Source organism: Rana temporaria, chromosome 3 (assembly GCF_905171775.1).
Source record: "Rana temporaria chromosome 3, aRanTem1.1, whole genome shotgun sequence".
Classification (NCBI taxonomy): Eukaryota; Metazoa; Chordata; class Amphibia; order Anura; family Ranidae; genus Rana; species Rana temporaria.
In genome coordinates this window covers 78,437,918-78,582,096 of record NC_053491.1, presented here as the reverse complement: position 1 = coordinate 78,582,096, position 144,179 = coordinate 78,437,918, and the positions used below count along the sequence as shown (strand labels likewise).

At 44.3% G+C, this 144,179-nt stretch overlaps 2 protein-coding genes across 4 annotated transcripts in view; both read left to right on the top strand.

Moving 5' to 3' along the window:
• Nucleotides 1-54,836: 54,836 nt before the first annotated feature.
• On the top strand, nt 54,837-122,317 carry LOC120931399 (threonine--tRNA ligase 2, cytoplasmic-like). 3 transcript variants are annotated; one of them, XM_040342795.1, is made up of 22 exons: nt 54,837-55,193; nt 75,494-75,568; nt 78,659-78,814; nt 78,923-79,105; nt 81,274-81,375; nt 85,355-85,545; nt 86,867-86,990; nt 90,469-90,590; nt 92,668-92,785; nt 93,644-93,708; nt 95,911-95,989; nt 98,005-98,151; nt 98,792-98,890; nt 102,885-103,051; nt 103,308-103,470; nt 109,872-110,009; nt 110,113-110,190; nt 110,299-110,399; nt 113,107-113,211; nt 116,577-116,649; nt 120,313-120,427; nt 122,066-122,317. In XM_040342795.1, exons 1-22 carry the CDS (start codon nt 54,900-54,902, stop codon nt 122,212-122,214), a joined length of 2,844 nt encoding a protein of 947 aa, XP_040198729.1. In that variant the 5' UTR covers nt 54,837-54,899; the 3' UTR covers nt 122,215-122,317. The 3 variants fall into 3 exon arrangements, with proteins under 3 accessions (XP_040198729.1, XP_040198730.1, XP_040198731.1); XM_040342796.1 differs by lacking the exons at nt 78,659-78,814; nt 78,923-79,105; nt 81,274-81,375; XM_040342797.1 differs by lacking the exons at nt 75,494-75,568; nt 78,659-78,814; nt 78,923-79,105; nt 81,274-81,375 and having other exon boundaries at nt 54,838-55,193.
• A 13,438-nt stretch (nt 122,318-135,755) lies between these two features.
• Nucleotides 135,756-144,179, top strand: part of TM2D3 (TM2 domain containing 3) — an 18,777-nt gene continuing 10,353 nt past the window's right edge. Inside the window, exons 1-3 of the mRNA XM_040342794.1 lie at nt 135,756-135,970; nt 140,709-140,801; nt 143,272-143,429. Coding sequence (XP_040198728.1) covers nt 135,889-135,970; nt 140,709-140,801; nt 143,272-143,429 — 333 coding nt within the window. The 5' untranslated portion in view covers nt 135,756-135,888. The remainder of the gene's footprint in view (nt 135,971-140,708; nt 140,802-143,271; nt 143,430-144,179) is intronic.

The following is a 144,179-nucleotide window of genomic DNA, read 5'->3' as shown; positions in this document are numbered from 1 at the left end:
TTTTTACCATCTACCAAAGGTACATAAGGATTCATTACACCCACCCGGCAGGCCTATTGTTGCCTCTATGAATAGTGTAACTAGTGGCTTCTCATTATACATTGATTCCTTTTTGCAACCTCTAGCTCAGAAACTCCCATCTTACATACGTGACTCTATACATCTGATGGAACTCTTGTCCCCCTATGCTTGGCAGGAGAACTATTCCTGGTTGTCTTTGGACGTCAATTCCCTATACACTTCCATTCCCCATGACATTGGCCTTCGTGCCATACAGGAATTCTTATTTTCCGATCCCATGCTTAATTCAAAACAGATGGCCTTTATCCTAGAGGCCACCTCTTTTTGTCTTAACCATAATTATTTTCATTTTGAAGGTGACTTCTACCTACAGACCCATGGTACAGCTATGGGGGCTAATTTTGCCCCGTCCTACGCCAACATCACCATGGGTCTGTGGGAGAACTCAGCTATATGGAAAGACAATCCCTTCTCTAGACACATCATATTTTACGGCCGATACATCGATGACATTGTCATCATCTGGGATGGCCCCTCCAGTCTGGTGAATAGCTTTGTTGATCACTGTAATGCCAATCAGTTAGGACTCTCCTTCTCTTTTGTGTGGAATCAGGAGTCCCTGGCCTTTCTTGACCTAGAACTCTGTCATGAACAGAACAACATATTTGTCCGCAACTACACTAAACCAACTGCAGGAAATTCTTACCTGCACTACGATAGTTGTCACCACCCACTCTGGGTGAAGAACATACCCAAAGGCCAATTTTGCCGATTACGTCAAAACTGCACCAAAGATAGCGACTATATTTTCCAAAGTGCACATTTAAAACAAAAATTCCTGGAAAAAGGGTACCCTGAACCCTTGATAGATCATGCTTATAACACTTTTCTCCCAGGAAAAAAACCCAAAACTGCTAAATCACCTGAAAAACCTGCTGTGCGTTTTATCACCGGCTTTCATGGACAATACAAAAAAATGGAACAAATTCTTGTTAAACACTGGAATATACTTAAACAAGACCCCCATTTGGCCACTACCTTGTGTGATAAACCCAAAGTCACGTATAGAAGGGCCCCTACCCTTAAAAACAAGATAGCACCCAGTAGGTTAAAAAGTCTTAAACCGTTAGGTTCTACCTGTCTGATCCCACTCAAAGGGATGTACAGGTGCAACAAACCCAGGTGTAAAACTTGTTCATTCGTTACCCATGGCCAAAAAGACTTCTTTCACAGAGGTAAATCATACTCACTGGACAATTTTTATAATTGTTCCAGTGATTATGTGGTTTACTGCATCACATGCCCCTGCAAACTACTCTACGTCGGCCGCACCATTAATCCATTAAGACAGCGTTTTGGTGCGCACCGTCGTTTTGTTGAGGCTGGATGTGATGAACACAGTGTGCCACGCCATTTTCTGGAACATCACGATCAGTCCACGGAGGGCCTACGGGTATGGGTCATTGAATCCATACCTAAAGGCCTCTCTGAGGCTGAGCGTTTTTCCAGATTATGTGAACGCGAGACTTTCTGGATATTCACTCTAGATTGTCTCGCTCCTCTTGGCCTCAACGAAGAATTGGATGTCAATGCCATTCTTTAATACCCCAACACTCATATTCCCCTTACATTTTAACCTTCTACTTTTTTGTGTGTGTACATATCTATACGTGCGTGCATGTAGACACATACATATGTGTGTTTATGTGTGTGTTCCTACATATACGCTTTTTACCTAGAGTCAGTGTCCTTCCCTTGCTTCTATTTACATTTTTCTACACTCTCTTATATATTAGTTTCCATTTACATTCGGGCCAAATATGCTTAATGATTATTCCTATTGGTTCTTGTGTAGTTTTGTATTTTTGATATGATTATGATTTTTATTTATATTCACATTTATATTTATATCTACCCCATTATATCTTTGTTGGTATTATACTAATATTAATATTGCTCCTTTCCCTATTAATGCTTTTTATAGGCATTCTCATCATAATAGATTTAAATTGAGGTGCCTTCCAGATATTTTTGCTCTGGGGGCCCCCTAGTGTCCAATGTCTGCAACACGTTGCCTTTATTAGTCAACTGTGCTTTCTTTATATACACATAGATACAGACCTTTTTATACATATCTTTTTTATATATCTTATTATAGTTAAATTCACCCCTTTTATATTTTATATATTTTTTACACATTTTTTCTTTGTGTAAATTAGCCCAAGTATCTCTGCCCCGTTTTTTGTTTAAACAAAGCAACTCCACTCATCCTCATTCGCTCGTTGTCCCTGCACTCCCATTGGTCGGCATTGATCACATGATTGGTTATAATATGAGTCCCGTCTTCTATCCCATTACACTTGAAAAAGGAGCGCGCTGGTCGTTTCCTTGCGCATGCTCTGAAACGCGTTGTGGTCCTCCTCAGCCTCCGTCCGAGCTGACGTCACGCATCAGCTGATGAACTCACTGTCTAGCAGCGGCATAACAACAAGGATTTAGCCGTCCCTCCCCGGCTCCCTCCGGCCGCCCAGTTCTCATGCCTTGCTGGCTGTCAGCCACAGACGCACACCAGCTCCCACGACTGCACCATAATACTATGATGTAAGTGCTGGATATTTTTATGTTTTATAATTAAAAGCAGTATACTCAGAGGCGCTCTTTTCTCTTGTTTTTCTCCTGCATATATTGAGCTGGCTTCGCTCCTGGATAGCAGCCCTGATCTACTGCCTTCATCTACATTGGTTCATCACTGTCATCAACTATAGCCTTTTCGGCACCCTGCTGGGACTGATCCTTTCATGGACTCTTGAACATTTATACCATATATCTCTAATGTGGTTTGTGATTTTAATCTTAATCTAATTTATTATTCATTTAATCCTATTATTATTTTTATCTTTAATCTTTAACCCTCCGTTGATTGTTTTGTGCAAACACCCTGAGCGCTGTACTCCATCCATTTTTACAAAAATAAAGCATGTTCTCTATTTCCTTGACGTGAATGGAGAAAATTGGCTTGTCGAGTTTTGACGGCTTTACAAGGAACTCGACGAGCAAAACGATGTGTTTCGCCCGTCGAGTTTCTCGGTTGTGTGTACAAGGCCTGACCACTCGTTACCAACCTTTAGCTTGTTCTTTGACAATGCTTCTGCTTGACCCCAACCTGCAACCACTCGTTACCAACCCTTGGCGTGTTCTTTGACAATGCTTTTGCTTGACCCCAATCTGCGACCACTCGTTACTGACCTTAGGCTTGTTACTTGATGACTTTACTTGACCTGATACATTTGTTACCAGACCCCAGCTTGCTTACCTTCTGTTGGGGTGATTCTGAGGACTGCAACGTGGCAGTAGCATGCTGCAAAACCCATCTCCACCATCAGGTAAAGATTGGTTAGTGCTAAGACTTTCTGCTTTAGGTAAGTCAGCATCACCTGCCAGGGAGATTTGCTTGTGTAGGTCTTCTGCTGGTTACTGTGTGAATCTTTCTACTGCTGTAGTAGCCACTGACCTCTGGGCCTGACCCCTGATCGTGACACAATGTTTCAAGTGAAGTTGAAGGGGCACAGATGATTCAGTGGATTGGATTGCCATCTCTGATCATCTGGGAAATTAGTGTTGCATGTTATGTATAGTATGTATAGTATTTACTAAAATACCCACAACACAATCAAATAAAAATTAATTATGAAAAGTTTTAATCTTTTTCAGTATGTTCCAACAACAACTGTAGGTTATTAGAATATATTAATATACATGTAACGTTTTTAGATATTATAAACTATAAAAGATTATAATTTACAAAGACAAATTGCTCATGTACTTCCACTTTAATGAGAATCACAAATGTTAATTCTAAAACAAATGTTTTGTAAATGCCTGCATAGGTCATCATTTAATTAAAATGCAGTTAGGAATAATCAAGACAAGAATAATAAAGACATCTTTTTCTTCTTCAGTGAACATCTTTTAGGCTCCGTTCACATCTCAGCATTCCGAATCGTGGGCAGAATCGCCGCAATTCTGCCTGAGATTCGCAATAGCGGCAAATCTCAGGACGCTTTCCGCCTGCGTTGCCCATCAATTTCAATAGCTCCTCAAATGCGACACGATTTTTCCACGATTCGTCAGGCGACAATCTCGCAAACAGAATCATAGGATGCCTGTCGCCCAAAAGAAGTACATGAGCTTCTTTTGGGCGACGGGCATTCCGCGATTCTGTTTGCGTGATTTTACTGCGATTGTCGCCTTCATACACCAAGATGTGAACTGAGCCTTAATATTAATCGAAATTCTGTTTTGCAAAGGTGGGAAGGCCCAATCACATAATTTTATCCTTTAACTAATTATGTCTTGGTCTGGCCTCAGCACGAATGAACTGAAAACCTTCAGGCCGCGAACACACGGTCATTCCAAACCGATGAGAATGGTCCGACGGGCCATTTCCATCGGTTCACCGCTGAAGTGGCCTGATGGTCTGATGTGCGTACACACCATCTTTCCAAAAAACGATCGGGTCAGAACGCGGTGACGTCAAACACACGGTGTGCTGAATAAAACGAAGTTCAATGCTTCCAAGCATGCGTCGACTTGATTCTGAGCATGCGTGGGTTTTGAACCGATGCTTTCTGTACTAACCATCGGTTTGGACCGATCGGGCAGCGGTCCATCGGTTCGATTTTAAAGCATGTTTTAAAATTTTGGACCGAAGGACAACGGACCGATGGGTGAAACTGGACTTAAGGCTGTTTTCATCGGTTTGGACCGACCGTGTGTACGCGGCCTCAGTCACTTTTATGTGGTGGTGCCAAATTGTAATTTTCAGATGGGAATAGCTGATTGCCTTGCAAAATTTCTTGCAATGTGCAGGTTACACCAACAACTGTCCCTAATACCTATGCATAAACAAGGTGGGCTGGGATTAATTTTAATGAGATTAAAGGGGTGAAAAGGTCACATAGAAAAAGATTGCTGTTTACATGTCTAAATGTGATAAGATGTTTATCTAAAATGTGGAAATGTTGGACAGTAAACTTGTTTTCTGGATTTTTAGGGTAGGGTGCATTCATTAATAGGGCCATTCACCAGAAGTGAAGATGTGGACAGTGCAAAAATCAGTAGCAATCAATCAGCTTCTAATTTAGTGTGGTCAAACAAATGAAAGATTCGTTTTAATTAGTTATTCATTTTCTGCACTAATTTTTGTCCAGAAGGGAAAACTGGTCGTGTGTACGAGGCATTAGAGGTGCTTCTCTTCTCTTTTATACCCTGTAAAAAAATGCTTTTATATACAAGTGCTTTGGATCACAAGCATGTTTATGGAACGAATTATGCTCGCAAACCAAGGTTTTACTGTATATGTTTTGTAGTCACTAATAGATAATAAGCCTCTGTAGCCTGACACCTGACATTTCATCAGGTTAGGAATACAATTGGGTAGAGTAGAGGGGGCCAGGCTCAACTGTTAGGCCTCATGCACACTGGACGTCAAATAACGTTAGTGACTTTTTCAACTTTTTTCAACGATTTTACAATAGCGTTTTTTTGCGTTTTTTCGCGTTAGCGTTTCTTTATGTTAATTTATTTTGAAAGAAAACAACATTTTTTATTTTTTTAATGGATCAAAAACATTAAGGCCTCATGCACACTGGACTTTTTAGGACTTTTTTACAGCAGCTGTTTTTGGCAGTAGACGTTTTTTTTCTACAGTCAATAAACTCTCCATCATGTTATCCTATGTGTCCATGCACACATCCTCGTACAGCGGCGCATTTATGCGCCGGGCGTAGCGTATCTAAGATACACTACGCCGCCGTAACTTACTTTTTTTTTTTAATCCACAAAGAACCCGCGCCGTAAGTTACAGCGACGTAGTGTATCTTTGGCGGCGTAATGGCGCGGAATTCAAATGGCTGTGATGGGGGCATGTTTTATGTAAATACGTTGTGACCCGACGTAAACAATGTTTTTTTTAACTGCGCATGCGCCGTTCGTGGGGGTATCCCAGTGCGCATGCTCGAAATTAACCCGGAACAAGCCAATGCTTCCGACGGTGACGTCATTCTACACAAATCCCTATTCGCGAACCACTTACGCAAACGACGTAAAAATTTCAAATTTCTACGCGGGAAGGACGGCCATACTTAACATTAAGTACGCCTCATAACAGCAGCTTTAACTATATGCCGGAAAAAGCCGAACGCAAACGACGTAAAAAAATGCGCCGGCCGGTCGTACGTTCGTGGATCGCCGTAACTAGCTAATTTGCATACTCGACGCGGAATTCGACGGAAACGCCACCTAGCGGCCGCCGAAAAATTGCAGCTTAGATCCGACGGCGTACTAAGATGTACGCCTGTCGGATCTAGCCGAGATGCCGGCGTATCTTGTTTTGAGGATACAAAACAAAGATACTAAATTACGCGGCGTATCAAGAGATACGGCGGCGTAATACCTTTGTGGATCTGCCCCATAGGCTGTTTTCAGCAGTTTTGGGCAGTGGCGTTTTTGAGCAGTAAAAAAACTCCAATACTAGTGGGTTCTGAGAGAAGTTTTTCAGCTGTAAAAACGCTCTAACGCTGATAAACGTCGATAAACGCGCAAAAACATCACCAGCGCTTTTTAGCACTTTTGATCCATTAAAAAAGAAAAATAAAAAAAATATTTTCTTCAACAACAACAAAAACGCTAAAAAACAATAACGCGGAAAAACGGTAAAAAACGGTAAAAACCGCTATTGAAAATATGTTGAAAAAAGTTGAAAACTCACCGCAAAGCTACTGGCGTTTTTATAACGTGATTTTAATGTCCAGTGTGCATGAGGCCTAAAAACCGCTGGTGAGCGAAATGTTTGAGCGTTTATCTGCGTTTATTGACATTTATCAGCATTTATCAGCGTTAGATCGTTTTTAGAGCTGAAAAAACGTCTCTCGGAACCCACTAGTTTTTTTTTTTTTACTGCTCAATAACGCCACTGCCCAAAATTGCTGAAATAGCCTATGTCTTCATGGACAGATAGGATAACACGATGGAGAGTTTAATGACTGGGAAAAAAAATGTCTACTGCCAAAAACAGCTGCTGTAAAAACGTAAAAAAAAACGTCCAGTGTGCATGAGGCCTTAGTGGCAATGGTAAACCATGTATGAGACAGGAACAACCAGGAATCATCCAAGCAGGGCTTTGTCCTGCAGTTTTGCAGGAGGATTTTGTACAGCAAAGGCACAGCATGAAACAAAAAAAAATATCTGGTCATCCGAGCAACTACGGTAACTGTGTTGCATTTGATAATAATGTTTTTTTTTTTTTAATTAATCAAAATAACAGTAACAAGTACACAGGCTGTCCTCAAACAATGGGATACCATTGTTGCATTCCAGTTGGCAGATGTAAACAGGTCTGTAACTGGAATATAGCCTATAACCTATAGCTTGGCTTTTATATAACAACATATGGCATGTATGATACTAGAGTGCCATCTTGAGGGAGAATTTAAGAATACCTCTCTAAATGAAAACTACAGTTGACCAGTCGGTTGTTAAAAAGGAACTGCAGTCTGCTCACATAATTTGTAATAAAAACCTCTTTGCCATTCAGAAGCTTCCCTCCAACCACTTTGCATATTATTTTATATATACTGTGATTCTGTACTTGTCAAATATGCTGCAGAAATCTCCCTCCTCTGAGTCTGGCTGCAACCATTTTAACTGTGGGCAGATGAAGCTGCTGCCTGTTCACTTCCTGGATTTACACAGACACACAGAGGCACACCTCCAGCTCTGCAACTCTCATTTGCCGTCTTATGACTCATTACCCCTCCCTTCCTGGCAAACTTTTAGGAGAGTGAGAGAGAGCTATGCATGATGTCATAAGCATAGGCTTTTTTTTCCAGGCAAGAAACAGGAAGTGTGCTGTATAAGTTATTTACTGGCAGAAAAAAATGTCTTACTATCCAAAGTTAAAACAACAAGGACAGATTAAGATTTAATAGATGGAAAGATGAAAAATGACTGAAGTTCCGCTTTAAGGTAAACAAGTTTGTAACCGTTGTCAACAAAAAGCCCAAATAAAAACCAGCAGCAGAGACTTATGGACGAGGACTTCATGATGCATTAACACCATAGAATCTAGGTCTGTGCCAGATCAGAAAAAAATATGCTTTTGCCTGATTCTCCAGCAACTGCTTAAGAAGCCCTAGTCCTCGTTGTCAACAGAGATCATGAACACACAGTTATCGGAGTTAAGTAACTTTTAAGCGTATTTCTACTGTTACGGACCATAGTTTCTGCTTATTTGCTAAGCATCTTCCTTGATATATCTGTCACTCTTGTACTGTATTCCTAATATTGTAATTTTTTTGTATGTACAGAATTTTTGTATAGTAAAAGCACATTTATACAATGCAGAGGTCTGAGCTTCCTTGCTTATACTGCAAAGAAACCTTGCTAGATAGATGCAAGCAAAACAGTAACTAACCTCAAGTCCGTTCCTAAGTCCCCTAAGGGGTTCTCCAACACAAAAATGGCAGCACTTGTAACTTTATAAGAAAGTCTGGCTACCAGGTAAGATGCAAACCTAAGTATGGAGGCTTTATCCCACTCAAAACTTTACACAGCCTCCAGTCCCAGAAAAGGCCTTATTAAGATTGGAGCCCCTCACCATGTGTAGGTGAGAAACCTAGATGATTAATTTACCATCCACAATCCTGCCAGCAAATGCCTTGTAATATATAAATATAGGTATGTATCATGTACTCTGCTTCATAAAGAGTAACCTATTTCATTGAAGAGTATATAAATATATGATATCAAATATTTTCTATTCATTTTATCTCATAAGTATTAAGACTTTCTTGGGATCAGGTTCAATTTATAAAAATCTACCGTATATACTCGAGTATAAGCCAGGTTTTTCAGCACATCTTTTTGTGCTGAAAATGCCCCCCACGGCTTATACTCGAGTCAACTTTTTGCGCCTGATCTCCCGGACTTTGGGGACCCGGTACCGGCCGGCCGTAGGTCCCCGGAACTTGGCACACACGTAGCCCCATTTCTCCTCTACAAGTGTGCAAAATTTGTTGTCTGGGGGACCTAGGGCTGGGGAGCACCAACTTTTCAAACCCGGACACCCCTTCCATAGACTCCAATGTTAAACATTAGCCTAGTCATGGACACAGTGAGGCATGGGCATAGTGAGGCATGGGCACAGTGAGGCATGGGCACAGTGAGGCATGGACACAGTGAGGCATGGACACAGTGAGGCATGCACATGGACACAGTGAGGCATGCAGAAGGGCAACCTAGTCAATGCGTTTTCCCAGTTTTTTGTGGTAAAATTAGGTGCCTCGGCTTATACTTGAGTATTAATGGTAATTAAATTTTTGAATTCTTCATTTAATTTTATAATCCTCCTGTCACTATTGGATAACTATATAATGCATAGACTTGGGTTACCGCTATATGAAATAGCTAAAAACAACGTTGCTTATACAGCCTAGAAAAGTAAGCAATTACAAGGGCGAGAATCAGAAAAAATTAGACTGAAGAGAATGCGACAGAATGCAAAAACAGCTAAATAGATGTCAAAATACATTGACCTTTTGGATATAGAGCATTTGTTATCCCATAACGTAGATTTTCCAGCATATTAGAATGACAAATGGTTCCAGGATCCAAGTTGATGATAGCAAAGGCAGTTGTGACATCACCTGTCAAATTTGGTGACACATCTGCTTGTCTGCAACCAATGGAATACAGTCTCCATTTACAGCAATGTCACTGAGCCAAAACTAGAAACAAGTATCTCATCAGCTGCTGCAATAACATCTCCCGATTTATCAGTTTTGTAGAAATGCCCCATTTTGTATTATTTATCACACTTTTCTGCTCACCTTTACAGTCTGGAATTAATCCTGATAGCAAATGAGGCGAAATCTCTTCCAAAATAGAACAAAACGCGCAGAAAGCACTAGGACCTTTGACAGCAAGTTTATCAAGGAAAATCTCTGCTCTTGTCCTGCAGCTATCATAAGACAGAACCTCTCTGTACTCATCCAAGGAGAAAACCTTTTCATAAACCAGGTATGACAGCACTTTATTCACATCAAGCTCAGCAAGGATCTTCTCTCTGTGGTTGTTTAGAATGACGGAAGGCCATTTCTTCCCATCTTCATTCCCTCTCTTTATCGGCTGTGCTAAATTGTGAAACCAACACTTGGCCGACCTGCCCAGCATCTTGAGTTTGTAGTAAAGGATGCGAAATTCCAGCACTGCATGTTCCAGGCAGGGCTCCTCATGATTTAATATGCACATAATGTGAACACCGGGAACGTAGCTTCATTCTGCTCTGGCAATTAATGTAATTCTTCTGACACAATGAAGGCCTTCTCCAGACTATGAAGCATACTGGTTTACAGCGAGCAGTTACTTAAGAGGATTACTTGACACTAATAAGCCCCTGACAATTCCTAATGTCTCCTGAACAACAAGGCAGAGACGGCATGATATATGTGGTAATAAAAATTCTTCTGAACACAATTTACCCAGAATTTTACTATTAAATAAAATAGGAAACGTATGCTAAACTGTAAAAAGGAGCATCATTAGCAAACCAAAATCTAGTGATATTTAAAGTGACCTTCCAAAGTACTAGATTGTAAACATATTCAGTAAAAAAAAGTCTGGGGTATGACAGTCATTTAATCAATGTAAAATTAGCCAGGAAAAATACAGTTGGGTCACTCTACAACAAATGGACTATACAGAAATTCCCCAGCATACTTGTTCTTTGAAAGGGACTTTTGTATAAATATATATATTTTTTATATACTCAAATATATACATATAAAAAAATTTAAAAATAGAAAAATATATAAAATAGTGTGTGTAGGCAGTGGGGGTATGATTAAAGCTCAGGAAAAAAAACAACAAACAAAAATTCCCAGCTCACTTACCAGCCAGTCTGCAACAAACTGAATTGACCGCAACAGTACAAATTAAAAACAAGGGGTTTAGTTTGCACACATTTGTAAATATATGCATAAGCTGCGGCAGCCACGTCACGGCACCCCAGTGTACAGCAATCCTAACTCTATAACTATGCGAGTCTCGTGAGTTGGACCACATTTATAATAATGGATAGATTAAGAGCAGGTATGCCTGGAGGGATCCTTAAAGGTATAGGGATGCACTGGATACCCAGCAGTAGCACAATGGCAGTGAAGGTATCCAGTGCATCCCTTCACTAATTCACAGACAGTACAAAAAAATGTTAACTACCCCAACCTTCAACTGGCCTTTACAGCAAGGAGCACATGGAAGGGCGACGCATGTCAAAAAACAACAAAGAAAAATTTCCAGCTCACTTACCAGCCAGCCTGCAATAAACCGAATTGACCCTGTCTGAGGCCGCGTACACATGGTCGGTCCAAACCACTGAAAACTGACTGAAGTCCAGTTTCATCGGTCCAAACCAACCGTTTGTACGGCCCATCGGTCCGTTGTCCTTGGTTAAAAAATTTTAGAACTTGCTTAAAAATCGAACCGATGGACCGCTGCCGATAGGTCCAAACCGATGGTTAGTACACAAAAGCATCGGTTCAAAACCCGCGCATGCTCAGAATCAAGTCGACGCATGCTTGGAAGCATTGAACTTCGTTTTTTTCAGCACGTCGTGTGTTTTACGTCACCACGTTCTGACCCGATCGGTTTTTTTTTTTTTGTTTACAAACGATTTTATTATATCAAAAGGTCAGAGATTAATACAGAGTCATTACAGAAGCAAAAGGTACAATCAAACTGAACATGCTTGTACTAGACATGTGATATATAAAACATGAAACATGTAAAGATGAAAATGGTAAAACATTACAGACCAGCTACATTATGGACAACTGATAAGTAGAACATTTTCATGGAACTGCTATATCCCAAGGGGACCATTTCTTTTTGAAAACATGCATTGTGTCGAAGAGAGTATGGTGGATTAGCTCTGAGAGTTTGATTTGTTCCATTCTATTTAAAACTTGGGACCATGGGACATTTGAAGAGTGCCAATTAAAAGCAATCATCCAGTGAATTGAATTAAAAAGTGTGTGAATCAGTCTAACATGTTTAATAGGTATATTAGGTATAGATGCGAATAATAAACACACCATGGGATTAAGGGTTACTTTTCTACCAGTGATATGTTCAATCTTGGCTGTTGCAAGTGACCATATGGGGTCTAGAAATTTGCAGTTCCAGAAGGTATGTAAAATAGTGCCCTGTTCAGGGCAACCCCTAAAGCAAGTTGGGGCTACCGTGGGATAAAATGAGTTTATTTTGGAAGGGGTCAGATACCATCTGGTATGAATTTTTAGAGCAGATTCTCTTGCTGAGGTAGAACGAGTACATTTTAGTAGGTTATGTAACATAGTAGTCCACTCCTGTGGAGAGAATGTGCAGCCCAGGTCGACCTCCCAATGTAGCATTGGATTAGACTTCTCTGGACGAGAAAACTCACTCAGAGAACGGTAAATGCGGGAGATCAAGCCCCTATCTCTAGGTGTTGATATACAGATACGTTCAAAATTAGAGTAGGGAGTATGTAATGTAAGTGAGAAAAAATCCTTGTAGAATCTCTCAATTTGAGTGAATTCTGAGATTGGGAGTTGAAATTCTTCACATAGTTCTGAAAATGGGCGAAACTTGCCATTCCTGGAAAGGGATTTCAACGTAGTGAGATTACATGCCTTCCATTTACTGAATAGACTATCATTTTAAAGGCTGGTGGGAATCGGGGGTCGCCCAAGAAGGAAGCCAGTGGGGGGGTGGCCGAAATTAAGTCAAATTTATCTTTATAGCGATGCCATAACTGAAATGAGTAGGCTACCACCTTATTTAAGCGAAAAATCACTCTAGGGGAGATCGATCTGGACCACAACAACCCCTGAAGATGGAAAGGTTTAATTGAATGTTCCTCAAATTGTATCCAAGCAACTTGACCCGAAGGAGCAAACCATTGAGCAAGTTGCGTAAACCTTGCCGCGAGGTAATAATACCATAGATTGGGAAGGCCCAGACCTCCATTTAAATGGGATCTATGCATAAGGGAGTATCCGAACCTCGGTTTTTTGTTGGCCCATATAAATTTATTGATATCCCTCTGTAGGGAGTCTAGTGTGTATTTAGGGACCTGTACAGGAAGGGATCTAAAATAAAAGAGTAATTTAGGCAAAATTGCCATTTTGACAGCCGTTAATCTACCCAAGAAGGATATATGATATGCTGACCATACCTTCAGAAGTACTTTGATGTTTGAGAACAATGATGGGTAATTAGTTTGATACAGAGTGTTATACAATGGTGTAAGGAGGATGCCCAGATACTTAAACGAATGTGAAGTCCAGGTGAAGGAGAAACTATGCTGTAAAGAGGACAACAGTAAAGACGGGATATTAATTGGCATAGCAGTACATTTAGATAAATTTACCCCAAGTCCGGAGAGGTTATGAAATGTGTTTAGTGTTTTGATGAGGTTAGGGAGGGAAATCAAGGGGTCCGAAAGGAAAAGCATCGCGTCATCAGCATATAGACTCAACTTGACGTCACCTGGGCCCCCCGGGTATCCCCTAATATTAACATTACTACGTATGGCACATGCAAGGGGTTCTATCGCAAGGGCAAAAAGGAGAGGGGAAAGGGGGCATCCTTGTCTAGTCCCTCTACCCAAAGCGAAAAAATCGGAATTTTCTCCTGGGATTCTAATTCTGGTTTGGGGGTTATGATATAACGCTCTAAAGCCGTGCATGAATTCATCACAAAGACCATATCTGGGGAGTAAATGTTCGAGGTATGACCAACTGACACTATCGAAGGCCTTGTGGATGTCAAGGCTAAGTATAACTAATGGGTTAGTATGTAGGTTTGCATCTTGTATTAAATTAGTGACCAGTCTTACATTATCAGTGATCTGCCTGCCCGGAATAAACCCAGTTTGGTCAGGATGAATTAACGACGTAATGACTGTCGCAATTCTACCAGCAAGCAGACGGCCGAAAATCTTGAGGTCATTGTTCATGACTGAAATTGGGCGGTAGTTTTGAGGGGAGGTATGATCTTTGTGGGGCTTGGGTATTAAACACATATTGGCTAGAAGCATTTCATCTGGAAATGTATTACCTTGTAGAATATGATTGAATAGTTTGGATAAGTGTGGGGCCAGGATATGGGAGAATTTTTTGTAATAGAGGGTAGAATACCCGTCCGGACCTGGGGCCGTTGAAGTCTTTAGGGATTTAATGATATCAGAGATTTCCACTGCGGTGCAAGGAGCGTTCAGCTTATCTACCTGTTGGGTAGATAGGGTGGGGAGCATTAGACCATCTAGCCAATCCCGGGAAGACTGTTTCGGTGGCGAAATCGGGGCGGATAAAAGGTTTTTATAGAAGTCAGAGAAAATCTCTATAACCTCTTTAGGGTGAGAGACCAGGTTACCATTAGCATTACGTAGTTTATATATATGTGGAGGGTTAGTAGACTGTTTAAGCTTTCTAGCAAACATTGTGGATGCAGTGTTACTATATAATAGGAATTTTGCTTTGGACCATCTCAAGGTCTTCTCAGTGTCTGATGCCAAAAGCGTATCAAGAGAACGCCTTTTACTTTGGATTAGATTATATATATCCGTTGATGGGGATTGGAAATGTTTATAATATAATCCGTCCAATTCCCTAGTTAGATTATTGATATCTATTAATTTCGATTTATGTTTAGCTGATGCAGTATTAATAAGGTGACCTCTCATGACTGCCTTATGTGCTGTCCACAGAGTGGAAAGAGAAGTGTCGGGAGATTCATTATGAGTGAAATAATCTTCTAATTGTGAAGACAGTTTTAGGGTTATACTGGGGTCTGTTAACAGGGAATCATTTATTCTCCATTTATATGGGGTAGGAGACAGACCTATGTGAGACGTAGTGAACGCGACAATGTGGTGATCAGACCAGGGGCATATGTGGATGTCTGCATTATGTGAATTAGCTAAAAGAATCGGGGTAACAAAAATATAATCTAATCTTGCATAGCTGTCATGTGGGTGTGAATAAAAAGTATAGGCCTTTATACCCACGTTATGGGCCCTCCATGTATCAATTAATTGATGATTGTGTAAAGAGCGGGTGAGAGATTTTGGAAAAGCCTTTGATGTGGGGACCACTCTGCTCCTATCCAGGACCGAGTTTGCAGCTGCATTAAAGTCACCTCCCACAATGAGGTGGGGGGAGTGATATCTGTCTAGGATATCAAAAAATGTTGTAAAAAAAGCAGATTGTGTCTCGCTAGGGGCATAAACTGAAGCAATAGTTATTTGACGACCATTGATGATGCCTTTCAGGATCAGGAATCTGCTATCAGGGTCTTTGTATATGTTTAGAATTTCCATGACCAGTGAACGCCTTATAAAGATGGCAGTACCACGAGCCTTGGAACTAAAGTCTGTACAATAATGTTGATTATAAGACCTATCAAAATATTGTGGGAGTTTATTAGTGGCAAAGTGGGTTTCTTGCAATAAAATAATATCGGCTCCCAACCGTTTATAGTGACGGAATGCCTTTTTGCGTTTATTAGGCGAATTAAAGCCTTGGACATTATGAGAAATTACCTTGATCCCCATTATCTTTATATAAAAAGAACATTGGACTCATAAGATAGAATGCGATGAATACTAGCATAAGGGATGTCATAAACTCAAGCATATACTCTATGTGAATATCGTTTCCAAACTCGTGAACTAAGAATATAATTATATCTGAACAAGAGAACATTAGAAATGCTAACCTTTTAAAACCTAACAATGTTTTCCTCAGTAGGGCTGCAATAACAGCACATATCAAGTGATAAAGAGGATCTTTGTTTGACCTTTTCCAAATATTGTAGAAATCTAAAGTTTTAATATGACTATGAGAAAACTTAAAGATATTTTGGGGGTCAGGATGAGAAGCATAACCTGACCAAAGATAACATCGATATGGACATATCTGTCCATTACTCACAGATGGAGCATCCTCCATTAAGACAATAGATAGCAGGAATAGCAGCAGAAAATTATCCACAGACTGTACCATGCGTTTGGAGTCCATTGTGAGTAGGGGGAGCAAACTAGCAGAGGCGGAGCAGAGCAGCCTCAGCGAGGGTTCTATAGACAAGAAATTGAGTGCATGCCGTAACACATTGAGAAAAAAAATTTAGCATAGATACCAAAAATGATAATGTTAAATTTAAAGACAAAAAAACAGTAAATAATAATAATAAAAAAAAAAAAAGAAAAAAATTAAAAAAAATTACTACATTTTTAGTTAACCTGACAACTTTTCTGGGCGTATAATGTAGGTAGAGTAGCAGAGAGAAAAAGAGAAAAAAAAAAAAAAAAAAAAAAAAAAAAAGGAGGGGTAGTCTTAAACTTCAAGCGTCCAAATTTCTGAATGGTTGACGCCACCTTCTTTGATCCCTACGAGTAGCAGGGGTGGCCCAGATAGGTGAAGGGTGAGGTGTGGAAGGAGGCCTTGCGACTACACTTGGATCCAATAGGCCCAGTTTTACAAGGAGATCTTTACCTTCAGAAACATTGAAGACTGTATATGTGGTGCCATTGTGCGGTACTGTTAATTTAAACGGGAAGCCCCACCGGTATCGAATATGAGCTGATTGTAATACAGAAGTAATCTCCTTCAATTTTCGCCTCCTTTCCAGGGTAGCTTGAGAGATGTCCGGGAAAATTTGAATTTTTGTGCCTTCCAGTTCAATACTATGCAAATTTCTAGAGGCTCTCAGAATGCTTTCTTTTGTGGTGAAATCTTTCATGCATAGGATGATGTCGCGTGAGGGTTTGTCTGGAGGTGGTTTTGGACGCAAGGCCCTATGAATTCTGTTGCATGCGAATGCGGATGGAGGCAATTCAGGAAGGAGGTTATGAAACAGTTTAGAGACCGCCGGCATCAGATCGGAAACCGTCTCAGGAATACCGCGAATCCTTAGGTTGTTCCTGCGATTCCGGTTGTCCAAATCTTCTACTTGTGATTGTAGATACGAGTAGTTTTCAGCTAAAAGTTCAAAGTCTTTTCTGAGATCGTTATGAGCAAGAGATAGCTCATCGTGTTTGGTTTCTAGAACATCTGTACGTCCCCCTAGGGATGCTATTTCATGTGTGAGTGTGGTTGTTGTTTTTTGGAGTTCACACTGTATTTTGTTAACCAGTTTCTCATACATCTTGGTTAAGCTGAGGTCCAGGTCCTCTTTTGTAATCTGGGGAGGGGTCTCTCCATTTTGTACGGAGGGCGGCACGTGCAGAGGGCCAGTGGGGATTGTAGGGGATTTTGTGGGGGATGGACTAGAGCCCTTTTGAGCCAACATCTTCAACTCTTTGTTGCGCAATGGATATGTGACCAAAGAGTGCTGTTGAGCACGGCGCAAATACGCCTTCTTTCCGGACGGCATGCACTAGTGTAAACTGTAAGGAGATATATGCAAATTAAAACTGTATAGAGTGAATAGACCTCACAGTATAGGTTAAACCCTCGCTAGGTCAAGCACTTGATTAAAAGATGGTGATCCACATCGCACCTCGCATGCGTCCCCCCTTGGTAGAGAATATGACTTTCAGTACATCTTGTTTTGAGTGAAACAGTTCAAAAACTCATTACAGTACCATTGTGGGGCTACATGCTGCAAGATGGGGCAGCTAGATTATATGAGTGTGTGGGACATGAGGGAGTATAGAAGAGGTGCGGCTCCAGGCAATAATGTGGTGAGTTGCACCCCCACCTAGGCAGCAAAGGGAACCCCAGGGGACAGTCTAGTATCACAGGCAGCACCAGCCGCCACGCAACAAGTAAGATGGTGTGCAGAGAACTGTGTATCTCCAGCTGCTGTGTCTTGGGTGAAGCAAGATGGCTGCCGTATATGGGAGTGAGGACAAGGCCTCTCCGCAACCAGAGTGTCCACGACAGAGAAATTGTCTATAGCCCCCCCCTGGGCAGCCCACACTTAAGCGGGGCACTACCGTGGTGCGGTGGTGTTTGGGATCGGTGCAGGGAGAGGACAAGAAGGCTGGTATGGGGCACAGGGAGTAGTAAGATGGTGGCTCTCACCTGCGTCCCCGCAATGCTGACACTCGTCCGGTCACTCCAGAAGGCTACGGGTGGTGTGTGCAGCGTTGCTCCGGTCTGATCGGGCCGCCCCTGGTATGTCCGAGAAGTGCCGTGGCTCAACCCGCAAATCGCGGGGAGCGCGGCACTCGAGCGTGGAGAATGCTAGGCCTAGCAGGCCGCAAGATGGCGGCGGCCCACACGAGGAAGGAGGCGATTCCCGGTCAAAAAAATGGCTCAAACGGATCCCAGCCTCCACGATATATACCGGGATCTGCTGCAGAGGTACCCAGGGACTAGGGTGAATCTCTTGGTGGCCGCAGATCCGATCGATGGTCCGGGATTACAGTGGATACAGGGCTGGTAAACGGAGCTCCATCAACACACGTCCTACTCCATTCACGGTCGGACACGCCCCCGACCCGATCGGTTTTTGAACTGCTAGTGTGTACGCACATCAGACCATCAGGCCACTTCAGCGGTGAACCGATTAAAAAGGTCCGTCGGACCATTCTCATCGGTTTGGATCGACCGTGTGTACGCGGCCTAACAGTTAACGTTAAAAACAATTGGTTTAGTTTGCACACATTTGCAAATATATGCGTAAGCTGCAGCGGCCACGTCATGGCACGCCAGTGTACTGGTTGGGGTGGTTGCTGTTTGTTTTTACTGTCAGTGAATTGGTGAGAGGGGACGCACTGGATACATTTGCTGCCCATGTGCTATTGCTGGGTGTCCAGTGTGTCCCTATACCTTTAAGGAGGGGTGGGCTCCCTCTAAGCATACCTGCCCTTAATCTATCCATTATTATATATGTGCTCAGGAGACTCAAAATTATAGAGTTAGAACTGCAGTACACTGGGGTGCTGTGACCGCTGCAGTTTATGCATATATTTGCAAATGTGTGCAAACGAAACCCCTTGTTTTTACTGTGAACTGTTAGAAAGAGTAAATTTAGTTTTTTGCAGGCTGGCTGGTAAGTGAGCTAGGAATCTTTGCTTGTTGTTTTTTGACATGCGTCACCCTTCCATGTGCTAGTTGCTGAAAAAGCCAGTTGTAGGTTAAAGCTCAGGAGCCCACTCTTTCCCTTAATCCTGGCAGTGATGGTAATGCATTGGCCAGTAAATTCACACAGACTGCCAAAAACCATAACCATGATTGGCAAACTAAATATAAGGAACGCACCCTAAAATAAATATTACTTTGTAAAGTAAAGATCATATACAAATAACTTAAAATAAATGTAATAATAGTTTATGATCTTAAAACATATATACATTATATATCACCAAAACCACTATAAAATGAAGCAACCTCTATTTTTAAAAAGTAACTAAAGATCAAAATAGTAGCAAGTAGGTAATTTGTGTAGAAGAGACAACAACCCAGTGCCAGCTAGGGATGTAATTAAACAATATAGGATAATGGTGTCTGTATGGCAATTGCTGTTTCGGGAGCTAGGAGATATTTTGGGGTGCTTGCCTGCATACCCAAGCACCACTTGCCAGTACAGACATTCAGTAATGAAGATGTACCACTAGAGTAGGACCACACTACACCATTCATACTTGCGTTGAAAATAGTTGGTTGGGTCACGCTTTGAACGCTTTCTGAATTCTTGTCATTGCCACTCAAAATTGTTACAACAGGGAGCAGATGGAGGTGTTCACACTGCAGCGTTGCTTCACGTTGCTGCGAGGCAAAAATAACTCTGCATGCAGAGTTTGGCAGGGGCGTTGACACTTTGCAACTGCCTCTATTCACTTGTATTGAAAGGCACCACAACTGCACCTTAAACACACTGTTAATGCGCCTATGGCGCATACAATGTGTTTATGGTGTGATTGCAAAGTGCCAAAAGTGATTATTTCCCATTTTAGTCTTGTAAAAACAACAAAAACAACACACAGGGCATTTTGAGAAGTGTTAGGCCTTGTACACACGACCGAACATGTCTGCTGAAACTGGTCCGTGGACCAGTTTCAGCAGACATGTTCGGTCGTGTGTACGGCCGACCGGACAGGTTTCCAGCGGACATTTGTCCAGCCGACTGTTTTCCAGCGGACAAATGTTTCTTAGCATGCTAAGAAACATGTCCGCTGGAAGCCTGTCCGTCGGACATGTTCGGTCGTCTGTACAGACTCACCGGACATGTCCGCTCGGCCCCAAGCCCTCGCATGCGTTGAAGTGATTCGACGCATGCGTGGAAGCATTTACCTTCCAAGGCCGCGCACGTCGCCGCGTCATCGTCGCGGCGACGGCGCGGCACGTCACTGCGTATCGTGTCCGGCCGGATTTCTGTATGATGGTGTGTACAACCATCATACAGAAATCTCCGAGCGGACTGTCCGGTCGTCTGTACGCCGCCTTAAATAATATAAAAAATGCAATACTCATCAAACATATTTGAACATTATTCAAAGGAAATGAACATGATAAATAATGATAAAACATCATGGAGTATAAAGTTCATGAAAAAGCAAAAAACAAAACGACTTGATTCTAAACATGCGTGGATTGTGGGACCGATGGAGTTCCATACAGATGATCTGATTTTTCTATCGGTTTTTATCCGTAGGAAAAATTTAAAACATGTTCTATATTTTCACACCGATGGAAATAAAATCGATGGGGCCCACATACGATCGGTTTGTCCGATGAAAACAGTCCATCGGTCAGTTTTCAGCGGACAAACCGATCGTGTGTACAGGGCTTAAGTGTAATGTTATTGCTATTACTAGACTTGTGGCCACCGTAGGCTAATATTGCCTAATAAGGTGACTACAACAGCATATGAGTGGTTTAGTTAATACATGACTCGTGAAACCAATTTTTTTTTCCTGGTGCTATAAATCCTTGAAATGGTTCTTCTTAATGAAACAGGATTAACAATAGAGATTATTACAATCCCAGTTGAATTATTCTGCCATTAGTAATCTGTCAGCAGGGATATTACATATGTTATTTCACCTCTTACGTGACAGATGTCAGGTCTAAGAAACATCTGTCTTTTTTCTTAAACTGCAAGTGCCATCTGGTCATGTTGTAGCCTGTCATTCATGATGCCATTTACTAGAAGCGTTATGGAAGCTTTATCCTAATTCTTGTATATTGTGTATACTCGCTAGGCATGTGCAATTTTTTAAGTTACGAATACGTTTTCCGTAAATTTTCGTTATTTTAGTTGATTCGTTAACATACGAATGAACGAATGGTTTAGCGCAATTAATAACGAATAATGATATTTTCAAAATAACGAATATGAAAAACAACGAAGATACGAAAGATGAAAGAAACGAAAACATAGAAACAACGAAAATACTGAACCCAAAAAAAATAATAACTACGAAAAACAAAATGAACGAAAATGCAAACTTACTAATATTCGAAGACCGAAAAGAAAACAACCGAAATGCCGAACAAAGACTAAAAAACTAAAATCAAAACTAACGAAAAATAAATTACGAATCTTCGGAAAACTGAAATGAAAACAACGAAAATACAAAATAATGTAAATTAGCTTTCGTTAGTACTGAAATATTTCTGGACATTGACCAATAGCCACTGAGCGCTGTCCCTTTCCTCTGAAGAGGTTTGTTCCTTCCCCCAATGAGCTTCTTTCTCATTACCTCCTGGCTCCTTGTGTCTTTTTCTGTGTTAGACTGCAGTGCATCTAATTTCTAGATTTGTATTTGTAATAAATGACATATTTTAGTTTTCTTCTACGTCAGACTTCATTCTAGACAGGGTGTGTGTGCTAACTAAGACAGTCAAGTCAATCACAGTAAAGTACAAATTACAAAATTACGACGAGTAGTGTGTCGAATAAACGTAAAATGTATTCTAACAGAATTACGAATGCAATAAAATCTACAAAAGTACGTTTTTACAATCAAAGGAAATTAGACACGAAAATACGAATGATCACAAAGCAACGAAAATATATTTCTTACGAAAATACGAACGCGGCATGATGGAAAATATAATGTAAATACGAATAGCAAAACAACGAAAATTAAACTAACGTAAAAACGAAGGAACGAATAAAATCATTTTAAAAATACGAACGCGGCAGAATACAAAATATAACGAAAATACGAATCTCGATTCAATGAAAAATAAACTAACAGAAAAAAACGGAAACGGAAAAAAGAGTGTTACGAAAATACTAAAGAGTACGAATACGATAACTAACGTCTTACGAAATTACGACTTGTTACAAATCACGATAAACGAACAGAAACGAAACAGAAATAAACGAAAATTTTTGCTGTGCACATGTCTAATACTCGCTGTTTATAACAGCTGTAATGACCACAGCACAATGCAAAAAAAAAAAAACATACTTTCCAGCTGGTCAGCGCATAACGCCATTGTAAACTGTTTCAACATTTGGGTTAAAAAACTGAATTTTTTGTTGCATACATTTACAAATACATATAAAACCAGACACCACTGTCCTCCTCTAAATTGGGGGCAGGCATGCCTTGGATGTAGACGCATCCTCCTTAATCCTTTTTTTGCCAGGCCTTTTTCTCAACTTATAATCTCATGTGGCCAGATCATTTTTTTTTTTTTATCTTGTTACACATTTTTTTACTCAAAGCTTTTACAGTTATAAAATACATTCCCTCTTCCTTCAAAACCAGACATTTTCTGAATGCACAGAAATCATAGAATAGAAATGAGGGTTCCGCTGATTTTGTACATCCCTTGATAGTTGCACAAATGTTTTTAAAAATAATACATTCTAAAGAAATACACTAAAACCATTATTAGCACACACAACATCCCTTGCTAAGGGGACATGCTCCCGCGTGATCTGTCACCTGCTGTGTCCACCGGACCTAGCGGATGACAGATCAGTGTACTGCTCCGCGGCCGGTACCATGTGATCACTGTGACCAATCACAGCAGATCACATGAAAATTGTAAATAATAAATGGCTTTGATTCATGCCATCCATTGTATACAATAGTGTTTCTTGCTGTGATTGGTCACAGTGATCGCCTGTACAGACAGGGCCAATAACAGCCTATCTGTTCCATGTGATTAGCTGTGGCCAATCACATCTAATCACAACAATACACACTGAATTAAGCTATTTCATTCAGTAAAAATGAAATCAGTGTGTAAAAAAATAAATCCTGATCACCTCCCCAGAGTAGTATAGTGTTACTATGGTAACACTGTATTGCTCCAGTCACAGTATGTAAAAAAAAAAATGTAAAAACAAAATAATAATTTAACCACTTCCCTACCGGCCCATAGTAAAATGACGTCCACAAAGAACCTCTGCCGTTCAGAGTGGACGTCATATGACGTCCTGGGCTTTGTGGGGGGGATATCTGAATGATGCCTGCAGCTAGAGGCATCATTCAGATATCCTTCTAAACTGCCGGCGATTCTGCACAACGTAAGAACGATCATAGCGGCGGTTCCGCCGCTAGATCGTTCTTACAGGCGGCGGGAGGGGACATCCCCCCCCTCCCGCCGCCATCCGGTGCTTCTCCGGGCTCTCCCGTGCCATCGGGGGCCCGGAGAACGAATCGTCCGGCGCGCTGAGGAAGCATAGAGATGACTGGTGACCAGATGGTCACCAGTCATCTCTATGACCGTCGGAGGACCCGGGCGCGATGTGATGACGTCACGCCCGGGTCCCCGTAAGTAAACAAAGCCGCGATTGCGGCTGCTAAGCAACAGCAAGCATGAGATCGGTGAATTTTTTTCACCGATTACATGCTTTCCAGCCTGGAGGAGAGATGTGGGGTCTTATTGACCCCGCATCTCTCCATAAAGAGTACCTGTCACACACATTCCTATTACAAGGGATGTTTACATTCCTTGTAATAGGAATAAAAGTGATCAAAAAAAAAAATTTTTTAAAAAAAAGTGTAAAAAAAGAAATAAATATATAAAAAAAAAAAAAAGAAATAAAATTTATTTTTTTAACGCCCCTGTCCCCGGTAGCTTGCGCGCAGAAGCGAACGCACACGCAAGTCCCGCCGACATATGTAAACGCCGTTTAAACCACACATGTGAGGTATCGCCGCGTGCGTTAGAGTGCCAGCAACAATTCTAGCACTAGATCTCCTCTGTAAATCTAAACTGGTAACCTGTAAAAATTTTCAAATCGTTGCCTATGGAGATTTTTAAGTACCGAAGTTTGGCGCCATTCCATGAGTGTGCGCAATTTTAAAGCGTGACATGTTAGGTATCTATTTACTCGGTGTAACATCATCTTTCCTATTTTACAAAAAAATTGGGCTAACTTTACTGTTTTTTAATTTTTTTAATTCATGAAACAATTTTTTTCCAAAAAAAAGGCGTTTGAAAAATTATTGCGCAAATACCGTGCAAGATAAAAGGTTTCAATGACCGTCGTTTTATTCCCTAGGGTGTCTGCTAAAAAAACATATATAATGTTTGGGGGTTCTGCGTAATTTTCTAGCAAAAAAATTATGATTTGTACATGTAGGAGAGAAGTGCCAGAATAGGCCCGGTATGGATGGGTGTATAACTGCCCTGTATGGAAGAGGTTAAGGAAAAAAATATTTGTAAAAAAAAAAAAAAAAAATATTAAAATGTTTGTTTGTGATTGGGAAGTGAATGACGGGCTGGGCAGGGTAACGGGTGGACCACAACTTTCGGAAACTCCCTTAGGGGGGAACCACTACAGTGAAAATGTCCAAATTGGGACCAAAATGTCAATATTTTGTGTGGTCACCATTATTTTCCAGCACTGCCTTAACCCTCTTGGGCATGGAGTTCACCAGAGCTTCACAAGTTGCCACTGGAGCCTCTTCCACTCCTCCATGATAAAAATTACGGAGCTGGTGGATATTAGAGATCTTGCACTTCACGATCTTCCATTTGAGGATGCCCCACAGATCCTCATTAGGGTTTCGGTCTGGAGACATGCTTGGCCAGTCAATCACCTTTACCCTCAGCTTCTTTAGAAAAGCAGTAGTCTTCTTGGAGGTGAGTTTGGGGTCGTTATGTTGAAATACTGCCCTGGGCATAGTCTCCGAAGAGAGGGGATCATGCTCTGCTTCAGTATGTCACAGTACATGTTGGCATTCATGGCTCCCTCAATGAACTGTAGCTCCCCAGTGCAAGTGTTCTGTCGAGAAGTGCACCCATCTAACAGTGCCCGTGCATGGCTGTCATCCCAGAAGGGAGCCTCTTCTAAAGATGATGCACAAAAAAGCCCGCAAACAGTTTGCTGAAGACAAGCAGACTAAGGACATGGATTACTGGAACCATGTCCTTAGTCTGCTTGTCTTCAGCAAACTGTTTGTGGGCTTTCTTGTGCATCATCTTTAGAAGAGGCTTCCTTCTGGGATGACAGCCATGCAGACCAATTTGATGCAGTGTGCAGCGTATGGTCTGAGCACTGACAGGCTGACCCCCCACCCATTAAACCTTTGCAGCAATGCTGGCAGCACTCATACATCTATTTCCCAAAGACAACCTCTGGATATGACGCTGAGCACGTGCACTAAACTTCTTTGGTCGACCATGGTTAGGCCTGTTCTGAGTGAAACCTGTCCTGTTAAACGGCTGTATGGTGTTGGCCACCGTGCTGCAGCTCAGTTTCAGGGTCTTGGCAATCTTCTTAGAGCCTAGGCCATCTTTATGCAGAGCAACAATTCTTTTTTTCAGATCCTCAGAGAGTTCTTTGCCAGAAGGTGCCACGGTGAACTTCCAGTGACCAGTATGAGAGAGTAAGAGTGATAACACAAAAGTTAACACACCTGCTCCTCATTCACACCTGAAACCTTGTAACACTAACGAATCACATGACATGGGGCAGGGAAAATGGCTAATTGGGCCTAATTTGGACATTTTCACTTAGGGGTGTACCTACCTTTGTTGTCAGTTGTTTAGACATTAATGGCTGTGTGTTGAGTTATTTTGAGGGGACAGAAAATTTACACTGTTATACAAGCTGTACAGTCACTACTTTACATTGTAGCAAAGTAAAGTAAATTCACTAAACTATATGGCCCGGATTCACATACATCAGCGCATATTTATGCGGGCGTAGCGTATCTAATATACGCTACGCCGACGCAGTGCACAGAGGCAAGCACTGGATTCTCAAAGCACTTGCTCACACTCGCTCTTAAAGATACGCTGGGTTTCCTCGGCGTAAGCCAGCGTAGGTGGAAGTGGACGTGAGCCATGCTAATGAGGCGTGACCCCATGCAAATGATGGGGCAAGCGCCATAGAAGTACGTAAAATAAACGGCGCATGCACCGTCCCGTGGCCGCTTTCCTGTGCGCATGCTCAGAATCATGTCGGAACTACTCCCTAAGATACGACGGATCACTGCCTACGACGTGAACATAACCTACACCCAGCCCTATTCACGTACTACGTAAACAACGTAAAATACGACGGCTGTGTTCCCTGGTCCATACCTTAGCATTAGTTGCGCCTCATATATGGGGAATAACTTTACGCCGGACGTACGACTTACACAAATCGTGTATATTATGCGCCGGGCGCAAGTACGTTCGTGAATCGGCGTATCTCCCCCATTTGCATATGTGCATAGAAAACCAATGGGAGCGGCAAATGCACCCAGCGTAAATATGCGCCCACGATACGACGGCGTAGGCAAGTTACTTCGGTCGTTGGAAGCCTATTTTTAGGCATATCTCAGATTGTGGGCACGGCGCACAGATACGGCGGCGCATAGTTACACTTACGCAGGGTATCTCGCGATACGTCGGCGTAAGTGCTTTGTGAATCCAGGCCTATGTTTTTAGCTTTATCATTATTTTCTGCCCTACTGTATGTGTAGGGACCCTGTCATAAGCAGTAGTGTCCCTATTCTAAGTTTGGCACTGCAAAAATGACTGGCATCCATCTATTTATGTCCTTACTGCGAAGAATCCAACCCTGAGGTTAATTGTCAGCCCACCTGACCTCTGGGACCCCCGAATAGTCTCTAAGGTGTAGCTACATATGATTGTTATTTTCAGTTCCAATTTACTAAAAATATTGCCTTTTATAGACCTTGCAAAACAGGGACATAACAAATTGGCCTCAGAATATAACATAGCCTAGATCCTAAGCCTTTTCAGATGTTTTTTTTGTGAGTTTGGATGGCATAAAGAAGCCATAACCTCTTGCATATATTTGTGTGGTTTGTCAATGAACTATTCCACCATTTCCTGTACTTTCGTTAATTTTGCACTTTTTTATTTTGCTTAGCAAGGTGCACTGATTAAAGTATAGTACATACCTTATCCAAAATCCATACAATATTAGATTACAGGAGTCTAACGTTGATGAGATAGGACAGCTATCCAGTAAAGAGAGCAGAAAGAAAATCGATTCTTTACCTAGGAATGCTTGTTCTGTTAAATATTTTCAAAATACAGCATTGCTTTCTAAAAATAGAATGCATCACACGCATATGTACATCATAAAACCAAAGACGGGTGGGTTTTTCATCATTTTAGGTTGGCGCATAGAGCCATGCAAATCATTTTTTTTATGTTAGCCGTGTATACAGACCTGCTGGTATATAGTACAGCTTAAAGTGGAATTCAAGCTATAGGCCTCGTACACACGACCGGTTTTCTCGGCAAAAAACAGGAAGAAAACTGCTAACAGAGCTTTCTTGCCGAGAAAACCGTGCGTGTGTACGAGGCTTTCAGGTTTCTCGTTGGGAAATCTGGCCAGAATCTCAACGAGAAAAATAGAGAACCTGCGCTCTATTTTCTCGTTGAGATTCTTGCCGGCCTGTTTCCCGATGAGAAACCTGAGAGTGTGCATATTTACCTGTCGCCGCGGAAACCTGCGCATGCCCGAAATGACTTTGACGCATGCGCGGTAGCTTCCACGGCATAGGTACGGTGAAGCAAGATGGTGGCGACGCAATGACGTTACTGCGTTCTTGCCTTTCAAGAGAATCGCGGTTCTTTTGAAAACACTAATTATTCTTAAAAATATTGGGCCATATTCTGAGTATAGTTACGACGGAGTGTCTTAGGATACTCCGTCGTATCTCTCTTTTTTGGCCTGCGTATCTATGCGAGTGATTCTTAGAATCATTTTCGCATAGATACGCTTAAGATCCGACATGTGTAAGTCACTTACACTGTCGGATCTTAAATGTAATTACCCAGCCGGCCGCTAGGTGGCGTTTACGTTCAGGTCTCATTTGTTTATGCAAATGAGCCTGATACGCCGATTCCCGAACAAATTTGCGTCGCGTAACCGTCGCTTACGTCGTTTGCGTAGGCATAAGGTTACCCCTGCTATATGAGGGGTAACCTTACGCCAGTCCCACGTACGCCATGTTAAGTATGGCGTCAGGTCCGCGTCGTGTTTTCCCGTCGGGTACGTCGTTTTACTAAGTCGTTCTTGAATACGACTTTACGTCAATGACGCACACGTCGGCGTCATTGACGCCGAGAACTGGAGCATGCGCACTGGGCTATTTTAAGCCCGGCGCATGCGCAGTTCGTTAGAATCGGGGGCGCGCTTAATTTAAATACAAGCCGCCCCCTTGGATTTACGCGGGGATACGCCGGGCCAATTACACTACGCCGCCCCAAACTACGGAGCAAGTGTTTGGGGAATACAGCACTTGCTCCTGTAGGTTGGGGCGGCGTAGTGTAAATGGTTTACAATGTAGGAGAATATGGCCCATTATTTTCACACTCCTCCTACCTATCCTGCCTACCCTGTGTGTGTACTTACCCTTTTTAAGTCCCAAATGTCAGGGGGGAAAAGGGAGCGCCATAAATGGCTGGGCCTATGGGTGAGGTCATGGAATTAATAAAGTCATCAAACCTTCATTGTGCTTCCCTGTTATTTCATTCTTCTGCAGGAGTGCTGAGAAATCCCCAGGGTTTCCAGGTATGGGGAAGCATGTCACCTTCTACTTTTCCTCCTAAGATGTATGGCTTGGGACTGAGTGGCCGGAGTGGCCAATAGCCAAGCCCAAAGACCAACATGAGAACTCTTCCCAACTTCCAAGCCCTGACTGGTATCTGTCTGGAAAGGAAAACACCATTCAAATCCAGCAAGGCAGAAATTAGTGAAGCAGGAATGAGTGTACACTTATATCCATTGCCATTAACATTATGTATGCTCTGATTGACACAGAGCTTACACAGGTTTTAGACTCATGTGGATGAATAAAATGGTGGAAAAGTGTGGTGAAGGTAGCAGTGGATGGGGGCAGGAGTGCCCTATCAAGAAAACCTGTCACATTGTCATTGAAAGGAAGGATTGTTCATGCCAGTCTCTACAATGCTCGGGTCTGTTACCCGTGACCTGATTGGCTGAAACATCAGGCGCTGTGATTGGACTCCTATCATAGGAGAGGATGGGAGAAGACATCGAGGACATGGAGGAACATGGAGGACACCACTCGCCGCCCGCCGCCGTCACCCGATGCCCCACCGAGACAGGGTAAATGGGGAGCACAGTGGCAGCATTCGATTGGCACAGTGGGAGCATTTGATGGGGCACAGTGGGAGCATTTGATGGCACAGTGGGAGAATTTGATGGCACAGAGGCAGCATTTGATGGGCACAGTGGCGGCATTTAGTGGGTACAGTGAGGCTGCAATTGATGGGGTTATTTTCAGAATTTTTCAGTTTGTTTGTACTCCCCCAAAAATTTTGAGCACCAGCCGCCACTAAGTAATGTGATCTGGAACCAGAGTACCACAAGACCCGCTTTTCGCTGCTCAAATGTAAAGCTATGAGATTTTACTGGGCACAACCAGTCATTTCTGGGTAATCTATTAAAGCAAAGCAAACTTACATTTCAGGTCTGCTTTAAACTAATCAAAGTAGACAGGAATAAAAATCAATACATGGTGCTAGAGAAGCCTCCTACGCATTCCATGGACAGCAAAGATAACAAACAAGCAAATACTGGAGCACATAATACGAGAAATTTCACTGGATGGTAATATTACAAAACGAATGCTCACTTATTTCGGACATGTCATGCGATCAAATTCAGTGGAGAAGGAAGACAGACCAGCAAAAAACCTGATGGTGGTTAGACAATAAAACTCAACACCGGTAAGAACATGAAACGGCTAAAAGAAGCAACATAGGAGTGAAAATGTGGAGAATGCTGGTCCGTAAATTGTCCAAGAGTTGGATAAGCTTGTGTGGATAACATCATCATCCATTGGGGGTGCAAGGGTGCTGCCCCCCTATCCATACATTCAGTCCCTTATATACATGCAGGGCGCCGGACACATGGATTCCAATGGGGGGTGTTTCTTTTTTAAGCATGTGCAGCTCTAATAGGCCTCAAAAAAGGGTGGGCTTGGGGAGCACAGCACTGCGCTATACTCACACTGATTCTCCTCCCAGCCAATCAGGAAGTGGGTCGTGAGACCGTTTCCCAATTGGTCGAAAGGAGAAGCGATCTTATTGGCCAAGGGGGAGGAGGGAGGGGCAGGGGAAGACCAACCCACCACTTGCCACAGTCAAACTCCAGGGATGGTTCACCATCCAGCATCCAGCACTCCCGGCTTGGACAGGGGAGGGAGAAGGAGGGGAGACCTTCCTAAGCTAAGATGGCCATCCGTCTCCTGTGGCGGGGGGTGTTGCCAGGGCTCACCGCATTCCCCCCATTCATGACTGGGAACAGGATCAAAATACACATGCTCATACCACTATTTGTAAAAAAATGTCACTTATTCGAGCATTAGCAGTATACCTGTAGTAATATAATCAGCATGCATAAATGCTGTGCAAGTTTTTTTTAATGACCGAGATAGATCAGGCAGATCGATGATTAATCTGTCCCTGCTAACATTCTTGTTGCGGTTTGTGCCTGCTTTTCCTAGGAACCACCCATGTCGAGATGGACAAATAGTACTTAACTACAATATTATCAGCTAGGACAACAACACACCCAGTTGTTACACAGGCTATTCTCCAACAAGTAACATTCTATCTATACTCCTTTACATGAGAACTATGGTACATTTCAGATGCAGGTGTAATCATTTTTAGGTGCAATGTGTTTTTAGTGTACTTTAGGTCTGTGCTTTTGCATGTATAAATATGTTACCATGTGTTTCTTATAGAAGGTGACTTACCAGTTTAACGACTAATGGAACTTACAATCAGCTCTCCCCACCCAAACAATGCGCTCTACATCATTATATTGTACAGTATAGTACAGAATTTCCGTTCGTGTTCTGTACTTATGCAAATTAAAACAACTTTATTGAGCCGGAGTTTTGTGTTTAGACCTTTTTTTCACAATGCAGTACAGTAGTTAACAATGCTTAAAATATTGATTACTTGTGGCTCCTCTTTTAACAACCAATTAGTATAACGACCTGATCGTTGGAATGGAAATCTGGTCGTTAAAGCGGAGGTCCGACTAAAAAAATAAATATTAAAAGCCAGCAGCTACATATACTGTAGCTGCTGACTTTTAATAAATGGACACTTACCTGTCCAGGGTGCCTGATATGTCGGCAGCCGAAGCCGATCAGTCGCCCGGCTCTCGGCTGCCCCGCCACCATCCTCGGTGAGGGAATCAGGAAGTGAAGCATTGCGGCTTCACTTCTGGTTCCCTACTGCACATGCGTGCTGCACGTCCTAACTGGTCCTTGCTGTCTTCTGGGACCTGTGTGTTTCCCAGAAGACAGCGGGGGGGGAATGGGTGTGATCCCATGGGAGTCTATGCCCGGAAGTGGGTGGAAATACCTATATTATACAGGTATCTGCACCCCCCTAAATGTGCCAAATTTGACACCAGATGGGACGAGGGTTTCCGAAAAGCGGAGGTTCAATATTTCTGTGGACCTCCGCTTTAAGTGAGGGCTACCGGTACAATTTATAAAGATACTCATTTTTACACATATTTTTTCAAGGAACCGCACCCAGCATGAACCAAAAAGCGAACACCCTTCAGTTATTTTTGGGAGAGAAAGGGGTCTGACACAAGAGGATTAATATGTCTGTCTAAAGCCCATGTGCCCAATCTGCAGTCCCTTTGACACGTTTTGTGCAGTCTTCAGGACCCCTGTAGTATCTGTGTTTTCCTATAGATAAGAAAAAAAGGGGGATTTGAGCATGTACCCGCCCACTACCTATGATGATATCACATATGTACTCAATTAGTCACTTCCCCCATTGGAGGAGTCACTGCCGTAGCCAATACAATGCATACAAAACAAGAGGGTGTTGTCCAACAGAGGGATGAAGGAGATACCACTGAGGACAACAAAAGAGGGCTACTATGGCATGAACGGACGCAGATATTATATAAAAAAATATAATTTTATTGAATAATTACTGATCGTACAAAATAGACTGGGATATCAAAGGGAAATAAATACCAACAAAGCTGATACGCTTAGTAAAGCAACCTACCAATAAGGCCGGTCAATGCCACACTTGGAAACAAAGTTCGTAGAGGTGTGACACAGGTACCACATGTAAACACAAACAATAGACAAACATAAAAACAATAAAGGCGATCCGGACGCCAAGTGGAGCGTTTCTGCTGAGGATTCTGGCCAAAAGCAGCCAAGTGAATTACCAAGAGATTAGGTTGTAATGAATGATCAGCAGAAATGGCCCTGCAAGGGGGAACTAGATGAACCTGATAATAGCTGCACCATATGTGAGTCCTGTCATTCAAATGAGGACCTACTGGGGTCAAATTAAGGGGAACCGTCCAGTGAGGATGACAGTTCCTGTGGGTTTGACAGCCTGTGAGGAAAAAATGGAAAAAACAAAAAAGGGAAAACCAGTATAGTCCCTTTGTACTTCCCTATGATTTCCTGTATGAGGGAATAGGAGGAGAGAGCTTTAGATAGGGCACTATGGATCGTTCCTAAGATTGTGCTTTTATCATCAAATTATTTTCCTTGCTCGAGTACAGGGCATGAGTGTATCCCCTAGTTCCTATTGGATATGCAAGTATAGTTAGAAAAGGAACGATCTTACCAGCTGCTTGATGAATGTATGTTCAGGGCTACCCTGTGTTGGAAGATCCTCCCGTTACTGCATAGTATGGTTGTAGCTGCTGCTGGCGGTATCTGCGATCCTCCAGATACGTCTGCAGCCTTAAATGCAGGAAAGATCAGCTGTTTGAGAAGCCGCCTGTTGTTTTGTGGTAGGTTACGGTTAACTTCTTCCGCAAGGGGTAGCGGGTCTGAATACTTTGCGGGGAGTACAGGTGCCTCGTAGCGTTGTAGCAGCAATGGTTAGACCGGTGGACACAGCCCTGTGTGTTGGTCCGTGCGTGCCAGTTCCTCCTCCTATGATTCCTCAAGATTCGAAGGCGCATCGGTTCCCGCGATGCTAGGGGCGTTGCTATGGTGGCGTCCGTCGCCCAATGACGTCAATGCGTTTCGCAACGTGGGTGCGTAGCTTCGTCTGGACAGGAAGGGGAAGGCGTGCGCCGCTCCTTTTATGCTATCAGCGCGCGCCTGTCCCCTATCGGTGATAAAAAAGAAAACAAATCGGAGTGTTTGGGAGATAGACTCATGGTGCTTACTAATATAATACCTAAAGACATTTCCTCCTATACACAAAAAAAAAAAAAAAGGGGAAAATAAACCCTGACATAACATTACACAAGAGACAGACGTATATATGGCTTCTTATACTAAAGACAGCATCACAGTCAATACAGTATTGCATATATGCGTGGAGTTAGGACAACAGAGTATATGCAAAAATGCACATCACAAGGCGCTTATGGCAGCAAGTGAGCCCAGATCTCTCCACCTGGTAAGATGGGGAGACGAAAATATACGTGCATCCTGTCCCCACCTAAGGCAGGGTTTGAACGTGAGCAATATCCTAAAACAGGCAAGGGAGCACTATAAGAGCATCTGCGGTTTAATTATAGTTCAAAGCTTATACTACTATTTGGGTTATGTATAACAGATGCTGAGGCTCATATTGATCTACACTACCAACAAAATATGGATAGTATACCATGTGAAGGTACATGCCACAAAGATAAAGGAATAGGGGAAGACAGAGAAGGGAAGGAAAGAAAGGGGAGAAAAAGGGGAAGGACATATACAAGTAAATGAGGAAGGGAGGGAGGAGAGAGAATAGTATGCATATATAGATAAAAAGATAATAAGTGAATATGTATGAATGGTGGTAGGACCACCTGGAAATAGAACAGGGAGCCCACAACGAAAATGGAGCCCATAACAATGGTATATAGCATAATGGCAGTGATGCACCGACAAATAAAAATGTAAAATAAAAAAGTTTTTTTCTCAAAAAATTATATTTATAAATTAATTTCTTGTGTAAAATGCAATGATGATGTGCCAGCTATTTCTCCAAAAAAGGTTGCATAGTGAGCTCCGTGTTCATTCCAAGCGGCGCCAAGGACTTGAGAGTATAGATCCACCATTTCTCCTTCTGGAGGAGTATTTTGTCAAAATCGCCTCTTCTGGCAGACAAATGAAGAGCATATATGCCCTTGACTTTCATACCATCAGGTTTCCCTTGGTGATATTGCGAGAAATGTAGTGCCACTGGGCTTTCCTGTTTTGCCTCTTTATCTCTGTCTCTCTCCTTCCTGATCTCTCTCAAGTGTTCCCCTATCCTGACCCTTAACTGCCTTTTGGTTTTACCTATGTATATTAGACGGCAGGGACAGGTGATCATGTAGATGACCCGTTCGGACGAGCAGTTGATAAGATCTTTAATCACGTATTCTTTAGTATCTGTGGCGTCCATAAAGGTGCATGTTCTGTCTACAAATGGACATATTTGGCACCTGGTGCAGGGAAACATGCCCTTGCTGCGGGGGTACTCAGACAACCATGATGTGTTTGGTTGTCTGATGTATTCAGACTGGACCAAGAGATCGCCCAAATTCTTGGATCTGCGGGCCACCATTTTGGGCCCGTCGCCTACAATTGAAGCCAGTTTTCTATTGCTAGTAAGTATGCCCCAATGGTTTTCCAAGATTTTTCTAACCTGGTCCCATTGGGAACCGTAGGTGGTGATGACTCTTACTGCATTTGAATCGCCATCCTTTCTCCTATTCTCTCCAGATGGTCGTCCGAGAAGTAGGCTTGCCCTACTACGTTTAGCTACTTTCTTTTTTGCGGTTCTAATCTGAGTGTGGGAATAGCCTCTTTCTCGGAATCTGGCATAGAGGTCCTCGCTCTCTTTATGGTACATGGAGGGATCGGAGCAGTTACGCTTAATCCTGACAAATTCTCCCGTTGGAATACCATTTTTTTGCCATTGGGGGTGATGGCTGTCTGCCTGAAGAAGAGTGTTGGCGGCCGTTTCCTTCCTGAAGGTGCATGTAGAGATCCTGCCATCTTCTATACCAATTTTGAGATCCAAGAAGGAGATATGAGACCTGTCAAAAGTATACGTGAATTTGATGTTACGTTCGTTAATGTTAAGCTGCTCAATGAACAGATGAAGGTTCTCCAGATCTCCCCTCCATATAACAAACACGTCATCTATGTATCGTAGCCACGTCTGGACGTGGCCACGATACATAGAGGACTCAAATACGTCCTCTTCTTCCCACAGGCCCAAGTGTAAACATGCATATGCAGGAGCCCATGCTGCCCCCATGGAAGTGCCTTTAATCTGTTGGTAAAATGAAGATGCAAATTGAAAGAAATTATGCGAGAGAGCAAACTCCAAAAGATCAAGAAGAAATTCGTTCTGGGGTCCCATGAGTGGGAAATGTTTTTCCAAGAAGAATCTCACTGCATTAATGCTTACTTCATGAGGAATTGAAGTGTAGAGGGACTCTACGTCGATTCCAATGAGCCAAACATCCTCATCCACCTTGATGTCATTAATTTTAGACAGCACATCACGGGTATCCTGGACATATGAGTCAAGACTGACCACCATGTCCTTTAATAAGGAGTCCAGGTATCCCCCAATTCTGTCTAGGGGTCCTCTAATCGCTGACACTATTGGCCTTCCCGGAGGCTTCTGGAGTGACTTGTGCAATTTCGGAATGCAATAGAAAGTCGGAATATTATAGTCGACCACTGAGAGGTAGTCAAATTCTCGTTTCTGCAAAAGTCCTGCATCTACTGCATTATCAAGTTTATTGTTAAGTTCTCCAGAGGCCCGAGGGAAGGGATCGTGTTCCAATTTACGATACGTGTTGGAGTCACTCAAAAGGCGCTTGACTTCAGACTCGTAGTCCTCATTATTCATTAGGACTACGTTGCCCCCTTTATCGCTTTTTTTGATTGTTATATTTTTAGCTTCTTTTAATTCCTGGAGGGCTTTACGTTCTATTTTAGAGAGGTTGTCTCGCTCATGATTTTGCCAGGACAGCTCACCAAGATCTCTCTGTACTACTTCAAGGAAGATGTTAAGCCAACGGTTCTTGTTCAATGGGGGCATTTTAATTGATCGAATGTTAAGATTTGCCTGTCGTATGGACGTCTGGCCTATAGGATTGATGTCCTCTGATTCCCCCAATAGGGAAGTGAGGATCTCCAGGACCTGCTGGTCCTCTGATCCTAAAGGTAAGTCTGTTTCGGAAATCTGGTCATCCTGTTGATACAGGGATCGGAAAAAGACCTTCCTCAGGAAGAGCACCACATCCTTATACACAGTAAATTCCTCCATATCGGAGGTGGGAGAGAAAGACAAACCCCGTTGCAGGAGTTGTGCATGCCTCCGTTCGAGGGGGAAAGATGAAAGGTTAACAACCTTCTTGTCATCCTCAAGCGTCATGTTGATTGTTTTAGGAGTTATTGGTTCTGACTCCTCGTACGGTAAGCAGTCTTCCCTCGTTTTTGGGGTTTCCCCCTTTGATTTAGCTCTGTATAAGTTTTCTGTGGTTGTTGATCTCCCTGTGAGGGGGCCTGAGGCGTGCTGCCCCCTGCCCCCTCCTTTTCTAAAAAAGTCACAGTACGCTGTGAACTTTCTACTCCCTGCTCTGATGGGGAACCACCTCTTCTATTACGTGAGTTTGCACCTCGCCCTCTTCTTGAGGAACCACTTCTTCCCCTTCGAATAGTCAGGTCAAATACCTGACCGTTTTCAAAATCAAGGAGATCACGTCTATATTTAGACTGTTTAGTTATTTTGAGATTCTTCTGAGCTTTTTCTATCTCTTTTTTTAGGTTTTCATTTTGTCGAGCAAACTCGTCTTCTTCCTTTGAAAGGTCAAGGGTTTTTGCACTTTCCTCTATTAGAGTGCGCAATTCAATTAGTTGGATTTGTTCTTCCTCAACTATTAAGGCCATGACCGCTAGGCCATGGTTAATACATAGATCTTTCCACTTATTTAGGAATCTTTCGTTGTGGAGATGTTCTGCTGGAACAATCCTATCCCTAAGGCCTCTAGGGACAATTTTATGTTCGATGTATGTTTCTAAGAAAGAAACGTCCCACTTTCTATTCAGATGCTTAGTTACTAGTTTCTTATGCTCCTTGAAACCATTTATGATTTCTTCATCCTTGTTAATCAATTGTGATGCATTTTTATCAAAAGCTTCTCTAATCTCAATATCTATGTCCTCCCCCAGAGTGAAGGCCATTTGATGATTTTTAAATGTGTATCTGTGTAATGTAGTAATTAAAGTTATGTTGACATGATTATAAATCGGGGTATGTGTTTAAAAGAGGAAAAGAATAAAGGGGGGAAAGGGCAGTACCTGTGTAAGAACAAGCCGGAGGTTGGTAGGTGACGGTAGGGTCAAATTTGAGGGGCAGGGACGCTCAGAGGGATCATAAGAAAATCCAGAAAACTGCACATAAGAAAAAAAGGGGGATTTGAGCATGTACCCGCCCACTACCTATGATGATATCACATATGTACTCAATTAGTCACTTCCCCCATTGGAGGAGTCACTGCCGTAGCCAATACAATGCATACAAAACAAGAGGGTGTTGTCCAACAGAGGGATGAAGGAGATACCACTGAGGACAACAAAAGAGGGCTACTATGGCATGAACGGACGCACATATTATATAAAAAAATATAATTTTATTGAATAATTACTGATCGTACAAAATAGACTGGGATATCAAAGGGAAATAAATACCAACAAAGCTGATACGCTTAGTAAAGCAACCTACCAATAAGGCCGGTCAATGCCACACTTGGAAACAAAGTTCGTAGAGGTGTGACACAGGTACCACATGTAAACACAAACAATAGACAAACATAAAAACAACAATAAAGGCGATGTTTTCCTATAGCCCTGTTATACAGTACATCTGAAAAGTATTCACAGCGCTTCATTTTTTCCACATTATGGTATGGCCTTATTCCAAAATGGATTACATTCATTATTTTCCTTAAAATTCTACAAACAATACCCCATAATGACAAAGTGAAAGAAGTTTCTTTGAAATCTTTGCACATTTATTAAAAATAAAAAACTAGCCTTTGCTCAATACTTTGTTGAAGCCCCTTTGGCACCAATTACAGCATCAAGTCTTTTTGAGTATGATGCTACAAGCTTGGGGCACCTATTTTTGGGCATTTTCTCCCATTCTTCTTTGCAGGACCTCTAAAGCTCCATCATATTGGATGGGGAGCATCGGGCACAGCCATTTTCAGATCTCTGCAGAGATGTTCAATCGGATTTGATTCTGGGCTCTGGCTGGGCCACTCAAGGATATTCTCAGAGTTGTCCCGTAGCCACTCCTTTGTTATCTTGGCTGTGTGCTTAGGGTCATTGTCCTGTTGGAAGATGATCCCAGTTTGAAGTCCAAGCTCTAAGGCCCCGTACACACGACCGAACATGTCCGCTGAAACTGGTCCGCCGGACCAGTTTCAGCGGACATGTTCGGTCGTCTGTACGGCCGACCGGACAATTTTCCGGCGGATCGGACAGGTTTCCAGCGGACAAATGTTTCTTAGCATGCTAAGAAACATGTCCGCTTGAAGCCTGTCCGTCGGACATGTTCGGTCGTCTGTACGACTCACCGGACATGTCCGCTCAGCCGAAAGCCCTCGCATGCGTCGAAGTGATTCGACGCATGCGTGGAAGCATTGACCTTCCAGGGTCACGCACGTCGCCGCGCCATCGTCGCGGCGACGGCGCGGCCACATCACTGCAGTCGCTGTCCGCGGGAAATTTGGTCTGATGGTGTGTACAGCCATCAGACCAAAATCCGCCATCGGACATGTCCCGTCGTGTGTACGAGGCCTAAAAGGAGTACAGGCCACCATCAGCATAGAGATCCCGTGGGACATTTAGGGCCAGATCCACAAAGAAGTTACGCTGGCGTATCTATTAATACGCCGCGTAACTTCTAGTTTGCTCTGGTGTATCTTTGTTTTGTATCCACTGTACAGGACACCGGGGGTGGGTCCTGGACGGGTGCTATACGGCACCACTGTTTGGACTATGGTCCATTTAAATAGAGGTAGAAGGTTCAGGGGGTCACCCAAAAGTGGGTGAAAAGTTCCAGGCAGGCGCTAATTTAGAGAGGACTGGCTTGCAGTCTTCTCTATCTTAATAAAGTAGTTTGGGGCCTGGAATTTTGGAGGCTCCAAAGTGTTATTTGGGTGGGATGGAGCCTCCACTCCTAAACCCTGGAAGCCAGCGCACAAGGGGTTAAAATCTCTCAGACAACCACCCATTAAAGCAGGAAGTGATGCTGGAGGGAGTGAGTGAGTTGGGAGAGTGCACCTGTGAGGACAAGATGGAAGTCTGCTAGCTGCTCAGAGAGGACTTTTGAGTAGTTTGGAAGTGAAGCTGTGTCTGCAGGGAAGGTCTGGAGGACTTCTTACTAAAAACGTATGTGCCTTTCTTTTGGTTGTTTTTTCTGAAGAAAGACTTTTTCCTAATTTATGCTGGAAACAAGCAGGACTTTTGTTGTGACGTTTTGGATGCTGAAGAAAAGCTTTATTTTGTTTTGTTTGGTCACCAATAAAGACCCTTTGCTTTACTGACACGGTTTTACGCACTTGTCTCGCGGAGCTTAAAGACCCCCAAAGTTCACAACTGGTGGAGAATGCGGGCAAAGTGCATTTGCAGGCGCAAAAACCGTTTAAAACTGACATTTAAAGAGACAGTATACTTATGGCATGTCTTGGGTGAAGTCTGCCCAGGCGTTACAAACAGCAGACAAAGGCATGGAGGAGGTCGTTAAGGCTTTGGCACAAGCCACTGTGACCCAACAGCAAGCGTCAGCAGAGTCAAACCGTCGCCATGAGGAAGCGATGGCTCAGCAGCAGCAGGCCCTGGCACAGGCTATAGCTGCGCAGCAGGAAAATACACGGCTGCTATCCGCCCAGTTTACGGCCCAGCAGGAGTCCACTCAAGCACAGGTGGCTGCCTTGCAGGAGGCCGTACAGCAGCTGGCTCAGGGACAAGTGCAAGCGGTCGTTGCCACTAGCAACCCAGTGTCTGTGAGGGCCAGCCATTTTTTGCAAAAACTAACGCCCAGCGATGACGTGGAAGCCTTTCTCACCACCTTTGAAAGGATAGCAGAGAGAGAGGGGTGGCCCCGGGACCAATGGGCTGGCATTATCTCCCCTTTCCTCACTGGTGACCCGCAAAAAGCCTATTTTGACCTCCCAGCTGAGCACATCAGGGACTATGAGCGTCTAAAAACCGAGATCCTGGCCCGCCTGGGAGTGACCACAGCCGTCCGGGCTCAAAGGGTGCATCGCTGGTGGTACAAACCTGACCAACCCCCCAGGTCCCAAATGCATGAACTAATTCAGTTGGTTAAAAAATGGCTGCAGCCAGAAAAGTTGTCAGGTCCACAAATAGTGGAACGAGTGGTGATGGACCGGTACCTACGGTCCCTACAAGATGACCTACAGCGCTGGGTAAGCCATGGAAACCCTACTAATGCTGACCAGCTGGTCGAGCTGGTTGAACGGTATACCGTGGTGGAGGACCTGCTTGGGCCTACCAAGCGTCGAGAACCCACGCCAAGGACACCCAGACCAGTCACCAACCTGAGGAGAGAAGCCTTGCCAGATGTTGGCGTCCGCAGGTTTACACCATCTGCCCTAGAACCACGGAGGTCGGTTCCTGTACCAAAGATGGGAGACATACAATGTTGGCGATGTCGGTCCTGGGGGCATACCCGGGCACAATGCCCACTGCAGGAGGAGCCTATGGAGTGCGGAACTGGTCGGAGAAGCTCCTTCTATGTGCAAAGTGTGTGTACCACTCATCTTGACCTGGCTGCAGGACGGTTTGAGTGCGAAGTGTGGGTGAACCACCTTCCTGCCAGGGCTCTACTGGACTCCGGCAGCATGGTCACACTCGTACATGCCAGGGTGCTTGGGAGGATAGGCCCAGTAACTAAGACTCTACGGGTAGTATGTATCCATGGGGACACCAAGGAGTACCCCTTGGTCCCGGTAACTGTGTCCTATGGCCATACCTCGGTTACCCAGGAGGTTGGGGTGGTAAAAAGCTTGATACATGACATCATAGTGGGGCGGGACTGTCCACTATTTTTGGAACTATGGGACCAGGTACAGACAGGTCTGCCAGGAGAACTGGGGACACTGAGCTTGGAAGGGACAGAGTCTGGGGGATCCGGGCCTGAAACCTCCACAACACACCCCTCTAATGTGGAAATACCTGTTGGTGATAATGACGTTGCAGAGAATCTTAGTTCTAATAATAGTGGTCCTGTGTCAGGTCTCAAAACCGAGTTGAACTCTGAGGGGGGGGAAGTCTCCCCATTACAAGTCATGCTGGGGGAGGATGACGAGGAGCTCTCCCCGATTGAGGAGGGTGAGGGGGAAACATCCCCAAGGCCAGTGCATCCAGACCTGGATGTACCCAGGGGTGCGTTTGGCACCGCCCAGTTGCAGGATCCTACCTTAGTGAACGCTCGAGAGCAGGTTTCTGTCATTGATGGGGTTTCACAAATACCAGGTGCAGATCAGAGGTTTCCTCATTTTGCGTTGAAGGGGGACCTAGTCTATCGTGTGGCTGAGAGCCGAGGGGAACCCATAGAGCAGTTGCTGGTCCCTCAACCGTATAGGCGGATGCTCCTTGATCTAGCCCACAACGACGCACTGGGAGGACACCTGGGGGCGGAGAAAACGGAGGCCAGGATAACCGATCGGTTTTACTGGCCAGGGGTGAAGGCTGAGGTTAAAAGATATTGTGAGTCTTGTCCTGTTTGCCAGATAACTGCCCCAGTGCCCCGCTATAGAAACCCCCTAGTACCCTTGCCAATTATTGAGGTCCCATTTGAGCGGATCGCTATGGATCTTGTGGGACCCCTGGTAAAGTCGGCAAGGGGGTACCAATACATATTGGTCATCCTAGACTACGCCACTAGATACCCAGAAGCAGTCCCATTGAGAAAAACGTCCTCTAAGGCCATTGCCCGGGAGTTATTTCAAATGTTCTCACGTACTGGGTTCCCCAAGGAAATACTAACGGATCAGGGCACCCCTTTTATGTCAAAGGTGATGGCGGACTTGTGCAGGCTGTTTCAGATTAAGCAGTTGCGGACGTCCGTCTATCACCCGCAGACCGATGGCCTAGTTGAGAGGTTTAACAAAACTCTAAAGTCCATGTTAAAAAGAGTGGTCCAGAAAGACGGGAAAGATTGGGACATGTTACTCCCTGCCCTGTTGTTCGCTATCCGGGAGGTACCACAGGCATCCACGGGTTTCTCGCCATTTGAGCTAGTGTACGGACGAAGGCCCCGGGGGTTGCTTGATCTGGTAAAGGAAACGTGGGAAAGTGAGTCCTCCCCGCACAAAACCGTGGTAGAGCATATTTCTCAAATGCGAGAAAGGGTGGCTAAAGTGATGCCGATGGTGAGAGAGCACATGCAGAAGGCTCAGGATGCCCAAAGAAGGGTATATAATCGGTCGGCTAAAGTGAGACAGTTACAAGTAGGAGACAGGGTAGCTGTCCTAATACCCACAGTGGAGAGCAAGTTCTTGGCCAAGTGGCAAGGTCCATTTGAAGTAGTAGAGAAAGTGGGTGAGGTAAACTATAAGGTACACCAACCAGGAAAAAGAAAACCCTACCAGATTTATCACATAAATTTGTTGAAGCTCTGGAGAGACAGAGAACCGGTGTCCGCGGTGGTGGCGGTACAGTCAGGGGACCATGTAGGGATCGACCTGGTGCAGGTTGCGGCTACCCTAACTAGGCCCCAAACCCAGCAAGTAAAAGAATTTCTGCAAAGGAATAGGGACATGTTTTCAGGGTTGCCAGGGCTCACCAACGTCATTGAGCATGACATTGTGACCGAGCCCAAGGTGAAAATCCGGCTTAAACCCTACCGTATCCCAGAAGCTCATAGAGTGTCAGTGTCTGGAGAGGTTAAAAGGATGCTCGAACTTGGGGTCATCGAAGAGTCGCAGAGCGAGTGGTCCAGTCCGATCGTGTTGGTGCCCAAACCCAATGGTACTCTCCGCTTCTGCAACGATTTTAGAAAACTCAACGAGGTCTCCAAGTTCGATGCATACCCCATGCCACGGGTAGATGAGCTGATTGAGAGATTGGGTCCTGCCAGGTACATCACCACGCTGGACCTCACAAAAGGTTACTGGCAGATTCCCCTGACCATGGAGGCCAGAGAGAAAACGGCTTTCTCTACCCCGGAAGGTCACTTCCAGTATAAAAGAATGCCGTTTGGTCTTCACTCCGCCCCCGCCACATTCCAAAGGGCCATGGACAAAACTTTACGCCCACACCTACGGTATGCCTCCGTTTACCTGGATGACATAGTCATTTTCAGCACGGACTGGGATTCCCATCTTCCCCGGGTACAGGCAGTGGTAGACTCCTTGAGAAGAGCGGGGTTCACCATCAATCCGGAGAAGTGTGCGGTTGGGGTGGAGGAAGCCAAGTACCTAGGATACATTGTAGGTAGAGGGTTAGTGAAGCCCCAAATGAGCAAGGTAGAGGCCATACAGGGCTGGCCCCGCCCCCTAACAAAGAAACAGGTCAGAGCGTTTTTAGGCCTAGTTGGGTACTATAGGAGGTTTGTCCCCAACTTCGCCACCATTGCGGCACCGCTAACTGACCTCACCAAAGGCCGAAAGTCGGTCATGATTAAATGGAATGCCGAGGCTGAAAAATCTTTTCAAATGCTTAAGACCGCACTCTGCCAGGATCCGGTGCTTGTGGCGCCAGATTTTTCTAAGGATTTTATAGTGCAGACAGATGCCTCAAGTGAAGGGCTAGGAGCAGTTCTGTCTCAAGAAATCAACGGAGAGGAGCATCCAATAGTTTTTCTTAGTAGGAAACTGACGCCAGCTGAGAAAAACTATGCGGTGGTGGAGCGCGAATGTCTTGCCATCAAGTGGGCTTTGGACTCCCTACGTTATTTTCTCCTAGGTAGGAAGTTTCGCCTTATATCAGACCATGCTCCTCTTACGTGGATGAGACAGAACAAACACACCAATGCCAGGGTAACAAGGTGGTTTCTGTCTCTGCAGGAGTTCAATTTCATGGTAGAGCACAGACCCGGGAGACAGCATCAGAATGCCGATGCCCTCTCCCGAGTCCATTGTATGGTGTCTACTGTTGCCTCCAACACCTCCGCGTTGAGGCAGAGGGGGGGGATATGTACAGGACACCGGGGGTGGGTCCTGGACGGGTGCTATACGGCACCACTGTTTGGACTATGGTCCATTTAAATAGAGGTAGAAGGTTCAGGGGGTCACCCAAAAGTGGGTGAAAAGTTCCAGGCAGGCGCTAATTTAGAGAGGACTGGCTTGCAGTCTTCTCTATCTTAATAAAGTAGTTTGGGGCCTGGAATTTTGGAGGCTCCAAAGTGTTATTTGGGTGGGATGGAGCCTCCACTCCTAAACCCTGGAAGCCAGCGCACAAGGGGTTAAAATCTCTCAGACAACCACCCATTAAAGCAGGAAGTGATGCTGGAGGGAGTGAGTGAGTTGGGAGAGTGCACCTGTGAGGACAAGATGGAAGTCTGCTAGCTGCTCAGAGAGGACTTTTGAGTAGTTTGGAAGTGAAGCTGTGTCTGCAGGGAAGGTCTGGAGGACTTCTTACTAAAAACGTATGTGCCTTTCTTTTGGTTGTTTTTTCTGAAGAAAGACTTTTTCCTAATTTATGCTGGAAACAAGCAGGACTTTTGTTGTGACGTTTTGGATGCTGAAGAAAAGCTTTATTTTGTTTTGTTTGGTCACCAATAAAGACCCTTTGCTTTACTGACACGGTTTTACGCACTTGTCTCGCGGAGCTTAAAGACCCCCAAAGTTCACACCACAAAACAAGATACGACTGAAGCTGTGCTAGATCCGACTGGCGTACGTCTTAGTACGCCGTCGGATCTAAGGTGCATATTTACGCTGGCCGCTAGGTGGCGTTACCGTCGATTTCCGCGTCAAGTATGCAAATTAGCTAGATATGGCGATCCATGAACGTAAGTCCGGCCGGCGCATTTTTTTACGTAGTTTCCGTGAGGCTTTTTTCGGCGTATAGTTACCCCTGCTATATGAGGCGCAGGGCTTTTTTTCAGGGGGAACTTGGGGGAACTCAGTTCCACCACCTCTGGCTCAGACCCTTTGGTGCCTTCTCACCACAATCACTTGCAAACACAGAAGTCTAGGTTCTGTGTTTACAAGTGACAGCTCTGCACTCTGTGTGTAACCCCCTGAACTCTGCACTCTGTATGTAATACACTCCTGGTATTTAATGCCCCTTTAAGACCCTTCTACTGTTTTTGAAATCTGAACAGGGTCGTGGTTGAGTTCCTGCACCTATTTTCTGAGAAACAAAGCTCTGATGAGGTGTATCCTATGTTAAGTATGGACGTCGTTCCCGCGTTGAATTTTGAAAATTTTACGTCATTTGCGAATAGGGCTTTGCGTAGAATGACGTTCACGTCGTAAGCATTGGCTTGTTGCGGGTTAATTTCGAGCATGCGCACTGGGATACCCCCACGGACGGCGCATGCGCCGTTCAGAAAAAACGACATTTACGTCGGGTCAAGACGTATTACCATAAAACACGCCCCTATCTCATCCATTTGAATTGCGCGCCCTTACGCTGACACAGTTACACTACGCCGCCGTCACTTACGGCGCAAATTCTTTGAGAATACGGGAAATACGCTGTAAGTTACGGCGGCATAGTGTATCTGAGATACACTACGCCGGCCTTAAAGAAGCGCCGCGCTTCGTGGATCTGGCCCTAAGTGTGTGCAATGTAGCCAGCAGTAAAGTGCAGTCAGAAATGAGGAATCATCAAGTTATCCAGTTCTACAGTTTTGGGGGAATCCCATGCACCCTCTTCCTATCTCTATTCATCATTTTCAATAAAAACAAAAAGAAAAAAAACAAGACTGGTCTTTGGAGCAAATGAGAAACACCAGGAAATGCTGTGTGCCTGGCTGTGTGTACTCAGAGGGGAAATAGGACCGAAATGTCCAGCGGCTCTTTAGGGGGTGCGCTACATATGTAATCAGCAGCGACGGCATATGCTCATTACACACTATTGTTTACATGACGGTCATTCATGTGGTGGCGGCACATGTACAGAATGACCTCTGTTTTCAAATATTCTGAATGGCTGAAGACAGAGGTGATTCTGCGCATGTGCCGCCGCATGAGTGACTCATTCAGAGCCAACATATAAACGTTAATAGTGTGTAATCAGTGATGGTGGTGCCCACTTATTACACACTAGTATTTACACATTGGCCCTGAGCCATGTTATGGCAGTAGATCTGCTAATAGTTGGGGGTAAGCTGTGATCCTCCTGGGACAGAAACCGGGACACGCCCATCGCGGGAAAAAGTAAAGTGTGGGACTGTCAGAGCAAACTCTGGATAGTCAAGAAGTATGGCCCAGATTCTCAAAGGAGATACGACGGCGTATCTCCAGATACGCCGTCGTATCTCTGAGTCTGAGCCGTCGTATCTATGCGCCTGATTCTTAGAATCAGCTAGGGGTGTGTACTCTGATTTACGCCTGGAAATATGTAAATCAGCTAGATACGCGAATTCACGAACGTACGCCCGGCCGACGCAGTACACATACGCCGTTTACGTTAGGCTTTTTTCCGGCGTAAAGTTACCCCTGCTATATGAGGCGTAGATGCGGCGTACCAATGTTAAGTATGGACGTCGTTCCCGCGTCGAATTTTGCAAATTTTACATTGTTTGCGTAAGTCGTTCGCGGATAGGGCTGGGCGTCATTTACGTTCACGTCAAAAGCATTGGCTTCTTGCGGGTTAATTTGGAGCATGCGCACTGGGATACTTTCACGGACGGCGCATGCGCCGTTCGTAAAAAGCGTCATTTACGTGGGGTCACATCAAATTTACATAACACACGCCCACATCTTATGCCGGCCTATTTACGCTACGCCGCCGCAACTTTCGTTTGAGAATACGACACTTGCCTGTAAAAGTTGTGGAGGCATAACGTAAATAGGATACGTTACGCCCGCATAAAGATACGCCGATGTACGTGAATCTGGGCCTATGTTTTTAAGATGTACATAGAAGCAATAAGACATAATACTGTCACCTCAATGAGTCCTTTGGAACTGTCCACCTTTTTGGTCAAAGGCTTGAGGAAAAGCAACTTTTTTGTGTCAGAGGTCAAATGATTGATTAAAATCATAGTGGTACATAACAATTGTGTCCCTATTTAGACCATTAAACATGTCAGCATAGAAATATTAGTCATTAGAGATTGGCATAACAAAATTTTTTTGTTTCAGATTCATTTGTTAAAGCGGAGTTCCACCCAAAAATGGAACGTCTGCTTTTTGGAACCCTTCCCCCCCTCTGGTGTCACATTTGGCACCTTTCAGAAGGGAGCAGATACCTGTGTAATACAGGTATTTTGCTCCCACTTCCAAGCATAGATACCCGAGCCACCCGCGGGTATCTACGCCACTTCCTGTGCCTCCCCCCCCTCCTCCGCTGTCTTCTGGGAGACACACAGGTCCCAGAAGACAGCAGGGACCAGTGGGTACACGTAGCGTGAGTCGCGCATGCGCAGTAGGGAACCAGGAAGTGAAGCTGCAAGGCTTCACCTCCTGATTCCCCTTCCGAAGATTGCGGCAGCAGCACCCGAGAGCCGAGGGATAGATCGGCTTCAAGTGACGACATTGCGGGCGCCCTGGACAGGTAAGTGTCCTTATTTTAAAAGTCAGCAGCTGCAGCATTTGTAGCTGCTGACTTTAAAAAAAAAAAAAGTTAGCGGAGCTCCACTTTAAGTCAATCAATTGGTTTCGCTATTGGCGTTATTGTTGGAATGATTTGTTTAAGTAGTTTGTTTTGTGTATTAGAATTAATTTAATATATTCCGAGTCGATTCATATTTTTAGAAGTTATTTCTGAAGATTGGTTATCTTGAATTTAACATGTTAATTCCTTATTTCTGGTACAATATTTTTATTAAAATATATATAAAAAAAGAGGAAAAACAAGCAACAAATTCCCGCGCAGGGAATATAGACATAAAACATAAGTATACATAAAAGCACATGTTAATTCCTTATTTCGAGAGATTACTTATGCACTCTGAGTCATCCCTGCTAGTCCAACTGACAAAGAGAAATGGAATGAGCTGATTGGAGGATATCAACTGGAATCGCTTCCATCCGAAAGAATGAATAGAACAAAATACATTTCGGATTCATTCGTTACGTTATGATTCGAAGAATCCATCCAACCCAGAAACAATAATTAGGAATCATCATCTTATTTCACTTTTATACTTTTTTTTACCATATTTATTACATTTTTCCATTTCATACTGTTTGGAGTGCATTTTCTATAATAAGGAAAAATGTTAAAGCGATATTAAAGGCAATTTTTTTTTTAACCACTTCAGCCCCGGAAGATTTGGCCATTTTTTGCAATACGCCACTGCGCCTCTTTAACTGACAATTGCGTAAAATTGACGTCCCTTTTCCCCCCACAAATAGAGCTTTATTTTGGTGGTATTTGATCACCTCTGCAGTTTTTATTTTTTGCGCTATTAACAAAAAAAGAGTGACTATTTAAAAAAAAAAAACACAATATTTTGTACTTTTTGCTAAAATAAATATCCCCAAATTTTTTCCTCAGGTTAGGCCGATACGTATTCTTATACATATTTTTGGTAATAAAAACATGCAATTTGTATTTATTCAGACAATAAATATCTCATCCTGGTGTTTTATGTATAGCATGCATATAAAGTACATTCAATTGTTTGCTTTTATTCTCACCTACTCATTACCATTTTCATATCTATTTAAATTCTGCTCTATTTAAAGCCACTGACTATAGTGCTGCGCCCTGTAACTTAATAAGTGTTCTGACTAATGTCTCTGTTGGTGGCAGTGATAGTGGAAAGCTGCAACCTTAGTATAGCACCAGTCAGCATTGAATGGAAGAAGGCATCTCTGACTTCCCTTTAGATGTGCATAGCCGTTGTCAGCCACTAGGTGGTGCTGCATAAGTGGACATTCATTTATGTTTACATATGTATTGCTAACATGTCACAATATATAGCAACAGTATCATTTTTTTTTATTGTTTAAGCTGTACCTTTTGTAAATAAAAAGCAAGTCAAGTAACACGAGTCGCTTCCCATGCAGTGCAATGGGAGCGTTCTAATCGGAGCGACGCAAGTCGCTCCGACTTAGAAATTTACTCCCTGTACGACTTCGGGGGCAGTCAAAAAGCCCCAAGGAGTTTTCATCATTCTTGCAACTGTTTTACCTGATCTTCTTTGGCCATCTTGATTGGCTGACCCAGAATAACATAATTCCTGCGCATGCGCACAGAAGTTAACACATCCTGGCATTGAGGTAGGCACAGAACACTTTGGGCCAGATCCACAAAGAACTTACGCCGGCGTGTCTATTGATACTCCGCGTACGTTCTACGATGCCCCGTTGTATCTTTGTTTTGTATCCACAAAACAAGATACGACTGAATGTGGGCTCGATCCGCTTGACGTACGTCTTTGTACGCCGTCGGATCTTAGGTGCATATTTACGCTGGCCGCTAGGTGGCGCTTCCGTTGATTTCCGCGTAGCGTATGCAAAGTAGCTAGATACGCCGATCCTCAAACGTACGTCCACCCGGCGCATTTTTTTACGCCGTTTACGTAAGGCTTTTTCCAGCATAACGTTACCCCTGAGTCTATGAGGCGTACGCAATGTTAAGTATGGACGTCGGGACAGCGTAAAATTTTCCGTCGTTTACGTAAAACGTTCGCGAATAGGGCTTTGCGTAAATGACGTTCACGTCGAAAGCATTGACTATTTGCGACGTGATTTCGAGCATGCGCACTGGGATACCCCCACAGACGGCGCATGCGCCGTTAAAAAAAACGTAATTTATGTGGGGTCAAGATGAATTAACATAAAACACGCCCACATCTTAGTCATTTGAATTGCGCGCCCTTACGCTGACACATTTACACTACGCCGCCGTAACTTACGGCACAAATTCTTTCTGGATACGGAAACTACGCTCTAAGTTACAGCGGCGTAGTGTATATGAGATACGCTACGCCTGCCTAAAGATAGGCAGATCTTTGTGAATCTGGCCCAGAATGTTTGTTTTCTTTTTTTCTTTTAAGTGGTTGTTAATTGGCCTGATTCCCACCTATGCGTTTTTTGGTGCTTTTTGCAGAATCGCACTACAGCCCATTTAACATGGTTTCCTATGGGACACGTTCACATCTATGCTTTTTTTAGCTGCTGCATTTTTGGAAATTATCAAGCTGCATTCACACATGATTGCGTGAGGAATTGCAATTCTGCCCAGGAATTTCTAATGGCTGCAAAACACGGGATTTTGCAGCGATTGTCGCAAGGTAAATCCTGCTGCAATTATGGCAAATCGCAATGCATGACATCATCGCCTATTTGAGCCACAAGCGCCGTGCATTGCAATTTCCCCCGATTGCAGCACGATTCACCAGGTGACAATCACAGCAAAATTGCGGTGCAATTGGAGCGCCATTAGAAGAAATGGCATCGCAAACGCGTCCCTCGTTTTGCAGCCAAATTGCTGGGCGGTATCGTGGGGTGGAATCGCTGCGATTCCGCCCGCAATCATGTGTAAATGCAGCTTCTGGGACTTTTTTGCAAAACGGTGCTTTTTTGTTTTTTGGTTCCATAGATTTCAATTGAGAAGCTGCAGAAAAGCATGCACTGCGTTTTTCTTCTGTTATTTTGCCGCAATTTTAAGGTGATTTTGCTGCGATTTGGGTTTTGTGTTTTTTTTGTGCTTTTCTTGCCCGATTTGTTGTTGTGCAGATAAAAAAATGCAAAAAAAATTAAACAATTCCGGTAAAATTGCAAACACACACTACAGGCCAGATCCACGTAGCGGATCATATTTTTCTTCTGGCGTAGCGTATCCTAGTAACGCTACGCCACCGCAACTTTGAGAGGCAAATGCTGTATTCACAAAGCATTTGCCTCTAAAGTTACGGCGGCGTAGCGTAATTCTCCCGGCGTAAGGGCGCGCAATTCAAATCTATGTGATGGGGCGTGTTTTATGTAAATACGTCGTGACCCGACGTAAATGACGTTTTTTTCGAACGGCGCATGCGCCGGCCGTGGGGGTATCCCAGTGCGCATGCTCGAAAATAAACCGGAACAAGCCAATGTTTACGACGATGACGTCATTCTACGCAAATCCCTATTCGCGAACGACTTACGCAAACGACGTAAAAAATTCAAAATTCGACGCAGGAACGACGGCCATACTTAACATTGAGTACGCCTCATATAGCAGGGGTAATTATACGCCGAAAAAAGCAGAACAGAAACAACGTAAAAAAATTTACGGATCGCTGTAACTACCTAATTTGCATACTCAACGCGGAATTCGACGGAAACGCCACCTAGCGACCGGACGAAAAATGCACCTACGATCCGACGGCGTACTAAGACGAACGCCAGTCGGATCGAGCCTGCATTCCGTCGTATCTTGTTTTGTAGATACAAAACAAACATACGACGCGGGAACTTTAAAATTACGCGGCGTATCAATAGATACGCCGGCGTAATTCTTCTGTGGATCTGGCCCTACATGCATTTCTGCAGTTTCTCTATTAAAGTCTATGGAACGTTAGTGTTTGAACCTCCAGAACCCATCCCTAGCCACCGTGGTACCCCCATTGGGTTCCCACCAAGTGTCTCGTAAATGTGCATCTTTGAGTGTGTTTTTGTGCGTATTTTTGCGCTACATGCATAGAGCAACCCAATAATTTCAATTGGCTGCACTACGTGCAACGAACGCACAAAATAAGCTTATGTATCTTTTTGGGTGTTGAGCTTGACGTCTTTGAATGGCACTGCAAGCTCAACACTAGACATGTGCGGTTCGTTTTGTTCTGAATTAAAATTCGGACGAGTTTTCATTCTTCGGAAAAATTTTAATAGTACCGAATTTAAACAAATCCAAAATAACAAAATTTGAATTCAAATAGTTTTCCAATTTATAAAGAGAATAAAATAGAATAGAAAATAAAGGAATAGAATAGATTATTTTTTCTATTCTATTCCTTTATTTTCTATTCTATTTTATTATTTTTGGAAATTGGAAAACTATTTGAATTCGAAAACTATTAAAAATTGATTCGAAAACGTTTCAAATCGCATCCCGAAAATGAATTAAACGAATGAAACAAATTTAACTAAACAAATTTATGTAAATAACGAATCGAACGGAAACAAAATACATTTTTTCGTTCTGCACATGTCTACACAACACGTGTTTTGAATGCAGCCTAAGGCCCTTTTCACATGGGGTGGACTGTGCTAGGAGTCCGCTAACTCAGCGGAGAATCTGGGCCAGATTCTCGTAGATCGGCCTAAAAATGGGCGTATCGTATCTCATTTACGTTACGCCGCCACAAGTTTTTCAGGCAAGTGCTTTATTCACAAAGCACTTGCCTGTAAAGTTGCAGCAACATAGCATAAATCACCCGGCGGAATTCAAATTCGGCGGGTAGGGGGCGTGTTTCATTTAAATGAAGCGCGTCCCCTGCGCCAAACGAACTGCGCATGCGTCGTCCCTAAAATTTCCCAGCGTGCATTGCTCTAAATGACGTCGCAAGGGCGTCATTGGTTTTGACGTGGACGTAAATTACGTCCAGCACCATTCACGGACGACTTACGCAAACGACTTAACTTTTTACATTTTCGACGCGGGAATGACGGCCATACTTAACATTGACTGTGCCTCATAGACCCAGGGGCAACTTTACGCAGGGAAAAGCCTAACGTAAATGTTGTAACTTTACTGCGTCGGCCGCGCGTACGTTCGGGAATTCGCATATCTAGCTAATTTGCATACTCGACGCGGAAATCTACGGAAGCGCCACCTAGCGGGAAAAAAAATTGCAGTTACGATCCGACGGTGTAAGAGACTTACGCCTGTCGGATCGAAAGGATATCTATGCGTAACTGATTCTAAGAATCAGTCGCATAGATACGACGGCGCTAGGCAGAGATACGACGGCATATCTGGAGATGCGCCGTCGTATCTCTTTTGAGAATCTGGGCCTCTGTCTGGTAATCCCCGCTGAGCAGACGGATGGCTGGTCTGTGTCCACTCCGCTTATGCAGGACAGACAAAGCCCACTCTCCTCTATGAGCGGTCAGATGTAAATGGGCCGCCGGTCTGTTTACACTTGATTGCCATCCGATCCGCCAAATGGATGGGGAACGATCCCCATCTGTCTGTTTTTAGCAGATAGGATGGCATCCTTTGACATCTGCCGCTCCAAAGAAGGCAATGGATGGTGGTCCAATCAGGTCCACCTAAAAAACTAATGGATGGCCCGTGTGAAAGGGGCCTAACTACTAAGCCATAGTTACAGAAAAAAAAATGTTTACTTTTTTTTTCTTATCAAAAGAATGAGACCTGCTTTAATTGCAGAAAGTCTGTGTAACTGGGTGATTGCACTTTGCCTAAATATTCTGGGCCAGATTCACGTAGAATTCCGGCGGCGTAACGTATCCCATTTACGTTACACCGCCGCAAGTTTATAGCGTAAGTGCCTGATTCACAAAGCTCTTACCTGTAAACTTGCTGCGGTGTAACGTAAATCCGCTCGGCGCAAGCCCGCCTAATTCAAATGAGGCGGGCACCATTTAAATTAGGTGTGTTCACGCGCCGAACGTACTGCGCATGCTCCGTCGTGAAAATTACCCGACGTGCATTGCGCTAAATGACGTCGCACGGACGTCATTGGTTTGAAGTCCAGCGCCATTCACGGACGACTTACGCAAACGACGTGATTTTTTAAATTTCGACGCGGGAACGACAGCCATACTTAACATTGCTTAGAACACCTAGGAGGCAGCCCTAACTTTACGACGCGTATCGCTACAGAAACAACGTAAATTTAGATCGACGGGCATCGCGGACGTTCGTGAATCGCTGTAACTAGTCATTTGCATATTCTACGCCGACCGCAATGGCCTAGCCACCTAGCGGCCGGCCTAGAATTGCATCCTAAGATCCGACGGTGTAAGTCAATTACACCTGTCGGATCTTAGGGCTATCTATGCGTAACTGATTTTATGAATCAGCCGCATAGTTAGGACGGGCGGATCACAGAGATACGACGGCGTATCAGGAGATACACCGTCGTATCTCTTTTGTGAATCTGGCCCTCTGTTCTTTCCCATCTCAGAAGGTTGGGAGGTATGCTGATTGTCAGCTCATAGGCACAGCCAAAATCTGCACCACCCAATGGCCAGTAAGGATAAAGTAAGCAGCGTGCACATCTAAAGGGATGCCGGGGATGCCATGTTTCAGGTAACAAAGGGCCTGCAGCTGTCACTGTCTCTCTGTGTGTGCACATTGGAACATGGCTGTCCAGATTGCAGACCGGTTGACCAACCAGGAGCAAGAAATCCGCTGGCTGAGCGATGAGATCGGCCGCCTCGTGGATCTGGGCACGCAGGGCACCGTGGAGATTGACCCCAGCCCAGAATTATTGGAGCTCCGGGCTGAGAATGAGAAGCTGAAGTATAGAGTGGCCCATCTACAGAGGAGCCTGAAAGAGGAGCAGGAGAGAGGAGGGCCAGGGGACAGTCCAGGGGGAGAGGAGACCAGGCCTCAGGAGGAGGAGAAGGGAGAGCAGAGTGTATGTCAGGGACAGGTGAGAACCAATGACCCCCCCAAAACCCCATTGTATTGTCTGTATGACACGTGAGCAGAGGAGATCTTCACAATGACCTATAACCCCAGACCTCAGGGGGTACCGGAGAAGCCGTTATCCTTTTCACACCAGCACAATGCCTACAGAACGTGTCCCTTTGTCTTCCCTAAGTGGCACAAAGGAGAGGGAGCCGAGCTGTATTACTGAGATGTGATTGTACTACGACTGACATATTTATAAGGGTTACCGGCGATTCACGTTATAAGTAGGGTTGCACCGATACAGTTTTTTAACGCTGCGTACTGATACTTGTACACCAGTACTCTCCGATACCAAGTACTGATTCCTTTTGCGGTGCGACTTGAGCCCATACAAAATAAATGGGCTCAAGTCGCACTGTAAAAGAATTGCATGTGATTTGAACAGGAATGCGGTGCGATTTCTGTCCGAATCACATGTGGTTACTGTATCGCTCCTGTGCGAACCCAGGCTGAAGTCGCCATGAAAAGCCTGAGTTCACATCGGAGCGGTGCGGGGAACTGCCTGTGATTGGGACAGGAATCGCACTGCATTCCTGTTCAAATCACGTGATTCAAGCTCCTTGGTTTGGTATGGGCTCAAATCGCACCACAAAGGTATTGGTTTCAGGTAGAGATGGGCTCTGGCGTGCTGACACTACTAGTCACAGGCACTGAGTCGTTTCCCGAGCCGCAGCTGCACAGATCGGGAATGTGGGATCTCGCACACGTCTGAGCCCATTTCTAGTTTCAGGTAATGGAACATTTGCACTAGGGTTGTCCCGATACCACTTTTTTAGGACTGAGTACAAGTACCAATACTTTTTTTTTATGTACTCGCCGATACCGATACTTTTTTTAAATGTGTCCCCAAATGCAGCCATGTCCCCCCACATATGCAGCCATGTCCCCCCACATATGCAGCCATGTCCCCCCACATATGCAGCCATGTCCCCCCCATATGCAGCCATGTCCCCCCCATATGCAGCCATGTCCCCCCCATATGCAGCCATGTCCCCCACATAATGCAGCCATGTCCCCCACATAATGCAGCCATGTCCCCCACATAATGCAGCCATGTCCCCCACATAATGCAGCCATGTCCCCCACATAATGCAGCCATGTCCCCCCACATAATGCAGCCATGTCCCCCACATAATGCAGCCATGTCCTACATACCTTGATCGTGCCGCCGCTAATCAGCGTGCGGGGAACATTACAGCTTTCGTTTGAATAGCTGTATCCCCGCCGCGTATACACTCCCCCTTGCTCGGGATTGGACAGATCATCCGTCCAATCCCGCGCAAGGGGGAGTGTCTATATGCGGCGGGGATACAGCTATTCAAACGAAAGCTGTAATGTTCCCCGCATGCTGATTAACGGCGGCGGCTTTGCGGCACCGATGGTGGTATTGGTGCAACCCTCGTTATAAGGCCTTGTCCATGCAGCCAAAAATGGGCAGTAAACATGTATTCCTGCAATGTGACCGCCATACCCTAAAGATGCAGGCTTTGTACCAACTGCTCAGTACAATTGCCATGTAAAAGCCGGGTTTTCCTAGAACATGTTTCTCAACTCCAGTCCTCAAGGCACCCCATCAGGTCATGCTTTCAGGCTTCCCGTTATTTTACATCAGTGATTTGATCGGTTTCACTGCCTTCGTCATTACCACAGCTGTTTCTACTGAGGGAAATCCGAAATAAAAGCTGCTGAACACCAGGGTCAAATCTCAAATCCCTCAGATAAATAAATATAAAAAAGGTGGTGCAGTGCTATACAAAAAGTCCAAGGGCCAGATTCACAGAAGAAGTACGCCGGAGTATCTGCTGATACTCCGGCGTACTTTCAAATTTTCCGCGTCGTATCTTTAGTTTGAATTCTCAAACCAAGATACGACGGCTTCTGCCTTCGATCCGACAGGTGTACGGCTTCGTACGCCTTCGGATCGTAGGTGCAATACTTCGGCGCTCGCTGGGTGGAGTTTGCGTAGTTTTCCGCGTCGGGTATGCTAATTAGCTGTTTACGGCGATCCACGAAGGTACGCATGTTCATCGCATTCTCTTACGTCGTCGCTAGTCGGCTTTTCCCGGCGTATAGTTACAGCTGCTATTTCTTGGCTTATATTTAGACTTGCCATGTTAAAGTATGGGCGCCGTTCCCGCGTCAAATTTTAATTTTTTTTTTTTTTGCGTAAGTCGTCAGTGAATAGGAAAGGACGTAACGCACGTCGCCGTTCAAAAAATTACGTTGGTGCGACGTCATTTCAGGCAAAGCACGGCGGGAAATTTCAAAACGGAGCATGCGCAGTACGTTCGGCGCGGGAACGTGCCTAATTTAAATGATACACGCCCCATTTGAATTAGGCGGGCTTGCGCCGGACGGATTTACGCTATGCCACCGCAAGTTTACAGGCAAGTGCTTTGTGAATTAAGCACTTGCCCGTAAAACTTGCGGCGGTGTAACGTAAATGCAATACGTTACGCCGCCGGAATTCTACCCGAATTTGGCCCCAAGTGTGAACAATAAAAACGCCATCCATGGGATCTTCAATGTGCACAGCAGAACATGCAGAAATCCTCGTGCAATGTGAAATCAACCTCCACCAAAAGATCAATTGGCCGCTCACCTCACAGAATGGACCCTGCTAGGAAAGGGTCAATACAGCAATCCCCTCAGGGTATAATGGGTGATACTGGATCCAGATCCTTATGGCATTGATGGCGGTGTCACAAACGATGATAATCTCTCAGTGAAGTATATGGCATGTAACGATAAATGATATACCATAGTGCTTTCCGTAATTAAAAAGCATTTATTTTAAAAGAAGCAAAGCTGCACTTACAAAACAAAGCACTCAGCGAGTACTAGTATGATGAACAGTATTCGATGGTCGCGGGTTACGTCCCTGTGGGCGGGGACTTCATCATACCGCTCCTGCCCATTGAAATTAATGGGCACTGCGGCTATACAGTTGGCTAAGCGCCGCTTTGTGGTGGTTTTAACCCTTTCTCGGTCGCTAGCGGGGGGTAAAAGCGGCTCTTTACCGCCGATGCACCCACCGCCCCAGTGTGAAAGGGGCCTAATACATAAAACCTGGCCTGTTAGTGGGCCCTGAGGACGGGGTTGATGACCGCTGTCCTAGAGGGTTTGTTTTGTGGGTGCACAATACTTTAGGGCACACTGACCCCTGCGAATTCCTGCAGCAGAAATCACAAAGGTGTGTAAACAGCTACGGCCGATTGGCTGGCACAAAGCAATGACAGGCTGATAGGAGCAGCAGTTGTCTGCATGTAGCCGTACGTCTCCATCTATAGTGGTGACAGATGACTGGCCCTGGACACAGATTGCATTCACGACCAATTATGCGTTCCTGATCTCAGGTAATCGTTGGATGTCAGCATACATGCAAGCAGAGGGCAGGCAGCCATGGCTCCTGGTTAAAGGATAAGTTTAAAATGAAAATAAATAAATATTTATTTTTTGCAGATAAAAACATTTTTTATTCTTATAAGCCGGCAGAGCATTGCAACCTCGATCAGCAGATCCCGGGTACAATGTCAGGTTCCTGCAGACTCTCAGTACAGCTGTCTGCTCATATCTTCCACAGGGGCAAACGGTTACTGAAGTCCAGGAAAAATCAATGAATTACTGTATAAGCCGGCCCGAGTATAAGCTGAGGCCCTAATTTTACCACCAAAAAACTGGGAAAACTTATTGACTCGAGTATAAGCCTAGGGTGAGAATGCAGCAGCTACTGTAAGCAGAAAAGAGGGTCAACAATGCCCCTTTGCACGTCTCACTGTGCCCCTTTGCACGCCTCACCGTGCCCATTGCAGCTTCACTGTGCCCATTCTCACTGTGCCCATTGTAGCCTTACTGTGCCCATTGCAGCCTCAGTGTACCTATATTCTTGACAGGCTGTGGGCATTCATTTTTCAAAAGTCGCAGCTTTTTTCTGGTCCCATTCAGCCTGTGATATGCATTTGACACTGTGTTCAGCTACCGCCTATCACGGAGGTCCTCTTATCCTCGGACTCGGTTTCCCAGCAGACACTGTGTTCCGCAAATCACGGACTGTAATGGTCAGGGGTTAACGCTGTTACGATATTCCATTCCACCAACCCAAGACAGCTTATCGACACTCCACAATCCAGCAGACAGGACCCATAAGAAATCCCCAGAAAAACGAGACACAGCTCTGTTCTCTGGTTCCAAACAGATAGCTTTTAATGGTAAAACTCAGGCTTTTATACAGTTAACAACCAAAAAGCATGCTGCAGTAATCAAAGGGACAATGACACACTCCACCCACAACATCATACAATGCGTACTAACGAGTCCCCCTCAATCCACATCTTAGACAGACATTCTGACTCTATAAGCTATTCTCACCTGCTACGCAATACACATTCCTTTAGTAAACATAAGTCAGATGTCTGACCTTTAGAGTGTGCTAACTCACAACACATATTAGCATCAATAGAAATTCACACAAAGCAGTGTTAATTAGCATCACATAATGAAATATCTTAGGAGCCAGACTTAATTAACACCTTAACAGTATGTGTCCCCACATTGAATGAATCACACTATTATTGACCTGTTGGGTTCAGAATTAACCACCTGTAATATTTCAAGATATCCTGCAATACATTGTGAATTATCATTACTGTCCCATCTCATGTAATTCAAGATATCAATTCTCAGTCATCCTATGCCCCTAGTGGACATAGGATTACCCTAGACCCAAGAGTCATTGGTGAAGCTGAAACAGGAGTACCCCACATCCTTCAAGAGCCTCTGGTCACACGGGCCATACCGTTACACGGACCTTCTTTCATCCTCGGGCAAGAGGACGTCCATGATAGGCGGAACACTGTACACAGTGTCTACTGGGAAAGTCGGACATCCGTGATAGGCGGTAGCGGAACACAGTGTCAAACGCCTATCATGGACCGGGGGAAGCTGCGACTTTTGAAATATGGATGCCCATGACCCGACAGGTACACCGTCTCGAGTATAAGCCAAGGGGGTCTATTTTCAGCCCTAAAAAAAAGGGCTGAAAATCTCGGCTTATACTCGAGTATATACGGTACTCTGCCTGGTGGCAGACAGGACTTGTAGTTCATTCATTCAAAGAACTCTGTAAATGAATGACGTGCCTCTGTAGGTGAAGCCATGCATAGCCACACTGGTTTTTAAATCGTGACAGCAGGTGCAGGGAGAGGATCCCCACCCAATGGAGCAACGGGCAGGGGTGCGAGCAAGCTTTTTAGTAACATGTTAAATATTACACTTTGAATATGGGTGTAACATACAACATGGTACTAAAGGTGAACTTATACTTTAGGCTGGTCATACATACCAGCAGCAGTTGCACAAAACAAAAACGCACATTCGAGGTAGATGGGGGAATTGCTCCCGCTGGGGATCCTTCTCCACTGTCAGAATGCACTGATCAGTGCTGCTAACTATAGTCAGCAGCACTGATCGTTCAGGAAAAAAGCAGTCAGGCTGGATGTCCAGAAGTCAATTGGTAGATTGATTTCTGTACAACTGACCTGCCTATACATAGGTCTCTGGTGAACCGACTGTATTTTGATTCATGTATGGGCGCATTTGGCCTGTCATTGCTTTGTACTGGGACACAGCTGTGATTCCTTCCGCAGGAATTAACCATGTAATCACCGGATGAATGAGGGCTTAAGACAGCCCATCCATTTTAAATGAACTGTCACAATAAAACTGTATTTGCTGCATTGTTAAGCAACCCTAAGCGCAGCCTTCGACACAGTAGACCATAAACTGTTACTGAGACGACTAGCAGAAGTCGCCGGAGTCACAGAAGATGCTTTACCATGGTTCTCCTCTTTTCTCGGAAACCGATCACAAACGGTGAAATTGGGATCTTTCACGTCAGAAAAACGCACGGTGCCATGTGGGGTCCCCCAAGGATCCCCCCTATCACCGGTGCTGTTTAATATCTATCTTCGTCCTCTCTTTGATATTATCAGTAGCCAAGAACTACTCTATCACTCGTATGCAGACGACACGCAACTGTATTTTCGCATCTGCCACAAAAAGGATCATCATCTCAGACTAGAGAAATGTCTCTCTTCAATAGAAAACTGGATGTCTAAGAGTTATCTTAAACTCAATAGCGCTAAAACAGAACTCTTTATGTTTGATGCCAGTCGAAAGAGTCTACTAGCAACAAACTGGACTCCATCGCCCATTCTGGGACAAATCATCTCCCCTAGCTCCAAAGTCAAAAGTCTAGGAGTCACGTTTGACACCTTCATGACAATGGACGCACAAATAGGGTCAGTAGTCAGCGGGTCGCACCATTTGATGCGCCTACTACGCAGACTTATTCCATTTATCCCCAAAGAAGACGTAGCAGTCGTGGTGGGAACAATCGTGAATTCCAGACTGGACTATGCAAATGCCCTTTACCTCGGGCTCCCAAAGTACCAAATCGCTCGTCTACAAGTCGTACAGAATACGGCCGCCAGACTGGTGACTGGGAAAAAATCATGGGAATCAATCTCACCTTCGCTGAGATCACTTCACTGGTTGCCAGTGAAAGACAGAATTGCATTCAAAGCACTCTGCCTGACACATAAGTGCATCCATGGGAAGGCTCCTAGATATCTATGCGACAAGATCAAACCTCACAATTGCAACCGCATTCTGCGATCCACCGACCAAAATCTGGTCAAGGTTCCAAAAACCAAATACAAGTCCAAAGGAGAAAGAAGGTTTGCTTTCCAGGGCCCCAGGCTTTGGAATGCTTTACCAACCAGCATTCGGTTGGAGCAAAACCACCTGTCTTTCAGAAGGCAGATCAAAACCCTGCTTTTCTGATGGCAAGAGACACAAACAACCAGCGCCCAGAGGCGATTCAGTTCGCATGTGCCGCGCTATATAAGTTTTTCATTCATTCATTCATTCATTCAACCCAGCACACTTCAAAGCACCATAGCACATGTGCATTGCCAGCAATTGCGTGTGTGTATTGGAGTGTTGTTTTAAATGAATAGCAATGCACATAATCCTGTGCATTCAGGTATATTGCAGTAAAGCATACTAAAATGCATGTTTTAATATGCATTACCACACTTGTGTGAAGCCAGCTTTCGAATAAATCGTACGATAATCTGATTAGTTAGTACAGAGCTTTCGATAGCTGATGACGACAGTTCATCTGATGTTATCCAATCTGACAAGCGTGAACATTTTCCTCGTATCATACCAGAACTTACGATTTTCATTTAGTCAGTATAGTTGTCATCCGAAAATACAATGCAATACAAATACACCACAACACGTGACATCACTTCAGAATTGAAAAAAGTCAGACGATGCATGGGACCTAATTTTGGACAGGTGGCTTCTCTCTCGTTTACAACGGTATGGGATGCAAAAAAATGATTACATTGGTTGTAAACCCTTCCATATACCCAGTGAAGTGGCTGGACTCTGGAGATACAGCACAGAGATAAAACAAATCCTCCTACATAAGTTGTATCAGTTTATGAGCAGTCTTCTTTACATCTGTTCAAAGTGCAGAATTTATCTAGCTTGTCTGAGCTCAAAGGAACTCCCCCCCCCCCCCCCCTTTTACACAGAACTAAAGCTGAGATTGTCAATCACATGCTGTGTGCTGGAAGTCCCCACCCTGTCACCTTTTTACCTCTTAATGTCAGGAAAACTTGTCAGAAGAGAGAAATGGCACTTGTGCTCTTAATTGAGACAAGCGCACACTGCGGAGGGACATGATTTGTTCATATTTCATGTCAGAGGTTTTTAACCACTTTTAAAGTCTGAAGGCCATCAAATACACCAGTAAGTAAATTCTGAAAGATCACAAGTGCGTTGCAAACTGATGCCGAAAGCAGTTGCTACAGGCCCTAAATGAGCTCCTAAATAAAAAAAAACAAAAAACAAAGACGATCATACCAGTTTTCCAGCATGTCCCCCTGCCCAATTGCCTTAAAGATTGCTACACATTGCCTTTAACCTAGGTTCACGTAGGAGCGATTTGTCATGCGATTTGAGATCAAATCACTTAACAAGACGCAGCCTACTGGAGGCAATGACACTGTTCCAGTCGGTGTGACACCGGTTTTGCGGCGCCGCACCGATTTGGAAAAATAGTTCCTGCACTACTTTTTTAGATTTCAGGTGCAACTTCAATAGACATCTGTGTATGAAGCCACGCGCATGTCTATCAAGTTGCACCTGTAATTGCCCTGACCTTGCTACTTTGAAATCGCGCTACTTCAAGTGAAGTAGCACGATTTCAAAGTAGCATCAATGTGAACCAGGGCTTAAAGTTGTGTAGTGAAGGGGCCACATAATTAATTTTACAAATGTTTGTGGGCGGAGAAGCAGAGACTGTGCACATCAGCTGCTGGCCTGGTAAAATCCTGAAGTGGACTGCTTGTTTGCTGCTTTGGAGACCCCTGATGTAATGCAATGGATCTGATCGGATAGATTAGGTAGATCCCCCATTTACATAAATTGAATGTAGATTGTAGAATCAGATTGTAATGTGTATGATGATCCTAACAGTGCTCAGTGGAGGGGAGCGATGATCAGTGGAGCGTGTCGAATCACAGGCTGTCCATTTACATCCAGCCGCCCATATAGGGGAGCGGACACGAACCTGTCATCGGCATGCTCGCGGAGAGATTCCCCGCTGAGCAGGCAGATCCGCTGGCAGGCTCCGCTAGTATGAAAGGGGCCTAACCACTCCATTCACCTGTACCTGTTTAGGTGGTAATAAACACACTGGGGGTACCTAGTGTGTGTGTGTGTGTGTGTATATATGTGTATGTGTATATATATATATATATATATATATATATAATATATATATATAATTTTATAATATATTAATATAATAGTTTAATCATTTCTCTTTAATCTGAATCTTGGTAAATATAGGGTGTCCGATGGCACCTAGTGTTAGTCTGGATTCGCACTTCTCCATTCCTGTGCAAGGCAGTCCAATTTTTTTAAATAAGCTGTCAATGCACAGCAACAGACCAAAAACACATGCAGCATTTTTCCTAAAGTAACGCACCACAATGCACAGCACTGTTACCATACATTGTGATGCACTGCAGCGCGTGTGCGTTGGAGCTGCGTTTGGGGTGCCATTGAAAATGTCACTGCAACGTGTTAATGCATATGACATACGCGTCAACACAACACACCCCTGCCAGAGCTCATTACTTTGTACACAATACTGTACTGTTTATCATTAACTTTCAGTATTGGTATGCATGGAAGTGATGTAATGTTGATGCTTGTCACCCTATCACCTGCCATACGGTATATATCTTATATAAACAAACCACGTGTTCATTGCGGACAAACTTCTGTTTCCGGATCAATCTTTACAGAGCAAATGCACATTACAAGAAGTATAATTTTTCCCAAATGGAAACCACAATTATAATTTTGTTTGAAAGAAAGGGGGGTGAATGGTAAATATATGCTTGTGCCACATCCAGTATATATGAGAAAAGAAAAAAGGGGGTTCCTCTGGGTGGACTTTTAAGGCACTGATAGTATTCCAAATATACGGGATATTGAGGTAAAAAAAATTTTTTTATTCACAATTATACATATTTATAAAAAAAATGAAATATTGAATTAAAATATACAGTTCCAATGATTGTCACCATATAGGTAAATACATACAAACCTTCTTTACACGTTTCGGGTAACCTTCTTCAGGGGTGTGTAGAGAAGGACAATTAGTTAATCTAAGCATAAAAATACATAAAGTTAATTACATGCATTTAGAACATTATTATTAAATATATACAAAAGTTTTTTTTTATATATGATGTATATACATGTAATCATTCACTTACTTTTTTTAAATGTAGTAGAAGGATGATAAATATTTCATTGGGTGCATTGAAAATACAAACATGACACTGGGTTCTGTCAATGAGGTTGCCAGTCAAGCAAGAAGTGGGTATCAGAATTAGGGTTTTCTTCCGTCTGAAAAAGCGGAACTTTGCGGACGCGGATCTTTGCGGACGTTAGCGGATGCATCATTCGCTAACGTCTGCAATCCCATAGGGATATATTACAAGTCCGTAAACGGACTTGTAATAAACAGTCCGTTCGTCCGCCCATGTGAAAGGGCCCTTAATGCAGGTTTGAGAAGGACGTTTAAGGAACAGGTGTTTATCTCGTTAGGGAGAAATTATTCCAAATGCTTTTAAAAAATCAGTGTGTGAGAGCTGATTGGAGGACACCCCCTCCCCCCCCCCCCTTCCACACACAGTCCAGGAAGGAAGGCACAACACAGAACTGTGTTGTGAATACATAAGCTGTGTGCTGAGCTCTCCTCCTCTGTCACCATTTTATTGGTGTCAGAAGTCATGCTGATAACAAAGGGACCAAGCACCAGAGAGAAACCACACTTGGAGCTTCAGAGAGAGAAAGACGAGTAAACACTACAGATATACTCCCCGTATGTGCTTTGTTCAGATTTCATGACTGAGATTTACAACCACTTCTAGCTTTGGCAAAAAAAAACTGGAAGCTGATTGGTTTCTATGCAGTGCAGCACCATCTGATTTAGTAAATCAACCCCACGTTTGCTCTCCTGGCCGGGTACATCCCCCCCCCGGCCGGGAATACACAATGGCTCCACCATCAACACTAACTCAAGTGATTTTATATTTATTTATTTCCTTCCTGCGTTAGTGTTCAGTGACAATAGCTGTCAATGTGCCAATGTTTTCTGACCAAAGATATGCATCTTTGTACAATCCCATTAAATGTATTTTGTTTCATAATAATTTGGGAATCCAAACGGTTTATTCTAGTAGTCAGCTTGGAGTGCCTACCTACTAGTAAGCAAGAGCTGGTTGATGTAAAAAAAATAATAATAATAATTCTGGCAAGTATTTTGACATATTCTCCTTAATCAGCCAGGGACAATTCAGGACAAAGGTCCTATACCACTCCCATTGACCTGAGTTTTTTTTTTTTTTTATCTTATTGTAGGAGTTGTGATAAAAGAGATGTATGTGCCTGTTCTGTTGTATATGTGTTAAAACCACAAAATGCAGTATATTTTCACACAATGGAATAGTGTGCTGTAAACAGTGCCATTTGAAGGTGGTGTAGAAGTTTTAGATCTAGTTCCCATTGAGCTAAAGCCCATGGGAACAGCAGGTAAGAACATAGTATTGTATTTTTCTTCCAGTCTCCATGCTGCCTTCATAATGCGGTACATGATTCAGTTATATATTCTATCTTCAATGTCACACAACCTTCCTCACATCTTCTCCCTACTCCTCAGGTGTCCCACCCAATGGAACCTTCACCTTGCAAATGACCTTCTCCTATCCTCTTATCTGATCATCTCCTCTCTCATACCATTGTGATCTCTCTTGTGCTTTACACATTTTTTGGAACTTTCTTCTTCATAACATGAAATGTTCACAGAACCTGGAGGCCTTTAAAAGATTCACCAAAACTCCTTTCTACAGACAAGCACATCATAGTCATTCTTCTCATTCATCAGATCTGATGCTGACTTTTACACCTCCTGTCTTGCATAATCATCCACTTTCTTTTTCTTTTCTTTTTTTGAGCCATGATCTAATTTCTATTACATTCTCATATTTAACTGAATATGTATTTGTTTTCTGATAGGACAACTGCTGTATTGAAGATATATGAGCATATTAAACATGACAAAACTGTTACGCCGTGTACAGTACTCCATAGCAACCAGTCAAAGATCACTATTCATTATTGCCTGCTCTACCATGAAAGGTGGAACCTGACTGGCTGGGATCTTGTACTGCAATGCATTATTACGAATGTCATGAAGTGAAATATTGAGTATTTCTGTATATGGTTTAAATAATAGTACATTTCAGAGTTTCAGTATGTATTTATTTTACCCCAAAAATTATCCCCCAGAACTTTCCCACCATACTAAATGTGTTCCAGAGAGTGTATTGAATTTCTTAGTTCCCGTAAAAAAATATATATTGGCTTTTTTACCCTGAAAATAGAGGGTTAACTGTGCCTGCGTGTTATACGCCGATAAATACGATTTTATTTTTATATATATATATATATATATATATATATATATATATATATATATATATATATATATATATATATATATATATATATATATATATATATATATAATTATATTATTCTCACACTTGGAGCAAATAGCTGAGGGCATCTAGAAGCAAATAGCTATGTGTTTTTGCAGCTTTGCATATCCTTATTCCTTAAACCCCCCCCCCCTTCCCCCAATAATTGGTGAAATGGGTTTATTATGTGAAAGAATATGTAAACTCGTCTGCCCTTTCCCTCCCATAGAGTAATGTGAAGAAATAATTCCGGACGGCTGCACTTCCAAAAATCCTTTTATTGAAGCTTCATATGACAGGTGGTTGACAGATGGAGCAGGGGACAATGAGGTAGACACGTTTCGCGCAAATATCAGCGCTTGGTCAATACCTCCCATAGAGTAGTGGTCCATACCACTGATGAGCCACAAGTAAATCTCTGTGGTCCCCAGGGGTTCTGCCACAAATCAACATTGTGGTGGATGTAAACCACACAATTTTGTTTCCAGTGGTGTTCTCAATGCGCGCTGAAGGTCAAAACTGTTAGCATGCATTGATACCCATTGTTTTGGCTCCTGTAAACTTGGAGAGGGGCGAAGGAGGAACCTTCCATTGGCAGGGCTGATCACAAACTGTAGGAGGTAGCGCAGAGCTCGAGCACATGATCCAAAGAATGTTTTTAAAGTTTGGTGACCACTCTAGCACATTCATAAGTCCATACATGGCTACAACCATGCTCCTAAGAGATGTTCAGAGTGAAGGCTCTGTTTTCTTCAATGTTAATCCTGACCACATTTTGATAGTCTTTCCATTGACGTGAGTGGAGGCTTTGGTCCATGTACAGAATATTTCTATAGATGATGGGCTGAGGCTGTGTAGTGAAGAACTCAGAGGAGGCATAGCTAAATATGATCTACACTGGAAGTGATGGGAGGAAGTGTAGAAATGTGCATTCTCAAATTATGATAAAGGGGGATTGCCCCATAATCAAAAAGAAAAAGACTTTTATCAAATCTGAGACGCCATGCATTTTGATGAAACTGATAATAAATTGGTATTCTTAACAATGGTGACTTTACATATCCCCTTTTTATTTTATTTTATTTTTTCCAAAATACTTCTATTTTTTTTTATATATACACATATATATGTGTGTGTGTGTGTGTGTGTGTGTGTGTAAACATTGATACAGATATTGATACGGTGTGTGTGTGTGTGTGTGTGTGTGTGTGTATATATATATATATATATATATATATATATATATATATATATATATATATATATAGTGGGGATCGAAAGTTTGGGCACCCCAGGTAAAAATTTGTATTAATGTGCATAACGAAGCCAAGGAAAGATGGAAAAATCTCCAAAAGGCATCAAATTACAGTTTAAACATTTTTATAATATGTCAAGAAAAGTTAGATTTTATTTCCATCATTTACACTTTCAAAATGACAGAAAACAAAAAAATGGCGTCTGCAAAAGTTTGGGCACCCTGCAGAGTTAATATCTTGTACTGCCCCCTTTGGCAAGTATCACAGCTTGTAAACACTTTTTGTAGCCAGCCAAGAGTCTTTCAATTCTTGTTTGAGGTATCTTTGCCCATTCTTCCTTACAAAAGTCTTCCAGTTCTTTGAGATTTCTGGGCTGTCTGTCACGCACTGCTCTTTTAAGGTCTATCCATAGATTTTCAATTATGTTGAGGTCAGGAGATTGTGAAGGCCATGGCAAAACCTTCAGTTTACGCCTCTTGATGTAATCCCCCGTGGATTTTGAGGTGTGTTTAGGATAATTATCCATTTGTAGAAGCCATCCTCTCTTTAACTTCAGCTTTTTCACAGATGGCATCAAGTTACCATCCAAAATTTGCTGAAATGTTATTGAATCCATTTTTCCTTCTACTCATGAAATGTTCTCTGTGCCACTGGCTGCAATACAACCCCAAAGCATGATTGATCCACCCCCATGCTTAACAGTTGGACAGAGGTTCTTTTCATTAAATTATGTGCCCTTTCTTCTCCAAACGTACCTTTGCTCATTCCGGCCAAAAAGTTCTATTTTAACCTCATCGGTCCATAGAACTTGCTTCCAAAATGCATCAGGCTTGTATATATGTTCATTTGCAAAGTTCAAACGCAGATTTTTGTGGTGAGGACGTAGAAGAGGTTTTCTTCTGATGACTCTTCCATGAAGACCATATTTGTACAAGTATCTCTTTATAGTGGAATAGTGTACCACAACTCTAGTGTCTGACAGATCTTTCTGGAGGGATCGTGCAGTCAAACGTGGGTTTTGAATTGCTTTTCTCACAATCCTGCAAGCTGTTCTGTCTGATATTTTTCTTGGTCTTCCAGATCTTGCTTTAACTTCCACTGTTCCTGATGACTGCCATTTCTTAATTACATTCCGAACAGAGGATATTGACATCTGAAAACGCTTTGCTATCTTCTTATAGCCTTCTCCAGCTTTGTGATCGTCAACTATTTTCAGTTTCAGTTTTCTAGACAACTGCTTAGAGGAACCCATGGTGCTGATTGTTGGGGCAAGGTCAGATGAGTCTGGGCATTTAAAACCTTTGAGATTGACATCACCTGGTCTTCCCAGATGAAGATTGAGAACAATCCATGACACTGGCAGGTCTCAGCTTTGCAAAGGGGGGGGCAGTGCATGCTATCAATTCTGCAGGGTGCCCAAACTTTTGCAGACGCCGTTTTTTTGTTTTCTGTCATTTTGAAAGTGTAAATGATGGAAATAAAATCTAACTTTTTTGACATATTATAAGAATGTCTAATCTGTAATTTGATGCCTTTTTGGAGATTTTTCCATCTTTCCTTGGCTTCGTTATGCACATTAATACAAATTTTTACCTGGGGTGCTATATATATATATATATATATATATATATATATATATATATATATATATATATATATATATATATATATATATATATACATATCGGCCTTAACCGAGGGGGGGGGGATCAATAAATTGGTATATTTATTTATTATCCACTTCTTCATGAGCCACCAGTCTAGTGTTTTTTAAAATTTATCTGAGGAAATAAAGGTATAAATATGTGTCATGACTATAAAGTACCAACTTGTCCTGAGGGCCCAGTACATGTATGTATATGAATAAGTGCTTGCATGTGTTTGTATGTGTGTGTGTGATAGATATATCTCTTTATCTCTCTATTATACACAAAAATATTTAGTTTATGATTTTTTTTTTTTAGCACTGACACTTCTATTAAAGAGACATCTTTTATCAATTTCTTTCTATAATCATACTTTAAAAACCCACTTTAACACCTAAAACTGATAAGACAACCACAAAATGAACTTTTAACGTGCGCAGAAAAAAAAAAAAAAATAGTTTGCTATTATCAGAGCAATTTCAGTGGGGGGAAAAAAATCATGCGACAACCCTCCAAACTGAAGATGTGGACACTCATTTTCACCCTTGGTGAATTGGGCAAAATATATTCTGGCAAGTCTAGAGGCAACATTGTCATGGGATGAAGCAATTATTCCCTCTTTCTTGGTGGCAGCCATTGTGGTAAGTAGGTGCTTTATGGACACTTGTTTCCTTTTTGTATTTAACTTGGTTGGTTTCTGCTGCTTGATCAGAGCTTAAATTACTGATCCTAATTGATTGCAGACCTAGACAAACTGAAGGTCCATTAAATGTTTGGCAAGACAGTCATACAGTCAGCACAATTCTGTACTGATCATTATTTCAGCTCTGTTCAACATGAGGTTTGCTTTGTGGATCTAGTGTAGTGTAACATGAGCTAATGTGCATGTGTGTGCTCCTTGCATGGCAATCACATTACTTAAATAAAGTTAAAGATGACATCTATATAAAGGAAAAAAAAATGTAATATATGAAAGTTGGGAAACTATGGAAAGTTAGGGAAGAGGGTGAACGTCCATCTAAATACAAATTCCATATAAAATGTATGTTTTGGTATTGAATAGACTTATGTGGACTGAATCACTCTGTTTTGTTGTATAGGCCCCCTGAGGAATACGAGTTATCTACCTGAGTTCTGTTGGGCTTCTCATTTATTCATATTCATGATAATACTGGCATGCCAACACATGACCATTGATGAAATACACGGGTTTCACCAGGTGTAGACCTGTTGTCATGGCTCTGTGAATATAATGGCAGGGCTCAAAATTTTAAGTCCTGAGCTACTAGCCAGGCCTCAAGAGTTACTCGCCACCAGTTGCCCCACCTAATTCATACACTGCCCTGTGCCTAATTGCACCCGTAAACACGCCCTCGTAGATTATCTCATGGAATGACAATGTTTTATGCAGAATCAAGTTACAAAATTGAATATTGCCAACAACAACTTTAACAAAATGGGACAGGGCACTGGGGGCAGACCAGAGGGACAGGGCACAGGGGGCAGACCAGAGGGACAGGGCACTAGAACTGGGTCTCTTCCCCATTCTCTTGCTGTCTCCTCTGCAACTCCCATCCATCCTCTCTCTCTCTCTCCCATTCATCTCATCATCAGGAGCCTGTGTGTGCGGCTCCACGCTTGCATGTCCCCACTTCCCCCTTTTATTCAGGCTGGCAGAGAGGAGAGGAGCTGCAGCACAGCGGGAGGGAGTACAATCCAGCGCTGAGATCCACACAACTGCACAGCCATTGACACCATAGCACAGCGCACACTTACACCGCACATTGAGACCAGTCTGTTCACAGTGCTTAGGCTAAACTGTTGGACACTTAAATAGAGCACACGGAGAAGAAAACTGCACAAACTAGAAGGCTGTCGCTCTTATGTCAGGGCAACTTTCAGTGAGCGCTGCACTGGAGTGGTAATTTTTGCAATCCTCCACCTCACTCATTACTTTCTGCTCTCCAGCTACATTGGTCGGGGGAGGGGGGCAGTCTCAGAGAGGGCATACTGTTAGGTCCCATGGCTTAATGAGAATTGTAAGGAGAGCACCTGTGTACTGTTCTGCCTGTGCGCGGCTCACCAGACTACTTTTCCCGAGCATGCACCTTTCCTCTTCAGCCGCCAATCTCATCTGGACTCTAAGTGTAGGCACAGATTGGAGGGAGATTGGTCATGCAGCCCTGTCATCACTCGCCCCCAGCTTAAATCCACTCGCCAAATGCTAATAGGCGAGTGGAAATTTTGAGGGCTGATAATGGTCATTAGAAGGCTAAGAGCTGGGACTGCCAATAGGGTGTTGTTACCACTGGAGTTCTTAAACAAGTGAATGGCCGATTCAACTTATTGGTGGGTTAAAGGGGGGAAACTGAGATACAGAGATGATACTAATTAGTAAAGGTGACAGGGAATAGGTTTCCTTTTTTTGTTGGCAGCATGTACTGGCATATGTATTTTTTTTATAGACTAGGGTGTGAAGCTGCTCAGGAAAGTCCATGCTGTTTCACAGACTGCTAAGGTTGGTTTCCTTTTTCCAAGATGATGATCTCTGCACTAGATGATGGCCACATTCTGCTTTGTTTTGCTGCTCATGTATAGGGCACACCAAAATCAGAAAATCACTAAAGAGATTGCAAAGGGTCTAAATTACTAAAGACTGTTCAATTTGGAAGGGAAGTTGCACTTTGCAAGTGAATTATATCCAGAGCTTGGTAAACGAGGTGAAGCTCTGCTGACTTCCATCATCCAATCGCGTGCAAGCAAAAATACAAAAAAAAATATTTTTATTTTCCTTGCACGCAATTGGGTGCGCTTCACAAAGTGAAAGTGCACCACATTCACCAAGTTTCAGAGAAGATTCCCTTGCAAAGTCAATAGCCTATTTGCATTTAGTAAGTCAACTCCTGTTTTTGCCAGTTTCACAATGATCCCTTCTTCTAGTAGTGGATAGCAATGTAAACGTTCCTTCTGATTAATACAATGCTCAGCTCACCCAGAACTGCATCATGAGATGGAGGGTGGATAGTCGCAGACTTTTCTATACCCAGAGGTAAATTGGGTGGCCATGGAGGCCATGGTGTGTTTTTAATAATTCTACTTTTTTTTTTTTTCACTCTATACGTCAATTAGCCACTTCCTGCTGGCTGTACGCATTTATGCAGTCTCAGCGGGTGAGCTTTAATGCCAAGTGGCTGCATATATGTGGCCCTGTGTAAACAAAATTACTGTGCTGAGAGCGCACTTTTGGGTAACTTACGGATATATGACCGATGTGACAGTCAAAGCGGTCGCATGATCACAATGCCCACCTCCCGGCATTTAGAACCTCCTAAAGGGCTGGGGGGCGGCAGCGGGAAGGGGTTAAGAAGCGTTGTACAAACCAGTGAAAAGCATTTGCTTCCACATTTAAAATTAATAAATTAGCTCCCTTAAAACTTTTTAAACAAAGGGCAATTTTATTGTCTTTCGGACTTTAAGGGGGTTGGACTGTGGCCAGCAGGAGTGAAACATTTCCTGGGTGTGAATATCACCACATTTGGTATCATTGGGAGGAATAGTGCATCCTCGTTGGTATCATTGGGAGGAATAATGCATCCTCGTTGGTATCATTGGGAGGAATAATGCATCCTCGTTGGTATCATTGGGAGGAATAATGCATCCTCGTTGGTATCATTGGGAGGAATAGTGCATCCTCGTTGGTATCATTGGGAGGAATGATGCATCATCATTGGTATCATTGGGAGGAATAATGCATCCTCATTGGTATCATTGGGAGAAATAGTGCATCCTCGTTGATGCACTATTCCTCCCAATGATACCAACGAGGATGCACTATTCCTCCCAATGATACCAATGATGATGCACTATTCCTCCCAATGATACCAACGAGGATGCACTATTCCTCCCAATGATACCAACGAGGATGCACTATTCCTCCCAATGATACCAATGATGATGCACTATTCCTCCCAATGATACCAACGAGGATGCACTATTTCTCCCAACGATGATGCATCATTCCTCCCAATGATTCCAACGATGATGCACTATTTCTCCCAACGATGATGCACTATTCCTCCCAATGATACCAACGAGGATGCACTATTCCTCCCAATGATACCAACGAGGATGCACTATTCCTCCCAATGATACCAATGATGATGCACTATTCCTCCCAATGATACCAACGAGGATGCACTATTTCTCCCAACGATGATGCATCATTCCTCCCAATGATTCCAACGATGATGCACTATTTCTCCCAAAAATACCAACGATGATGCACTATTCCTCCCAATGATTCCAACGAGGATGCACTATTCCTCCCAATGATACCAACGAGGATGCACTATTCCTCCCAATGATACCAATGATGATGCACTATTCCTCCCAATGATACCAACGAGGATGCACTATTCCTCCCAATGATACCAACGAGGATGCACTATTCCTCCCAATGATACCAATGATGATGCACTATTCCTCCCAATGATACCATCATTGGTATCATTGGGAGGAATAGTGCATCCTCGTTGGTATCATTGGGAGGAATAGTGCCCCATTGTTGGTGTCAGTTGGCAGAATAATGTCTTGTGTATTAGTGAGAGAAATAATGTTCAAAGGTCTAGATAAAGACAAGCAAAGGGCCACTCTCATAGATAAGTTATCCTATAAATGTGACCAACAAATGGTCATTCCCATATTGGAATAACATGCAAGTTGTAGACAAGGTATGGAATGGCTCAGTTTTTGTAAAACTTAGGAGATGTATGGATGGGGTAATTGTCCCTCTTGACCCCTGTCATGAGTGGGTGGAATGGGGTGAAGGAAGTTGGGGTGCTACCAGAGTTTTTATGAAATTATGAACACCCTAGGCATTCTTTATTTGAAAATGGGAAAAAAACATTTGGCGTTTATGGTGCACACTGCAAAACTGGTTCCAAAAGTCATAGGCACTGTAGGTTGCTATTGCATTTTCACGAGCGGTGGAATACAATCATAGCGGTCTCCTTGAATGTTGGTGTGCAATGGAAGTGCTGGGATTCTGCGGTTGTATAACTAAAAAAAGTTTAACAAATCTGCATGAGGAGTTTGCTTTTATCGTGGATGTTTCTTCTCTAAATTTCTTGCGCTTGTCTAACCTTCATCTTACACTGTTTCAGTAATTTTTTTTTTTTAAGAAGCCCACAGCCTGTTCACTGACATACTGACTATTTCTTACAGAAACCCACGGTAGAAGGACATCTGGCATCTCGGAACAAGAATGTCAACAAAGGAACCAAATGTCAACAGCAGGAGGTATGTACTTTCAATGTTGTTTTAACGTCTTGACTTTCTGGCGGTATTTGTGTTCCAGTTATGGGAAATGCTAACATTGTTCATTTTGTGTATAACAAAAGAGGGGTAGAGAAAGGAAGCGCCACCTAAGTGCAGTATTAAAGAGGTTCTTTTAATGACACATTGTACAAAACACACTTACAAGAAGGTAAGGAAAGGCTCATCTGTAACATAAATATTGGATTCATCCAACAAAATGGCTGCCTTCTATGCATTAGCACAGCCAATTGGCCAATAGAAGGAGCAGTGGCTCCGAGCGCGTAGCCCAATCAGCCTTTGTTCTCCCTGTCTGACCTGCCTCCCGGAAGTGTTCCTTGGAAGTAATCACGTGACCTGTCACGTGACCTGTGAGGCTGGAACAGGCTTCACCCTGATGGCCACAGGACAGGCCTGAAGACTCCACACATTCTGCTTTCTTCACTTCTAAAGCAGCCCATGGATCCGGGACGAGGACTACAGGATGTTACAGATGAGCCTTCTTTCCTTACCTTCTTGTAAGTGTGTTTTGTACAATGTGTCGTTAAAAGAACCTCTTTAATACTGCACTTAGGTGGCGCTTCCTTTCTCTAACCCTCTTTTGTTTACCACAGAGTCAGCTCTCTGAGGACAGCAGCCGCCATTGAACAGCCACATCATCTGCATTTTTAACCATTGAACTGCCTGTTACTACTATTTCCAATGGACTAATCACCATACTCCTACCCATATATGTACTTTGTATCTGCGCTGACAGTTACCTCTCCTATTTTGTGTATAACAAACCATTGTATTTTTAGTTGGCTGTGCTAATGCAGAGGAGGCAGCCATTTTGTTGGATGAATCCAATATTTTTGGCCGCACCCGGGAGATCACAAATCCCTAAAGCTTTGCTGGTGAACTGTCCAACACAATACAAGGATTCCGCCTGTTTGCCTGCTAATTAGTATAAAGGCAATCATCTTGTAAAGTAAAAGTGCCTTGTCAGTCCTGCATGTTCTCCTTAATCAATGTTCACTCCACTGTGATGCTGCACTTTCTCTTTACGAGTCTTTGGTCTCAATGTTTAATGGATTTTAAGTTATTTTGTTAAAGGTACACTGTCATCAGAATTGGACAGGGAGCCTTAACGCATAAAGGGAACCTAGCCTTAGTACTTAAGTTTTTCCTCCAAAATTTGCTAGATCTGTCCACCAATGCATTCCCTTTGCCACTAATCCAGTGATCTTGCTTCTGATGCCGGAACGTCTGGACCTTGTTACAGTGCCGCCTTACATACACAGACCCAGCTCCATGGAGGAGCCTGAGGACAGAGGGTAGGAGGGAAGCATTGCAGCCGCCACTCAAATCGGCCCCAGGGCAGGCGGCCTACCGAGAAATTTCCCGGTATCCCAGTAGGCCAGTCCGGCCCAGCGTCTTGCTGACCCTCGCATACAGCAAACCTAAAAAAATGCTTCAACTAAAAAGTTTTTCAGAGCCACCAACCCAATTTAAACTTAGAGAGGTTTTCACCACTCCAGGTGAGCCTTGTAGATAATCAGGGACGGTCGGATTACCAAGGTGCTGGCGATGCACGTAGCAATAAGAAGAGGAAGATGGACAGCCGCACTCCGGGAAAACTTTAAAATAAAGTTGTCTTTATTTTCAAACTGGAACATGTACAGTCACCACAACCACAAAACAGGACAGCCGACGCGTTTCGCACTTAACTAGTGCTTAGCAGGGGCGGACTGACCATTGAGTCACTCGGGCACTGCCCGAGGGCCCCATGCCACTAGGGGGCCCCATCCGGGTTGCCAGGCTCAGTAAAACCAGGGACAGTATGTAAAAATCTGTGTTTTTTTTAGATCTGTCCCCGATATGTCCGAAAATGACATGCTTTTAATGTGAATATCCCAAGATTTTAGCTGCCCGCCTCTGCACTACCTCCTGGCGTGGTGGCCATCTGTAAGCCAGAGGGGCTCCATCCTCTTCTATTGCCCGGGGGCCCCATGAGTTGTCAGTCCGCCCCTGGTGCTTAGCCATGACTAAGCACTAGTTAAGTGCGAAACCAAGCAAATATGAATGTGATTTGTTTATGAAGGATGCAGAATTGGAGGAAGATAAATAACGTAGACTTCAGGAAAGATACTCACTAAGGCTAGGATCACAAGGACGATCCTAAATTGATTGGGTTGTTTCACAAGGTGATCGTTTCAAATAGAGATGAAAGGCAAAACATTTGTGTATAGAATAAAAAAATCATAAATACCTGATGTCTTTTATTTTTATAAGTGATCTTATTCTCTTTGTTCTCAGCTGCATAAGAGCTTGGGGAGGAGAAGCAACAGCACACTGAGCTTCTCAGGAAAAGGCTGTGTGTGTGTGTGTGGGGGGGGGGGGGGTCAGCACACCATAGCTGGAGAATGGACCACAATGTGCTCTCCTGCTTAGTGTGGTCAGTTTTTTTAAATAGGAAAGCAGAGGTACTGGTAGGAACAGCAGGGATTTCACACAAAGAACATTAGTTGCTGTGAACTTTGAGGCTCAGTTGCTCTAGAGTACCTGTAGCTACTGAGGTCAGTGAGGACTTGTTTTTAAAGTTTTTTTTTATTATTATTATTTAGGTACTTGTATAGCGCCGTCAATTTATGCAGCGCTTTGCATATACAATGTACATTCACATCAGTCCCTACCCTCAAAGAGCTTACAATCTAAGATCCCTAACTCGCATTCATATACTAGGGCCAATTTAGGCAGAAGCCAATTAACCTACCAGCATGTCTTTGGAGTGTGGAAGGAAACCGGAGTACACAGAGGAAACCCACGCAGGCACAGGGAGAACATGCAAACTCCAGGCAGGTAGTGTTGTGGTCGCGATTTGAACCAGCAACTCTTTTTACTGCTAGGCGAGAGTGCTACTCACTACAGTTTATTTAACTGCTCGTTGGGAATGGGTATATACCTAACTGTCCATAGTCTGGCCACAGGTTCACTTTAAACAAATTACTCTCATAATCGCCAGTAGTAATTTCTTAATGGGTAGAAAGTAAATCGGATTACTTTTTGTTTTTTTGCACAATGACTGTGGAGCAGAAAAGAAAGCAGGAAGAGGGAACACAGAGATGTCACCACACAGCACAGGCAACATCAAGAACTCAAAGTGGACAGCCAAGTTTCCTTCAGCTTGTTCATCCACGGGAATATTGTGATTCAACACACAGGTCGTGGAAGGTCATTTTCCCACTAAAGGTAAGATTTAATTATTTATTTTTCTATACTTTTATGCTTTTTGTTTTAGCATTATTATACATATTGCCTTTTGTGTTCCTTTATTGTTCATATAAATGTATTTTTAAGGATGATGTAAAGAAACCTGCGTCAACAATCATCATACATCGGTTGGAGGAGACAAGGGAGCAAGCAACTCACAGCCAATTCGAAAATGACAATAACCACAATTTACCCACACAGCTGGAACACTTTGAAGATTCACATTATAAGTCATCAGACAACATATGGACCGTCCTGTTTCAAAACACAGTGAGTAAAAAAATAAATAAAAATATGTCATTTTGGTGCAGTACGCTAGCACAATAATCTCCAAGCTGTGGCCAAGGGGCCAGATGCGGCCCTTTGCTTGCTTTTATCTGGCGCTTGTGGCACTATTCCACCAACTGACACCATTGATGGGTCCCCATTCCCTCCACTGACACCACGGATGGGTCCCCATTCCCTCCACTGGCACCACGGATGGGTCCCCATTCCCTCCACTGACACCACGGATGGGTCCCCGTTCCCTCCACTGACACCACGGATGGGTCCCCGTTCCGTCCACTGACCCCACGGATGGGTCCCCGTTCCGTCCACTGACCCCACGGATGGGTCCCCGTTCCGTCCACTGACCCCACGGATGGGTCCCCGTTCCGTCCACTGACCCCACGGATGGGTCCCCGTTCCGTCCACTGACCCCACGGATGGGTCCCCGTTCCGTCCACTGACCCCACGGATGGGTCCCCGTTCCGTCCACTGACCCCACGGATGGGTCCCCGTTCCGTCCACTGACCCCACGGATGGGTCCCCGTTCCGTCCACTGACCCCACGGATGGGTCCCCGTTCCGTCCACTGACCCCACGGATGGGTCCCCGTTCCGTCCACTGACCCCACGGATGGGTCCCCGTTCCGTCCACTGACCCCACGGATGGGTCCCCGTTCCGTCCACTGACCCCACGGATGGGTCCCCGTTCCGTCCACTGACCCCACGGATGGGTCCCCGTTCCGTCCACTGACCCCACGGATGGGTCCCCGTTCCGTCCACTGACCCCACGGATGGGTCCCCGTTCCGTCCACTGACCCCACGGATGGGTCCCCGTTCCGTCCACTGACCCCACGGATGGGTCCCCGTTCCGTCCACTGACCCCACGGATGGGTCCCCGTTCCGTCCACTGACCCCACGGATGGGTCCCCGTTCCGTCCACTGACCCCACGGATGGGTCCCCGTTCCGTCCACTGACCCCACGGATGGGTCCCCGTTCCGTCCACTGACCCCACGGATGGGTCCCCGTTCCGTCCACTGACCCCACGGATGGGTCCCCGTTCCGTCCACTGACCCCACGGATGGGTCCCCGTTCCGTCCACTGACCCCACGGATGGGTCCCCGTTCCGTCCACTGACCCCACGGATGGGTCCCCGTTCCGTCCACTGACCCCACGGATGGGTCCCCGTTCCGTCCACTGACCCCACGGATGGGTCCCCGTTCCGTCCACTGACCCCACGGATGGGTCCCCGTTTCTTCCACTGACCCCACGGATGGGTCCCCGTTCCCTCCACTGACACCACTGATGGGTCCCGGTTCCCACCACTGAAGGATCCCGATTCCCTCCACTGACACCACTGATGGGTCCCGATTCCCTCCACTGATGGGTCCCGATTCCCTCCACTGATGGGTCCCGATTCCCTCCACTGATGGGTCCCGATTTCCCTCCACTGACACCACTGATGGGTCCCGATTCCCTCCACTGATGGGTCCCGATTCCCTCCACTGATGGGTCCCGATTCCCTCCACTGACACCACTGATGGGTCCAGATTCCCTCCACTGACACCACTGAAGGGTCCCCATTCCCTCCACTGGCACCATTCCTCCTATTAAAACCAATGAGGGGGCACTGATGCCAGGGAATTTTCTACTATCACTGGCCACTCTAGCCCCCCTAAACCTGAAGAACAGTAAACTGGCCCTTTGCTTAGAAAATTTGGAGACCCCTGCTCTAGAAGTATACTCATTCAGTTAAATTTATGTGGAAGGTGCTTTTATTTCCGGTTGGTATTAAAGTGGAGTGCTGAAGGATTTGAACCTCTCTCAGGTTTTAACTGCTGTCGTTCTCTGTTGGGAAGAATCCCCTTCACTTCTGATTATGTCACTGAGACAGTTAGGCTTCCCATACATGGATCAAAATTTGGCCAGTTCAGCAGGGACCAGCCATATTTTGATCTGTGTGACCACTGTGGTTGAACAGAAGTCCATATACTGATTTGACTTCTATTCAACCACCTTGTTGGTCTATTTGCACTATGTTGCTTATTTAGCGAAGGGTCAAATTCTTAGATCGATGTATGTGTGCCATGGGTTGTTGCACGTTTTTCTTTTTTTGCCGTTTTATTTGTTTTGCAGTTCAGCACATACTGGTAATTTTCTGTTTTTGATTTATAGTCCCCAGACAAGTTCTTACTTTTACTGAGGAGAAGTCAGATCCCAGTAGATGATAACAAAGGGCGACCCAAAGGAAAAGCAACCCATTCTGCCAATCAGGAGGTAAGAGTGTGTTTGTCAGTTTATAAGACCAACCCAGCATATAAAAATGAAGATGAGTTGGATGTTTTAGTAACATTGCATTGTTTAAAAGATTTCACGCTTGCTAGAAGATCTATTGAATTTTTTTTTTAATAATAGATGATGAACATTGGTTACAATGAGACTAGTTTGTTTATAATTGTATTTATTATTGGTTCTTGTATAGCGCCGTCAATTTACGCAATGCTTTACACATATATTGTACATTCACATCAGTCCCTGCCCTCAAGGAGCTTAGAATCTAAGGGCCAGATTCACATAGAACTGTGGCGGCGTAACGTATCGTAGATTCACAGAGCACTTGCGATGAAAACTACGACGGGCGGGCCAATTCAAATAGGCGTGTGCCATTTAAATTAGGCGCGCTCCCGCGCCGGACCTACTGCGCATGCTCCGTTTTGCAAATCCCGTCGTGCTTTGCGTGCCGTGACGTCATTTTTTCGAACGGCGACGCGCTTAGCGTACTTCGGTATTCCTAAGACGTGTTACGCAAACGACGTTCATTTTAAAATTTCGATGCGGGAACGACGGCCATACTTTAGACAGCAATACGTTTGCTGACTAAAGTTAGGGCACCTAAAACGATGACTAACTTTGTGACGGGAAACTAGACTAGCGGCGGCGTAGCGAACGCGAAAATCCGTCGTGGATCCGCCGTAAGTTCTAATTTGCATACCCAACGCTGGTTTACGACGCAAACTCCCCCCAGCGGCGGCCGCGGTACTGCATCCTAAGATCCGACAGTGTAAAACAATTACACCTGCCGGATCTTAGGGATATCTATGCGTAACTGATTCTGTGAATCAGTCGCATAGATAGAAACAGAGATACGACGGCGTATCAGGAGATACGCCGTCGTATCCCCTTTGTGAATCTGGCCCTAAGGTCCCTTACTTGCACACACTAGGGCCAATTTTAGACAGGAGCCAATTAACCTACCAGCATGTCTTTGGAGTGTGGGAGGAAGGAAATTGTCTTTGCTGACCATATACCTGGCCGTTTTGATGCCTTTCCATCCACTAACATTTTTTTAGACCGCATTTGGAAACTGGAAAGCGATTTGTGGTTGAATAAAGGCCACCAAATTGCCTAGCGCATGTTCAGTCTGAAACCTGTTACTGAGCAGCAATTACTTTGTGTTCTTTTATTTTTTCACCTATTCTTATTTCCTTTGCCCATTGTATCACTGTTGTAATCATGTATCAAACGCTCTCATCAATGCTATCTGTCTGAATACAAAACTCTGTGAGGAAGTCTAATGTAGATTAAAACTTCATTTGTAATACTTTCCATTGTGGTTTATCAGTAGGTGTGTTGCCAATGCCAACACATGTATTTTCACTTGGCTGATCTGGGTCAGGACACGTCTGTCATTTTTATAATAATAATTTAAGTTTACATAAAAGTAAAGTGTACATAAAAATACAATAAAAATAAAGATCTATTAAAAAAATTGCCTGTGCCCTTTTTGATTCCTTTATTGGTCCGCCGGTACTAGTTGTGTGCTGTAGTACAGTGTAAGGACATTCTGAAGAAAAACAATGGCAATAAGGAACTGTTGTGCATGTTTACATGACGGAATACTGAAATGAATTGCTGTACATGGCCCTCTGACCTGTGTTTCTACTGATGATAATCACCCAAGATAAGCATATACAGAATGTCGCTCCATACCATACGGAAAGACCATTTCAATCTAATATTCATTGACATGCAAGTTTTCTCGCCTATAAAATATTTTTGCTCTTCCTTTTAATAGAACCTGCAGCCAGGTTCAACAAAATCTAACTATAAGATTATATGTGTATTCAACATATTTTGTGCATGTTATTTAGTTGTAAAAAGCTCCCCTTGTGTGAATGTCTAAGAGCCCTGCTGGTGTGTGTGTGTGTGTGTGTGTGTGTGTGTGTGATATTGGCAGTCCCAACAGATTCAGAGCTGGCAATGCCTGCCAATCAGTGATGTCCATTGTGGGCACTGATTGGCATCCATTGTGGGCACTGATTGGCATCCATTATTTGTGATTGTCATCCCTGGTGGTCTAGGGTGGCATACCTGTGGTGGGCATCCCTGGTGGTCTAGTGGCATCCCTGGTGGTCCAGTGTGGGCATCCTCAGGGGGCTGTGCTGATAATCGATCAGCACAAACCCCCCCCCCCCCCGATTACCGGCTTTTCCTGTTTACATCGTGATCAGCCGTGATTGGACACGGCTGATCACATGGTAAAGAGTCTCCGTCTGAGACTCTTTACCTAGATCGGTGTTGCGGGGTGTCAAACGGACACCCTGCAACAACGATCGACGCGATGCGCGCCCCCGGTGGCGCGCAGCGGCTCAATATCCTGAGGACGTCATATTGAAACCACTATGCCGACGTCTTTTTGCATAAGGCGGGCGGCAAGTGGTTAAAGAATACGTAAACCCATCCATCATTTCATATTTCTGATATGTGCCTGCATGTACTTGTATAAAAAAGTATCCTGTTCTCTTTTTTTTATTACTGTGTGTGAAATCCTTGGAGTTCCTGCTAGTCCCTCTGCTTTCCTATTAAAAACAGACCACACTAGGTATGAGAGCACAGCGTAGTCAGTTCTCTATCTGTACTGGAAACTCAATGATCAAACTTGTCCTGAGACACCGCCCACCCCGCCATTCACTAGAAAGATCAGTGTGCTGCTGTTTCTCCTTGCCCAGCTCTCATGCAACTGAGAACAGAGGGAATGTGATCACTTATAAAAAGAAGGGAAGTTGTATTTATTAGAGCTGCACAATTCTGGATAAAATGAGAATCATGTTTTTTTTTTGGCTTGAATAAAGATCACGACTCTCTCACGATTCTCAGGGTAATGTCTTTCAAATGGGAAAAAAAATTGGGATAACCGTTTAGGGTTGTGTGGTTTGTGTTTTTTTTTTTTCTTTCATTGAAGTGTATTTATTTATTTTTTTACCAAAAATTGTGTTTGAACGACCACTGCGCAAATACAGTGCGACATAAAATATTGCAATGACCACTATTTTATTCAATAGGCTCTCTGCAAAAAATATATATAATGTTTAGGGGTTGTAAGTAAATTGTCAAGCAAATAATGGTTAAACTGACCTCATTTACAGACCGAAGTTCATCCCTTTTGATCTAAAAGAACCAAAAGGATACAATGTTTCTTTTTATCTCAACCGCTGTGATTAAACTTTGGTTGCTTTTTTTTTTTTTACAGCTGTGGGCAGTTTGGGGACCCCAAAGCACCCTCCCTATGTTGAGGGCATGTGGCCTGGTATGGTTCAGGAGGGGGATGTTCTCTCGTCCCCCCCCCCCCCATTTTCCTGTGGCCTGCCAGTTGGGAGCTCGGATAAGGGTCTGGAATGGATTCTTGGGGGGACCCCCACACGTTTTTATCTTTTTTTGACATGGGGTTCCCCCTAATAATCATACCAGACAGAAGGGCCTGTTATGGACTGGGGGGGGGGAAGGGGCACGCCGTTTTCTTTTTTGTTTTTGTTTTAAGCCATGTTGCCGGGATCTGACAATACATTAAAACCACTGCTACTAAAAAAACTGCAGTTTTTTGTTTTTGTTTTTCTACTTTTTTTGCATGGAAACATGTCCCCTGGGGCAGTACCCGGGACCCCAAACACTTCTTTTTTTTTTTTTTTTTTTTTTTTTATGGCAATAACTTGCATACAAGCTTTTAAAATTGGCACTTTTGTTTTTTCATGTTCGTGTCCCATAGACGTTAATGGTGTCTGCACAAATTTTTTGCCTGTTCTCATTTTCTGAACTGGGCGGTGTTTGGCTCATCACTACTTATGACAATAGAGATGAGTGTTAGGGGCACAAGGAAGTAGGGGACTTCTAATGACATCATCAAATTGATACTTGGACCTGATATCATGTAATTTGTGGACTATAACTATGAGCATTGATTGGTAATCTCTCATCGTAGGCTCGCCCAGCACCAGCATTTATAAAGGACAGACTACAACTCTATGATGCCTTGAGAAAGGAACATGATGCCTTACTTGCAGAGCGGATTGCAAACCAGAGCAAAGCCATAAAGATAACACTGCCTGATGGAAGAGTGCTTGATGGGGAATCCTGGAAGACAACACCATATAAAGTAGCTGCTGGAATCAGGTAAGATGATAGAAAAATATTAATGAAATATGCACACTATTTATCTTTTTTTTTTTTTTTTTTTTTTGATGCTTTCACTTGGAAGATATGCATTTTTTAGTACCAGTGCCTCTTTCACACATATGGCTGGTGGGGAATGGGGTTGTAAGGTGGTAAATGCAAGTGACTGAGCAGCGGTTTTACTGCCGCTTGGCTGCCCACCTATTGTGTCTATCATGCAGCCAGCAGAGACTGTTCACATACCTGCAGCAAAAAGTTGTGTGCAGGGGAGCCGGTGACACTCGGAGCCATTCGGAAATACTCCGTTTGTAGCAGTGATTAATCTATTGTCTGTGTGTCATTACAACATCCTGGCCCGAATTCACAACGGAGTTACGACGGCGTATCTCCGGATACGCCGTCGTAACTCTGAGTTGCGGGGTCGTATCTATGCGACTGATACATAGAATCAGTTACGCATAGATTTCCCTAAGATCCGACCGTCGTATCTTAGGATGCATATTTACGCTGGCCATTAGGTGGCGCTTCCGTATATTTCCGTGAGGAATATGCAAATTAGGTAGTTACGCCGATTCAGAAACGTACGTCCGCACGGCGCATTTTTTTAAGTCGTTTACGTTAGGCTTTTTTCCAGCGTAAAGTTACCCCTGCTATATGAGGCGTATCCTATGTTAAGTATGGACGTCGTTCCCGCGTCGAATTTTGAAAATTTTACGTTGTTTGCGTAAGTCAATCGCGAATAGGGCTGTACGTAAGCTACGTTCACGTCTAAAGCATTGCCGATTTGCGACGTAATTTCGAGCATGCGCACTGGGATTCTTTCACGAACGGCGCATGTGCCGTTCGTAAAAAACGTCAAATACGTGGGGTCACACTACATTTAATTAAAACACGCCCACATTATCCACATTTGAATTAGGCGGGCTTACGCCGGACCACATACGCTACGCCGACGTAACATAGGGCGCAAGTTTTTTCTGAATAAGGAACTTGAGCCCTAATTTACGGCGGCGTAACGTATCTGAGATACGTTACGCCCCGCGGATAGATACACCAATGTATCTGAATCTGGGCCCCTGTATCAAAATTGAGTGCCTCACAGCAAAATGCCACAGTGAAACTATGGAAGGCTATGATGCTGTTACTAGAGGATCTTGGTAGGGAGTTACATTGTGGACCAAGGAGAAGGGGGGGTTTTAAGTGTTTAATTGTGAATTAATTGATGTTTTTTACACAAAAATAAAACTGGTTGACAACATATCTATGGCCTCTTAGGTTTCCAAAGTGAAAATGTGTTTGTAATTTTTTTCCTCTTTTATAGTCGCAGCTTGGCAGAGAACACTATAATAGCCAAAGTGAATAATGAACTGTGGGACCTTGATCGGCCACTAGAGGGAGACTGCACTTTAGAGCTGCTGACATTTGACAATGAAGAAGCTCAAGCTGTAAGTGAAATGGCTTTGGGAAATAAGAACATCTACTGCAAAAGTTTCTATTTATTTTTTAACATCAATCATGATGTGCATGCAGCACTCTATATAGAACTGTTTTGTGCTTCTCCAGTTGAGCTTTCAGATTTCTATTTCATGCCTGGAGATGAGCACAACCAAGGAGGCACTGGACTCTTCAATGTCAGAGTTACTTAAAGGATTACTCCATTTTCCTAAAAGAAAAATATATAAGAAGTTACGTTGGCGTATCTGTTGATACGCCAACGTAACTTCTAGGATGCGCCGGCGTATCTTTTTTCTGTATTCAGAAAGCAAGATACGCCGGAATTTTGCTAAGATACGACCGACGTAAGTCTCTTACGCCGTCGTATCTTAGGGTGCATATTTACGCTGGCCGCTAGGTGGCGCTTCCGTTGATTTTGGCGTAGAATATGCAAATGAGCAAGATACGCCGATTCAGAAACGTACGTGCGCCTGGCAGATTTTTTTACGTTGTTTACGTAAGACTTTTTCCGGCGTAAGGTTACTCCTGCTATATGAGGCGTATCCAATGTTAAGTATGGACGTCGGGACAGCGTAAAATTTTGCGTCGTTTGCGTAAGTCGTTCGCGAATAGGGCTTTGTGTAAATTACGTTCACATGGAAAGCATTGACTATTTGCAACGTGATTAGGAGCATGCGCACTGGGATACGTTCACGGGCGGCGCATGTGCCGTTCGTTAGAGACGTCATTTACGTGGGGTCATGTTTTATTTGCATAAAACAAGCCCACCTCATCAAAATTTGAATTTGGCGCGCTTACGCCGGCAAATTTACGCTACGCTGCCGTAACTTCGGGCGCAGGTTCTTTGTGAATCCAGCCCCTGCCTCACTAAGTTACGGCAGCGTAGCGTAAATTTGCCGGCGTAAGCGCGCCAAATTAAAATTTTACATTTCACATTCTAGCGCACAGGTTTCCAGCAGACAAATGTTTCTTAGCATGCTAAGAAACATGTCCGCTGGAAGCCTGTCCGTCGGACATGTTCGGTCGTCTGTACGACTCACCGGACATGTCCGCTCGGCCGAAAGCCCTTGCATGCGTCAAAGTGATTTGGTCTGATGGTGTGTATAGCCATCAGACCAAATGATCCCAGCGGACATGTCCGATGAAAACGGTCCGCGGACCATTTTCATCGGACATTTCCGCTAGTGTGTACGAGGCCTAATACTAATGTACTCGCCTGCGCTAAGCAAAATGTTACCACCTTCTCAAGTGGGAATCATTACAGACCATGCAAAGGTGTTCACAAAATCTCTAAAGTACTAAACCTGTGAAAAGGCTTGCCGGTATTCCCATATTACCTTGGAGAGTTGTGGGAGGGATCCAGCATGCCCACCCACTACAGGCTGCCTGCAAATCCATTCGATGGGGGTGGATACAAGACTAGTCACCCTGAACGAGTAGTGAGTGCAGCAGTGACTGGTCTAAATAGAGGAAGATTCTGCACAGATGCAAGTTTCACACAAAACACACCAAGATTCTAGTAGGAACACTACTTGCGGTACTCTTAACTTTAGACAATATGGCCCGGATTCTTAAAGCACTTACGCCAACGTATCTTTCTATACGCCACGTAAGTGCACAGATGCGCCGTCATATCTATGCGCCTGATTCTTAATGCTAGATACGCCTGAAATGTGGCTTCATCCGACCGACGTAAGTTTCCTACGCCGTCGGCTGGGCACATATTTACGCTGGCCGCAAGGGGCGCTTCCATTGGTTTACGCGTCGAATATGCAAATGACGAGATACGCCGATTCACGAATGTACTTGCCCCCGTCGCAGGAGTATACGTCGTTTACGTAAGGCGTACGTCCGGCGTAAAGTTATTCCACCTATAGGAGGCGCATCCCATGCAAAGGTATGGACGACGGAACAGCCGTCGTATTTTACGTCGTTTACGTAAGTCGTACGTGAATGGGGCTGGGCGTAGGTTATGTTAACGTCGTAGGCATTGAGCCGTCGTATCTTAGGGAATAAAATTTGACGTGATTCTGAGCATGCGTGCGCATGCGCCGTTCGTTCGGCCCATCATTTGCATGGGGTCAAGCTTCATTTTAATGGATCACGCCCACTTCCTTCCTACTTTGAATTAGGCGGGCTTAAGCCGGACAATTTACGTTACGCCGGCGCAACGTTGGGAGCAAGTGCTTTGTGAATACTGTTATTGCCTCTCAATGTCACGTCGGCGTAGCGCATATGAGATGTGCTACCCCCCCACAAATATACGCCGCTCTACGTGAATCCGGGCCTATATGCTTATCCTGCAGTTCAGCTTTAACTTTCCCTTCCTCCATACAGTGCCATCTGGAGTTTTCTTTAGATAAAGTGAGCCTATAAGCAGTCAGTAATGCCTTCGAAATATTTTTTTTAATTCCTAATGCATTTATTTTTTGCAAAAAATTATACATTTAGGTAGTAAATCGTCAGTTTAAAAAATAAAATATTGACCTGAAACAATTATAGGCCCAGATTCTCTAAAAAACACCTATCTTTAGGCGGGTGTATCATATCTCGGATACACTACGCCGCCGTAACTTAGAGCGGCAGGTCCCGTATTCAGAAACATCTTCTGCTCTAAGTTATGGCGGCGTAGTGTATCTGATACGGCGTAAGCCCGCCTAATTCAAACTAGGCTGGTAGGGGGCGTGTTGTATGTAAATGTTATGTGACCCCACGTAAATGACGCTTTTATCAAACGGCGCATGCTCAGTATCACGTCGAATTTTCAAATTAAATTGCGCCCGCTCAATGCCTAGTCGACGTGAACGTAACTTACGTCCAGCCCCATTCACGGACGACTTACGCAAACGACGTAAAACGTGAAAAATACGACGCTGTTCCGACGTCCATACCTAACATTAGTACGCCTCATCGAGCAGGGGTAACTTTACGCCCAAAAAAGCCTTACGTAAACGGCGTAAAAAAATGCGCGGGGCGCACGTACGTTTGAGAAACGGCGTATCTAGCTCATTACCATATTCGACGCGTAAATCGACGGAAGCGCCGCCTAGCGGCCAGCGTAAATATGCAACATAGATACGACTGCGTAAGAGACTTACCCTGGTCGGATCTAAGACAAATCTATGCGAAACTGATTCTAAGACTCAGGCGCATAGATACGACGCCTCACACTCAGAGTTACGACGGCGTATCTGGAGATACGCCGGCGTAACTCCTACGAGAATCTGGGCTATAGCTTCTTTCAATGTCTGACCTTTACCTATCTGTCACTGCATACAGAAGGAAACAAAGTAATTGCCGCTTTCTTTTTCTTCGCCAACTATTTTTGTAGTTTTGATTTTGTTATTATAAGTTCTATAGCTTGTAGGTTTATGAAAGACCAAAGTTTTATAGCCATACCACTGACTCGTTTTGTCTGTTTAGCTCTTTCATAATGAGAAGGCCTTTCACTTGTCTTTCTCTCTGTAGGTCTACTGGCACTCTAGTGCCCACATTCTTGGGGAGACTATGGAGGATTACTATGGAGGCTGTCTGTGCTATGGGCCACCCATTGAAAATGGCTTTTATTATGATATGTTCCTAGAAGACAGGTACTTTAGATCTGAATGTGGGACCTTTTGGTTCTTGAAGAGTCACAATGGTTTGTGTGAAATTATTGTGTATTTTTTAAAGGTTTCTGAATGTAAAAATAGTGACTATAAATTACAACGTGGCATTATACTAACCATAGGCATTGTATCCTACAATGTTTTGTTTGTGCAGATCCTAGTTTCATATTAGAAAAAAGTCCACTGGTCTTAAGTTTTAATATAAACGCACATAGTCATATCCATATACTGTAGATATGGATAGATTTTTTTTTCTAGGTATGTAAATGTTAAGATGGCACATATGTAAGATGCAGGAGCTTAGTCCCCTGAGCCATCATCAAATCAAAACGTTACATGATGACTGTTCTCTAGCAGATGTAATCCTAGCACAGTTGTAATTTCAAAGATCAAATACCAGAATAGATATTGGCTGCGTGTTCTATTCAGGGTCATGGCTAAGGGGGTACCACCGGCCCTCCTGTATGGGGCCTGGGACAGCAAGGAGGCCCAGGCAAGCAGGGGGAATTGGATGTGGGCAAGGAGGGTTATCAACAAGGTGGGGGGCAATTACTGGAACAAATTTTCCTCTATGGCTCTCTCTGAAGCAGCTGAAAGAAAAAGCCATACAGGGGATAGGATCCAGTCACCCCCCCCCCCCCTTGCCGCTTCATCAATCACCCTCCCTGTGCACCATACATTTCCCCCTGCTGCCCAGCCCCTCCCTTTCCTGAATGAACAAAATTATTGATCCGTACCAATCACTTACTGTGTTTATAACCGAAGCATTGGTTGTATGTGGCCCTGTGTTGGGTTGTCTGTATGGGGCCCCCCCCCCCCTTTTTTTTTTTTTTTCGAACAGCAGCCCTGGTCATAGTTATTCTCACTATACACAGTAGTCGGTTGTGGACACTACTATTCTATTTAATACCATACTCAAGCTTGACAGAAATCACCACATGAAATATATTTACCCCCAGTGATTTGGTTTTGGAGAGATTAGAGAATAATTAAAATGTCTGTGTGTGTCCCTAGCACTTCCTGGCCTGACAAAAGGTGAGGGGAAAATCTCCCCAATATGGACACACATGGCAATTAAAAACAGATAATGGTTCTATCCCTGCCTTTGTTAACAAGGGTTCCCCCTGATGTTGCTAGAGGTGAGAAATGGCAAATTGATCTACCTACAGTGACCACCAATGCAAGTGGGCATTTCTACCCTGCTTTTGGGGGACGCCAAAATTTGTACTGTCTCCATTTACTTTTGTTTTATTATTCCTTTAATTTCAAGATTATTACTGAAAATGTTGTGAGCAGTAGGGTGTAATAATAATCAGGGCTTTTTTCCCAGCGGGAACGCGGGGGAACGCAGTTCCGGCACCTTCTGAACTGACTGTATGTAATAGCAAGGGATGCTGGGGTGTGCTGCAGGGTATTAATGCTCACTGCTGTGGATCTATTTTTGCAGGGGGGTCTATTGTTGCTGGTGGGGGACCTATTGTTTCTAGGGGGGTCTTATGTTGCTGGGGGGGTCAGTTATTGCTGAAAGAGATCTACTGTTTGGGGAGGAATCTATTGTTAATGGCAGCCAGAGAGTCTATTAATGCTGGCTGTACGGAAATCTGTTGATGCTGCCGTGAGTCTATTGTTGCTGGCGGGGACATTTTGCTGTGGGTGGTCCATTGTTGTTAGGGGGATCTATTATTGCTGACTGCAGGGGATCTATTTTACTGCTTTTCTTGATATCATTACCAAATTCCATATAAACTACTTGGCACCACAAAATGATACTTGGCTCTATATTGTCTAAAAGGGGCGAAATTGGGAGGTGGGTAGGGGGCAGAGAAAAGGGGTGACTCAGAAAGGGGGTGTTCCTGCACCTATTGTCTGAGGAAAAAAAGCCCTAATAATAATAATAATAATAAAAAAAAAAATATATATATAAATATATATTATGCTAGGTATGCCCTATTGTATATTATTCTTATATTTAACAATGTTCCACAGGTTAGGGACTATGATGACGCACCACGAACTGGTGGTTTGCACACTGTAAAATGATGTGTTGTCATCTTTCTAGAGGGGTATCCAGCAACGAGTTTCCTGTCCTAGAGAACATGTGTAAAGCCATCATCAAGGAGAAACAACCCTTTGAAAGGTTGGAAGTCAGCAAAGAGATACTATTAGAAATGTTTAAGGTAATGGAGACAGAATGTTAATGTACAAATTGATGAGTGTTCACATTCTCCTTTTGTAATCCCTCATTACTGTTTATAACCACTGTCTTTGCTTAGAATGATTATTTCTGTATCACAGGTGTCTGACATTATATCAGTTAAGGTCTCATTCACACATATGGGGCCCAACTACGATTCAAAGCAGGAGACGCAATGGGGGTTCCTACGAACCGCTGCTGATGCTGACAGCAGCCGCAGCCATTCGCATGTAATCAAACAAGTAGCGGTTACCTGCAGTTGATCAGCCCTAGCCAGTTTGTTTGTGAAAGCCCCACTAATGCCCCGTACATACGATCGGTTTTCCTGTTGGAAAAAGTCTGAGAGCTTTTGGTCAGGGATCCCGACCGTGTGTATGCTCCATTAGACTTTTTCCAACAGGAAAACTGCTGCAAATAGATAGAGAGCAGGATCTCTTTTTTTTTTTTTTTGCCGTCAGGAAAAAAAATTATCGGAAAAAAACTGAACTGCAGCATAAAATTCCTACGCATGTTCGGAAGCATTGAACTTAATTTTCTTGGCTCGTCGTAGTCTTTTACATCACTGCATTCTTGGCAGTCAAATGTTCACCAAACTTTTGTGTGACCGTGTGTATGCAAAGCAGGCTTGAGAGGAATTCCGTCGGAAAAAACATCCAACTTTTTTCCGACGGGAAAACCGGTCGTGTGTACGGGGCATAAGTCTCCTGCAGGAAACTGTACTTGGCCCCATATGCAAGTGTGAATAAGACCTTAAAGGACATTGTATTTGAAATCAATAACCACTTGCGTTTATATTCCTTTTTTATACACTCTTAATTTTTTTTCTTTTTTTTTTTTCTAGTATAACAAATTCAAGTGCCGAATTTTGAATGAAAAGGTTGATACGCCAACAACGACTGTTTACAGGTGATCAGATTTTGTCTGCTGCACTTTGTGTCATATAAAATAAAAATCTAGTAGGGAAAAAGAGACCCTCTCGGTAACAAAGACATATGCATAGAGCTGGGAACTCCGTTGAAATAGACTTTACCACTAAGAGATAAAATAAGCTGATCTAGGATTTACCCTGCCAACATTCTGCCATAAACTGACACTTCTTTTTTGTGTCAACTGACCCTTTAATTGAATTTTGCATGCTTTGTTGAGTGAACCATTAGATTTAATAACCAAAGTCTTTGGGGTTGAATTACTAAAGGCAAATATGCTGTTGACTTTCCAAGGAAGTTGCCCTTTACAAGTGACTTTTCCCCAGAGCTTAGTGAATAGGGGTAACATTTCACTTTGCAAATGTAGCGCCTGTGTGCTTTCAGTACAGGTGCTATGTTAAATTTAGAGGGGGATGAGAGAGTTACTTTGCTCTCATCCATGTTGATTTGTGTAAATTGGGTTTCTGCCAGGCTGGGCTGTTCTGTGGTACCATTTTGTGTTCCAAAGATACCGTTCCATCTTTGGATAGCAGGTGGTGCCAGAGGGGTCCAGGCGGAGGCGCCTTTCTCCAGCAGGCAATCGGAGGAATGTTTCCCTCGCGGGGCATGCTGGGGGAGGGTATTTCCTCGGCAGACGCCATTTTGTGAGGGTCTTCGCCCGTTCCTGGTTCCAGGTGCGGCACCCACCTTTAGGGTGTGCGCACATCACAGGCCCCGGCGAGATGGCCTACCAGGCCAGGGCGCACGCGCTACGTGGAGTTCCTGACTCTGGGCTCTCATGGCCCGGAGCAACCAAAGCTGCAAAGGGGCCCCAGTGACTTACTGGGTTCCCACATTCCATGAAAAGGATCCCAAGCGAGTTGTGCTGTTCGGTGGGGCATCGGTCTGAGGTGAGCCTGGAGGCAGGTGATCCAACAGGGCTTAGACAATCAATCGGGGATCTGGGTGGCCGGACACTGAGAAGTTTTATGCTGCAACTTGTCAGTCGGTGACCCCCAAAACCAAGAAGTCTACCTGATGGAGATTCAGGCAAATTATATTCGCTGAGAGGATTCTCTCTATTATCTACGTTCCTGAGTAAAGAGCCTGTGGCAGAGGTTCCACTCCTAATTCTAATTCTAATTCTATTAGAGCCAAGTCGGTGGCAGAGACTTGTTCCTTCTCAGAAGTTCTAAGTGATACTCTGGCTGCCAGGTCGGTGTGAGAGGCCTGTCCAGGTACACTTCACCCACTCCGGCTGGAGTGGCGACGTGAGTTAAAGTCCCATTGGAGGCAGGACTGCTTCCGTTATCCATAGGCCTGAATCTGCAAATTCTCCTTTCACCAACCTATTTCTATCCACCTATCCAAGTTAACTGTTTGCCATGTTGGGCAAGAAATAAAAGCACAGAAAAAGACACCCTGCTGTTTGGACATTCCGTTATTGCATCTCATCATCATCATCATCCCTAGACACATCACAGAGGTACCATAACATGCCATCCCAAATCTAACCAGCGGCTCCAGAGGGGGTAGCGCTACACAAAGAATACCCAATCACATGCAAGGGAAATTTAAAAAAGAACAGTATTTTTGCTTGCACGTGATTGGGTGATAGAAGTTAGCAGAGCTTCAATTATTTCACCAGCTGTGTAAAAAATGTCAATGAAAACTGCAACTTCCCCTGCAACATGAATAATCTATTTTGCCTTCAGTAAATTGACCCCTTTGTGTTGGGCATTTTATCACTTGGTTACTGGCATGTAATGCAATATATTTACACTATATGGCCAAATGTATGTGGACACCCAATAAAACTACTGAATACAGATACACAAAGTTAGATCCAATTAATTGGAATGTCAAATGTGAGCCAGGTCTTCCCATCCAAGATCAGGAACAGATCCTACAAATACTTTTTTTTTTTAGCTGAATAATAACAAATTCCCACAAACGCATTCCAGAATCTTGTGGAAAGTCTTCCCAGGATTGTGGCAGCTATTCAAACTTCAGAGGGAGAGCTAATTCCGCCCTTGGTTTTGGATGACCAACAAATAGAGGTGTGGTGGTCAGGTTTCCACAAATGTTTGGCCATATAGAATACCGAGCTGGTATCTATATATAATACATTGAAACGTATATAAACAATAAATTGGTTAAATTGCTGGGAAATGTAACCAAATATTTTTATCATCCCATCCAGGTGCGGTCCACTAATTGATCTGTGTAGAGGGCCACATGTGAGGCACACAGGGAAGATTAAAGCCCTAAAAGTATACAAGGTAATTGACTGAAGGACCTAGGCATGTGGCAGCGTCCAAACAAATTCAATGTTTACGCCAGTGCTGCAGATGGAAAAAACCCTCTATGCAGGGGCATTGCTAGGTCTACAAAAGATCTGGGGCTAGAGCCCATAGCAGAGAAGTAAAGAAAGTCATATGCTTGGGCGGACATACACAAGGTTATCAGTGGTGTACCCCAAGGTTCAGTGTTGGAACCCTTACTTTTAATATCTTTATAAATTATATTGGGTCTGGGATTAATAGTAACATTTCAGTCTTTGCAGATGACACCAAGCTATGCAGTGGAATAACGTCCTTACAAGATGTCTCCAACTTGTGAGCCATCCTCAATGCTCTGTCTAATTGGGTGACTATGTGGCAGATGAGGTTTAATGTTGATGTAAAGTTGGGGGCTAAGAATATGCATGCATCATACATACTAGGGGGAGTACAACTGGGGGGATCCGTAGTGGAGAAGGATCTGGGAGTTTTGGTAGATCATAAGCTCAATAATAACATGCAATGCCAAGCTGCGGTTTCCAAAGCAAGCAAAGTCCTTTCTTGTATTAAGAGAGGTATGGACTCCAATGAGAGAGATATAATTTTGCCCCTGTACAAATCATTAGTAAGACCTCATCTGGAATATGCAGTTCAGTTTTGGGCTCCAGTTCTCAAAAAGAAGATCAGGGGGACTGGAGAAAGTACAGAGAAGGGCAGCCAAACTGATAAAAGGCATAGGGGAACTTGGCTATGAGGAAAGATTAGAGGAACTGAATTCTTTCTCTTGAGAAGTGGAGATTAAGGGGAGATATGATGTCTAAATTCATAAGTGGTAAACATAGTGAGGTTGGTGGGGAGTTATTCACTTTAAGGTCATCACAAAGGGCTCAAGCTCAATTTCATCGTGGGCCGCATCAGCATTATGATTGCCCTCAAAAGGGCCAGTTGTATCTGTAAGATAAGATGTCCAGTGCATCCCCTCCCCATATTTTAGATGTCAAGAGCCACTCCACCGTCAGAAGTTGAGTCCTCCACTCTCCCTTACATCACAGTGCACCCCCCTTCCTTATGCTGCTGCTAAGAAAAAGCTGGATGCATTGCTTGAAAGCAGAAAGTAAGGGTCTGGAGGAGGACCAGAGGAGGGCTGGAGCTCTTCTGCAGCTCCAGGAGAGGTGCAAGGTCCACATGAAATGGCCTGGAGGACCGGATTTGGCCCGCAGTCCTTGTGTTTGACACCTGTGGTATAGAGGAAAGGAGATTTCATCTTCAAATATGGAAAGATTTCTTCACAGTTGGAGATGTGGAACCACCCTCCAGAGGTGGTTCTGATCAGCGCAGTAGATTGCTTTAAAAAAGGCCTGGATTCTTTCCTAAATGTACAGAATATACAGTTGATACTCGAAAAAGTAGAATATCGTGCAAAAGTTAATTTATTTCACTAATGCAACTTAAAGGTGAAACTAAGGCCTTGTACACCGGACTGTTTTCAGCGGACAGTCCGCTGCCGGATTTCTGTCTGATGGTTGTACACACCATCAAACAGAAATCCGCGCGGACACGATACGCGGTGACGCGGCGACGTGCGCTGCCCTGGAAGGTCAATGCTTCCACGCATGCGTCGAATCACTTTGACGCATGCGAGGGCTTTCGGCCGAGCGGACATGTCCGGTGAGTCTGTACAGACGACCGAACATGTCCGACGGACAGGCTTCCAGCGGACATGTTTCTTAGCATGCTAATTTGCTATTATTATTATTATTATTTGCTATACCAGATCGTACGATTTTCGTTTTTAGTCTCCTGCGTGTAATTCGCAAGTGTGAACGGGGCCTTTAAAAAATGACGATATCATATTCTCATCTGTCCATGTTACATATGGAAGTATGATTGCCCAGAGATGACCTATATCTTCCGCACCTCATTGACACTAGAAAATGGCACATTACTGGTCCACTCCACATAGCAATGCCAGTAATGTTGGTGTTGCCACTTTAAAAGAGTAATTCATGTTTCAGAATTCTTCAACATACTGGGAAGGAAAAGCTGACATGGAGACTCTGCAAAGAATATATGGAATATCATTCCCTGATAACAAGCTGATGAAACAATGGGAGCAGTTCCAGGAAGAGGCCAAAAACAGAGATCATAGAAAGATTGGGAAGGTTGGTAATGTATATTCTCTAAAAAAAAAAAAATGACACATCCGTAGTAAATGTATCAATTTTCATTAGTCAGTATGCAGCAGAATAGAGGGCAAAAATAAGTAATAATCATTCAGCTTAATGTAAGTGAAGGTACTTTATTAGAACATAATGTGCAAAGTTCTAATAATGCAAAGCAACCAGATTTTTACTTGTTTATATCAGCCAGGAATATATCTGTTTGTTGTGGGTCTCATTACTTAACATTTAATAGTCAAAAATTGTGAAATTAAGCTTACAAAATTGTATTGCCCAACTTTTGTTTGTGCCAAAAAAACTGTATTTAGAGAAATGTAGGCACAGCAATTGCTAACCATCAATAATAAAATACTATTTGCTTTCCTTTTACTTGGATACTTTCTAAGTCACTGAACCAGAATCAGTATGCACATTGGAGCCATAAAAATAGGAACGCCGGTCTGCAAACCTGTGCCAGCTCTGTACCTTTTATTGTAATCCATTGCATTACCATGATAGCCAGACAACCAGTATTTTCAGAAGAGCTTAGCAATCGCATTCTCCATGTTTTCTTCACTATAGATGTATTTTTGTTCTCTTTAAATATTCTGATGGTGTGTGCTGTGCTTTGTTTTTATTCTAGGACCAGGAACTCTTCTTCTTCCATGATTTAAGTCCAGGTAGCTGCTTTTTCCTGCCTCGTGGAGCTCACATATATAACACTTTAATTGAATTCATCAGGGTGAGTACAGCAATTATTTCTTTCTAGGCAGATAATAGGCAGAGTACTTTAAAGGATATAAGGTTGTCACTGAGGTGAGCACAATATTAATTTGATTAAAGTATTGTATTTATTATACAAACATGAATAACATCACATTGAAAAATATAAAAACATCACAATGTGTAATCAAGAAAACAGAGCTAGGGTTGATAAATGGCACTAGTTTCCGGCAAGGTAGTATTCAAGTTTATTGATACAGAGTCATCCAGCGTGTTTCGCAGAGCTGTCTCCGCTTCTTCAGGGAAACTACGTATATATCTAATTCTTGTTAGATTAAAAGAATACAGATTATTAAAACATAACAATCTACTGTATTTATCGGGGTATTGCATGCTCCGGCGTATAGCGCACACCCCTAAAGTGGACCCGCATTCCTGTGGAAAAAAGATTTTTGTACTTACAGTTTTGGTGTCTTGCGCGGCGTCCATCGGCGGCCTCTTCGGGTCCGGCGTCCGTCTGCGGCTTCGGGTGTCCTCTTCGTCGGGTCCGGCATTTTTCTGCGGTGTCCTCCCCGCTCGTTTCCCGCTTTCCCACGCCGAGTTTGAATACTGCGCCGGCATATACCGAGCGCAGTACACTTGTGTATAGGCGGGCAGGCTCGGCTACTCTCGCGCTCACGTCCTGTACGTCCAGGACGTGAGCGCGAGAGGAGCCGAGCCTTCCCGACTATACACGAATGTACTGCACTCGGTATATGCCGGCGCAGTACACTCGTGTATAGTCGGGCAGGTTTGGCTCCTCTCGCGCTCACGTCCTGTACGTCCAGGACGTGAGCGCGAGAGGAGCCGAGACTGCCCGACTATACACGAGTGTACTGCGCTCGGTATATGCTGGCGCAATATTCAAACTCGGCGCGGGAAAGCGGGTATCGGCGTATATCGCGCACCCACGATTTTGCCGCAAAAAAGTGTGCATATACACAAGATATAGAATATAGATATAGATATCTATATTCATCTTATTCAAAAATATCAATACTATATACAAAAAGGTGTCAAGAATTAAAAAGGCAAAGGACTTGTATTATATGTACGCTCTAGGAAACAGTATTGCATGTAGACTCTCTACAGCTGATCTTTTCCCCATTACTGACTTGCTAGGTCTTGCTCTGCACCTTGTCTTTGTGGGGCTGTCTTGGTAGAGGAAGGGCTTTGCTTCCTCACGATAGAACTTCCAGCAAGGAGAACAGTGAGCAGCACAGTACTAACATTCCCAAACCTTACACCCAATCTTCTGTGACCAGCAAGCAGAGGTAGCCTTAGTTCTTGCACTTCAGCTATGCCATGAAGTGTTCTGAAATGTATCAGGAGGAAGTCCAAACCAGAGGTACATCTTTCACGGTGGGACTATGGCACAATTAACATTTCTAAATGTTCCATATAACATAACAAATCTTCACTTTTTGCAAAAATTAAGGGGGTATATTTTAAGCTACATAGCCCTGGACATTCAACTTTTTTTTTTTTAGCGCCATAATACTACTGTCTCATAATTTAGAACTTGATGAATATGTCAAATGCTATTTATGAAATTGTCACAAATGTTGCATGAATTTGGCACATCACATTCAACTAAAGCCTTACCGCCAGATAAGTGTTGTGCCCAGGGGAGGGCTGGCAGGGGGGGCAGGGTGGAAATCTCCCCCCGGGCTGGTGACACTATGCACAGCCACCGGCCGCCACTACCAAATGCTGTTTTTGCAGAGCAGGAATATGCCTGCTGGAGCTCTGTTAACACAGGTCACGGCCGCTGCTCACCTCCCACTGTGCAGCCGTGCCTGTGTCAGAGACCCTCTTTACACAATAGTCCACAGCATGCACCCATCAAGTTTCCCAGGACACCCATTACATCAGATCTGATGTATATGGGGTCTGTGCGGACTCTGATGTAAGGGGGGTCTCTGTGTGGACTCTGATGTAAGGGGGGCCTCTGTGCGGACTCTGATGTATATGGGGTCTGTGCGGACTCTGATGTAAGAGGGGCCTCTGTGCGGACTCTGATGTAAGGGGGGCCTCTGTGCGGACTCTGATGTAAGGGGGGCCTCTGTGCGGACTCTGATGTAAGGGGGGTCTCTGTGCAGACTCTGATGTAAGGGGGGCCTCTGTGTGGACTCTGATGTAAGGGGGGCCTCTGTGCGGACTCTGATATAAGGGGGGCCTCTGTGTGGACTCTGATGTAAGGGGGGCCTCTGTGCGGACTCTGATGTATATGGGGTCTGTGTGGACTCTGATGTAAGGGGGGCCTCTGTGCGGACTCTGATGTAAGGGGGGGCCTCTGTGTGGACTCTGATGTAAGGGGGGGCCTCTGTGCGGACTCTGATGTAAGGGGGGCCTCTGTGCGGACTCTGATGTAAGGGGGGCCTCTGTGCAGACTCTGATGTAAGGGGGGCCTCTGTGTGGACTCTGATGTAAGGGGGGCCTCTGTGCAGACTCTGATGTAAGGGGGGCCTCTGTGCAGACTCTGATGTAAGGGGGGCCTCTGTGCAGACTCTGATGTAAGGGGGGCCTCTGTGTGGACTCTGATGTAAGGGGGGCCTCTGTGCGGACTCTGGTGTAAGGGGGGCCTCTGTGCGGACTCTTGTGATCATGAAAAATCTTAGACAGTTTTCCTCGATCCATCACTTTTCCACGCTCTATGGGCCCCTTGACTGGAATTGCCCCCCAGGCCTAAGGCTGCCAGCCCTCCCCTGGTTGTGCCTACTTTTATTGAATTGCAGCCAATATGTTAACATAATTCAATATCTGAGGAACAGCTTACACAAACGGCTGTATATATCAGAAGGGAAAATCTCTAACCCTTCCCCATCATCTACCACTCTGTAAGGTTTCTAGAAATTTTGCAATTGGAGAGATACAGTCTGAAAAGTAGGAACAAATTGCTTTGCAAAGCTATTGACATGGGTGCACGCTTGCATCTAAAATATAATTTAAGGCATGCAAGTCTAAAAAAGTTAAATTAAATAAGTCCATGACCAATTAAAATAAGCCATACCATAGTTAAAAATAACACTTCTGTGTATGTAGTTCTTTCCTGTCTTTTCAGGTCTTTAGAATTTCCAACCAGGGAGAGCCCTTGATTGCCATTTACAAAGATGATCCCAAAAGTGTAGTTGTGTACTATATACACTATGACACCTTTGGTTTAAACTTCTTTTGATGCTTTCCCAAAACTTGATATATTTATCCAGGGATATTCCTACTATGAGCCGGTGTAGTGTCACAGTCTGCTGCCTATCGTAGAATGCTGCGGAAGTCACGTGGTGGCCAACTGCGCATGCGCGATGCGTTCCAAACGCAACTGCGATGCGTTCCAATGGATTTACGACAGTACACACCAGCGAACCCGGCATTCAGGGCGACGTGGATTTAGAGGAAAGTGGCCAGTCGGCCTCACGTCCTCGCTTCGCTCGGACTGCTCGCTCGGCCTCCTGGCTCTTTTTTTAACTTCCTCCAATCCACAGGGATGTTAAGGAAAGAGCCTGGATGCCGACTGAGGTTTCGCTGGTGTGTACTGTAGTGAATTCATTGGAACGCATCGCACTTGCGTTTGGAACGCATGCGCAGTTGGCCGCCACGTGACTTCGGCAGCATTCTACGATAGGCAGCAGACTGTGACAATACACCGGCTACCTCCAGACGGAACATGTGCAGGGGCAGCACTAAGAGCAGAAAGTCCCCAGATAAAGCATCCGCCATAGGCAGCCCACCAACCCCTGACACGCTCCTGTATTTATCCAATGGATGTTATTAAAACTTTTGCAAAACTGCCCATATCCCATCCTATCCCCCCCCTCCTCCACAAAAATTATTGAGGAATCCCCTATCCTCCAGGTCCATGCTGAACCGGACAAATTTCAATCAGTGTATGGCAAGCGTAAGAGGTACATTTCTGTCAAAGAAAGAATTATTGTAAAACAAGTGTTACTAAGACAAGTAATACACATTTGTCACAGGAAGAATACCAAAATCGGAACTTTACAGAAGTGTCAACACCAAACCTCTACAACAGCAAGCTGTGGGAAGCCTCTGGTCACTGGCAGCATTACAGCGAGAACATGTTCTCCTTCGAGGTTGAGAAGGAAACCTTTGCCCTTAAGCCAATGAATTGTCCGGGACACTGGTAAACCGATACTATAATTTATCTTGAAAGACTTGCTATTTTCACAAGATTCTTCCTTTTTATCTTTTTATGGCGCTTCAAACTTTTTTGTCACATTATGTGTATATATACATGTTTTAACTCCAGAAAAGTACTAGTAGACTTCTGATAATAACCTGGCACTGTAGACGCACTTTATTACCAGTAAATTTTGCTTTATAAAGGATATTTTGCGTGATTTTGTAAAGGTCCAAATGATTTGTTAACTTTATTGCAGTCTTATGTTTGGCCATCGTCCTCGCTCATGGAGAGAGTTGCCTTTGCGGTTTGCAGATTTTGGTGTACTGCATCGTAATGAGTTATCTGGAGCATTAACTGGGCTGACCAGAGTCCGTAGATTCCAGCAAGATGATGCACATATATTTTGCACAATGGAGCAGGTAAAAAAAAAACTGTCTTTTTGTCTTCTATTTAAAGCGGAGTTCCGGCCACAATTTCACTTTTTTAAATATAAATACCCCTGTAATACACAAGCTTAATGTATTCTAGTAAAGTTAGTCTGTAAACTAAGGTCCGTTTTGTTAGGTTGTTACAGCATTTAGACACTTTATAAAATAGAAATTGACTGGGGCCATCTTAAGTGTGGGCATCATGAAGCCAGACTGTATGACTTCCTGGATTTCAGCCTTGCAGATCTCGCACATGCTCAGTGCTGCACAAGCAGTGTCAGATCAGGTTTCAGCACCTGTGCTGTCCAAGTCACATGATTCTTTGAGACTGGGGAGTGCACAGACTCCTGGAAAGTTACACCCACTACATTCCCAGGAGTCTGTGCGGTGTAGGTTAGGAAGCATTAAGGGCCAGATTCACAAAAAGCGGGCGCAACTTAACTTTTTCGATTTAAGTTATGTGACGGTATCGGTATGATATCCCCGTCAAGCATTCCCTCCTCTCCATACAAGAACATCACAGGATTCCCCACACATGAGTCAAGACTGGATGCTGGAACCAAGACACTTTATTGACACAAAAACTCAGCTTATATGTGGTTACAGCCTGTTAGGAACGCCCCCCTCACACAGTGGGGTTTCCCATACAGATTATAGGAGACAAGTCGGAGCCGACCATGCAGACACGTTTCTTTAGATAAAGACATCAGGGGAGTTAATTAATACACTGAAGCAATCAGAATAATTAACATACTACTTCTCTAATCATTTAGCCTGATGATACAATACACATCTTTTAAGGGTAAACACAGATCTTCTTTACACAACACAATAGATCAATTAACCTTTAGAATAGTGAGCGGACATTAGCACGTCAATAACCGGTCAGAGGAATGAATCACACATGAAATTCCTTTCTACCTCTACCCATGGCTAGCAGGGAGCAGTATACTGAGACATATAGGCAAATGTATCACAATGGCCCCCCTTTTGCTCCCTGCTCCGGCAAATCCGGTTGGACCTTCCCTGGTCCAGTAGGGTTGACGGGTTCAGAGCTTTTAGTCCGAGGTTAACTCCGTTTGGCATGACTGACCTCCCTTGGCAACTGCTTCAGACTCAGAGCCCCATAAGGTCAGCCACCCCCTGCTCCCTCCGCAGCCGCCGGTTCTCCTCTTTGAGCTTCTCCAGCTCCATCTCCAGTTCATGGAGCCTGGGGGGGTCAGCCCGCTGTGACCTCAGGTGGTTGTTCTCCTCCTCCATGCGGCTTATGCACTCCTCCAGCTCTATGTACTCACGGATCAGATCCTGCTTGCTCATGTCCTGCAGGCTTTCCACGTGGTCCTTCATCATCAGGAACTGGGTGGTGGTGTAAGGGGCCACCGGTGGGCCCTTGGCGAACATCTCGGCCCGCATCTGGGGCGCCCGCTGCGATTCCATCTCCTCCCGTCGCTTCTTCTCCTCCCAGGTCCGCTGGTTATATGACTTCCAGGACCTCTTCTTCTTGGGGGGTAGCTGGCGGTGCCTCTTTCTGCCCAGCTCCCTCCAAGGCCCCTCCGGCTCATGGCTGTCGCCCATGACCAGCTGACAATGGTGTTCCCTGTTGTCCGTAATAACAGATTGTACCATGAGGGCTTCGTAAGGGGTGCCCAATGGTTCTTCCTGACCCAGCTCCTGGGGATCCCAAGCCGAGTCTACACAATGGGCTGCTGCTGGTGGGCGGTACCCAGGTTGAGACCAATTTGACCTGGTGTTGTCATTCATGGGGCAATTCTGCTTGAAGTGACCCAACTGTTTGCACCGGAAGCAGCGTTGTTCGTTGTCCTCCTGGCGTGGGTAGCGAGGGCTAGATGTCATCGGTCTGTTAGGCGGTTGGTATCTAGCGGCTGGTGGGTGTGAGGGTGCCGTTGGTCGTGGAGGTTGTACCCGTGGTGTGACCTGGTTTGTCTTGCGAGTATCCGCATATTCATCCGCCAACTTCGCGGCCTCTGGTAGAGTCATGGGCCTGCGATCTCTCACCCAATCCTTGACGTCCGTCTGGATGTGATTGTAAAATTGCTCCAGGAGCATTAGTTGCAAAATGTCCTCTGCGGTGGTGGCCTGGCTGCTGTTAACCCAGTTAGAGGCCGACAGGGACAACTGGCATGCCCATTCCGCGTAAGAGTCTTTCGTGGTTTTGCGTGAGTCCCTGAACTTCTGTCGGTGGGAATCTGGGGTTACTGCATAACGAGCCAGGAGCACTTCTTTAACCCTGGCGTAGCTATGGATATCCTGATCTGGCACGGTCCGGAAAGCATCAGAAGCTTTGCCTGACAGTTTGCCTGACAATATTGCAACCCACTCTCTTCTAGCTATTCGGTGCAGGTTACATTGTCGCTCAAAATCCGCCAGGTAGTTATCAATCTCACAGTCCTTTTCATCAAAAGCTTTAAAAGCGCTAAACGGAATCTTCCTTGTGTCTGCTGTGCTGTACTCACTGTTCGGAGAAGGTGCGGCTGCTTGTTGGACTGCTGCCAGTTTTAACTGTAGTTCTGCGTCCCTTATTTCTTTAGCCTCCTGTAGCTCTGCGTCTCTTATTTGTTTGTCTCTTATTTGTTTAGCCTCCTCCGCTAACAGGTCCATCACTTTCAGCACCACATCCCGCGTTGGGTTCGGGCCGAACCACGCTAGCTTCTCTCTCATTAGCTTGTTGGCTGGCGATTCCTCCTCCTGAATCACTGGTGTCTCCATCTCTTGTACTGCTGGCGTTGCTGCAATCCCGTCCTCCTGGTCTATCTCCATTGATTCTGCTATGATGACCCGCTTGGTTTTGTTGCTAGCAATCCTTCCACGAACTTCCAGTAGTTCTTCCAGTGTCTGCTTGGAATCCGGGTGTAAAGGAGAGTAGAAGGGAAGATCCCGCTGCTACCAACCAATTGTGACGGTATCGGTATGATATCCCCGTCAAGCATTCCCTCCTCTCCATACAAGAACATCACAGGATTCCCCACACATGAGTCAAGACTGGATGCTGGAACCAAGACACTTTATTGACACAAAAACTCAGCTTATATGTGGTTACAGCCTGTTAGGAACGCCCCCCTCACACAGTGGGGTTTCCCATACAGATTATAGGAGACAAGTCGGAGCCGACCATGCAGACACGTTTCTTTAGATAAAGACATCAGGGGAGTTAATTAATACACTGAAGCAATCAGAATAATTAACATACTACTTCTCTAATCATTTAGCCTGATACAATACACATCTTTTAAGGGTAAACACAGATCTTCTTTACACAACACAATAGATCAATTAACCTTTAGAATAGTGAGGGGACATTAGCACGTCAATAACCGGTCAGAGGAATGAATCACACATGAAATTCCTTTCTACCTCTACCCATGGCTAGCAGGGAGCAGTATACTGAGACATATAGGCAAATGTATCACAAGTTACACCGCCGCAAATTTTCTGCCTAAGTGCCCGATCCACAAAGCACTTACCTGGAAACTTGCAGCGGTGTAACTTAAATCCGTCCGGCGCAAGGCGGGCCCAATCGAATGGGGCGAGTCCCATTTAAATTATGCGCGCTCCCGTGCCGGACGTACTGCGCATGCTCAGTCAGGTAAATTACCCGACGTGCATTGCGCTAACTGACGTCACACCGACGTCATTTGCTTAGACGTAAATGGCGTCCAACGCCATTCACGGACGTCTTACGCAAACGACGTTGATGTTTAAATTTAGACGCGGGAACGACGGCCATACTTACCATGGCTTAAGACAACTAGGGCTAAGCCCTAGTTTTACGCGGCGTAACTCGACGGAAACGACGTAGATTTAGATCGACGGGCCGTTCGGGACGTTCGGGGATCGCCGTAAGTCTTTATTTGCATATTCTACGCCGGCCGCAATGGCTTTGCCACCTAGTGGCCGGCCTAGAATTGCATCCTTAAGATCCGACAGTGGAATTCAATTACACCTGTCGGATCTTAGGGCTATCTATGCGTAACTGATTCTATGAATCAGTCGCATAGTTAGAAACAGAGATACGACGGCGTATCAGTAGATACGCCGTCGTATCTCGTTTGTGAATCTGTCAATAAGCACCTAGGTGCAGGAAGAGGGAAGATTAACTATTCTGCCTAGCAACAACACTTTGAAGGCATCTAAAAAAAAAAAAAAAAAAATTCGTAAAGGACTAATGAATTTTTTTTAAAACTACTGATGTAATGTTATATTTATGGGTGGAACTCCACTTTAATAGCATGATTCCAGGAAATGGTTTTGTATGCTGGGAATAGGAGAACATTAAAGGAGAACTCTCACTTAAACTGTTGTCAGTGTCTGTCAGTGTTCTGCCCCAAAGGGAACTAAGTACATGTAGTACTTTGTCCCATCTTCCTACGTGCTTTTACCAACAATAAGGTTGGACAGAGCACTTCCTGCAGGCGTTCGAGAGCATAGTGCAACAACCGCAGCAGTGGGAGTGGTTGGCCTTTCTGACCTCTAAGCTAGGCTTACAAAGCTTGTAATCCACAGAAGCTTAAATCCACAATATGACAATTGATCATTTAGAAATGCCCAGTAAGTCACTTTTCTGTGTGTTTAAAGAAATATTTTTGCTTCAACATATGCAAGGCAGGAAAAAGTGACCTGATTGAAAGTGTATGTAAACATTTTTTTTAACAGGTTGTAATTTTCAATTGTGTTTAATTCCATAGTATTAATTTAAATAATCCCTGGTAATCCTGCCATGAAGGTCCATTTCAAGTATTTTCTTTTACTCCTGCAGCCTCTTTGAAGTCACGTCCTGCCACAAATCATAATGTGTGTTATTTGGATATATCGTATTTATCGGCAGATAACACACATTGCCATGAATGCAGCCTTACCATTGCCATGAATGCAGCCTTACCATTGCCATGAATGCAGTCTTACCATTGCCATTAATGCAGCCTTACCATTGCCACCTTACCATTGCAACCAATGCAGCCTCACATGTGCCATGAATGCAGCCTGATCGATGCCCATCTGCAGCCTCGGAGGGCAGAGGGAGGGGAGAGGACAAGTGCCGACAGATTACAAATGGGAGAATCTCTTGTTTACACCGTGGCCTCTTTAATACAAAGTCCCGCCTCTTATGATGGACAGAACAGTCGACCAATGGCATCCCAGGAGACAGGACTTCCAATACAGACGCTGCTGAGTAAACAGGAGATTCTCTTAATGTAATCTGAAGGCACTCGTCCTGCCCCCTCCCTGTCCCCTCCAAGGCTGCACCGATAAATACGGTATATATCTTTTGTGGCCCTGGGGGCCACAAACAATATATATATCCAAATCCCCAGGGGGGCCATATTAAATCAACAGGGGGGGCGCATTTGGCCCGCGGGCCGGACTTTGGACATGCCTGCTCTAGGGGTTGTCTTTTTAGTATTTATTCCTAAACGGCTTTAACAGGAGAGGGGTTTAGGGCTACAGGATACTCCAAAACGATTAGTAACAACGATTGAAGGACACACTTCTCTCTAATCCAGTGTTTCTCAACTCCAGTCCTCAAGGCACCCCAACAGGTCATGTTTTCTGGATTTCCCTTAGATGAAACGGCTGTGGTAAGTACTAAGGCAGTGAAACTGATCAAATCACCTGTGCAAAATCATGGAAAGCCTGAAAACATGACCTGTTGGGGGGCGTTGAGGACTCAAGTTGAGAAACGCTGCTCTATTCTTCCAAAAGCCGCTTTTTTGGAGGTAGCAGGGAATGGCCAGTATAACTAATACCCTACAACAGCAGTCCACAAAGCCACTTCTGGCACAAAGTTCCCTTTTAGCACTCGCACAGCTATCAGTCCCCAACAAGGTCTTTGATTGAATGAGGCATGATGAATATTCAACTGATTATTTGAAGCTCCTGGCCCTTTGCTCTAGAGTCTAAACCAGGGATATGCAATTAGTGGACCTCCAGCTGTTTCAAAACTACAAGTCCCATCATGCCTCTGCCTCTGGGTGTCATGCTTGCGGCTGTCAGTCTTGCTATGCCTCCTGGGACAGCTAATTGCATATCCCTGGTCTAGACACTTCTTTCAGAGGCAGGTGAGAGTAATCGAACTCTCCGCTCAGGAAATCCTGAGCAGACCTACATAATCTCTGCTCTATTCACTGCAACTAAATGTATCTGGCAACCTCACCAGAAGAGGGCACTACATCAACCATGCAATTCTGTCTGTATTTGTAAATTGAATGCATAAATCCCTATAAAATAATATAATGAGTTATCCATGGACGCCTATACCATAAATTCAGCATGTGCTTTGTACACAATTGCTCCTAAAGGATTAGTCTGATGTAGACCGCTTTTTATATACTCATTTGGTGTTGACACAGTGATAATTCTGTATGCTTCCTTTGTAGATAGAAGAGGAAATAAAGGGGTGTTTGCAGTTCTTACAGTCTGTATATGCCGTATTTGGCTTTACCTTCCAACTTCACCTTTCGACCAGGCCTGAAAATTACCTTGGAGAAATAGAAATGTGGAATCATGCTGAAAAGGTCTTTATTTTTGCTGTTTATCTTCACTAATAATGCTGCCTTTTCAGCTGTTTTTTGTTTTTGTTTGTTCATTAAAGTCAACTTTTTGCTTTTGAATTTCAAGCAACTGGAGAACAGTCTGAATGAATTTGGACAGCCTTGGAAACTGAACCCGGGGGATGGGGCTTTCTATGGTCCCAAGGTAATTGTATAATTTGTTTTTTTGCTCTCATTGTTCTGGATGCCATCAGGCTTTAGTTAAAAGAACATTTCAAATCTTACCTTCAATACTTGTGTTTTCTGTTTACAGATTGACATTACAATAAGAGATGCTATAGGTCGGTACCATCAGTGTGCAACCATACAGTTAGATTTTCAGCTCCCAATCAGGTTTAATCTTACATATGTAAGGTAAGTGATTTATTTTTATTTTTTTCCTTGGTCCATTTAAACTACCAGCAAACAGAATTTAAAGGGGTGCTATACAACAACTTAAAGCTGAAGTCTCAATATGATTTTTAGTGAAAAGTTACATTGGTCCACCTTGGACCAATGCAAGTATGCATATCTCCTATACCTATGTGATCACTTTGGAAGCTGCAGATAACTGTAGTAGTCAGTACAACTACATTCTTCCCTTGAACAGTCAGTCAGGCCAGGCATTTATTTCTGCTGATAGTTATGGTTTCCCTCGACACAAGATATGCATTGCAGGTGTCAGCTGTCCTCTATAACAAAGTTCCGAATGCAGGTTGTTTTCACTGATTGCCTACCAAATCAGCATTGTCTGCACCTTTGCTCTGAGATAAGTGTCTTCTTCAGAGCATTTCCCAGAAGCGTTGCATCTGACACTGCAATATATACTATTGGTCTCTCCAGAGTGAACAGTAATGATTTTTCCTGCCAGGCTCGGATTCCAGCTTATGTCTCTCTTCAAGAACTAAACCGAAGAACAAAAAATTTAACATTTTGCAGCCTACTAGTTCTTCGATGTGATGGCTGCTGGCTGCATTTGTTTTTATTTTTCAGGCTAGAAACATTTTCGGCAAGTACAGAAAATGTCTATTTGTATTGCCAATAATGCAGTGTTCTTGTCATTCGCCATGAAATGAACTGGAAGCATAAACTATGTAATCTTTCCTGTGTACGCTACTAATCGCCCCATCTCTCATGCAATAGATTTATTTATTTATTTATTTATTAAAATGCTTGACCTACGCAGTCTTGCCCAAAGTCCTTGATGCGCAAAATAAAAGACATTGGCCCGGATTCACAAAGCACTTGCGCCAACGTATCTCGAGATACGCCGCGTAAGTGCAAATATGCGCCGTCGTATCTGTGCGCCGGGCCCACAAAACTAAGATACGCCTAAAAACAGGCTTCATTCCACCGACGTAACTTGCCAGCGTAGAGTGGGCGCATATTTACGCTGGACGCATGTGGCGCTCCCATTGATTTTCTATTCAAATATGTAAATGAGGGAGATACGCCGATTCACGATCGTACTTGCGCCCGACGCAGGCTACGACTGGTGCGCGTAAGTTGTACGTACGGCGTAAAGTTATGCCCCATAAAGGAGGTGTAACTCAGCAGCATCCATGCAAAGGGCTGCACCAGGGAACCCAAGCCGGCCTATTTTACGTAGTTTACGTTGGACGTGAATATGGCTGGGCGTAGGTTATGTTCACGCCGTAGGCAGTGATCTGGCGTATCTTAGGCAGTTGTTCCGACGTGATTCTGAGCATGCGCAGAACGATGCGCCCACGTCCCGGCGCATGCGCAGTTGTTGATACGTATCTGTCTGGCACTCGGCCCATCATTTGCATGGGGTCACGCATCATTAGCATGGCTCACGCCCACTTCCACTTACGCCTAGGAAACCCAGCGCAGTTTGGAAGTGCTTTGTAAATTCAGTGCTTGCCTCTCTGCGCTGCGTCGGCGTAGTGTAAAGGAGATGCGCTACGGCAGCATAAATGTGTGCCGCTGTCTGTGAATCCGGGCCATTGACATTAAAAGACCTACATACCGGAATGACAACACAGAGTATTAACCTGGGTGTCTGTCCGTCATACCCCATTACAATTACGTGACTCCAAAAGCTTGTACAAAAAGTATGGTTGTCAATTCCTTTCGGAATTTCAAAAAGTCATTCTCAAGTCTCAGTTTCAGAGGCAAGGAGTTCCAAAATTCAGCTCTTTGTACTTCACTCATTCTCCCTTTGCATTTTTTCTTTTTTGGATTTTGGAATCTTCAATTTTGGCTAGATTCGCTGATCTCAAGGATCGGGTAGGCGCATACTTGATGAATTTTTCCTTCAGGTACTATGGGCCACCTCCATGCAATGGATCTAAACAAAGGCATTCCAAATTTGTCCAATCCACCCATGCCCCATATTCTTTCACCCCCTTAGGGGGTGCATGGCCAACATTGATACATAGCCCATTCACATGGAAAGCCAGAACACTGAAATCTATTTATTGAGGCTACATTTTAAAGTGCAATTAAAAAAATGTAGAGGTGCCAGAAAGTGCAAAAAGATAACTACCGTAACAATGTTTTGGGACCTCAGAGGGCCAGTGACAGGCTGTCTGTCACCTTGGGAAGGGGATCTTGGGAACCTGAAGTGTCAGTGGATATCTGTTTTGCACTTTCTGTACCTTTTTTGTTTGCACTTTACAAATATGCACTTTAATATTACATTTACAATTTATTAAATTAAAAATGGATGGAATTTTTGGGGGTTTACCCATGTGGTGTGCTGGCTTTCCATGCAAATGTTTGAAATCCAGCCTGGATGACAGCCATGGGTAACTCCATGTTCCATGTGCCACTTCAAACATGTCTGCCTTTGTTCATCCCGATTCCGAGTCTCACAGGAACTGATCAGGACACACATTTCTGGCAAGATCAACAGATCTTTTCTGGACTTGTTGAACGTGAACAGGATATGTGTTCTCTTTAAGGACTGGTAAGCTGCAATACATTACGTTTTTGTTCTTGGATTTAGATACTGTACTTTAGACTAAACCATAGAAAATATATCTTGATCTGCCTTTTCTATTGCTAGTTCTGTTACTTGTCTCTATAATTACACATTCTGTATCCCTTTCTCGTGCAGCAAGGAAGGAGATGATAAGAAAAGGCCAGTTATCATTCATCGTGCTATCCTGGGATCTGTGGAGAGGATGATTGCAATTCTTTGTGAAAACTATGGTGGAAAATGGTATATATATTTTTCTTTTAAATAAATGTTTCTGTAATGTTGTTAGAATTTAGAAGTGCTTATATAGAAAATGTTTCTACATGAGTGCATTAGTGTGCACAGATCTACTTGTTATACATGTTATGCTCCATGGACACAGTAACAACTTACCATATAGTGTACGATACGGCTGTATTTTCTCAATATCAGTGGTGGCTGTACTCATGTATACACAAATCTAAGCTGCTTAAATGCTGCTAAATGTGATAAAATGCACAAATCCATTAAGAATGGTGAAATACATTTTACCTGTAAACTATTCATCAGTTGTCTGTGACTATTCCTATAAACACCTCTACATAGGTCTGTTTCTAGATAACAAAGGCCCTCTGTTAAAGCCAGTTAGTTGCGAGCCTGATGACTTTATAAGGCCGCGTACACACGATCAGTCCATCAGATGACAACGGTCCGAAGGATCGTTGTCATTGGTTAACCAATGAAGCTGACTGATGGTCTGATGTGCCTACACACCATAGGTTAAATAACCGATCATGTCAGAACGCGGTGACGTAAAACACAACGACGTGCTGAAAAAAACGAAGTTCAGTGCTTCCAAGCATGCGTCGACTTGATTCTGAGCAGGCGTGGGTTTTTAACCGATGCTTTTGCATACTACCAATCGGTTTTGACCTATCGGTTAGGCGGCCATCGGTTAAATTTTAAAGCAAGTTCTAATTTTTTTGAGCGACGGTTAACTGACCGATGGGGCCCACACACGATCGGTTTGGACAGATGAAACGGTCCTTCAGTCCGCTTTCATCGGTTTTGACCGATCGTGTGTACACGGCCTTAGTGCGAGCCTGATGACTTTATAAGGTGATATGTCTTCAGGTCCAGTTGCTGACAAAGGCCTTCCCATGGAATTCTTAAAGCCCAACTTCAACAAAAACTTTTTGGACTGACTTGAAAAAATGTAAGACTTTGTCAATTATTTTTTTTTTTTTAATTGCAGCCAATGACCCATTAGGTAGATTCATGTCCCTCTGACAGCCTATTACTGCAGGCCAATAAATGAGGAGGGTTATAGACGGCAGTAGTAACCTTCCCAAATCATTTTGACCTTTTCTATTTTTGCAAAAAATTATGTTGTGTCCCGAAATAGTAAGGAAAAAGCTCCTCATAGGGACACAGAATGCATTAACGTATTTGTGAAGACACTGTAAAAATGCACACTAGAATACGGCAAATATTCTATCCCTTTTTCCCATTGCTGGGGGTGTTTTTCAATTCTTGGCAGCTGGAGTTTTGACAGTGAGTCTCCCGATTTAAGCCCACAGTCAGTCAAATCGAGCAGGGCTGGACAGGGGCAAAGTTGACTAAGAGAGTACAGGTACACCTAGCAGGAAAAAAAGGCCTGGGGTCGCAAACCGAACATGTCAGCATGGATTTATTGCTGTGCTTGGTGTAGTCACATTGAAAAAAGGAAACAAAGAAAACTGTCAGGATCACCAGATATTTTATAGCAAATAAATTAAAATTACAGTCCCTCTCCAGGATACTGGCACCCTATCTGCCTCCATCCCTAACTTGCTGGTATAGACGTATGGCGTTGCCAGCCCAATCCTTCTCTTCTGTTTACTTCTTGTGGGGTCCTTCTTTGGGTGTCCCAAAGGTAGTAACATGGACACTTCCTATTGGATGTCTAGCTGAGGACCCAGAAGATGACTGACGTCATCTCAGGGGAACCGGTAATCTTGGGCAGATTTGCAGCAAAGGATCATCAACCCTCGGAACGTCAACAAGGGACCTGGATGGGGGACGTAGGTGATTATACCTTGTTTCACTATGTAAGCACAGTAAAAAGCCTGCCAGGATTAGTTAGAGGTTGGAGGGAGGAAAGTTATGATATGTCGCTCTTTACAAGAATCTGTTCATGCATGCTTTTAGGCTTTACATACACACTAGAAACCTGGCAGAGGCTCAATGCCTACCCGATATGAAAAAAAAAAGTTTGGGGTTTGACTTTAAGATGCAAGATATGCAGGACAAGTGTGTCCTCCATATATGAATGCTTAAGCCTTGTACACACGATTTGGTTTCCTGACGGTAACCTGAGAACCTGCTCGGTTCAGTCTTTCCCCTACACACGGTCGGTTTTCCTGACGGGAAAACTGTGATGGAGCTTTGGCTGGGAATCTTGGCCGTGTGTATGCTCCATCACAGTTTTTCCCATAGGAAAACTGCCAAAAAACACCGGACAAAGGTTCTCTTTTTTTTTTTTTTTTTTGTCCGGTGGATTTTGGGCAGTTTTCCCGTCGGAAAAACTGTGAGGAGCATACACATGGCCGGGATTCCCGGCCAAAAGCTCTCCTCACAGTTTTCCTGTTGGGAAAACTGATCGTGTGTATGAGGCTTTAGAGACCAATTCTGGCATATCAATGGTTTCTCCCCCTAATAATACATGTAGTGTTGGTGTAACTTTTTTGGGGGGGAAAGAGGCAGGACTTGATGGAAATATATAGGGCTTCACAATATTGGGCTTCTGGCACATCAATGAACATTTAATTTGTGCTGTGAAATCTCACTCTACTATAGCAGGCAGGGGTGACCCCCAGAGGAGCTGTATAGTGTCATTGTCATCACTGATATACCATATGATCCTTTGGGGGAGATTTACTAAAACTGGTGCACACAGAATCTGGTGCAGGTGTGCATAGTAGTCAACTGGCTTCTAATTTCAGGTTGTTCAATTAAAGCTGAGTTCCACCCAAATATGGAAGCTCCACTTATCTGCATTTGACACCTTTCGGGGAGCAGGGGATAGCTTATACCTGTCAAACAGGTACCCGCTCCCACTTCTGTGGAAGGGCAGTGCGCCGACCTATGTCTTTTGTGGCCCCTCCCTTCTGGGAGACACACACAGGTCCCAGAAGGCAGCGGGACCATTCAGAAAGCGCATTCGCAGTAGGAAAAAGGCAGTGAAGCCGTAAGGATGGCGGGAACCTGCACCCGGAGCCGGTGGACGGGATGGCTTCGGGTGCTGACAACGCAGCTCCCTGGACAGGCAAGTGTCTTTTATATTAAAAGTCAGCAGCAACAGTATTTGTCGCTGCTGACTTAAAAAAAAAATTAATACAGGCTGGAACTTCGCTTTTAAGCTTCGACAGGAAAACCTGGAAGCTGATTTGTTGCTATGAACAGCCACACAAGATTGTGTGCACCAGTTTTAGTAACTCGACCCCTTTTATGTGTTTCTGTGTGTAGAAGCCTGCAGTATTGAAAATCCTGACCAGAAGAGCAAGCAGTTTCATACAGAAGGCTAAATATTTTTACAATCTCTTGTTAATTTTATATTTCTGTGTACTTTTTTTTATTTTTTTTATTAGGCCTTTTTGGCTTTCCCCTCAGCAAGTCATGGTAGTCCCTGTGGGACCAAGCTGTGAGGACTATGCACAACAGGTAATTATTGCTGAGTATTATATGCTCACACAATAACAACCAATTGGCAGATCTTGTTATTCCAGTCTACATGTTGAACTTTACATACTTTTTTGTGTTGTTTTAAAAGACCGTTTCAGAAACCATGGGCTTAAAGGATAGGTTCACCTTTGGGAACATGTTGCATGTTCCACCTGATTTTTTACATGTTTCTCCCCCCATCCCCGTGGCAGCAGTACAGGGAGCAGCTCCCCATACTAGCTGTCACTCCGCACACAGCGGTGTCATTCATAAACTAGTCTATATGTCTGAATAAACTACAAGTCCTTACATCCTTAGCGGCTGTCGGCTTATCAATTAACTAGCATAGCGCTATGGTAGTTTATTGAGTGTCAGCTTCTACGTACCTGCATGGCATCAGCAATCCTGCTTTTGTAGGCTCCTGCAACAAAAAATAATAAATGTATATATTTTTTTACCTTCAAAAAAATGTGCATTTCTTTTTTGAAAAGTGAACTTATACTTTCATTCACTAATCTAACTCGGCAGGATAATGATCCTTTATTTCAGCTCAGTCCAATGGGATTTGAAAACCCTCTAGTGCACGTTCAAATTTTTAAAAGCGTAATCTTACTTATTTTAAATGTTTGCTCTCCTAGTACTACATGTCCTGTGGCCCAGATTCACAAAGGAGATACACGGAGTATCTCAGATACTCCGTCGTATCTCTCAGAGTATCTATGCGACTGATTCATAGAATCAGTTACGCATAGATAGCCCTAAGATCCGACAGGTGTAATTGTTTAACACTGTCGGATCTTAGGATGCAGTACCGCGGCCGCCGCTGGGGGGAGTTTGCGTCGTAAACCAGCGTCGGGTATGCAAATTAGGAGTTACGGCGATCCACGCCGGTTTTTCGCGTTCGCTACGTCGCTGCTAGTCTAGTTTCCTGTCGCAAATTTTGTCGTCGTTTTGGGTGCCCTAACTTTACACAGCACACGTATGTGCTGTATAAAGTATGGCCGTCGTTCCCGCGTCGAAATTTAAAAATTCACGTCGTTTGCGTCCGGGAATACGGAAGTACGCTACGCACGTCGCCGTTCGAAAAAATGACGTCAGTTCGCGCAAAGCACGGCGGGAATTTCAGAACGGAGCATGCGCAGTAGGTCCGGCGCGGGAGCGCGCCTAATTTAAATGGCACACGCCCCTTTCAATTACGCGGGCTTACACCGGAGGCTGCCAGCGTAGGTTTTCATTGCAAGTGCTTTGTGAATCAGGCACGTGCGATGAAAACTTGCGGCGGTGTAACGTATCTACGATACGTTACGCCGCCGCACTTCTACGTGAATCTGGCCCTGTGTCTCTCTACCTTCAATTTTAAGCCTAGCTTTAAGGTCAGACACTGTGCCCCCTGCACAACAATTCCCCCCCCCCCCCCCCAGCTGGTTGACAACATGGCTAACAAGAGGAAAAAACTTTTTCTAGTAGAGAAAAAAACACTGCGCAGAATAAACCAAAAAATAATAAAATAATATAAATCAGTGCTGCCAAGTACCAAAAAATTGTAGATACAAAATTTTAAAGATAAGTGAAGAGGAAAAGGTACAGCAAAATAAAAAAATAATAATAAAATAAAATAAATAAAAATAAATGTGGATTGAAAACCTGCACGGGAAGCGCAGGTTTATATAGGGGGTAATAAGATAATTGATTGAACACTGAAAACCAATCAATTAAATGTGATCAATGATAAAAGAATAATATATAAAAATTAGACCAATAAATTTGACATGTCATTGGAAAATTCTTATGAAAGTGCCAAGGTGAATTTCACAAACCAATGTGCAAAAAATAAGAATCAAAAAGAAAATATTAAGTGTTAAAAAGTCTTTTGTGATACTAAAAGAAAATGAGAAAAAAGTCCACAGGTGATAATCCAATGAAGCGCTGTTTCTATAATATTCTAGATGTGACACCAGACATATCCTGAACAGACTCTCCACCAGAAAGAGGACACCCAGGTGTTGAGGTAATGTAGTCTGCTTACCACACTGTATGACCGCTACAGCGATCGGAATAAGCTCAGGTAAAAGGTCTCCCACTGAGACTAGATGGTAAGGAATCCTGAATGGGTCCTGTACTGTTGCCTCAAGAATCCAGCTCAAAGGGAAAAGATACAAAAAACATCCCCCATAGCGTGATAAAGTTTCAACTGGCGATATTTATTATAGCTGTAAAACTGAGTACACTCACATTTTGGGTTAAAATATCATGCACATAGGAACCAGAGCGACTGGCTGCAACATCGAATCTCGGCGTCTCCTTCCGCCGAGACGCCGAGATTCGATGTTGCAGCCAGTCGCTCTGGTTCCTATGTGCATGATATTTTAACCCAAAATGTGAGTGTACTCAGTTTTACAGCTATAATAAATATCGCCAGTTGAAACTTTATCACGCTATGGGGGATGTTTTTTGTATCTTTTCCCTTTTGAGCTGGATTCTTGAGGCAACAGTACAGGACCCATTCAGGATTCCTTACCATCTAGTCTCAGTGGGAGACCTTTTACCTGAGCTTATTCCGATCGCTGTAGCGGTCATACAGTGTGGTAAGCAGACTACATTACCTCAACACCTGGGTGTCCTCTTTCTGGTGGAGAGTCTGTTCAGGATATGTCTGGTGTCACGTCTAGAATATTATAGAAACAGCGCTTCATTGGATTATCACCTGTGGACTTTTTTCTTATTTTCTTTTAGTATCACAAAAGACTTTTTAACACTTAATATTTTCTTTTTGATTCTTATTTTTTGCACATTGGTTTGTGAAATTCACCTTGGCACTTTCATAAGAATTTTCCAATGACATGTCAAATTTATTGGTCTAATTTTTATATATTATTCTTTTATCATTGATCACATTTAATTGATTGGTTTTCAGTGTTCAATCAATTATCTTATTACCCCCTATATAAACCTGCGCTTCCCGTGCAGGTTTTCAATCCACATTTATTTTTATTTATTTTATTTTATTATTATTTTTTTATTTTTTATTGCGCTGTACCTTTTCCTCTTCACCATGGCTAACAAGAAGTTGGATTTTGAGCTCCAAGCACTTGCCAGAGACAAGTGGTGGCAAGGAGAATGCACACGAAGAGGGCTAGTGTCAGTATGATGCTGAGACCAGCACCATTTATCAAGATGTCTCTTTGCTAGTTACATTGTCAAACCACTGTGGGGGGTTGCCCTGTCTGACCTTACAGGTAGACCTAAAAAGCACATAGGACAGTGATGGCGAACCTTGGCACCCCAGATGTTTTGGAACTATATTTCCCATGATCCTCATGCACTCTGCAGTGTAGGTGAGCATCATGGGAAATGTAGTTCCAAAACATCTGGGGTGCCAAGGTTCACCATCACTGACATAGGAACATGGAACAAAGTACTACATGTACTTTTCCCCTAAAAAAAACTGTCTTTTGGTCCAACCATTCCCTTAGTACCCACTGCATGTTTATGTACCCAGACTTGGAATTACTTGTCACCATAGGTTGCTTTTAATGCTCATACACACAGGCTTTGACATCTTGCAGTTTTATTTTTTCCTATAAGTGCTTCAGTGAGCATGTAATTATTAAAGAAGAGCTCCCACGTATTTTTCTGCTAACTATTCTTTTGATGGTCACTCAGGTGTGCAAAGACTTTTTTGATGCTGGTTTTATGGCTGATGTGGATTTGGATCACAGTTGTACATTGAATAAGAAGATACGAAATGCCCAGCTGGCTCAGTACAATTTTATTTTAGGTAATTATGAATGATTGCTGTGTTTATTTACATTTCACCTGTTCTATGCCTTTCTAACCATGTCACAAGGCTTTTATTACCAGCCATTTCAGTGCAAGAAAGAGCTTGCATCTACAGAAGTTTATCATCTAAACAAAGCTTGTAATGAAAAAGCAATGTATCGCTTCTATGGGCTCATTTACGTATGCCAGTGCAAAGGGGCCATCTTCACCCATGTGGGATGCCTGGGTGTTCATGCAGACCCGTGCTGGTCGCCTATTCACATCCACGACAGGCGAACAACTGCACGGAAAACAAAACCAAAGAACATTCCCAGTTCAACTCACAAGCCAGTCTGCTACCAACCGAGTTATCCAGTTTGCAAATGAGTGCTAACAAAACAGCTGCAGAGCTCCTCCAAGTCATCCCAGTATTATCTGCAGTGCTAACTCTTGTAAATTTATGAGAACCTTCATAGTAGAAGCGCATGCATTCTAATAGATTTATAGAGGGCAGGTGAGCCTGGAGGTAGCCCACCCTTCCTTAAAGGCACAGGGATGCATATACTGTACATATACGGTATGTACAGTGGGGGGAAATAATTATTTGATCCCCCTACAGATTTTGTAAGTCACCCACTTGCAAAGAAATTAAGGATCTATAGTTTTTATCATAGGTGTATTTTAAATACATTATGCTGCCCGTAACAATTAGCATGACCGGTTTGGTGGTGGGTCAGTGATGGTTTGGGGAGGCATATCCATAGAGAGACATACAGACCTCTGCAGGCTAGACAATGGCACCCTGACTGCCATTAGGTATCGGGATAAAATCATGGGACCTATTGTCGGACCCCGCTGTTGCAGTGGGTCCTGGGTTCCTCCTGGTGCACGACAATGCCCGGCCTCATGTGGCGAGAGTATGCAGCCAGTTCCTGGAGGATGAAGAAATTGATACCATTGAATGACCCCCACGCCCGCCTGACCTAAATCGAATAGAACACCTCTGGGACATTATGTTTTGGTCCATCCAACACCACCAGATTGCACCTCAGTCTGTTCAGGAGCTCAGTGATGCTCTGGTCCAGATCTGGGAGGAAATATGCCAGGACACCATCCGTCGTCTCATTGGGAGCATGCCCTGATGTCAGGCATGCATACAAGCACGTGGGGGCCATACACACTGCTTGAGTTGTTGCAATGAAATTTCAGCAAAATATACTAGCTTGCTGCATAATTTTTTCACTTTGATTTTCGGGTGTCTTTGAATTCAGCCCTCTGTAGGTTGCTAATTTTAATTTCCATAAAACAATGCAGTATCCTTTCATTCCTAGCACATTACCCAGTCCATATCTGTATAGATATCAAGCATGATATTTTCCCCATTGAGATCTGATTTTTGAGCTATGCATGTGTGTGCATAATATCATTTATTCAATGTTACTGTTGAATATTGTCTCTCAACTTCTGTTTGGTGCAACTATTGTATTTGGAGCCCCAAATAGTAGCAGGAAAATTCCAACAACTAATCTAATCCTTCCGCACTCCATCCCAAACTAAATATACAACATTTTGGTTGCACATACACTTTAAACTCTGTTTTAGGGTAATTTTTCTAAAAGCTTGGCTCCATTAACTAACAAAACTCTTGTTGTTTTAGTGGTCGGCGAGAAAGAGAGGTCAAACAAGGCAGTCAATGTGCGGACCAGAGATAACAAGGTGCATGGAGAGGTATCTATAGCTCTAGCTATAGAAAAACTCACTAAGTTAAAGAAGTCGCAAAGTAAAAATGCAGAAGAGGAATTCTGAAGACCAGATAATGGGGAAATACCACTACATTTCAGGAATCAAATACTGCTGCTAATATCGCTGTAAAATATATATTGCCAATAAATAGAACTTTGGTAATTTATATTGGTCTTATGAATATGTACCGTATTTATCGGCGTATAACACGCACAGGCGTATAACACACACCCTAACTTAAAGAGGGAAGTTTCAGGAAAAAAACGTTTCCACAGCCCCCTGCGTATAACACACAGGCACAGTTTACCTTCTATTTTCAGGGTAAAAAAGTGAGTGTTCTACGCCAATAAATACAGTAAATACAATTTTGTAGAAATGTCTCTGCCAAAGCCCCTTTCTCTTGGAGATCATATCACTTGGGTAGCTGAAAGATTATTCACTGTCCTAAAACCAAAATACCCATTTTATATGGGCACATCCTTTTAGCCCCTTGCACGTGGGGCTGTCTAGAAGCAGATGCATTTCTTCAGGTGTTTAGTGCGCCTTTGAGGGTCAGGTGCAGTGTCCAGTCTTGCTGAAAGCAGCCTGTCAAAGTCTATGGAAAGATGCGGCTGAACAGGGCTGTACGTTGTACCGAGTGATACGAGCATGTAGGGCCCTGTGCCTTCAAGGATGAAGGTCAGGAATACTGGTTTTCACCAGCACCACTCGGTACAGCTTGCAGCGGGGCTGGATGCTGCACCTGTCTCTACCAGGCACGCCAAATTGGTGTAAGGGCCTAGACGGCACCGGGTGCAAGGGGCCTTAAAGTATAATTTTCACTTTTTTGCTAAATCACTTACCTCCTAACTACACTTATCCCCTACACACAGCTGCTTAGTTCCTATAGATCCAGAGCTGCTGTTGTTTACAGCCTGTCTGATGAAAATATTTTTAGCATTGCCAAATTGTACTGTCTGCTCCCAATTAGAATGTGTTTAGTTACACACACAGCACTCTAAAAAAATATAGGCCATGATGTGGACCTTGCGGTGGCCCACTGAGTCCTCTCTGCTTAACACAGGAGAGAGGGCTCAATAACTGGAGGTAAGCGTGTTCTATAACTATGGCAGGTCACATGATCAGACTCTCATCTCGCTCTTTCTTTTTTAGATTACTACACTTTTTTTTTTTTTTGACTCATCAGAACACAGTGCACATTCGTAATGTACATGACTATGCTTTATACGTGTGTGTGTGTTTTATTTATTTTTATATATCCATACTATCCATACTACTGCTTTTTTTTTTTTTTTTTTTTTTTTAATGGACTGCTTAGAGCAGATTTTAAAGCGGTTGTAAACCGCATAAACTTTTTTTTTTCCCCCCCAAACCTGCAATGCAAAAGGCATAATAGGCTAGTATGCACCGCATACTAGCCTATTATGAAATACTTACCTCGGAACGAGGTGTGTACCACTTACCTGGTCCACGCCGAGCAGGATGTCATCTTGCTCCGGCGTGTCTTCCGGGTATCGCCGCTCCAGCGCTGTGATTGGCTGGAGCGGCGATGACGTCACTCCCGCGCGTGCGCGCGGGAGATTTAAAATCGGCAGGGTCCGGCGATGCCGGTCCTTCAGCCGTGGAGTCCCCCCTGCGCATGCGCTGCCCGCATTGCGGGGGTAATATCTCCTAAACCGTGCAGGTTTAGGAGATATTCTCCTTACCTACAGGTAAGCCTTGTTGTAGGCTTACCTGTAGGTAAAAGTCCAAATAGTGGGTTTACAACCACTTTAAGGTTTACCTTGGGGAGATGCAGACTAGAATGCTGCAATCACTGAGCAGCAAATATCACCTGTGAGGCCCCGTACACACGACCAAGTTTCTTGGCAGAATTCAGCCAGAAACTCGATGGGAGCCGTATTCTGCCGAGGAAACCGGTTGTGTGTACACTTTTGTCCGAGGAAACCGACGAGGAACTCGTCGGGCCAAATAGAGAACATGTTCTCTATTTCCTCGTTAGTCAATGGGGAAACTTGGCTCGCCGAGATCCTCGGCGGCTTCACAAGGAACTCGACGAGCAAAACGATGTGTGTGTACGGGGCCTCATGTATTTCAGTTATCTTGCAAATCTGGCCTTGGTGGGTCCTGAGAGCACACACACACACACTATATATTATTTTTTTTTTTAATACTGATTTTATATTTTTCTTTATACTGACAAAAACACCAGGTTATTTGTAAGGTGCTGTTGGGAACACAAATATGGAAGCATTGATCAGTAAAGGGGCTGCAATAACAGTCCCTAGCAGCAATGGCGGCTGGTGCTCAAAAGTTTGAGGGGGGGGCAGCACAAACTAACATCCCACCCCTCCCCAGAGGGATGACCAGCAGTGATCACCCCAGAGGGCAGTGTGAACTGCCTGCAGGAGAGATACAATGTGGGGGACCAGAGCTGGAATTGCGCTGGTTCCCGCATCGCTATAGTGTGAATCCATACCTAAAATAAAAACAGCATAAGATGCACACCTAGTAGGCTAAATGGACTTGTCAGGTTATTAAACTAAATTTGGGTAGTAAAATTACCAAATTTTCACAGAAATTTGCAGTTCTCACAGCTTCCTTAAAAAAATATTTAATCAAATAAAAATCCTAGAAAGAGGGGGGGGGGCATTTATGTACTCTAAACTAAGCCAAATAAACATAAATAAAATTATACAAAAATAATACATTTAAATCATTAAAAATAAACTTGCGCTGAGACAGGATATCTGGACAGTATATTCATCTATACCACACTCAAACCATCTAAAGCAGGGGTGGCAAACACAAGGCCCGCGGGCCGAATCCGGCCTGCCAGACCTTGCCATGTGGCCCGTGCAACGGTCCGTCCATTGCCACTAGTGGTGCAACGGATCGTGACCGATCCGTGATCTGCGGAGCGCACCGCTTCCTCGGCCTTAGGAAAGGCCGCGGCTTTCGGCCATCTTGGTACACCCGGCTCCTATGATGGACATCCCAGAGATCCAATCCCGGGACCGCGGGACATGTGACGTCCATCATAGGCGCCGCAGACTCCAGAAGGCGGCAATTACAAGCCTCCTCCACAGCATGCACATTACACTGTAAAGATCCCGGCTCGGGTGGCTGGCTCTCCTCCCCTTGATAGCGATTTGACCCCTGATCCAATCTCAGGGCTAACCCATCCTACCGTTTGATTCAAATTAATAAGGTGAAATATGTGGACCAGACAAAAAGATTCACATCTCACCTTTCCAACGTTCGCCAGCCAAGAGACTGAGCTTCAGCCTACACAGCTTTATTAAAAGTATAGAATCACAAGGCATACAGTTGATTGGTTCACATTATACAGATACACCCACTAATCCTCCCAATCACCCTCCCCCTTGTGACGTCTGTAGCCCATGGCACACACATTCCAAAGTCCAGATGCAAAGGGAAAGAAATGGAAGTCCTTATTTGGAAGAAATCCTCTAATCAGATGAAGACAGGAAGATGGAGCTGCTTTCAACAATCCTTCGTATTTTCAATGCTGAGTTTACTTTTAAAACTTAATTTCTTATCTGACAAATCTTATCAAGGAAAATAAACACTTATTGTGACATCTTTTCACACATGCATATATAAAAAGAAATATAAAAAAGCAACAATATAGAAACAATATGAAAATATAAAAGATTAAACATTTTAGTGGTTCTAATAAAATAATTCAAAATATAAATTTTATCCAGATCCATCACACCCTCCTGGCTGGCTGGCTGCCGTGACAAATGATGGGTGTATGTCAGGTAGGTCTATGTTACATGTATGTCAGGTAGGTGAAGTCATTGTGTATGTCAGGTAGGTGAGGTCAGTGTATGTCAGGTAGGTCCATGTATGTCAGGTAGGTGAGGTCATTGTGTATGTCAGGTATAGGTCCATAGGTCTCATGTGTCCATGAGGTGAGGTAGGTGAGGTCAGTGTATGTCAGGTAGGTGAAGTCATTGTGTATGTCAGGTATAGGTCCATGTATGTCAGGTACCCCATCCCATCCTATCCCACCCCACCCCACCATACCCCATCCCATCCTACCCCATCCCACTCCACCCCCACCCCATGTTATCCTATACCACCCTATCTCGTCCCCATCCCATCCTACGGCCCCCCCCACCCCATCCCGACCCCATCCTACCCCACGCCACCCCACCCCACCCCATCTCATCCCACCCCATCCCATCCTACCCCATCCCATCCCAGGGTGGATGGGAGGATGGAAGGAGAGTGGAGGGTGCAGAGGTCAGATATTGCACACGGTCCATAGCATGCTCCTGTATTCTGCATTTCGTATGCAGCAAACTCCTGAACCCTGCGCTCCATAAAACCTTACAGATACAACCAGCCCTTTGAGGTAAACCATACTGCTAATGCGGCCCCTGATGAATTTGAGTTTGCCACCCCTGATCTAAAGAGTATCTTATAACAGCCAAAAAGAATATAAATCTATGAGAACAAAAGAAAAAAAAAGATGCAGCTGTGCATGCACTACTTTTGGAAACTTACTGCAACCGTATCGCATTGCGTTTCTGTACCATGTGATCCTGTGCAGGCAAATGCCCTCTGTTTGTGACCTGCATTTGAGGTGGTGTTTACTTAGGAATGACACCTGCTGTGGATCGCAACTGCAGTGTGTTTTTGAATGCAGTGTGGGAAACATACTTGGGGAGCAAAAGATTACAGCGCACCCATACAAAAATGGCATTAAAATCCTACAAGGCTATTTAAAGCACCTGAACATAAAAGTAAATATGGGGATTTGGTCGAACCAAATGGCCATACAGTGCTTAAAGCGGGGGTTCTCCCTAAAAAAAAAATTTTTCTAGCATGTCATTCAGCATAGTAGCGTGAGCTACAGTATGCCTTTTATATTTTTTTTTTAGCGCCGTACTCACTGTTTAATCGCGTAGTAAAGTTTCAGGGGAACGGGCGTTCCTATGCAGAGGGCTCGTGATTGACGGCCGGCTATGGCGCGTGACGCTTCACGGAAATAGCCGAAATAGGTGTTTGCTCTTCACGGCGCCTGCGCAGTCAGCTCCGATGTCTGTGCGCAGGCGCCGTATAGCGCCATGAAGAGCCGAGACCTACTCCGGCTATTTTCGTGAAGCGTGACGCGCCATAGCCGGCCGTCAATCACGAGCCCTCTGCATAGGAACGCCCATTCCCCGCGGGGAGTCTGAAACTTTACTACGCGATTAAACAGTGAGTACGGCGCCAACAAAAATATATAAAGGCATACTGTAGCTCGCGCTACTATGCTGAATGACATGCTCTAAAGTTGTTTTTTAGGGTGAAACACCGCTTTAAGCCCACTACTGCGTCAAAGTACCCCATTTTTATTTGTACCTACACTATTCATATAATGAAAGATCCCACTTCTCAACCATGGGAAAATGCACTATTTTTTATGGGAGAACTAAAAGGACTCCTATGACTCAGGTGGACACTGATTAGAAGTACTGGTGGGGGGATGATGGGGTGCTCCATCCCAAGGAGTCTGGTCAGGACCCATATAGCAGACAAAGACTTAGGGGGGTGGGGGGGTGCAAACCCTAACTATGCATTACATTAAAGATGGTGCTGCTATAAGACCATACAAACAAAATTGATTACTTGAATATATATTGTTACTGTTATTCGTCCACAGAAATATTGCAGCAAAGACAATTTCTGTGTTTTATCATAATGTGGGTGTTTCTCATTGGTCATTGCACTAACACTATTGACAGGTGTGTCAGAGGGGGCTGAGGCTGTTATTAGGGTTGGGAGGCAGAGTAACGGACCCAACTAACTTAACCACTTGCTTACTGGGCACATAAACCCCCTTCGTGCCCAGGCGAAATTTCAGCTTCCTGCACTGCGTCGCTTTAACTGACATTTGCGCGGTCGTGCGACGTGGCTCCCAAACAAAATTGACATCCTTTTCCCCCCACAAATAGAGCTTTCTTTTGGTGGTATTTGATCACCTCTGTGGTTTTTATTTTTTGCGCTATAAACAAAAAAAGAGCGACAATTTAAAAAAAATATATATTTTTTTTTTACTTGTTGCCATAATAAATATCCCAATTTTTTAAAAAAAAATATATTTTTTTTCTCAGTTAAGGCCGATACGTATTTTTCGAAGTATTTTTGTAAAAAAAAAAAAAAAATCGCAATAAGCGACTGGTTTGCGCAAAAGTTATAGCGCCTACAAAATGGGGAACAGAATTATGATTTTTTTTTCATTATTTTTTTTTTTTTTTACTAGTAATGGCGGCGATCTGCGATTTTTATTGGGACTGCGATATTGCGACGGACGTATCGGACACTTTTGACACAATTTTGGGACCATTCACATTTATACAGCGATCAGTGCTATAAAAATGCACTAATTACTGTATAAATGTGACTGGCAGGGAAGGGGTTAACACTAGGGGGTGAGGAAGGGGTTAAATGTGTAGCCTGGGTGTGTTCTAACTGTGTGGGGGGAGGGGGGTGACTGGGGGAGGTGACCGATGCTGTGTCTCTATGTACAAGAGACACAGATCGGTCTCCTCTCCTCTAACAGCACGTGGAGCTCTGTGTTTACACACGGAGCTCCACGTCCCTGCTGTTACCGGCTGTGTCACAGACGATCGCGTGTACCCGGCAGACATCACGGCCGCCAGGTACGCGCATCGGCTCCCCAGCGATGCGGCGGCACAGTGGTTACCCGCCGCGCGCCCCCCAGTGGCGCGCGCGGGTAATGCTTTCAAATGACGTCCAAAGACGTCCACTTGGCACCTAAGAACCGCGCTGTTGACGTCTTTTGTCAATAGCGCGGGTCTCAAGTGGTTAAAGGGGTTGGCTGTAAACCCTTGTGTTTTTGTTCACCTTTCATCCTATGCATTAAGGTGAAAAAACTTCTCAAAACAAACATAGAAAGTGTAGCGCATAAAAAGTGAAGATCACCCAAATGAATGGATGAATAAACAGTGCATTAAACAAATGGTCGCTTCCAGGAGTACCCAATGTGGGCCAAAAGTTTAAACCAATATGTAGAGATGTAGAAGAAGAGAAGGGCACATAGCAAAATACTGAAAGGTACCAATGTTTAATGTAGGTAGAAACACTTATGCCGTGTACACACGATCGGTTCGTCTGATGAAAACAGTCTGATGGACAAACCGATCGTGTGTGGGCCCCATCGGTTTTTTATCCATCGGTGAAAAAACTAGGAACTTGTTTTAAAATTATCTGATGGTTAAAAAACCAATAGAAAAAAACGACCCATCAGACCGTTTTCATCGGATGAACCGATCGTGTGTACAGGGCATAACATTCTTAAAGGTGATCAGCGCTTTCAAATGTACAAAGTGGTAGCGGTGGAGTCTCCCGACGCGTCAAATAGTGCATCGTCTATTTAATGCGAAACTCCATTAGGGTACAGTATTTCTGGTAAGCTTCCTCTTCAATGATCGGTGGTGGATTTCTTTATTGCACTTCATCTCGAGGCATTGGGATTAATATCACTAATTCTTTCCACATTGGAATCATTTATGGCCCAGATTCTCGTAGATCGGCGTAAAACTGGGCGGGCATAACGTATCTGATTTACGTTACGCCGCCGCAAGTTTTTCAGGCAAGTGCTTTATTCACAAAGCACTTGCGTGTAAAGTTGCGGCGGCGTAACGTAAATCACCCGGCGGAATTCAAATTCGGCGGGTAGGGGGCGTGTAGCATTTAAATGAAGCGCGTTCCCGCGCCGAACGAACTGCGCATGCGCCCTCCGTAAAATATCCCAGGGTGCATTGCTCCAAATGACGTCGCAAGGACGTCATTGGTTTCGACGTGAATGTAAATGGCGTCCAGCCCCATTCACAGACGACTTACGAAAACAACGTAACTTTTCAAATTTAGACGCGGGAACGACGGTCATACTTAACATTGGTTGCGCCTCATATACCCAGGGGCAACTTTACACCGGGACAAGCCTAACGTAAACGTCGTAACTTTACTGCGTCGGCCGTCCGTACGTTCGGGAATTTGCGTATCTAGCTAATTTGCATACTCGCCGGGGAAAACGACGAAAGCGCCACCTAGCGGACAAAAAAAAAATTGCATTTAAGATCCGACGGCGTAACAGACTTACGCCTGTCGGATCTAATGGATATCTATGCGTAACTGATTTTAAGAATACGACAGCCCAGATTAGGACTTACGACGGCGTACATGGCGCTGCGCCGTCGTAAGCCCTTTGAGAATCTGGGCCTATGTATACACCATTTAGTGCATATTTTTTTCATGGTTGAAATTATTGTCATCATAATTTTTTCACTATTTGTTTGATGCACTGTTTATTTATCCATTCATTTCGGTGATCTTTTTATGCGCTACACTTTCTATGTTTGTTTTGTTTTCCACCATTGTCTATTGGTAGTGTGAGCTGCTTGCCATTGATAGCGTGGAATTTTCTGTTTTCTGAAAAAACTTCTCACACTGACGGGCCCCCCATTTTACTCACCTGAGCCCTTCGTTCCTTCAGGGGAGACATGCTCTTCCTCTCTACCTGGGGTTCTCAGCTCTTGATTGGATAGATTGATAGCAGCGCAGCCATTGGCTCCCACGGCTGTCAATTAAATCCAATGATGCGGGTTCCGGGGTCGGGGCTGAGCCTGACATTCTGTGTCTATGGACACAAATGGTCGACTGAGTGTGTCTCCTAAGGGGTTATACGATGCGAGGAGGAGCCGTGAGAGCCACTGAGGGACCCCAGAAGACGATGATGGGGGCCACTCTGCAAAACAAACTGCACAGTGGAGGTAAGTATAAAATGTTTGTTATTTAAAAAAAAAAAAAACTGAAGGTTTACAATTACTTTAAGCAGCTCCTTCAGGGGGTATCGCTACAGTATAATGACATTTGTGATGATGTTACATTTTGCAAAAAGCTAGACGCCAGCCGTAGGAATGTGGTGAAGGCCATCTTGATACACCCCACACTTTATGCTTTGATAATAGGGTGACCGGTTTCCGGGGAAAGCCCCCGGATTGAGGACTCTGTCCCTGGATTGGATTTGAACAGGGGCTGGAGCAATTTCAAAGACAGTCAGTGCAGAATACAAAAAAAAAAAAACTGAATTGCACACCCCCTTACTAGCTAGTTGGGGGTATATTTTTTTCCATTATCTGTGCCCCTTTCTGATGATCATGTGCTGGTCAGAGTGGAGGGAATATTTCTTCAGTTTTTGGTGCATGCCCATCCAGCTCCTCTCGCATGTTCTTCTGCTTTGGCTCAAGTCCCGGCCAGCCACCTGCTTATCTCCTTGACTTCCCCGGCGGAGTGATCTTCCTTCGCTCCCCACCCAGTAGTAGCCGGGGCCCGGAGAGTAAGCCCCCATTCACACCTAGGCGTTTTGTCACCTGTAGTGTGACGCCGCAGCAGCCCCGAGACGCTGGAGGGATGAAAACACATTGCCCTCTATGGAGATGGTTCATATCTCCACGCCGAACGCCGTACGCCTGCCGCCTGAAAAAAAGTCCCAGACCTTTTTTTCAGGCGGCTTTCGGCGTTCGGCATAGGAGATGTGAACCATCTCCATAGAGGGGGTGTCCTCTGAAGTCCTCTGAAAGCAGCCAGACACGTAAGCTCCTGTCATTGGCCAGGCACAGGGAGCTGATCCGCCCCGAACGTCTCCTATTGGTTGCTGCTTAGCTGTGAGAACGCTGTGCACCAACAGCTCATACAGACAAGGAATACCTAACACCATTCATGAGTGTCACTGTCATCCCATCAGACACACCTTCCCATCCCATCAGATCACCCTCAGCAGCCTGTCAGCACTGAACACAACAATGTACCATTGTATGAAGTAGTGATGTAAAATCACACATTGGGGGTTATTTATTTTTTATTTTAATTTGTTTTAAAACTGAGGCTGCATTCACAATCGCAGCGTTTTGTCGCCGCAAATCGCGGTACAAAACGCTGCAATTTGTCGCCGCAAATCGCGGTACAAAACGCTGCAATTGGTCGCCGCAATTCGCGGGACAAAACGCCGCGATTTTGTACGCCTAGGTGTGAATGCAGCCTGAGACTTGACAGGCTGTGAGGCGGGCGGCAGCAGCGACGGGCAACCAATACTAGTAAAAAATAAATATGTCCCTGGATTTCATTTAAAAAATCTGGTCACCTTATTTGATAATGTAACATAAAAACAGCATGACAGATCTGAATATACTGGCCCAGATTCAGGTAGAATGGAGCAATATTTGCGTGGGCAAAGAGCAAAGATTTTTCTCTGCGCCCACGCAAATATTTCCATTTGCCCAGCGATTCACGGAGCAGTAGCTCCGTAAATTGCGCGGGCGCTATGCTAATTAGCCCTGCGTAAGGGCGCCTAATGTAAATGATCCCGCCGGGGGCGGGAATCATTTAAATTAGGCGCGCTCCCGCGCCGAGCTAACAGCGCATGCTCTGTCGGGAAACTTTCCCGACGTGCATTGCGGCAAATGACGTCGCAAGGACGTCATTTGCTTCTAAGTGAACGTGAATGGCGTCCAGCGCCATTCACGAATCACTTACGTAACCGACGTGAAATTTAAATTTCACGAGCGGGAAGCGCAGCTATACTTTAGCATAGGTTGCCCCTGCTATAGCAGGAGCAACCTTGCGCTAAAGTTGCCGTACGGAAACTCCGTACCTTGCGTGCTCAGGGCCCACGCAACTTTTGTGAATCGGTGGTAGTATGCAATTTGCATACTATACGCCGATCACAATGGCCGCGCCCCCTAGTGGCCAAAGCAAGAATGCAGCCTGGGATGTGAAGGCATAAGGAGGCTTATGTCTGTCACATCCTAGGCTGCATTCGGTGTAACGAGGTTCCTGAATCAGGAGCACTCGTTACACCGGAGCAAGTAAGCACTTGCGCCGCGCAACCTATGGTTGCGCGGGCGCAAGTGCTTCTTGAATCTGGGCCACTATGTTTATCTAGCACTACCGCCGAAGGAGCTGCTGAGTATTTTTGGGTGGCACGTTACCTCTATCTTCTCGCTGTCCAGGGTGAAAAGAAAGTCTGATGAATGTCCACACAATACACTTCTTTTTCTAGGATTTATTTGCAGAACTTCAGTAGAAAAGAAGTAAAGGGTAGAAGGCAGTGGCGGCTGGTGCTCAAAATTTTTGGGGGGCGCAAACAAAAAAAAAAACAATTGTCACCACTGTGCCATGCCATCAAATGCAGCCACTGTGCCATCAATTGTCACCACTGTGCCATGCCATCACACGCAGCCACTGTGCCATCAATTGTCACCACTGTGCCATGCCATCAAACAGCCACTGTGCCATCACTTATCGCCACTGTGCCATGCCATCAAACGCAGTCACTATGCCATCAATTCGCACCACTGTGCCATGCCATCAAACGCAGTCACTGTGCCATGCCATCAAACACAGCCACTGTGCCATCAATTGTCACCACTGTGCCATGCCATCAAATGCAGCCACTGTGCCATCAATTATCACCACTGTGCCATGCCATCAAATGCAGTCGCTATGCCATCAATTCGCACCACTGTGCCATGCCATCAAACGCAGTCACTGTGCCATGCCATCAAACGCAGCCACTGTGCCATCAATTGTCACCACTGTGCCATGCCATCAAACGCAGCCACTGTGCCAATTGTCACCACTGTGCCCTTTAATTGTCACCACTGTGCCCATTGTTGCCACTGTGCATGTCACTGTGCCCTTTAATTATTGCCACTGTGCCTATTGTCACCACTGTGCCCATTGATGCCACTGTGACCTTTGGCGCCACTGTACTCTTTGTCGCCTCTGTGCCCATTGTCGCCGCTGTGCCCTGTAAAATGCACTTACCTTTCTCCTTCCACGTCCCTCGATGTCTTCTCCCGCCTTCGTGACGCTTCAGCCAATCGGGTTACCGATAACCAGAATCGGTGAACCTGATTGGCTGAGACGGCCTCAGTCTTATCCAAGGAGCGCACACCCCGTACATTCCGAGGATAAGCATCCGGGAGACTAGGGCTGTACTCGGAAAGCCTATCAGAGCCGCTGGCTCTGATAGGCACTTCTGCACAGCCAACCAGCTGCCGTTATTCAGGTGGCCGGCGCTCAAGGTCCGGCCACCTGAATAGACCAGCGGCAGCTGGCAACAATAACATACATTCATGCAATGCATGAATGTATGTTATTTCAGTGGCGGTGCGGAGCCAGAAGGGGTGGCGCTCCAGCGCCCTCTATAGACGGACCGCCACTGGTAGAAGGGTAGGTAGGTTCAGGTGCATAATCACAAATAGGAAACACTCCTGCTTCCAACAAACAGTTCTCATCGCCACTCTAGCTAGAATGGGTATTGCTTACCCAGATAGGTCTCTCTCACTGGCCTAGCAGCCGGAATGGCGCACAAAATAAAGTACAGTCTCTGCCACAGACCTTCCTTTATGAGGAGACACTTTTGGTCCGAAATCCCCTGCCACAGTATTCAGCACCCGGATCTCTCCAAATTATCAGATCTGACAATCAACCACCATTGAGCCTCTCAGTGTATGGTGCATCCTTCGATGAAGTTTCCAGGCCATCTCCCAAGATACCAGCCTCTTGCATGGCCCTCTCCAGGATAGGTCCTCCCCTGGCTTCCTACATCAAGTGGCTTCCTCCAACAGGATGGACAGCACAGGATCATCCCTTTCAGAAAACAGGCCCCAGTCTGACTACTGGGCCTACCAGGCGAAGCCGCAATCCCGGACCAACATGATCACAGAGTCAGGATTCAGGACACACACCTCAGGCCAAGCTGTCCACAAGGCGTGAACGTCTGTCCCTTACGTACCCCTCCCCAGCATGCACAGCGGGGCGACCACTCCCACTGATTCGCTGCCGAGGGGAACACCCAATACACCTTGACCTTGCTGCTGCCACCCTTGGCCTGGGGTGGTAATGACACCCCCAGGCGAACAATGGTGGAGCTCCCAGCACAGCCATAGCTGGAACAGAGGCTAAATTTGCCATTAATCACACTAGTCTGAGCCAAATGACAACTTAGATCCCACTAAATTTAAAGCAGCGCCTGTTCAACAGGAGCAGGCCGCTACATTTATTTATACCCGCTCACTTTATTGGTAAAATGACTGTGAAATTCAAGACGTAACTGGGTGTAGTAAGACGTCCGCTGCCTTCTTTAGCTGTTCTGTCTGATTAGCAAACATGCACATGTGCAGTAAGTATTCAGCTCACAGAACGTTCTCTTCGGTTACCTAATCTGACGGGTCGCCAATTCTGATGAAACACCGACTATATTTACTACACTGGCGCTCCTATACATAGCCCCACCTACTATACGAACTACAATGGATTTCAATTAGATAGCCACGCCCACTATACTAACTACACTAGAGTTCCGGAGCACAGCCCCACCCACTACATTGGAGATTGCTACACAACCCCGCCTACTACACGAAAGCTGTTCTACAGTTTTGCCCGCCACACAAACTACACAAGAGCCTCATACACAGCCCCGCCCACTATTCTCACTTCACAAGAACACCGTACACAGCCCCTCCCATTATTCTCACTGCACATAAACACCGTACACAGCCCCTCCCACTACACAAAAGCCCGTACACAGCCTCGCTCAATGTGCTGCTGGTGTTCTCAGAACGAGGCGTGAGACGCAGCTCTGGGTGCGGCTGCGCAGTGCGCACAGAGGAAGCTCCTTGTCCCAGCAACATGGCTGAACTGTCAGCGGTCCTGAAGCGGCTGTGTAGAGTGGTGCTCTTCCTATCACAGCTGTATGTTTTCTCTGGGCGCGGTAAGTGTTCCCCGTACAAGGTGGAGTACCTGTGTGCACTCCTCTTCCTGTAGAGCGGATGGTACAATGACAGGACTGTGTGTCTTCCTCCTAGGGTGGGGGTGATCATGGTGATCTGATGTACATTGCAGATGTGGGTCCTGGGAGAGCGATAACACAGGCTCCGCACAGCTCTATGGTGATGGGTTAGAACCCCGGCCAGGTTTTTATTTCTCTGTGTCCCCCATCAGGAAGATTCACCCTCTATTTGTCCTGGTGACTCTTGTCCCTGAAGGTTTGGGTTCTCCCCAGAACACGGCTAGAGGGGGAATCTTCCAATGGGGGCATACAGAACTTCCCTCACTATGGGGGAATTTCTTCTCACTTCCTCTTATGGAATATCGAAACGGGAGACCGTTCCTTACTGGAGCCCGACATTTCTCCACCTTCCCGCCTGGCCTATAGCAGTTTGATGGCTGGGTGGGGGTTTTCCCATTCTGACTGGACGTCATATGACATCCTTCAGAACGGGCCGCTCATGCGTGGCGATCCGTGGTGCGTATTGTCCTTGTGGATGAAGCATCAGACTGATGCTGCATCTGTCCCTCGGCGTCTGCACTGAGAACTGAGCCACGAACACCACCGATGGCTCGGTTCTCACTCCTTCCCGAGCAGAGCGAAACTGACAGTCAGCATTGCTTCTGCTCTTCTCCGCGCTCATTGGAGCACTGCGCTGTGGAGGGGCGGGGAGCGGCCGTCTCCGTGGCTCGCTGAGACTGCCATCAATCAGGGCAGCTGGCGGATCCAGACTTGGAAGTCGTGATGACGCGCTGCCTCGACTGATGGCGGTGACTTCAGACCGCTTTCCGCTGAAAACGGGTCACAGGAGTGCAAAACCAATTGCACTCTTGTGACCTGTAGGAGAAGCCCAGCCTAAAAATCTCAGGCTGGACTTCTCCTTTAATGCCTGTTAGTGCACATCGGTGCTGCCCATCAGTGCTGCATATCAATGCCATCTCTTCAGTGCCCTTCATTGCAGCCTTATCAGCACACACTTTTAAAAAAAAATGTTAGTCTCTTTTCATTGTTTAGCAAAAAATAAAAACCCCAGTGGCGATTAAATATTACCAAAAGCAAGCTCTGTCTCAGAAAAATGATAAACATTTAATTTGGGTACAGTGTTGCATGACCGCGCAATAGTCATTCGAAGTGCGACAGCACTGAAAATTGGCCTGGGCAGGAAAGGGGTGAAGTGCCCAGTATTGAAGTGGTTGAAAGTACGGATGCACCGATATATCGGTGGCCGATACATATCGGCCGAAAACAGCTGTTTTGGGGACATGCCGAAACAGCTTTAAAATTGACGATAATGAATAGTGGCTGCAGAGTGGTAAAACTAGGGCTGTGGAGTCGGAGGAAATTTTGGGTATCTGGAGTCGGAATCGGAGTCTGCAAACAATGCACCGACCCCAACTCCGACTCCTACTAAATTTAGATTGTCGGAACATTTAGGAGTCGAAACATTTATCTACCGACTCCACAGCCCAAATTGTGTCCGCTCTGCTCGCACACAGCCCCGCCTGCTCCTAACCACGCTATGATAAACAGAATGCCAGCTTAATGCTGAGATGTGTGGGGTTAGGAGGAGGCGGGGGTGTGTGCGAGCAGAGCGGAGACAGTTTCAGCATACGGGCGGCAGTGAGTTGCTTTCTTTTCTAGCAGCCATCCGTCGTCGTCGTCCCCCCCCCCCCACATCACATACCTCCCTCCGGCTGGCTATATCTTCGGGACTCTGTCCCCCGCCCCCCCCCCTGCTCTTCCCCCAGCTGCCTAGTTTGGCTACTGTCCCTGATGCCAATCCTCTCCTGAGGTTACAGGGTTAATAAAGAGAACCTGTCACCTCCAATTGCTATCACACAGGGAATTATTTTCTCCTGTGTGATAGCAATAAAGTTAAGTGTAAAACAAAATAAATAATAATTAAATAATTAATTTAAGAAAAATAATATTAAAAATAAGAATTATACAAAAATAAAAAAAGTAAAATGACAAGCTACAAAAAAAGTGATAAAGTAATAAAAATAAAAGAAGAAACTAGAGGCGGCAATTGGGGGCACAGTGAGGCGGCAATTGGGGGCACAGTGAGGCGGCAATTGGGGGCACAGTGAGGCGGCAATTGGGGGCACAGGGAGTGTTGACATACAATTATTTAAAAAAGAAGAAAAGTCATTTTCAGTTTTGGCCTGACTTTTTTTTTTATTTTTTTTTCGGTTTCGTTTCTGAAATTTCCATTTCGGTGCACCTCTAGTTGAAAGTATGATAAATCCCGAGGCACCCCAGTCTAATATGGGAAAATGGTAAAGAAAGCTCAGCCTGTATGATGCACACAACCGCCTAAGTGGCTACACATTAAAGGACCCACTTCACATCAATCACCCCCTTATGTTAGAACCCCCCCATACTGAGTCCTCAGGGTCACCTCTATCAACTTTCTGCAAGTTTATCATTTGGCTTTAGGTGGTTGTACTGGAATGTTGCCTGTAGCTGGCAGAGCAGTCAGAGAGGCCAATTTTTACATCAAAACAAAGCAGGCTGTTTGAGGTTAAAGACCACTAGTTATAACGGCAGAGGTCCATGATGGCACCTTGAATGATGTGGCGGGATCCTCAGAAGAAATAGAGATGACCTCCCATGCTGGAAACCATAATGTAATTGTATAATGGGTAAGGAATAATGGTTGGGGGGTGACCTGTATCAGAGGGACACTCGGGTCAGATGAAGGGAAGTATTCCAGGTTGTTCCTCAAGCCTTTCAATTTAGGGAGATCTAAGGAATGAGCAAAAAGCAGCAGGAGGAATCCGGATGGGGAGAGTCTGAATCATATACTGAATGTGGGGTAATGTAGTTATCTGGGAGGCATTACAGCACCTGAACCGGGTCTAACTTAGTGTCCAACTTCTGAATATCAATGTGTATCTTGGCCATAAGGTGACAGAAGTTTGCCTTAAACAATTGGTCCGGGGGGGGGGGGGGAGTAAGTTGTCCTCCAAGGTGTTTAGGACAATGAGCAGCCCAGTCAAAAAGGAAAAGCCTGTTTCAGTCGGACAACTCGGCTGCTAAAGAGATGCTGAGGGCTTCCTACTTAAAGCGGTGGTTCACCCTCAGTAACAACATTGTAGGATTAAATTAAGCATAGTAGCGCAAGCTACAGTATGCCTTTTTTTTTTCTTTTTTTTTTTTGCCCCGTACTCACTGTGCAATCCTATAGAGAAGATTCCGACTCCCCGCATGGGCGTTCCTATCCAGAGGGAAGATGATTGACGGCCGGCTATGGCACGTCACGCTCCCCGAAGATAGCCGGAGTAGGTCTCGGCTCTTCCCGGCGCTATACGGCGCCTGCGCACAGACATCGGAGCTGACTGCGCAGGCGCCGTGAAGAGCAAACACCTATTTCGGCTATTTCCGTGAAGCGTGACGCGCCATAGCCGGCCGTCAATCACGAGCCCTCTGAATAGGAACGCCCATTCCCCGGAAACTTTACTACTCGATTACAGAGTGAGTATGGCGCTAAAAGAAAATATATAAAGGCATACTGTAGCTCACGCTACTATGCTGAATCAAATGCTAGAAAAAAAAAAATGTTTTAGGGAGAACCCCCGCTTTAAAATAATTTGTCCTGTAATTGGAGAGCGCCCTGTAGTGTTGAAAAGGGGACATTAGGGTATGGAGGGTCACCTCCAGTATTGGAGACCAGAAAGTGAAGGTGGTCTGCATAAGCCATGACCTTAAGGGACCCAACTTGCTATGAAGCCCCTGAATGTCGGGGTTGATCCAAATCGTCATGTACACTAGCGGCTGCAGAGCCCGCATGAAAGTCAAGCGAGACAAAGAGAAGCCCTGCCTAGTGCTGTTCAACAAAGTAAAAAAAATAAAGCGCCATGTTTTAACCTTAAAATACATGTTTCTTAACCACTTGCCGCCAAATCGCGTACATGTACATCATTTGACTTCACGTGATTATACCGGGTTGATTCCTGCAGCTGCAGGCATCTCAGTATTTTTTTTTTATTTTTTTTTCAGGAGTTGACCGACTTTTATGTAAAAGCCATCCTAGCAACTAGGTAAGTGTCCGCCCGCCCCACAATAAATGAAGTCAGCAGCTACAAATACTGCAGCTGCTGACTTTTTTGATTTACTGTGGGGTGGGCGGACCTCCGGGTCAACCGCTGAATGGCGTTTATAGGAGGCAGGAAGGGTTGCTGCCCACCGATGCCTTTCCGGGCTCTCCTGTCTCACTGGTGAGCCCGGAATGAATCCGGCCAATCTTGACATAGAGCTTGTCAAGGACTAGAAGGTTCCCGATGAGCTCTATAGTATAGGAAACTGGAAGCGACTAGTAATTTCATCACTTCTGGTGTCCCCTGATGTAAATGGCTCGTTTTTTAAATATTGAAAGCATCTGATCACACCGGTCTTGGTGTTATCAGATGCTTTCAACAGCAGAGTAGACATCTGGGGTCTAATGGACCACATATCTCTCTAAAAAGAGTACTTGTCGCTGCCTATTGCTGTCACAAGGGATGTTTACATCATTATATTTACATTTTCTTTTTTTTATTACAGGTCATTAAATCTGACTGTAATCTCAATGAAAGCAGAGTAAACCTTTTCTGTCGACCCTTTGAAATACAAATATTGTATCATACTGTTCTGTTGACTGAAAAGCACCATGTGCTAAACATCATCATTCTTTTTTCAGGATCCTTGAGTTTTGAGCACTTCCAAGCCGCTGCACAGGCCCTAAAAGATCAGCCCTTGTCCTCTTCTGTTCCACCTACCACCAAAGTTTCAGGTTAGTATTATCAGTTTTAGGTTGGCACACAGATCTGTGTTTTTGTATCAAAAACTTTAAAGCAGAGTTCCACCCATACGGTGGAACCTCCGCTTGTCTGCTTCTTCCCCCCTCTGCTGCCGCATTTGGCACCTTTCAGGGGGAACTTCCATTGGAACCCTCTGCCACCAGGCCATTTACAAAGCACAGTAAGGAACTGGCTGTGAAGCCGAAAGGCTTAACTGCTGTTTCCCCTTACAATGAGTGGCGGTGGGAGCACTCGACAGTCGATCTGAAAATCGGCTGGAGTGCTGACATCGCAGTTTCCATGGACATGTAAGTGTCCTTATATTAAAAGTCAGCACCCGCAGTATTTGTAGCTTCTGACTTTTTAACTTTTTTTTTTTTCCCAGCCAGGAGCACCGCTTTAAAATGTACCAAATGTTTCTTGTTTGTCCCGATCATTATTCATCGCCTAGACTTAAAGGGGTTGTAAAGGTTCGTCTTTTATTTTATAAATTGGTTCCTTTAAGCTAGTGCATCGTCGGTTCACTTACCTTTTTCCTTCATTTTCCCTTCTAAATGTTTTTTTTCTTTGTCTGAATTTCTCACTTCCTGTTTTTCATCGGTAAGCTTTCCACCATCATCCGAGCGGTGGGAAGTAATTTAGAACAGCTTACTGAACACCTTACTGAGGAGGAACAGGAAGTAAGAAATTCAGACAAGGGGGAAAAAAAAAAAAAAAAAAAAAAAAAACATTTAGAGGGGAAATTGAAAGAAAAGGTAAGTGAACCAACAATGCACTAGCTTAAAGTGGTTGTAAACCCTTATTTTTCACTTTTACCTACAGGTAAGCCTATAATAAGGCTTACCTGTAGGTATAAAGAATATCTCCTAAACCTGTACGGTTTAGGAGATATTCCCCTCACAATGCGCCGCTGATTGCAGCGGCGCATGCACAGGGGGAATCCACGTCGAAAGGACCGGCAGCCGCCGGACCTTGCTGATTTTAAATCTCCCGCACGCACACGCGGGAGTGACGTCATCGCCGCTCCAGCCAATCACAGCACTGGAGCGGCGATACCCGGAAGACACGCCGGAGCAAGATGACATCTCGCTCGGCGTGGACCAGGTAAGCGTTCTTCACCTCATTCCGAGGTAAGTATTTCATAATCAGCTATTATGCGGTGCATACTAGCTGATTATGCCTTTTGCCTTGCAGGTTTAAAAACAAAAAAAAAATAATAATTATATATGCGGTTTACAACCGCTTTAAAGGAACCTATTTAGAAAATAAAAAACAAGCCTTTACAACCCCTTTAATAGTGCAGTAACATTGTACATAGTGTATATGTAACACTTTAGCTAGTGTTCGGCCTTAAAGCCTACGTTTAGTGAAAAACATTTTTTTGGACTAGGCTGTGGACCACCTGGTAAAGTCCTGCCGATATTGTGTTTCATGCTTCTGGGTGGGGGTGGGGGTTTGGGGGTGAAGTTGTGCTTACTCACAGTTACCAGTAAATCTAAAGCCGGCCATAGATGAATTGAAACTCAGCCAGTTCAGCAGGGACTGGCCAAGATTCGATGCATCTATGGACATGCTGGTTGTACTTAAGTTGATGCATCGATTTGACTTCAGTATAACCAGCCTGTTGGATTATTTGCATGCGATTTACTGTTGGCGGCAGTAGGGAAGCCTCCCTGCTGGCAAAACACAGTAGCGCTGACTGTGTTGATGGGGGTAACTGAGTGATTTTTCTCTGGGTTGCAGGAAAGAAAATGGCATTATCTATGGTTTGCCTAAATCTGATTTTCACAAACCTAGGCTTTAAAGTTGTAAATTTTTCTTTTTCTTTTACCTTGCTGCATTCTGTGCATTTAAGGTAAAATACCTTATTTTTTTTTTTTAATAGTGGCATCCCTCCCAGCCCCTGAACCCGATTTCGATTCAGTGCTCTGCAAGTCTGTCAACTCTTTACAGGCTTGGCTGAGAGCAGCGGGATCCATTGGCTTCTGCTGCTTTCAAAACCTGTGAAAGGGGGCAAGGCCGAGCCGGGCCGGGCTTTGTGTCTGAATAGATGCAAACAGGCCAGCTTGGGATCGAGCCCCTATGAGCGCCCCCCAATGGAAAACTGCTTTCAATGTGGACACTCGCCGGGGGAGGAGCCAGAAGCATTGGCAGGGGACTTGACAAGAGGAGGATCTGGGCGGCTCTGTGCAATACCATTGCACAGAGCAGGTAAGTGTGACTTGTTTGTTTTTAAAAAATATATTTCAAGCTTTAAATTCACGTTAAATATTAGAAAGGGCAAGAAGGCATCGGTACACTGGGGATGTGGTTTTGGAATTTTTACAAACCCCCATGTAAGTGTATATGTTTAACGTGCATAAGGAATACATCTCCTAGTGGATGTTGTGGTTTTGATTTTTGCATGATGGATAATAGAAGAAACCCTGTTTCTTAAATTGTACTGTTTGTTTTTCTTTTCAGAAGTCACACCAGCACCTGATTATATAGCTAAATGTCCAAGCAATGACCTCTGCAACAAGTTACCTGCTGACTGTATGACGTGCAAAACAAACCATTCTTGTATATATGGAAAACCTGTCATCTTTGAATGTACAGCCAAGCCTCATGTAATGTGTGTGGTAAGGAAATTACTACATGTATGTTGAAAGCTTGAAAATATATCTTCAGGGGTTGGCAACCTTGGAGGTAGAGATCTACCTGAACAACATGGGAGAAGTCAAAGATCACCAGGCACAGTGTCGCAATCTACTGGTAGATTGTGATCTGCAGGTTGCTGACCCCCGTCTTGGATCTAATGAGTATGTCATGTATCATTGTTTAAACGTTCCAATTTACCGTTGCCTTGCCAATCCTCTGCCATTGCCCTTGCCCTTTTCCCTGCCTTTCTACTCTCGCTCTCTATACTTTGTTTCTCAGTCTGTACTTATTTATTTTTTTCAGCTCAGTTTAAAAAGAGTTCAAGCCAATTCCTCAGAATAATAGCAATCAACTAGCGCTTTCAGGAGGTGGTCTGATCAATGCAAAATTATCAGTGATTTTCTGCCCTGGCTAATTTGACCCAGTTTGATCGAAATTGAGTCCTAATTGTTCGCCTGGAAAATTATGGCTTTTCGATTGCTTGCAAATTTTGTTCATTTTGATTGCACATCAAATAACAAAAAAATGAAAGCATGTTTGGCCACCAATATAGATGCTTAAAGTAGTAGTAAAATCCATTATTCTCGGTCATATGACCAGATACCTTTCTTTACATTTTTCCTGTTGGGACTTTCCTGTTTTCCTTCAGTATCTATTGACACTGGAAGGAGCTGATTGCAGTAAGTAACATTTCCATGTCTTTTGAAGATGAATGTGGTAACGTCATGACA

Coding starts and splice junctions, on each gene's coding strand:
- LOC120931399 (XM_040342795.1), top strand. CDS start 54,900: ATGGCTGTCCAGATTGCAGACCGGTTGACCAACCAGGAGCAAGAAATC. Junction 81,376..85,354: donor CCCATTCTGCCAATCAGGAG/GTAAGAGTGTGT, acceptor CTCTCATCGTAG/GCTCGCCCAGCACCAGCATT. Junction 110,400..113,106: donor TTTAATCTTACATATGTAAG/GTAAGTGATTTA, acceptor TTTCTCGTGCAG/CAAGGAAGGAGATGATAAGA.